The sequence below is a fragment of the Anser anser genome (assembly GCF_964211835.1).
Source record: "Anser anser genome assembly, chromosome: 1".
Classification (NCBI taxonomy): Eukaryota; Metazoa; Chordata; class Aves; order Anseriformes; family Anatidae; genus Anser; species Anser anser.
In genome coordinates, this window is record NC_139720.1 from 149760322 (window position 1) to 149897798 (window position 137477).

Sequence of the window (137477 nt, forward strand, 5' to 3'; positions counted from 1 at the left end):
TAGTTCAGGATAACTGTTTTTACTTGGATACCTAAAATTAGATCCCCAGATTTGTAGGGCTAATGAGACAGGCTCTATTAAAAATATTATGGTCCATCAGGCCAAATTTATAGCTATCAAGTCAGTATTCTGTAAGAGACTCTGGATAATTATTTCTTTTTATTTCTAGTTTTGGTCTCTCTGCTCCCCAGACCAATAGAGATTCACATATTTATGAAATAATAAAAGTGATGAGCTTCAAAATTGTTTTCTTTTAAAACTGTAGAGCTTTTTTTCTATTTTTTTCTATTTCTTTTTTCTATTTCTATTTTCTTTTTTTCTTTTTTTCCCCTTAAAAAATAATAAAAAATAAAAATAAAAAAGCTGTGTGTGTGTTTCTCTAATAAGTGAATTCTGATCCAGAATAGATCATCTCTTTTTACATAATCATGAGTGGGGCTGTAACAGAAAAAAATGACCCCAATGTAAACCATGTACATTAATCAAACTGTGTGCAACCTGAGCTGCTAAAGGAGTAGCAGGGAGCTGCAGCAGGCAAAACGTGTTGTAATTCAGACTGATCAAAAGAAACTGTTGTATGTCTGCTCAGCCAAATCATACATGTCACTTTCTGAAGGCAAAATGAAGTAATGATATTGTAACTAACATATTTAATTTGTTTTTCATTTATCTTATACTTGTCCGTCTTCCAAACAGCTTGTTAAATCTCCCAAAGCTACATATATAACAAATTTTTGATAGCTGAAGTTACAGATCCGCTTGTGCATCTGAGTGGGGTGGGTTCCAGAATATCTCTATTCATTTTAGCAGGAGCAGTTCTCTGCAGTATTTTTTTGCTCTGCTGAACACTCCTAATTTTGATTCATTCAGCTGGCATTTTGAGCCGAAGGAAAAAAAAAAAAAAAAAAAAAAAAAAAAGAAAGGGTTATTGCAAAGTCTTCATTAACTCATTGGGAATATGCCTGCCTGATCAAAACCTTAGGATTGACGGCTTTCTTCTTTGTTATTATTCATATTCCTTCACTGTTTCATCTCTCAGTTCATGTCTCCAATAAGGAGAATAATAAGCCCTGGTCTTCAAAATTTTGTTTCACAATCTCTAGTGAAATTTGCTGAAACACACAAACTCACAATTTGCTGAAACAAAAGAATGATGATCATATTCCTTAAATTTTACTTCCACTTTGTTTCCAAATGTTGAAGACCTGAAGCGTGCAAAAAGAATGGATGAAATAAAGACTCTGTCTTTAACGGGATTGAAATGAGGCTAAGAGCGTGTCCAACCAAGTTAGACCAATTGCTCTCATCCTTGGGAGCAATGTAGCAGTTCTACCACAAGTTAGCCCACACCAAGACCTTCTCCACTCGATTCCAGTGGACAGTTTGGAGGAGAGGTGAATGAAACTGCTTCTGCAGGGTGTGGAAAAATTGCCAGTGACAGACTCTTTGTGGGAGACTCTCTGGGAGTTTGGACAAAGAGTCTCCCACATCTTTGTGGCGTAGAAGGCAACCATAAGCACCCTCAGGCTGTGTCCACACTACAGGAATCGTTCCCCCCTACACTGACCCCTCCAAACACATAGTACTGCATTGTCTGTGTTTGGTCATGCTTCTCCACCAAACCGTTTTAGGCGTGTGTTCTGGAAAACCCGAAGCATTTATTCCGTAGTACCTCAGCTTTCCAAGGAATGAAGAACAGATATTTTTCCTGGCTCACTTAATTGCATCCGGACACTTCCTAGAAAGTGTAAAAAGAAGCTTCTGTGTCCCCAGCCAACCTCACAGGACCACCTGGCCAGTGCAACTGTTCAGTGAATAAGATCCCCTGTGCAGTTCTGCTGAGCTTCTGTTACCACCAGCCCATTAAAAAAAAAAAAAAAAAGTGGGTGGTGAACCTATGCAAAAGTCCAGAGAAAGTTTTAAAGCTGGAATAAGATTTTTACCACGACATAGTGTTACCTTAAGGGTTATTTTCTTTTTCCTCTGTGGCAGTATTGCAGTACCGTGTGTTTTACTTGCTGGGGTTGCACATTAGGGGTTACATTTTGTATGCCATTGGCCAAATGTTCAAGCCAGCATACCCATGATGGCACGCTCACAGCCTTTTTTCAGGCTCTTATATGTCAAGAGGTATAAAGCACGAGCAACTGTGACCAGCTGCACTCCCATCCTACTCCGTGGACACCAAAAAATGCAGAACCTGCAACTTAGCAAATGGATGTATTCCAGGGATTTGAATGAAGAAACTGGATCCTTCTTCACTCTATGAGACTTGAACAGCACAACACTGTCAGGAGATTTTGCAGCATAGTTGGGTAAAGTGAAGTCTGAGAAAAAAAATTGCTAATCTCCAACTTGAAATAATGTTTCAGAACTATAACATTTTGCTAATTAAATATACGTGCTTTTTTAAGGTACTTGGCTAGTTCTTTTTAAATCTGTTTGATGACAGTACACTTGAAACTTTTCCGTGTACTGGTCGCTGGAACAATTCAGATTTAACCTCATTCCCGACTGATACTATTATCCATTGCTTCCTTTCTCCTGCAGGTTTTGATTAATGACAGAACAGTTCCTCCCACCCCGTGGTTTTCAAGTTTCCTTTACAGCCTGTTGTGTGAAAGTTCAGCCAGTTATTTATTTGCCTGGTTTTCTTCATCTCTTCTTTTATTCATTTATTTCCAAAAGAAAAGACACAAAATTAGTCAGAACTCATCCTCATGAAAGACGTTAACTTGCCTTCAAATCATAAGCATCTAAAGATTTTGTCATTCTCGATATTTGCTAATTATTATTCTCAGTAATAAGAATAGATTGGCTGGTATTTCTCTGGAAATTCTTTAGAGCAAACAGAGTGTTAGTATTTCTGTTCAGGATAATGCAAAAATAAAATATCTATAACTTAACTGGTATTTCTAGGGCTAGAGTTAGGCAGGGCTAGGATTTCATCGCAGCACGGGTGAATGTATGTGAGATGATCACTTGTGGGTATTTAATAACAAGTCAGTTGTTATCACTCCTTGATGAGAGCCATCCAGTCCTGATGGTTACTGCAAATGTCTATCCCAAGTCCTTCTGACACTTACTTGTATGCCTTCAGACTCGTGTTCTACTTCTGTTGCCTCCAAAGAGGTATGTCCAGTACAGCAAACATTAAATTATTGCCACCAACTTTGATAGCAAAAGACTGAGCTAGTACCCTATGTTCTCTTTAAGCATGATGGAAGGAAACAGAGGACCTTTCTCTCAATTGCCTAACTTTTCATGGGCCTTCATTCCTTCATTTTAGGATGACGCATATCATCTTTGATGGCACATTTGCTTGGTCGTTGATTATAAAAGGAGCCTACAATGAGAATCTGAGGCAAAAAACTTTACCTTCTGACACCTAAATTAAAGCAACTGAGTTCTGTTCTTACCTTTAACCTTCATAAGGAATGCACCTGCCAGGAGGTTTGGGGCATGTACACAAGAAAAGGCACTCTAGCTGTTTAGTAACCAATGGTGTAAGTTCAAGTCTGATTGTGTCTACAATCAAAAATGTAGATTGGTGTGTCCGTATTTCCTCACAAGGCATTTGTGTAGAAGGGACTTGGTGAGGACACTACAGTCAGCAAAAAAATGTCCTGTCCATCCACACCCCCGCAGAAAAAAAACAGCATAATCAAGCACATACTTGAAGTGTTTCAGTTCAGACTTTATTGTAGCTAAAATGTGGATGAACTGGGTTTGCCAACATGGCCTATTGACTATAGTAGCCTGGACAGAAGAAGCAATTCTGTTCTCCTTAGCATAGAGAAGGAGCAGACAGCTGCTGAATGGTTATAGTGTAAATAACCACAGCTATTTGATCTGGTGTAGGTGAGTCAGAGACCTAAAAAGGCCAACACTTCGTGGCACTGTTCACGAACTTTGCTTGGAAAGAGCTTAGGCAATGATCCAATGAACATAGTTCAACAAGGGGCCAAAATGCAAAGCCTCAACAAAGAAGTACAAAAATCTCTCTTGTACAGATCTTTGAAACCCGAAATAACATTTTTCCTCTTTCCTTAAAAATCACCAAATCCTCTTACATCTTGACAAAGTTGCAAAATCACAGAATATCCGAGGTTGGAAAGAGACCCACAAGGACCATCAAGTCCAAATCCTGGCTCCACACAGGACCACACAAAAACCAAGCTCTGTGTCTGAGAGCACTGTCCAAACACTTCTTGAACTCTGGCAGGCTCGGTGCTGTGACCACTGCCCTGGGCAGCCTGTCCCAGTGCCTGACCACCCGCTCAGTGAACGCATATGTCCATGCAGGTTCTGTCATGACCAAATGACTGAGATGGAATGGAAATAAGCAAGTAAATACATCCCCTCTTACTTTTGTGTTGATGGTAAATAGAGTTCCCATCTCCCCGTTTGTCCCTTTGATGTAAAGGATGATTTTAGCAAACTGCACGAGCATATTTCACACCAACACAGGATGACATGCATGTGTTGTGTGTTGGAAAGAAAGCAATTCACAGAATTAGAAAGCCACCATCTGTACATTTGCATTTTCAATACTTGCAAACTGTCTTATGGCTTTCTGCTTAAAGCCTCCAGCAAGACAGGTACCGTTCTTAAAACCGGTTACAGCCCTGGAGAGGTTTCTCCTAGCTGGATGATCACTTAACTACAATCACAGACCCAGGTGCTCTTTACATTTCTTTAGAGTGAGTGGATTCCAGTGCCACTGTTTTAATTCAACTGTCTGTTACACTTACTAGTCACAGGCTCTACCTGTTTCCTCTCAGAGACCTCATAGATCAGCTGCTGCGGAACCAGAGACTCCTCACCCCTACAGAGATTCTTTAGCTGCCCCTTGCCCACAGCTCCAAGCTTGTGAATATTTGGGTGTTTTATTTTCTCACTTCTGCCACCTGTGAGACAAAGAGACACAGAGGCTTGCAGGCACTCCAAAAATCATTTATTTTTTGTTTTAACTGAAGAAATATTTGAAGAACCATGTAAAAGCTAAACACCAAGTGCTGTCCTCCAATCTTTATTTTCAGATGATGTGGCACAGGTTCAAGAATGGATAAAGAAAGGATGAGGAGAAGCCCTCCCATGAATAAAGACACAAAATCAGTTCACAAACACAAAAACTGGACCATTTTCAAAAAAGTCAGGTGCACAGTAAGTGGAAGCTGTTCCAAGTCTCGTGCTTATACGGCAGCCAGCAGATGTTGTACATCCACGTCTGAGCAACCAGCTGTCTTCTCATCAGTAATAAGTGTTCAGCTGACATTAAAGGGACAGACAGCATTAAAACTGAGAGCTCAGAAACCTGAGTAGCTTTTCTGAAGTTCACTGTGCCTGTGAATTATTGCACACACTGCTATTTTTCTGGAGAAAAAAAAAAAAAGCTATTGGTGAACATTTTAAAAATGAGAAGAATCATGAGAAGACCAGACACAGACCCATGAACAACTCAATAGAGACATATAAGTATTCTCCAGAAATAAATGGGGAAAAGACATATGAAAACAACATCCTAAAATTTTAAGAGATTAATATAAGACACGGTAACAAGACAGAAGTGGCTGTCAAAGGCCTTTGAACACAATTCTATTACCTTCTTCCCCATCTTGGATTTTCTGACTTGCTTTGTAAAATAGTTGCAGATTTGCATACCACGTCTGACAGCTCAAAAAATACAACCATCCTTACATAACAAATACAAAAAGAGGGTATTTGGTAGGATATGTCATAGATTAAGTATTTGGTATAATTTGTCATAGATTAAAGAGCATCTGGGTCCAGATACACACTGTCTCTAAGCTGATTGCATACTAGGGGGAAAGCCAGGTGGTTGTGCTCCTTTTCCTCCCCAGAGTCTCTTTTCAATCCAAGGAAAATCTAGATACATGAGAAAGGAGGGGGCAAGGATGTAGTCCAACAAATCCCCTGATGTGTGCAATCAGTGTCTAGAAATCCAGGATATACCTTGGAGTACACATGACCCACCACTTTGATATCAAGGTCAAGAAAAAATTGAAGCCTTATCCTAAAGGACTTACAATCTGATCTTAGAAAATGTAAATGCCTATCTATTTTTAAGGGATGAAATGAACCACTCTCTGGATTCAACCATCCAGAGCTGAATGAGTAGATTGACTTTTAGATGAATAGGCCACCTTTTAAATTACAAGAGTTAGCTGAAAGGAATTTCACTGTAAGTGATGTTTGTTTCAAAACTTATTTTATTCTGTATTGGGGGTAGGGGGAATTTTGCAGTTGGAAAGTGGTATCTCCAAAATGATCCATTACAACTGTTTCCAGTATTTCCTTTAGCAGAAAGATTCCAACCCTCAGGTTTTATTCTATTACAAAACAGAAAAAGTTCCAAACTTGCAAACAAAAAAAACAAAACAAAAAAAAACCACGAGATCTCAGCAACTCCACTTCTAACCTGTGCTAAGGATAACCCAAATGGTTCTCAGATGAGCAGAAAAAAAGTATTGAGAAAGGCTGAGGTGAGGTGAGCAGCTGCAAAGGCAGAGAACTTCCAGGGATAAAGGGCTGTAGTGCAAGAGGTGCTGAGTTTCCTTCACTCTTCTGTCCTGATAGCAAAAGCATAGCATCTGTACTGATGACCTAATTTTGGTCAGTAGGTATATTTAGGGAAAATAATATAGAGATCATTACTTTCCAGTGCAGTTTCCAAAACATTTGCCAGTGCAAATGCCTAACGCTACTTGCAAGACTTCTGTCATATTTACCTTATCTCACACTCCTCAAAATCACCTGTGCAGTCCCAGAGATGCTCAGTACCCAAGCTAGAAAGCTAGAAATTTAGAGGATTCCTCTCTTTCTTCCCCAGTCTGCAGCTTAGAGACTTGCTGAGCCAAAGTTTGCATCCTTACAGCTTCTGTCCTCTATTAGTTTCTCGTTTCCTCTCCATCAGCTTATCTTTGAACCGCAATTTATTCTTTGCTCTTTTCTCTCATGAAATATATCCTTGTCTTCATTTTCAAAGACCTCCCTAGCATGCTTGGTGCTTCCTCCCATTCAGCCATCACATATGGGAGAAGAATGCCATAAACACGTAAACAGTGAACGCATCGTGCTTTTCAAAGCTTTCCAGCAAAGAACTTGAAATTCTTATGCTGCAGGTATGTTGGAAGTACTGTCACCCCCATTGTGACAACTAAGGACTTCTTGATTCTTTGCATTTTCCTGTCTGCTTGTTGCCTGGTATACCTGAATTGAACTTTTTCTGGGATTCTGTCCTTTTTACACAATTCTTAATGCAAAGGGGTCTTGATCAGTAAGTAGGGCTTCTAGCACAACAGTAATTACAGATAAGGATTCTGACAAAAAAAAAAAAATCCAAAACAAAAGGCAGAAATTTTTACTGTTTTTCTGGTATTGCAGTATCTGTCTTTAACAAGCTTTTTGCTTGAGTGAGCAGATAGGAAGACTCACTTCCTCCCAACATTAGGCAAAAATTACTTACAAGATTTAAGTGTAGTTTGGATGGAAGGAACTCAAGACAAAGTTCAACCTGAAGGCAATGCCCAAGTTATAAATCTGACTGACAATCAGAAGAATTGCACTGTCAATAATGATTACAAAGGGCATAGGAGCGAGGGGATCTGTTGTCAGGTGAACAGCAGAGCACCGTGATATATATGGGTTACAGGAGAGGAATCACTTCTCTTTCAGGAGTTCTTGCTTAAAAGAGAGAGCAAAGGAAGGAGAAGATTCATAGCGCTGCCACTTACTGGGCTGATCAAAGTTTGCATTAACAGTGGGCTGCCTCTGTGTGTCCAGGCCCAGAAAATTCATCTCCTGGGAGGGACCTGATGATAACTAATTGAACGGCGTGCTTCTGTGTGTTGAAGGTGATCCTGCAGTCCCTAAAATCCAGAACCGACAGCTACTGCTTTTGTGGAGAAACGTTTCTGTGGCACGCTGCCAAAGGACAACGAGAGTCTTTCAGAAGCAGATTTTTGCCCAGAGCAGATGGAAGTAACAGCCTTTAGTTGCAAACAGAAGCCTAACAACAGCAAGGAAGGACATGACTGTGTAAAAACGGTGGCACAGACAAAGCTGACAATGCTTTTAAAGCCAATGCGCACCAGGAACACCTTGTGAAGGGAACGTGCAATGACCAGCGAGGGACCAAAAACTTCTCCATGAAGTGCAAGTCAGCTGTCTGTGCGTATATCTTCTTCCGTTAGCTGATGGTGTCTGTTCTTAATATCTGCTGAACTGCATGAACACACAGTATTTCCAGAAATGCTCTGCACTCCTGTTCTACTGTGAAAATCCATTAGTAGTTAAATTCTTGTACTCATTGTGCAATATATCAAGAAGATTTGTAATCTGTTAGCAAAGGCAGCAAGCGAATAGATAAGAATAAGCTGTGATAACGTCACCGTAGGTTTCTCCGGGATTTTTTTGGTTGGTTGGTTGTGGGTTTTTTTGTTTGTTTGTTTGCTTGCTTGTTTTTTAACCTTTTAGGCTGAGCAGAGGGTAAGATAAAAGAGAAATACATGAGGAGAGTGCCCTTTCTCTTGTAAGAAGAGTGAGCTTATACATGTTAGTGCTGGAGCTATGAAATTTGTTTCTACTCTCCCCTACGTGTTCCATACATACTCCATACCTATACGGTGCCAGGGTTGTCGTGCCACATCTTTTCAGTTAATATTGTTTACTGCAGATAAGAGTGGCTGCATATCTGGATACCCTTATCAAAGAGCTCTGACTCCTACAGCTCCAGCCCGTAGCCACATCAGTCAGCCTGGCTGAGAGACTCTGAACAGAAGAAGCCCTTGAGCTTTCCAGGGGCAGCTGATGCCATGTTTATTCCTTCTTGTGTTTGCCATGTAAACCAAGCAAATAAATGAGCAGCTTTTGGGACATGCCCTTTTGGGACATTCAAGGAGGCCTGCGCTGAAAGATGCATTACGCTCAGCTGTCCCAACCATCTGGCGTGCTCCTGTGTGGGCAAAAGGGTACATAATTTCCCCTTGCCAACACAGTTACCAGAGGGCTGCATGTGGCTCCTCTGGCTTCAGGGAGCCCAGCATATCCTCAGGTACCCTAGGTATCTGGGTAAGTGCCAAAGAGACTTGACGAAGTTTAAGAAGTACCTTAGCAGCAGCAGGAGTGGGTCTTTGACTGACTGGCCTGGTAGATGCCTAATTTAGGATGAGCTCAGTAGCTCTCCAGGCCCCAATAACTCTAAGGACTTGATCTCCATTCCTTGAAATGGAAGTTTAGGTATGTGGCTCACAGGCAGTTACCTACATTTAATAGCTAAATTTAGAGGTCTACAATCTGGAGCTGAATTACACTCCATATTTCCCGTCACAGCTCATGACCTGGCAAAAATACTCAGCCAGAAGCATCTTCTGAAACTATTTGACCTCCTTTATTTCCACTTTTTCCACTACTCTGAAACAGTCCTCCCACACCTCCACAATTAGGTCATCTTTGTCACTTTGACCTCCAATTCTGAGTCTTTTTACTCACACTGAATAGGCTAAGAGCCTTTTTGTAACAGACGTGAGACTTTGGAAGCCCAGGAAAAAAAAAAAAAAGTCTATATCTCCAGACTGTGCACACATGAGATGTTCATAGGCTAATGCATCAATAGGCATCCTTTGTATCTTTGAGATCGCAGGATCACTGGAGAGTAGTTAACATTATTCTTATGGTGGGTAAAAGAGCCTGAGAAACCTTCTGCCCTCAAGAAAATTAGTAGTGAGTTCTGGCTCAACGGGACAAAAACCAGGGAGGGAGAAGGGCACAGAAACAGGGCACCTCTGAAGAGGGTTAGAGGAAGCACATGCAGAAGCATACGCTTGGCAGAAGAACTAATAACCTCAAGCATCTGTTAAACCTGATAAACAGTATTATTTTTTTTTTCCATCAAATATTTACCAGAATGATAATACTCTTCAATGGTTTTTATCTGGAAATAACGTGATGCTTTTGAAAGGTGACTGTGTCGCTTGTGTCATCGCAATGAATTGCAACCGGTCAGCAGCTTTAATAAACTCAGGGAGGGGAGGAAAGACCCGAGGTCTCAAACTTGACCCACAGGTATCAGGAGTGGAGTTAGGCCCAAACCTGTGGCTCTCCCTTTTTCCTCAGTGAATTTGATAAAACTGCTTCTGAACCTGATAAACACCGGGTGGATTAAGACTCTGTGTGCACAGCTGCAAATGAAAGGCATCAGATTTTATCTCAAAAGAACAGCATTCAGTTTGCTGATTTTCCTAACCAGCAAACTCACTCTGCTGTGAAGCATTACAAAAGAGCTCTCGCAGGAAACAAACAAACAAACAAACAAAAAAACACAAAGGTGATTAATTTTTCTTTCCTGTGCTTTCCCTCCCCACCCCATAGTTTCTTCGTAGAAACAGTTCTGAACGCCTGAACAGAATGGACAACCTGTTAAAGTCTTTTCAGGTTGTTGCAACCTTAAAAAATCATGCTGTTTCAGTTGCCAGAATAGATGCAGGACCAGTTACCAGAGGCTGCCGGGAGGTGACTTTTTGTCTGTGCAAGGGGAATCTTTCTGCTTCTTGTGACAGATGAACTGATAAGTGACTGGATGGGGAATGCGAGCAACAACGGTGGAAGGCATAAGCTTGCCATACCAATATATCTCAGAGACCAGATGGAATTTTTACTGAGAAGAATGTGTTTTTTATTGCTCCCTGGGAGTGGATCAAATAAGTTCAGCAATAATCTGCTTTCCGTATAATGGGAGGAAGCCTTCACGGCCACTTGGAAGGCAGTGCCTTAAAAGACTTTTTTTACAGCAGGTAACTCACCACCTGACAACTGGGACGAAGGCAGCTTACAGACTATTTCTTTGGTCCTCTGCTGTGGCCTGCAGAAACGGCCCACCTGTGGCACATGCAGTGTATTGTATGGAAATGCACAGCAGTCCTGTAAAAGTGTGTGAGCCTTGGCGCCCAGCCGCCGCGCCTGCTGCGCTCCAAGGTGTTCCCTCACATTCAACATAGGGCTGGGATCCGCTTTCCAAAGGATGTATAAATAAAAAGATGTATATATCCAAAAGAAATACAAATGCAGAGCAGGGAACAAACCGTGCACTGCAGTGAGGCAGCAGTACTCAGCAGAAAAGAAGGAGAGGGTGGGGATGCAAAATTTAGGGGCTCTAGACAGAGGAAGTGGGATGTGTAAGTAAAGAAGGGAGAAGGTAAGAGGTCTTGGGGGCCTTATTTGCAGAGTAGGCGTACCTGAAAAGGGCTTTTAGCCCTCTTCCTTTTTAAGGAAGTGAGCGTGGGTTTGAAGAGGTGTATTAAGCGTGATAGGAGTTCACCTGACGCTTCAGACTGAAGATGATAAACAATGGTATTGCCAATTGTTTGAGCTCTGCATCCCTAGCTGAAGTCTAGCCTCAGCATCCCAAGACACTTCAATCATTACCACCTGTTTTTTGCTGCATGCAACCCACCTTTTCCTGCCATCAGGGTCCTGTCTGGGTGGATTTTGGTTAAGTGTGGACTGTTTCTGCTGTACTGCTTGCAGCAGGAGCCATTTCTTGCATGGGGAGAGTCTGATCAGAAGGCCAAAGTGGCCAGCCTCAGTGTGTGGCAGGAGAAGCTGGAGCCAGCTGGCAGCATGGCCAGTGAGGGAAGGGGCTGAGCAGCCAGGCACAGAGGGAGAGGAAAGGCTCTGGAGCTGGGGAGCACCACGGGGTGGCCACGGACAACAAGATTTCTGTGTGGGCGTGCAGAGACCTCTCCCCTTTCTCACCAAGAGATTAATCTTATTTTAACCTGTGATCAAGGCCAATTTTGGTGGAAAGCATTGGAAGACAGTGGGAGAGCACAGCGCAGGGAGGGTAGTTGGAGTAAGTTGGAACAAGGAGTGATGACCCTGGAATTGGGCAGGGGCTTTATGGGCTGCCTGATCACTTCTAATGTGAACCTTGAGGCAGCAGCAGCAGCTCACGGGCTGAGCAGCTACCCACCTCCCTTCCTCTCCAGCCACACATCAGCTTTCTGGATACCTGACATTTGTCAGCCCTAGTTCTGGGGAACCATCTTTCAACACTCTCCTTCCCACATTTACACACTAAATCCCTGCCCCTCCCGGTCTTTGCTGCACCCTCATTAACTACTCTTTGTGCAAATGTACTAGCAGCAGAACGCTATTCACCGACACAGTACACCTTTCTGGGACAGGTGTTAATGATAGTGAAGGGCAGAAAATGGAAATGTGTTTTTGAAAAGTTTATTTTACTTCACAGGAAGGGAAGTGCTTCTCTGTGGAAAATCATTGGCCAAATGAAGTAATTTAAAATTTCCATAGGTTAATTGAGGCTTGTCTGTCAGAAACAGGTACCGTTTAAATTATCATGATAGATTAAAGTAATAAAATTCCCCTCCTATCTCAAATTCTTAATACATCTATGGTTATATTTGTATAAAAGTGCTTTATGCTGGGATAGTTATTCCCATATAGCAAGGAAAATCATCATTCTGATATGTTGTCTTTATAACGACAGTTACATGCACCCTAGAACTTTTACCCTATTTTGGCTTTTATTTTTAAATGACCTTCCCTTCCCCCAGTAGGATTAATTATACCAATAAAACTTTTAGAGCTGGCCTCAGCATTAAGAAAATGAATTTTTGCTAGCCGTGCACTTATACAGCTGTGGCAACAAGAGAATGAAATAATACATACACATATATGCTAACTTTCCAGTAAAGGATGCTGTAATCAAATTCAGGTACACGTTCTAAATTATAATATACTTGTATACTGAAGAGAAGACATATTGAGGACTGGAGTATATTTTCCATATATGAGATCTCAGGAATATGTAACCTGAAGAGCTCTCATAGATGGAAAAGAGAACTACAGCTTTTCCCTTTGAGCAACAAGATTATGCAGAGCTCCAGAAGCAGCTGGAGGCAAAGACACCCATGGCATGCAGCAATCTGCGACTGACAACAAATGCAAGGTTTAGGGCATTATGGGGAAAGCTACTACAAAGTCTCCAGGAACACCTGGGGACACCACTAAATTTGATATGCTGGATGTGTGAGATGACTAGCAATATATTACGGGGGGGGGGGGGGGGGGGGGGGGGGGAAGGAAAGCAAGGTACCTGAAAGAGGAACCTTTCAGCGTTCAAATCCCTTTGTGGATACAGCATGTAGTCTTCTTCTAGCAGTTATGTTCAATATATACTATGTGTTTCCCAGGCTGAAGTGAAATGTGTCAGTTAAAGTAAAACCAATTTATACTTTACAAATCTGTCCATCATTTTGAGTATCTGTGTCTCTCTCAAAGAAGCAGAAAGCTGTGTTTTGTGCAAGGGGTTTACTTTCATGTATGTACAATTGATAAGACAATACCCAAGCAAAGCTATCAAGCTCAGCCTGAAGAAGAGATGTTAGGAGGAAATTCTTCACTGAGAGGGTGGAGGGGCACTGGCACAGGTTTCCCAGAGAAGCTGTGGATGACCCATCCTTGAAGATGTTCAAAACCAGGTTGGACAAGGCCCTGAGCAAACTGATCTTAGTGGGAGGTGTCCCTGCCCATGGCAGGGGGGTTGGAACTGGGTGATTTTTAAGGTCCCTTCCAAACAAAACCTACCCTCTTTTAGTTTAAAGCCATTCCCCCTTGTCCTATCACTCCGCTCCCTGACAAACAGTCCCTCCCCAGCTTTCCTGTAGGCCCCTTTAGGTACTGGAAGGCCTCTGTAAGGTCTCCCCAGAGCCTTCTCTTCTCCAGGCTGAACAACCCCAACTCCCTCAGCCTGTCTTCACAGGAGAGGTGCTCCAGGCCCTGATCATCTTCATGGACCTCCTCTGGACTCGTACTTATACTCCCGTGCTCTTCTTGTGCTGGGGGCCCCAGAGCTGAACGCAGGGCTCCAGGTGGGGTCTCACAAAAGCAAGGCAGAGGGGGAGAATCACCTCCCTCACCCTGCTGGCCACACTGCTTTGGATGCAGCCCAGGATGTGGCTGGCCTTCTGGGCTGCAGGTGCACATTGCCGGCTCATGTTGAGTCTCCCAGTACCCCCAGGTCCTTCTCCTCAGGGCTGCTCTCTATCCATTCCCTGCCCAGCCTGTATTTGAGCTTGGGATTGTCCAGGCCCCAGTGCAGGACTTTGCACTTGGCCTTGTTGAACTTCATGAGGTTTGCACAGGCCCACCTCTCAAGCCTGCCCAGGTCCCTCACGGCAGCATCCCTTCCCTCCTGCGTGCTGACTGCACCCCACAGCTTGGTGTCATCAGCAAACTTGCCCAGGGTGCACTAAGTCCCACTGTCCATGTCACCAACAAAGATGTTAAAGAGCACAGGTCCCAGTACTGACCCCTGAAGTGTGGCACGGACACCAGGGTTCTTTAAGGATCAGTAACTGCTACCACTTTATTGATGACATAACGTCAACTCTCTTTACTGAGGACATATCTTCAACTCCCTTACTGAGGACAGGCTCCCTGCTTATACCATTCGCCCCACAGCAGTACTTTTCCACTAACTATTCATTGGTCAACAACTTTGACGGCAACAGCAAACACCCAGCAACTTCGATGTCTTAACTGCTGGAGAATCAGCAGTCCAAGACAGCAAGGCATCTCCTGAATCGCCCTTCTTTGTTTCTTCTAAACTCTTTACATTCCTGATGGCCTCATCGTTAAGAGTCCGATGTTATCACCAACCATGGTGCTTGTCGACCCCCATGGCCACACTCCCACACTGAAGAGCACCACATCGCTGGTCTCCACCCGGACATCAAGCCATTAACCACAGCTCTTTGAGTGCGACCATCCAGGCAATTATTAACCACAGCTCTTTGAGTGCGACCATCCAGCCAATTCCTTACCCACTGAGTGGTCCATCCATCAAATCCATGTCTGTCCAATTTAGAGACAAGGATGTGGTGCAGGACAGTGTGAAATGCTTTGCGCAAGTCCAGGTAGATTATGACAGTTGCCTGTCCCTTATCCACAAATGTTGTAACCCCATGATAGAAGGCTACCAAAAGAAACTGTTTTAACTTTTTGGATGTTGCTTAAGAGTCATGCAACTGTATGTATGCTTGTTTGCACCAGGTATCAGGAACTTTTTTGAATCAGTTGGGTGAGCCCACAAAAAACATCTTCACTTTTACTGCAGTGCATAGGTCATTCTTATTTACTGCTCTAAGAGGACAAAACAGAAATACTCTCTTTACAGTTTCCTTGTTACCTGCTTTTTTCACCATTAACACTTAGCAAAATGAAAAGTTCTTACTGTCCACTTTGTATAAAACAAAAATTATCTAGTGATGCATGGGATTCAAAATGTTATCATACTCAATATGTCTAAATATCTGTACCAGTCTTGTAAAAAATATGAAGAATTACTGAAACTGTAGAGACTAAATTATTACAAACTGTTTAATCGAGTGTGGGTATATTTGTTCCCATTTACAGTTTCCTTTCCATTCTTCAGGCCATGTGACATTCCTGTTTAGTGAATGTTACAGGCAAACCAAAGTATGTTGTGTTTTAGTAAGTGCTTGTCAGTAATACTTTGCTGCTGTCCTCTCTCCTGAATATAAGAATGCACAGAAGTATAGTGCCAGGAATAATTGTAGCTTCAGGTTGTCTTATTCAACTAAAAACATTTAGTTTCTTTGCAGCCTAGAGAGACATCAAAACTAAGAGACTAAAATTAAATTGTATAAAAATCTATTTTGTCCTGTACTAAGAAAACCACAACATTTATTGTAAAACATGCTCATTCCACTCACTTTCATGGCAGTAAATTTAACTGATCATAACACCTGCAGAATTGCCCCCTTATTTCTTTATCTTAACACCTACACCGTTACTGCCTTCTCCATTACTACTATCAATTCCAACCCTAATATTTAACTAGGTAAACATTCAGATGAAATAAAGACTTTTGACTTTTTCACCTTTTTCACGGTGAAAAGTGCCTCCACATTCCCATTCCAACAACAAAAATCTTAGGTCACACTTTATGGGTAGCTCCAAGCTAATTACTACTTCTGAGTTCCTCCATTCCCTCACTCCACACAAACAATTAAACCTTCTGTTGCAGTTATTAACATGGATATGCTTTCTGACCTAAAACGGTGATTGCAATACAGGTTGACATTTATTTGAATGGAGAATGCAATCAAAGGATGTCGCAAGCTCTGTTGTTGCCATCTGCTGTCCACGTTCACCTTGGAATGGCTTGGGCAGGCAGGATTGCACAATCCAAATGAGTGGCAAGGACTGAGCAGGCACAAAGTGATCTGAAACAGAAAGCAGTTGTGAATGGAGATTCAGCAGGAGCCTGCAGATGAGAAAAATGGTCCAGAGTGATCGCTATCTGGGGGTCTGTACATCTAGCTTACAGCCCATATTTCACCCCATCTACGTATATACATTCTGTTCCCAGCAAGCAACTGCTGTCAGCGACCGTGGCCACCTACTACTAAGTAAAACTTCAAATTGCTTGTCTGCTTTGGCAGGAGTAGGAAATTCTCAGGTAGGCCAATGATGTACAGCTTTCCTTTGCAGTAATTATTCCACTAGTGAGGAAGCTATGTTGCGGTGACAGTGCAGCTACAAAATGGGTAAAATGCTGGAACTGAAAGCTGACATCAAGAGCTAGGGGCCAGCAACAGAGAAACAAGCAATGAAGCAAGAAGGATTTTAGTCCAAAGTATGAAAGGGAAGTTTGCACAGTCATTGCCTCCCTTCATGTGAGAGATGAACATGCAGACAAATGGACAGCCCAGTCAGAAAAGGAACTCAGTAAAAAAAAGCACAGTATTTACCTAAAGAAATCAGTGCCTCTTTTAGTTGCATTTTCTCTCTGTTGGACATGTGAACTCTTGCCTCACCTACCTTTTATCTTCTGTAGTTCTATAAATGGCTCTTTTTCCCTGCCTCATTCCCCAGTTAAGTAACAGTCCTGATGCTGCGCTCAGAGATGGCACTAGTAGTTATGGATTTACACTGTACAAGGTATAGAAACGGCAGCCAGTACAATATGAAAATAATCTAACTAGAGTTAGATGCAGAGTAGTAGAACATTGGAAGAGTGGCAAAGTTTTGCCCTAAGGTTTTACACTTGCGTTTGCTAATGTACAGTTGAAGTATGGTGAGACTAGATTAGTTGATGTTAAGGGTGGTATATAACAGCCTAAACAAAGTTGACATACAGGAAGCACATAGATACCTTTAGGTTTTCTTCTACACTTTAATTGAGAATTGGGTCCCAGAAACATCACCGATTCCACAAAACTGCTACAAAGGAAACCAGAGAAGACAACGAAAAACAACATTACAATTATATCTTTCTTCCTCTCTCTTTTGCGGGGCACAAAACGTATTTTTGGTGGAGCTAGAAATACTTGATGGGATCAAAACAGACATCTTCATTGTTCATTTCCCCCTCTTTCCCGGACATTAAATCGGTGCTGGAGTTACAGGAAATCTACTTGGTCTTCATCCTTCTAGTTGGTATCAAAACATGAGTGTAAGAAATGTGGTGTTCAACAGTCTGGTAATTCTTTTTGGGGCTAGAATTCATGTGAAAGCTAAACATGATTAGCCATCAAATCTATCTTTTAGGTTGCAGTACAGTCAAACAACCAAAGGATAAAAAGCATTACTTGTGCTGACTGAATACAAGGCAAGTTTCACTGGCCCGGTATTAGTTTTAAAATCGTATCAGATACCAGAACCTATAGAAGAGTAACTTTTCAGCAAACAAATTAAAACTTGACAGTGAGCTTGTCAGGCATCCAAGTTTCTGCTTCGGTACCTGTGTTACTGTTCAATCTGGATTATTAAAAGCCCAGGTCGTCTGTCTTGCAGTTTGCAGACAGCACGGCTTTTTAAAATGATGCCTCCAAAGCTGAAGGGCACAAATCATTTGTTTGGGTTTGGTCCAGGCAAATCTGGCAGATTTTTTGTCCACATCCTTATATAAAGAAAAAAAAAACACGTAAAAGACAATGTTGTCTGTCTTTATCCTAGCAAAATATTGATTGAGACGTTGATATCTTACTTCTAATTAGGCCAGAAGCTTTTCTGAGAAATTAAACAACAGTCTTGCTGGAAATACCCAGAAGCGTAGGGCAGAAATTAGGACTATTTTGAGCTTCAATGTTTCAGGTATCTCGTGCCTAAAAATTTCAGTTTTTCTTGTATTTTGATGTATTGCACTATGTAGGTGCTGTAGGACCAGAGATGAACACTAGTGGGTATTTCCACCGGCTTTGGTGCGTTTTAAAGAAAATATTACAAGAATACTGCTCTAAGATGACGTGTCTGGGATATAGATAGAAACTTCGCCATATATCACGCTCCCAAATCGGAGGTTTGCTCGAAAAGCCCGGTGAGATGAGGGTGGCGAGGAGCTTCCAAAGGCTGGCAGCCATAAATAAAAACGGTAATTCCGCAGCGTTTTTAATTGCCGGCGGGCGGAGGAGGCAACCCGAGGTCGCCTCAGCCGCGATCACTGGAGCCCACCCCGAGGCGGCGGCCTGCGAGCGGGCCGCGGGCGGCCATTACCGGCGCCGCCGCCACCTCAGCGCGGGCCCGCGCCGCCATTGGCTGCCGCCGGCGGGGGGCAGGATGGCCGCGGGGCGCCGCGGGGAGGCGCGGAGCGGAGCCGGGCTGGGGCGCCCGCGTAGGCCGGCCCTGCCCTGCCCTGCCCGGCACGGCTCGGCCCCGGCGCGGCGCGGAGGCGGAAGCCGAGCCCATGAGTTGGGTGCGCCGCTTGCCTGCGCGCTCGGCGGCGGCGGCGGCTGGCGGCAGCCCCGCGCTGCGGCGAGGTAAGGGGGGAGCGGGGCACGGCGCGGCGCGGCCTCCCCCCGGGGGAGGACGCGGGGACGGGGCGGTGTGAGCGTCCCCGCAGCGGCTGCGCCCCGCGGGTCGGAGCGGGAGGGCAGCGCTGCGCCCGCTCACCTGCTGGGCTGGGGGGGGGGGGGGCGGCACAAAGCGGGGGGCGCGCGTGTGCCCGCGGGCACCCCGGTGTGTGCGTGTGCAAGGGGCTGGGGGTGTGCAAGGGGCTGGGGGTGTGTCGGGGCGTCTGTGCCCGTGCGGGCAGCGGGTCGCCGCGCTGCCTGCGGGGGCGTGCAGGGACCGCGCTCCACTGCGGCGGGAGGGGGGGAGGAACGGGGGGAGGAGGAGGAGGAGGAGGAGGGAGGCGCTGCCACGAGCAGGGCCTCCAAGTGCAGGCAGCGCCGCCGTCCTGCTGCTGCTCCCGGAGGAGCCCGGGGCGGGGGAGCGGCGGCGCGTCCTTTCTCTCCTCGTTGTTCTCGGCGGAGGGCGAGCGAGCGAGCGGCGGGGGAGGGGTTTTTATTTTATTTTTATTTTTTATCCCCCCCTCCCCTTTCAACCCCCCTCCCCCCCACCCCCCCATTTGCAGGTGACCGCAGCGGCGGCGCCGGGAAAAGTTTTGCGTGCGGGCGGCGGCCCGGGCTGGGATGCGGGTCCCGGGGCTCGGCTCCCCGGCGCTTCCCGGGCCGGGGCTGGTGCAGGCGCCCCCTGGGAGAGCGGCGAGCGGGCACTGAGCCCCCTCCCTCCTCCCCTCCGTCCCTCCCTCTCCCTGCCTTCCCCTCCCGTCCCTCCCTCTCCCCGGTGCGCGGCCATTGCAGTGACCCCGGCCGGCCGAGGATGATCACGAACACGCGGGGCTTCCTCTGGTCGGACCTGGAGACGCGGGCGCTGCTGGAGATCTGGGGCGAGGCGGACGTGCAGTCGGCGCTGGACGGCAACTTTCGGAACAGCCATGTGTACCGGGACGTGGCGTGCCGCCTGGCCGAGCTGGGCTTCGAGCGCACCCCGGAGCAGTGCCGCATCCGCATCAAGGGCCTCAAGCGGCAGTACTACCAGGCCCGGGACGGGCTGAAGAAGAACGGGCACGCCCGCAAGATCTGCAAGTACTACGACGAGATGGACCGCATCCTCAGCTGCAGGGGGGGCCCCGACGGAGCCCCCGAGCCCCCCGCCGCCCCGCTGCCCGACGGCCCCCAGCCCGTGGGTCCCCTCGGCGGGCCGCCCACGCCGGGCACGCCGCACAACAGCCGCGAGGTCGACACGGAGCTGGACGAGGACGCCGAGCTGGAGTCCCCCCGCGACAACTTCACCGAGGACTCCGGGGAGTGCTCCTCGTACGCCGACCACCCCATCAAGGTGGAGTGTCCGCCCTTCGCCATCCCGGTGCCGCCGGGCGACGGTGAGTAGCGGGCGGCCTCCCCTCCGGCCGCTTCTGCATCGCTCCCAAATCCGCCGCCTCCCCTCCTCCAAGGGTGCCCGGGAGGGGAGCAGGTGGGAAATGCCGCTGGGATGGAGGCCCTGCGGAGAGGAGGTTTTGTTGGGGTTGAGCAGGGGGAAGCCAACTGGAAGCGGGGATGAGGCGAGGCGTCAGGTAGCGCCTCTCGCCGGAGGATTTTCCCGTTCCCTTCGGCTTACGTGCGGTCCTGTTAAGCAGTATTACGATGACGATGAAGATAATACCTGAAAAATCTGCTTATTGTTGCAGAAACGGGCCAGAAAGCTAGGGGTAGCTTTTACGTAATTAACTGCTTGGGTTGTTTCAGAAACCCTGCTTCCAACTTCAGCAGGCTGGCAGACAGGAGAAGTCTTTAGATAAAGCCTGCCCCTTCCTATCTCGTTCTTTTCCCCCAGCTCTGTATGTGTGTCGTGGAGGTGGGGGGGCAGCGTTATTTGTTTGTTTTGAATCTAGATTAATGCCATGTTTTTAATACAAACGTGAACCTGTCTTCAGCAGTTGACATCACTGAGGAATCAGCCAATTGGTTGACGTTTAACCAACCTTCTTTTTACACATAAACCCCATCAAAGGGTTGTTTACACTAATGTTCTTTTGAAATGCAAATCCAGAATGCCAACAGACTGAAACTCAATTTAGATTAATGTAATTACCTGCAATGCACAAATGAGCCTATACTGTTTAATAGCCTTCACTTAAACCTTTTTACAAGATCAAAAAGAATCCCATTGTTGAAGATTAGTACTACAACAATTAAAAGACGTCTGCGTGATTTTCGTGCTACCTTTACGACTTTGTAGAAGCTTGAGGTTTTTTGCTTTGGTACTCTGAAATACAAATATCTGAAATAATTACAGTTCTCACTGAGGAAGAATAATAACTTAGTGACACGTTAGGTCCGCATCTCGTAGGGAGATTTTTTTGGTGCTTTCTTCTTAGTCCTTCAGAAAAATAATCCTCTCTCTTCTTGTTTTAGGCTTTAAAGAAATAAGCGCTCCTACTGTTACTCCACCTCTCAATCAGCCCAAAAGATCAAAAAAACGCCATGCAAATTTAACGTTGGATAAAATGATGGAAAAATTCCTGCAACAGAGCGTGGATACAGAAGAGAAATTTTACAGATACGAAGAGCAGAGGCTCAAAATTGAGGACAAGCGTCGTGAAGCTGAGCATGCTCGAGAGCTCCAGATGTTACAGATGTTGGGACAGATGTTGGCAGGAATTTCTTCTACGGTATCACAAAGGTCACAATCTATACCAGCGAGTCCACCTCAGAGGGCAAACCATCGCTCATATGGGGATAACTTTAATTATAATGCTGTGACAGCAGCACTTTCTCCACCGATAGGTACTTCCTTCTATAGCATAAATAAAAGCTATGTTTTTTTAAAGGTTCTATGTGAAAGCCCTGTTAGTAAGCAGCTTTTCAAAATAAAAGGTAGTTGGAACTATTTAATACCGTGGTGAAGGTGTCTGTCTGATGTAAAACGAAATTGTCACTTGCACCATTGTACTGATTATATAACACAGATTTGTTAGTTATAACAAACTCTGAGTGAAATAACACTTTTAAAACCCTGTAAACATCAGGGAGTTCTTTCCACGTTTACATGTCCGTAAAACGAAGTTAGGAGAAGTTTTATATATAAAAGACAAGTAGTATGTTTGCTGAAAACTATGTGGAAACAGGTATGTTGTAGCAGAAATTCTGCTGCTATTGAAATTAACAGGACTAACTCAGTGTGTGAAATTAAGGATACGCATACATTTTTCCAGGGTTGGGAAAAGACTTGAATTTTGCTTACTCTCAAGTAAGTCAAATGTTAAAGTCCAGCCTTAAAATAAATTTCTTTAAATATGTATTCTGAATCCTATCTTTTAATTAAACACCATGTTACTGTAGTAGACACAGTACAAGGTGGAAATACTGGCATATATTATTATTCTATACCAGTTCATCTATAAATTCTTTGGGGACCTGAATTTATGTTAGAGAAAAAGGCAAAGTGAGAACTCTAGACTTGGTGTTTATGCACAGACCTTTTCTTCTGTAACTTACGTGTGGACCAGAAGCTGATAATCAGATGTTAGCATTCATTAACAGACTTCTAAGCTCTGTGGTTCTGTGTCGTTTATCTTTATCATAGTCTCTTTGTATGTGGAGGTAGACTTGATGGGCAGGAGGAAAACCGGTATTCTGTCAGCGCTGAAACCAGAGTCAGCTTGGGACCCGGTGGTTGTAGCCTGCTGTCTTGAAACAAGTCTCGTTCTGTTTTAATTCTGAGTTTCACACTGCTGGAAAGAGAAATTGTGGTTTGAAAAGAAAAAAAAAACACCCAAACCCACAGCATTGAATAATAATCCCGCACATCAGAACCTAAAAGGCACACTCTGATTCTTGAGAGGATCTTGAAACCTTTTCAGTTCTACATTAAATATTCGGGCATTTCCCTGTAAAATGGATCGGGAACTGGGTGTTCAGGCCTGTAGGGGTTTAGGCTAGGTGACTCTGTTGTGTTTCTTCTTGATCAGATAGTTGGTCAGTAGCAATCCTCTATGTCAAAAGACTTCAGTTGATAAATTACAGCATGGTTATGGATTTTTGTGTTTTAAATGCTGCTTTTACTTTTAAAGGAAAGAAAACCTAAAGTGCTTTAGAAAATCTCCAAGGAAGTCATTTGAGGTTCTCAACTGGGGTGATGGTACCTACAAGGCTTTACCATTACTTCTAAAATGTTTTTTGCGAAAAGTTGAAGGAGTTTTATTATTTGTATGGGATCGAAACTGCAGTCTAGTTTCTCCTGCTGGATTTCACCATACAGGTTGTACAGCTGTAATACGCTGTGCAAAAATGCTTTATGTATATTTAACCGTAGTAATGAGAAACTCAGGTTTCTAATCTTTCAAATGGTGAAGGTGTAACAAAGCGTTTGTAATAAAATGTTAAAAATGAAGCTTCGGGCAACACATCTTCTAAGGAGTTAGGATTGCAGTTGTTGATAGCTAAATATGCCTTAGTGTTTATGTAGGTAAATGTAGGGCTCCACAAAGAATTTCTTTCAGCGTAATTCAGTTTTCTTTTGTTTATTACATAATCGCTTTATATTTACAAATGAACAAAAATCAGCAACAAAGGAACAGAGGAGTTTCTCAAGTCCTCCTAAGGTGTACGATATGTATGTTTAATGTGTGGTTGAAAACCAGTTAATGTATGAGGTGTGATTTAAAGAAATTAATCTGCCCTGTTTCCAGAGGAGATGAGTGTTTTGTTTTACTAGGGGTTGCTGCAATGCTATATTGGCCGTAATCCAAAACGAAGTGAATGTGTATATATATATATTTTTTTTTTACCTCAGTGGAAACAGAATGCCTGTATTATAGGAGAATTTTAGAAGCAAAAGATCAGCAAGGAGTATTTATTATTATTGAACACTAAAGCATTTTATTGCTGATGATTAGTGTGTCTGGTTTAGGTTTAGATTTTGTGAAGGATGGAGAAAAAGATGCTTTCTGCTGATAGCGCGCAGATACAGAGTTTTCTTGCTTATTACTTTTTTTTGCATTTTTATGTCCAAATTTTCTGGCACATCTTTTTTTTCTTCTTTCTTCTCCATGGGTGGGATTACTAAATTTTATACAAGTGGAAATTAGGACTATTGTGGGACCTATTTTTTATGTAATTATCTATTAATATTCAGCAGTTCCTTGGAATATATTTTGGAGATCTGTAAAAAAAAAAAAAAAAAAAAAGAATAAAAGAAACATGGATAAAGTGAAGGAGTAAAATATTAACGTTTAAATAAACCACTCTTCTCAACAGACTTGTACAGTAAATGAGTTTTGTTGAAATACAAGAGTTTATTCTTTTAGTGTATTTACTGCGATTTATAGTTAAAACATCATTGATGTAAGTACTGGTCTTCTGTTTTGTCCCATGATAGGTAAACTTTAATTTGCATTAGTTGTAATTATTGAAATACTTTTTTCTTCTAAGTTGTCATAGTCTTTTGAACAGTAATTTGAGCATACAGCGTTCAGAGCGTATAGCTGTTTTAATATGTAGTGTCAGATGTAACCTTGCAGCAGAGATCAGTAGCTGCGTTACAGCTAAAACTTGCTTGTGTTATTTTTGTAATGCTTGCTGCATCTAGTGCAATGGATTACAGTTTTGCAGAAAGACTTTTCATTATGCTTCGTAGCCACCTGCCAAAATAAGAGCAGTGAGTTAGGCCCTGATTCTGCTGAGATGTGGAAGTCTTTAAAGGGGAAGTGAAAATAAGGTAGGGTATAAATATAAAGTGTGGTTTTAGCTGTTCTGTGCTTGCTCCGTGTCTGGATGTGCTTAGTCCTTACTGAGCGTACCTATTTCAGTTGAGCGTAATTATGGAAGCGATTTCAGATTGACGATAGTTCTAAGCTGCAAAGCGTGCATATAACTATTCTGGGCTGTTGTTTCTCTCTGTACTTGAGCTCTAAGTTAGTACTGTGAGCAGTGAGAATGTTCTCCGCCTCAGACCCTAAATTCATTTTAAAAATGATCACCTTCCTTAGTTACTCGGTGTTTTAAAGGCTTTTAGGTGGTAATGCTTTCAGTTTTTACAAGTACATCAGTTTGTATATCTTTGAGTGATTTTATTTGTGTGTGAGTACTTAAATGCTCATGTTAGTTTAAAAAAAGAACATATTTTACAGTAAGACTTTCCTTCTTTTTCAGTTATAGAGAGAACTTTTTCACTGCACCGAACACACACTCTGAAGGATATGGAGAATATTTTTCAACTGGTGCGCAACGTTATCCCTCCTCTAACAGGAAAGAGGCATAAAGGTCAAGATGGACGTATAGGCATTGTTGGAGGATGTCAAGAGTAAGTTAAACAGAAATCTGGGTGTTGTTTCCAAGAGGCTGTGGATATTATTACTGCTTCTGGAAGATGTTCAAGCTTGCCTTGCATTTAAAACAGGAGAATTTTCTAGAGGGCTTTACTAGTCCATCATCATGACCATGCATGCTTATGAAAGAGCATGTTGCCGCAAGGTTGTGATGCAAAACTTTGGTGATGAATGTGATTGAAACTTAGAGTGCAGTTTGTGTCTGTGTCTACCCTTTCAGTCTTTTTTGACCACCCTAGCACTTTACTTTCAGTATTAATGTCTTTTCCCATTGCATGATGAGGTTATAGAATAGACTAAGACAGTGGCACAGCTGATTTTTGTTGTATTTTGGTATCTTGGGAACTGGATCTCTTAAATGAGGAATAGAATGTTGTGTTACTGTGAGCTATTTGTTTTGCTGAATTGTGGTGTTTACTAGATTCTATCAATATCCTGATTTATGATGTTTTGGAGTGATAGAAATAGTATGTTTTGAAAAAAAAAAAAAGAAATACAGTGTACATCAGTTAAATGTTGTACTGACCAAGAAATAGAACCTCTATTCTGTTTCTTGGCCACTTTCAGTAATCTGCACAATACTTTGCATGAACGACTGCACCGACTACACCTTCCTGTTTTTCGTTTTCCCCTTTTGAAGTAGAGGTGGCATCTTCTGTAAAAGAGATCTGCTGCTGGAGATCTGCCATTAATAAACATATTATAAAGAGCAAAAATGTGCTATGTTGTAGCTAGGTTGATTAGCCAGGAGTTAGTTTCCCTGTTGGTCTAATGGGCTTAGATTCTTATCTCTTTGCAGAAGTAGGCACCTCTGGAGGATGATTCTGCCCATATTCCTCTTTTCAGTCTTCATAAAGAGAATTCTGGACAACTGTGGTCCCAGTTTAGGTACTTCAGTTAAGCATCTAAAACCAGATGGGATCGATCTAGGTCATGGATCCCAGACTTGGCTTGCAAGCAGTGCTCAACTATTGTTTTGTTTGTCTCCAAACTCTTTAAGATGATTGTCTGAGAAGAGTTTGCTTTTTATGGCATGATCTTTATAAATATATCTGTGAAAAGATCAGGTGTCTAAGGTGAAATCCTGGCTCCTCTCAAATCAAAGCAAGGTTTGAGATTGGCTTCAGTATTGCAGGATTTTGTCTGTCTGTGACAGCAAACAAAAGAGAGAGCTTTTTTTTTTTTTTTTTGATTTGCCCTTGAATTTGAGACTTCATTATGGCAGAGTGATTTCCAGATTATCTAACCTCATGAATGTGCTTCCTAACCTAAATTGTATTTCATTCTAGATACACGGGAGCACCATATTTTGCTGCAATTACAGCTCTCAAAGCGGTACGTGTTCTCTACCAATCCAAAAAGAACTTTTCATCAGTTATGTTGGCTTAGCGCCATTTTTAAAAGGCATTTGCTCTGTGCTGTATTTGAAATTGGAGTTCTAAAAGGTCTTCTATTTAACAAAGAAAATTCTTAGTTCTGGATTTGTAGAAATATTTTGTGTGTCACTTGCTGTTTTTTGGAAGTATTTCCTCTGTACAAGGTAAAGTTAGAGATAAGTCAAAAACCGGAATATTTTAGGGGAGAACTGTTTCATCAGAGGCTCAGAAAGGAAATCTGAAAACTTGCTGAAATAGATTCTCAAATATCTTTAGAATAGTGTTTAAAGTTACATTTTCAGTGTGGCAGTCAGAATTCTTCAGAATTTTTTTCCGTACTTGCTAAGTGTGTTGAATGAAGTAACTTTCTTTCAAAACTTAGAGCTTTAGGCTAATAAAATTCTTGGGTGCTATAAGTCTGACCGTAGTTGGTTAAATTTAATGCATTTTTTTTAGTAGCATGTTTTATTTACATTATAAGGTCTAGCAGAAGTGTTTCCCAATTTTTTTTTTTTTCCTAGAAGTGATTTTAGTGACACATTAACTGGCTAAAAATATATTTACAGCACACTACAGAAATACATTTGTGATTATACAAATATAAACAAATCATGCTTACATAATATATACATGCTTTTCAGATACACATATTCTATATGTATACCAGCACTTTCAGTACTGCCTTTTCATCGTGTATGTTTTTTATTTCTGAAGGCATGTTTCAGTATGTACCAATTCTGGTATTTCCTCCCCCACTGCAAGCATTTCTCCCCTTCTCCTCACAAAAGATGCAGTCCTTCAAGGATTTTAAACTGAAATGATATCATTTAATAATCTTATATAAAATACTAAAGCACTCAGCTTTCTGTTCACTATGTTCAAATACAGTAGTACACTAGGAGGTCCTCTGTTGAAGTTGCTTGGTCACAGCTCATTACATCTGCATAGGATGAACCATAGGGTCAAATTTAAGAATTGCATAGAAGCTTGAAGTATTAAATGTGTAGAAGTAAAGCAGAGGAGACACTTCCTTAACCTTGTGAAATTGCAGCATGGAAGACAAACAGCAGACGAGGCTTTCTGGTCACTGCTTACTAAGTGTACTTGGGATTTTTTTAGTTCATAATGGGAGCTTGAGGCTAAACTCCTCAGCTTTATTTAACTGAAGGGAACCTGTTGAAATTGTGCCAGCCTTTATCTGCTATGGATTTGGCCTGTTGAGTAAAAATGGTAGGACTGGAATAGTACTCGTAGATTGTTATAGCTCTATTTTGCAAGTATATTACGGTATTACTTTTCCTCTCTAGTGCAGCTTATCTCTTGTTCAACTATGTTCTCCTGCCTTTTTTTCCTATTGTACACGTGCTGTTTTAGTCTTTGCTAATCTGAAATGAGAAACAATGCTCAAGTGAGTAAAAGTTCAAGATCTGTATTTCTGGTCATCCTTTTGTTGAGAAACAGAAAAAAAATATTTTGGAAGGTAGATGCAAAAAATGGTATAAATTTTCTCCAAAACATTGCATGGTATGATAAGCCAAAATAGACAAAATACAAAAAGTTTGCTTCAACCACCAAGAAGTAGGAATTTAGATGAAGTATTTACTGAATAATCTTTGGAATGACTAAGTTGTTATTAAGTACAGAATTGATGATTCTATTTGTATTTTTTTCTTTCTTAGGGTGCAGATTTATCGCATGTGTTTTGTACCAAAGATGCAGCAACAGTAATCAAATCATATAGTCCAGAGCTGATTGTTCATCCAGTCCTGTAAGTGACTTACCTTTCTTTTTAATGAGCATATATATATATATATATATATATATATAAATGAACAAGTCGAGATTACTAGTTTGAACATTTCAGTCTGACAGTTGATTAGTTTGTGTCATGTGTCATTTTTTTCTGAGTTACAGGATGGGTGAGATGGAGATTACAAAAAAAAAGCCTGGTTTTGTCCTTTCATTAAAAACAGTTAGATATTTGTTGCAGAACAATCAGTTGTGAAGTTTTTCATTACTATCAGAGTACTATCAGTACTATAAAATAGTATCAGATGTTGCTTTCCACTACTTGCTGACATGTGTTTTGTGATTGTAATGCATTTAAATGTGAGCAGTAGCAAAATCCAGAGCTAAGATTCTCTACAAGTCAGCATTTTAGAATCTGCATTTGAAAGACAAATAGAGTATGTTCTCTTGCTTCTTCTGTCCAAAAAATATTAAACAGTAGCGTATCTGTTTCCTCTCACTATTTTGTCCATAGTCTTTTACCTGAAGTTACTGGGCAAGGGGGGCACTTATTTTCATGTTTCTTCATAAGCATCTTGCATCAGATACACAGCTGCTGCTGGGGAATAAATGGATGTTGTTATCTAAAATAAAAGGTTTATTAACATGAAGATGACAGGTTTGATAAGTGGCTGTCCTAATTGGAAAATCAGTGTGCACTTCCCTGAATTTGTATTCTGAAATGTGCTACCAGTTGGTAAACTTTAACAGGATAGATTGTTTCAGTTAGGTGTTGTGATGGTGTACAATGAACACCGTAAATGAGATTTAGGATGTGTGCCTTACCTTTATGGCCCTGAGCTTAGCTTGCACCCATGTGTGTTAAAGTCCATTGGTGTACATAGCAAAGCTAGAAAAAACATATTTAAAACCATATTTGCCAGATATTTCTGTCAGGAAAGGTTTATGACAGTAGAGATATTTTGGTGTGTGAGAAGTAGAATATTTCCCTTATGGGGATGCCTACAGTTGGAAGTCATAGCAGTTGAAAGAAGTATATTACAGTCTAATGGTGGCTTTTTTTCCTGTCTGTAGAACAAGGTGCTTAGAAAGAGGTCAGTCAACAGACAGGCATCAAGAGTTGAATTTTATTTTTATTAGAGACAGAAGAAAACCCTTGACTTTGTGGATTTTACATAGGGAATCAGAAATCAAGGGGAAGATAGCAGGGCAGGGTTTTTACAAGTCCAGCTGTTTTAGCCTCTAAAATCCAGAAGGCAGATCTTGAGTTGATGTTTTGTCTGATACCATATCATAACAAATGAGATGGAAAATATTAATGGGAGTATTAGCTTGTAACTTAGGTTGTCTTGGTGAGTGCCACTTGGGATACAGCGTATGGTTGCCTTCTATGGGAATAGTTGACCTTGCCTCGCAAGAAGCGTTTTTAGTTCGTGCTATCTGTGGTAATGGAAAAGTCTTACAGGAAAAACAGAAGCAGCATAATCAAAAATGGAAGTGACTGTATAAACAGTAACATTTCTGCTTGTCGGGACCAAATTGTGCCTACTAAATATGTGGGTTTTTATATGCAGATTTCTCAATCGGTGTCTTCTGCGCTATTCAGATTTCAACGGAAATTCTTATTCTTCTGTTTGCAAAAAGAACTTTTGAGTTTAAACTTTATCTCTTCTATAAATTCCTGAACAAAGTGTGATGAATCTAGATGGATTTTCATATCCATATAGCATTAAGTCTGAAAATCAATGATGATGTGTAATACTTTTGTTATAACTGATTAATTTCACCCAGACAGCTGGCTAATTGCATGAATCAATGGCTCTGTAAATATTGCTTATATGACATTCAAAATGAAAAAATGCGAATACCAGAATGTTCAAATTTTGTCAGTGAAATTTCTGTTATTTTTATCTCTTCTGTTTCATTTGAAAAAAAGAGAAAATAGCCTTTTTTAGTTAGAAAGGAAAAAATCCTGACTGACTGTATTGTGCCCGTATTTAATTCAAATTTACACAAGCAGCCTATTTTTCTGGTGAAATCCTTTTGTCTTCAGTGTCACGTTGTTCGTATGATCTTTTATAAGTTGAAGAGAAGTTGGAGTTCTGTTAGCATGGCTGGCTGCTCCTGATTCAGAGCCTGATCTCTTAAACAGTCTTTGTACTTTCTCCCGGGCCACGCTTCACGCATGGGAGAAACTCCGGCTAAAAACCTCCGAGCTACGTCATTGTTTTCTTTTGTGTCCCTCCCTAAAACTTTGCTTTGTTATAATTTTTCTGTGACCCTTCAGAGTAACAAGGTAGCTGTTGTAGCACCCTCTTATTATGCTAATCATAATTATGGCCCTGTGGACTTCTCAATTCACTGTTTGAGCAACTTGGCGCCTTGCCAGGGTTCAACTGCCATTTTGTACAGCCAGAAGTCTGACATTTTATCATCTCCTCTGTGACTTGGCTGATGCTACCTCTCAGGGGTATCTGCCTTCGCTTCAAAGGGGATCACCTTAAGGAAAAAACACCTCTGAAAGTAGGGGCTCCTCTGGCTCCTTCGAGCTGCTGTAGCCGACCTGTGACAACATGACTAGCAGAGGTGTGTGAGAGCTAGAAGTTGTGCAGTTGTGTTTCATGTCCTTGGCATATGTCTGTCACTTCAAGGATGTGAAGAATGTTATGTGAGGAGGATTGAGTAGGATTGCAGAAGGAGGGTTATGAAAACGGGCGTCCAACATTGCAGTGTTACCAGGGCAATTCCGTGTGGCCACAGCTGCAGATCTTTCTGGGATTCGTTTTTAGTGCAACGTCCCATGCTAGAGACACCCATAATGCACGTTTCTCTGTGATTTTTATCTCGTGACTTCATTGTCTGTTCCTGTGTGTGAAGGTAGGAGAGCCAGAACTGCACGTTGCAGTCTGGGATCTGGGAAGATGAAGCTTTAACACCTGGCTCTGTGTGTCCTCACTGCCTGAGCTTAAAAATGAAAGCTGTATTTCTTGGGACAATGAGTAGTCAATATTATCAATAGTAGCTTTTCCTTCTTAGTCAGGGGTTCTCTCAAAGGCATTATTGTTCCTTCAGCAATGACGGTATTAATAAAAGCATTAATTAAAAATTAACCAGCTAGCCAGTTCAGTAATTTTGCTGACTGACTTTTTGCTTTCCTGTGGAGAACCTAGAAGTGTGTATTGCAGAAGTCAGGGTATTTGAATAGTGGAGTATACTGTGTCTTGGTCGTAGCTGCCTTGCTCTTGCTACCACCATCTACGTTTTGTGCTATTTTTCTGTTTTCTGTGTTAGCATGCTCCTTCCATAACTTCTACACAAAACCAGACAAGATAAAACTTACTGAAATGCAGAAGCCAAGTTTTTTTGCAGTCATTTTCTGTATGGATCTTTGCTGTAGATATGTACAGACTTTCTTGCTTTAATGTTTGGAACTTTCTAGAAAACTGTTTTCAGGAGTGTTTTTATATTGCCTTTGTTAATTCCTTGGCTTAGGTCAGGTTGAGTAGCCTGCTTGGATACGTGTCTTGGGTTAACTTATACTGTCTTGATAGGTCAGTGATCACAGAGTTAAATGAGCTATACGAACAGAGCTGGCTATATTTTAAAAGAAGGTAGGAGTAAATTTATTCTGCTAGTTCACCTCTTAGTCCTCTTACGAGGAGTTTTTTGTAATCTTACAGAGTTTTTCCTTCTTCATAGGCGTGGAAAGATCAAGATACTACTGAGTAACCCACTTACAACCTTCTTGTCAGACAATTTATTTGTAAAGTCAATAGTTTTATATTTCTTTTTCCACAGAGTTTTATCAGAGAAGCTGTCTGAGGTGTCAGGTCATAAATTTCTCGTGGTCCAGAAGAACTCACGTATTCTCAAAAAAAAAAAATCTTCCTTAAACAAAATACAGATTTAGAACTAATACCTTTCTCCCAGCTGGCCAAATCTCTGGGTTTATATGGACTGGGAAGGATTGACAGAACTACTGAAAGTCTTACAGTTAATTGCAGAGTTCAACTTTTGCTTTGGATTTTGAAAAATATTTTTTTTTCTCACTTTGAAATTGAGGAGGAAACTTTCTTGAGGCTGGCCAGTCTGTTGAGGCCAGCTACTATTAATGAAGAAGCTTATCTTTGGCCCTGGTTGCTGGTATGTATTAACTTGTTTTTACTTGATTTACTTGATTTTGTCCATGATCTGATAAATTGAAAAAAATAGTGAAGGCGAATCATGGGTAGTGAGCTCCTGATACATTATTTGAGTTCACTCAGAAAAGCTGCTGTTTCTTCGCTTCATGCTGCCAAGTGAATAAAAGAGAGGAGATGTGTTCACCTCATGCTCTAGTCCCTTTCCTCCCTGTTGTTGCAAGGCTCCTTATCCCAGGTGAAAACTTATAGATGTTTTATCACTTCAGAATGGGAGATGTAGTAAAACATCTTTGACATCACTGTGGGGAGTGACTCTGCTGTTGCTGCATCTTTGTATGTCAGAAAGAGAAGCATACACATGCAGGTGCGTTGTGCTCAGGTTAGGTCCTGGTCAAATTCATCCTTCGGAATACTTGCTATGCTGCTATGATTTGACACCGGGATTTGATTTCTTTGGTACATAATTTTTCTTGAGTTTGAGTGAAGAAAGGCATGATTGGTATTTGCTTTTCTTTATTATTTGAAGCTCTTAGGATCTCATTCCTTTTTCCAGCTGACAATCACCAAAACATGTTTAGGCTGAGAGTTGTTTTGTCTTCTCAGGTGTAGAGAGCTGACTTGAAGTACTCAAGCCTTCCTGGTATTGGTTCGACTATCAGCTGTACCTTAAGAGCAGAATGTAAACTAGAAAGTGATATCAATGTAATAAAAATTTGTCACTTTGTTTATCAATCAACATAGTAAAAGTAACATGCATGAGTTTTTCTAGGGACATCTTAATTCTGCTTCATTCTGAGGAAAGTTACATTGTCATCCCAGCTTCATTCTGTCACTTAAAATCACAGGTTTGGGTTGATTGCAGTCTGTTTGGAAGGATTTTTGACAGTTTCTGCTTACCAAGTCAGTAACAGGGAGTATTAATAGGGCAGGACTGCTTCCATTAACTCTAAAATATGAAAACAGCTGAGTCAAGACATTTGGTTATCACGATACTTTTGGGGTGGATCGCTGTAACGCACGTTGGTGATGTGATGTAGTATTACATTCGTAATGATTGAGATCGAAACACACTAGAACTGCTTTGAAGGTCTGGATATTTCTAGATGAAGGCCGTAAAATAATTGTGTTGGTACTTGTGCTGTCTTTACGAGGCTGGATGAGGTTGCCCTTGAGTGCTGTCGTCATGTCTGTGTGAGAAATCTCAGAAAATAGATTGAAGCGATAGCTTCTTCTCCTTTGGGGCTCTTTCTCACAGGATATGAGGCTCTGCTCTGCGTAAGAGAGGTGACCCCATTTGTGTAATGTATTTAGGTTTGTTATTAAGGAGGCTGTGGTTGGCTCTGGTGCCTGTAGCGTGTTGACAACATACCTGCCCAGTGCCTGGTGAAACAGATATTGTGCCTGAAATGAGAGCCTTTTGTGTCTGTGTAGCAGCTGTGGAATATGTTTGGGGTTTTGTCATCATTAGTACAATGTGAAAGGTATGATAGGGTAACCAAGGCATTTTTTCCAAATACATACCTTGGTAGGTAATTCACACTCGCACTGTCTTGAAGGTGGAATACAGAGCAAGTAAAGACTGTGGTGTCTGCATATAAAGAGCAGTCTCTGGCTGTGAACCTGGGACACCAGTGCTTCTCCTGGCTGCTGGCTTGCTGTTCTTGCCTGCTGTTAATATTTGAATGAAGCCTGTCACATACGCCTGCTTATTCAATAGCAGAAGAGGAATAATTGGTTTTAATATTATTCAATCCCTCCCTCATTAGGGCCTTTGCTTTTTTTTTTTTCTTTTCATTTTCCTCCCTGTCATTTAGTCAGGTTGTAGCAAGTAAATAACTAATGTCTGTGCAGCGTTTGCAGATTAAACACTATATAAGCATCTTTCAACAGCCTGGTAGGTGAAATTAACCATTTTGTCTTCTGAACTTTGTTTTTGGCGTTTTAATATACTAATCTTAATTCTCTAAATACCTCTTTTTGGTCTCTAATTGCATCCAACCAACTTTACACCACTGTCATCACTGAGATTGACTCTGCCTGATGGAAGTGCTTGGATTCCATGAGTTGCTCATGGGATCAGTGAGGTTTCCTAGAACAAGCAGTTATTTCCAGTTCTATTCAAGGGGCTGAGAGATGCTGCCTGAAAAGTTTGGGCTTCTGGAAACTTGGAGTTAATTTACAAGAATGATGATTTAAACATTGAGAAATACAGCTACTCTGGGAATATATGATTATTTTAATTTTATGCTCATTTTTTTGCACTGTTTGGTTTTGCTTGTAATTCCTTTGACATAACCTTTGGAGAATAATCTCTCTCCCTATCTTATTTGCCCATTTTCCAATAATGACTTCACCCGAGGTTTACCACAATAGTTAATAATTATCTTTCCGAGATAACTACCTAAATTCTAGAGCTACACATTATGTCCCGTCTTTTGCTCTTTTGATGTACTGTATAACATGACAGGATCTAAATGTCAGCAGGTCTAGCATTTGATTCACGTTAATATAATTACCTGCAGTGCTTGGACAAACAAAACCAAAACTCTTTCATCCTCAGATCAGAGACTTTTTCTCATCTTTGAAGATAAGACTCCAGGTTGGCTTTTGAAACTGCCCTCTTAAAATGTCTTTGTCTGAGTTTACATAACAGACTTTTGCAATGATACGTTTTAATGCATTTGGAGTTGGGCTCAATCATTCCACGTGTGCACTGATAATGAGCAGAATTTAAAAAAATATCGTCTCCTGTGAGGAGCCATATAGTTGATCGGGTGACAGCAGTCGTGTCCCTTGACCTTCTCTAGCAGGAGGTCCCACTGGTTGGCATTTTACCAAGTCCAAACCTAAGATTTCTCAGATTACCTAGGTGGTTCCACCTGCCTAAAACAAATGTGAAAAGCTGCTGTCTTGCTGCCTCCTGTATGTGCTGTCATTTGTGGTTATCTCCTATTTCCGTAGCTCCCAGTTATACCCGTGCTGACTTTGCTTCAGTTTCTTGTTTCTGTGTAAAATTTGACAAGGCTGCACCTTTTCATCATTGTTCCTTTTCCCTCTTCTAGAAAGCAATGACAGTAACTGTCATTCATGGGGAAAGCTGCTGTGTTTAGACCTTTTTCTGATAATTTAAAGCTATTGCCTTGACAGCTTTTGATCACTCGGTGAAAGCCGCTCTTTGAATAAAATACAGCACACAGCAAAATTCTTCTTGTTTTGGGGGGCAGGAGACTGGAGTTATGTTTCAGGCCCTAGCTGTCAAGTGTTCTCCAACTCTGGACAGTGACCAGCTAGAGTAGACTTTCAAGCAGATGGTGACTATCAAATATCTGTTACAAACTGCTCTGGAAGATGTTTAGAAACTGTGGGTGATCTTAGGGCAATAGTCACCATCTATTTTCAGGCTCTTTGTTTTTTTTTGGAAAGGTTATTACAGCGAGCTTTCACCAAGATAAAGATCTACAAAACTGTCTTATTTCAATTTTTATTGTGTGATAGTGAAATACAGAAGAGTCCTGAAGAGCAAAAAGCTTAAAGTTTTTATTTTTCTTATTAGCAGTTCAAAACTAAAAGATATAAAAGGCTGTGAGGCTGTGCGTTTAGATAAGAGGCAACAAGGAGACTTTGCAGTGCTGAATCTAGCAATTACTGTCATATGCACTGTAACGAAACCGGTGTAGTTCTCATATGTAAAAATAATTTGAGTGGGAATCCAAGAGGATGTTTTTCAGCATGTACTGATTTTAGTTTGGTAGAAGTTATCTAAAGCTACCAGTAATTCACACACACACAAAAAAAAATAGTCCTCACCATTTCAGAGACTAGGTGGTGTTTTAATTTGAAGGGAAACTAATACCTTTTTAGGATTTTCCATGAAAGTTACATTCTGAAGGCAGAGAAAAGAGCAAAAAGATAAACATGCAAGATTCTGAACACCATGCCTTGGTCCTGTCTACGGAGGAGGTTCAAGGAAAGCAAGCGATAAAGCTGTTGTGTCTCCCTTCCCAAGAGACTGCAGTCTTCTCCGCATGAGCTGAGTGAGGCTTTGTGTCTCTCCTCAGCCTCTCACTAACAGCCAAGGAAAGTTTGATCAGAGAAACATGTGTGGAGCCCTTTTTTGCAGTGTGCCCCACTGTGAGACTGTAGGATTGCTTATTTATTTATTTATTTACCTCTGCTTCGACTAATGGACGATGTGTAAAGTTGATTGATTGACAGGAGGTTATCTTTCTGACACTTGACACTAGCTTTAGACTCTTCCTCGACTACTGGCCTTCACAGGAATTAGATGGCTTATGCAAGCTTCGTCTGTTTGCCTGAAAAACAATAATTCTGTTGTCTTGCAGATGTTATTTTCGTGTTTATGCTGCGGTAGTCCTTTTCTGTATGCAGTCAGAGCTTTATCAGTTTTTCTCCAGACAAGCTAAGACTTTGACAAAGCTTTTGGGTTTTGGAAGGCTGTTGGTTAGTTGCTTGCTTGAACAACAGTGAAATGTCATAATCTAGATTTCCTGCGAAATGTCTGACAACATTTCACGTAATAGTGGTTAGCTGGAAATTAGGTAGCTCTTTAAAGATCTGTTCATTGCCTGCAAATCTACAACTGTGGTCTGTCACCAGAATATTTTATTGCACACATCTGCACAGTGCTATTGTAGTTCTCCATCCGTGTTTACTGGTGTAACTGCTTCAGTTCAGCTTCCTAAATTATTCCCATTGTGTAAGATTATTTTGGGAAATAAAAGACGAGAAAATTGGAAAATAAACAGGACAAGAGGCAGTGGGCGCAAACTGAAACCCAAGAGGTTCCATCAAGACACCAGGCAGCACCTCTGTGCTGTGTGAGCGCTGGCACAGGCTGCCCAGGGAGGCTGTGGGGTCTCCTCCTTGGAGGCCTTCAGAAGCTGCCTGGAGATGGGCCTGGGTTCCTTTCGCTTGAGCAGGGGTTGGACCAGATGTCCTCCACAGGTCCCATCCAGCCTCAGCCAGTCTGTAGTTCTGTGAAAACCCTAACTTGTGGTTAATCAAAGTCGTGATGAGGGAAGATAACAGCTCTTTCTCTCACTCTTTTCAGAAGCTCAAATGCTGTTTTCTTGGGGCCTTGCAAGAGGTCTTCTGACTACTTTTATATTAGTATTAGCTTTGCTCTTCGGAATAGGAGTATTGCATTCGTGATTCTTATTTTGGAAAAAATCCATGTTTCTTTATCTTATGGCTCTGCACCCCTAAAGACAATACTGATTCTTGTTTACTCAGTCCCTCTCTATCCAAGCCTGAAGATTACATCTCTTTTGATCAAGGGGATATCATCTTTATACCTCGTACCTTTACAGATATTTTAAAAAAATGGTGCTAATTTAAGTTGTGTGTGCATGTCTTTGGCAGTGGAGGCGATAATTAAATGGAGTGGTTTGAAATCAGGTTAGGAATCAGGCAGAGCAATTGGCATGAAGGGACAAAGGAAGTAACAGTTATTTTTGTGAGCACAGTACACAGTGAACAGCTGAGGATATGATTTGTGTTTTGTGCTGGTACTTCTGAAATATTTTGTGTTTGTTTGTTTTTTAATCCCCAGAGAAACAAGAATACATGTTGGTTTTGTCTGCAGTAGTAAAACTAAACAGAGCCAAGGCGTATTTATTCCCAGTTATCTGAGCATTATTATCCATACTGCCAAATTATCCAAATGATCCTGGGCAAGGTTTTGGCCCATGCCATGTAACATTTCCTAAGCAACTTCTTCCTTTGCTGAGGAATTACTACAGTCCAGGGGCTGTGCCTGGTAGGCAGCTTGGTTGTTAACCCTGCTCTGAAGCCTTACAGCGTAGGGGCCATTTGACTTCTGCGTCAGAAAACCAATCTTGGGAATGTTTAAATATTGTGCGTAGACTGTAGCTGTTAAGAGCTGAAAGAGTTTCTGTTTGTGGTACATCCTGTAGTCAGGAAGGTTGGAGATGATTCCCATTCATCATCTTCCTGAAGAAAGTTACACGGTGGTCATTTTTACTCCATCAGCTTTAAAATATTACCACTTTGATGTCTGTGTGTGGGACTAAGCCGTAACCTGATGTGATAAGCCCTTCCACTTTCAGACAGGCAGAGCCAGGAGAGTTTATAAGGTGTCCTTAGGTGCGTAATTGCAGCTGTTGTGAGCATCCGGTACCTTGAAGTGAGGTTGGTGTGATGCTACTCGGAGGCAGTATTCATTCTGCTTCCTTCTATAAAGAATAAAAATCCATCAGATATTTTTCGGCATGTTTTTAATAGCTGATTTTGCAATGTAATAGTCATTATCACCATTCTGAATCTCTTGGCCCGTCATGTGCCTTGGGTTGCTTCTCGATGCGGAATTGCGAAGGAGTTATGTGAAACGTAATGTTTGTAAAATGCTTTGAAGATGAAAAGCTCTACAGTAGGTTTATATTATTACCAGGGGCAAAGTGAGCAGGAGTGGCTTGGTGTTGGACTGTTCATTTCCCAAGAGATGGCTTTGTTTTGAAGAGCGTACATTATCAGTTGGGTTGGAGACCAAACTATCTTATTTGAAGTCTGAATATAAAGAAACTAGTAAACTTTATACCTTGAGATTATTTGCATGAGAAAGTTTATTATTTGCAGAGGAAGTTTTGGTACAATCTTCGCTCTATTTAAAGTAACGTTTATTTCGTGTACTTGTCTTCCACTATCCAGAGCTGGTTTGAATCCAGTCCTTTCAAACATCCTTATCAGGAAAGCAGGGTTTTGCTATAGATCACCACTCCTGGTCTAAAGCTAAAACCAGTTTCAATATGTAATATATAAATAAAAATGCGTTCAGAAATGCTGACACTTACTAGAATTTGGTTCAAAGACAGATTTTCAGATGTTCTACCTACCACATATTAAGAAAAGAAAAAGGGACTTTTTTGATACATGTGTTAAATATTTATTGAAATACTTGTGTTTTCAGCCTGTATTGACATCAGGTGGTTGTAGGAAGGAGTAGGGGCCGCTGATTCGGACATCCTCAAGCCGCTGCTGTGTCCCTGTGGCCTAGAGGATGAGGGGGAGCCGTGCGGCTCCAGCAGAAATTCGACTTCAGCTCGCTTAGCGGGGAAGGTGCTTCAGGGACACCTGAAGGGACACGTGTCATCACGTGGCTCGCCGTCCCCCTTGCCCTTGCCGTGGGCCGTCACTTCCACCCCGCAGAGCTGTTTTGACAGAGCCGTGTCCCGTGGCGTCAGCCCCGGGCGCTGCCGGGGCTTTGTGAAGCGGCCCTTGGTGGTGGCGAGGCCTTCGGGCCGCGGCCAGGCGTGAGCAGGCCGCCTCGCTTGTGCAGCTGCACGAGCTTCTGGCTCCTGCCTGGCACTTGCAGAAATCGCTGTGGAATTTGCTGATTCTGCCAGACCCGGGCTAAACACTTGTTCCCGAGTGGTGTGTCCCAGCGGTGCAGCTGTCGGTTATGAAAAACATGCAGGGGCTTTTATCCGCAATAACAGAGCTCTGTCGAAGTATCGCAGGCTGAAAATATCCTGAGTAGTGCTGTCGTGTAGCACCTCCTTGCTGGGCGTGCAGGGAGCTTTTGCCCCCCGTGCTTGGGTTAAAATGTTCATCTGTTATCAGCCACTTGTGCCGGAGGTGGGGAGGGAGGCTAAACTTCCCCTCCGTATTGAAAGTAAGGATTTACTGACATTGTCCAGCTGTGCTTTCAAAATGTTCTGACCTATTTACACAACAAAACCGATCCAAACAAAATAAACGTTTCTGGTGAGCTGCTGAATGCTGGATTGCAGCGGTTGCATTTGGCAGTGGGTATTCGTGTCGTTTTTCCAACACAGGCAAAACCTAAACACTACAGAGATCTTAAACATTACAACCCCATGATACCCGTAGTGAACAGCTTGCTGCTTCTCTTGCCTTTTGGGGAAAGGGGACAGTCTGGCTGCAATTCAGTTGGAACAGATGCCTATGAAACAACAGACAAAAAAAGCACACGAGTAGATTTATCATTTTGCCATACAGAATAATAAATTGCATAATTTCCAGCAAGCTGCAGTATACACTTGTGAGATGGTGGCTCTCTCTCCAAGGTGTAATCTCTACAGGGAAACATTAAATAGGGAACTGTGACAGACTGTAACAACTGTTGATTCCCTGCCCTTTTCTTCTATTTTTTTTTCTTTTAATATTTTGTAATAGCTGTAGGGGATACTTGTAATTATTTCCTCATTTTTATGTGGTATCCCTTAAGGAATGAATTGAGAGAAATGTTTCATTTTAGCTATTTGGACAACCATGCCATATTTCCTGGGCTACAAGTGTTTGGTAATTTGAAGGATAAAATTGCCTGACACTCAGGATATGAGAGAGCTCTTTCTGTCTTGCACCTGGAACTCAGATTTTGAGAATACTAAAATGAAGCCTTTTTGAACATGCCTTTTTTTTTTTCCCTAATTTTGTTTAGTGATAGTCCGAATGCTGTCTATGAGGTGGAGAAGTGGTTGCCACGACTGCACTCAGTTGTCATAGGACCTGGCTTAGGTAGAGATGAAGTTCTACTTGAGAACGCAAAGGTAATATGTTTCCTGCTATTTTATTCTATGTCTTCATGCTGAACTTTATTAACCAATTCCATATCTATGTGATTACACTGATGTTTCTGGTTAACAACTAACAAATTAAGTAAAATTGTTGCAATATATTTCCATGATTGAAAGGGGGGGGCTCTGTGATAAAATACTTTCTGTAGTTCATTCTTACTTACTTCTCTAAGAAGGCTATATATTTATTTTTTATGAGTGGTTAGTATTTATTGTAGCAATTATAATTTAAAGGGAAGAGTTTAATTGGATATTGTTGACAGAAAATTGCAGATGTTAATTATGGTCTTCATTATTAAAATGAAGAGTGATACTTTATGTTCAGGCACCCACACAGTTGTTTTGATTTGCTTCTGTTTTGATTGTGAAAGTTGCTAATTAAGAAATAGATGTTGGCACCTCTGAAGGGCTCTGTATTTTCTTAGGTGCCGAGCACCTGTACTGTAAGAACCTAAATATGAATTTCAGTTTCTAATTTTAGGAGCTGTGTTTGGCAGCTTGTGAAAGGAGAGGGGCCAAAGAACAGGGACTGTGTCCCCTTGCAATAAGAAATAATAGTCTTAATTATAAAATGTTGCAGATTTCTACTCTGGATAAAGAAGTAATCCTATTTTCTGTCAAGTCTTAGTGGAAAGCTGAAAACAGGAGCTTAGATAGCTCTGTGCTCTAACTAATAGGCACTTACACAGTCTTCCAGGCGATGTCTTGTATTACTGCCAATAGATCTCTGCATGTTCAAAGTACGTATTTCACTTTGTACAAAATTAGAGTGACATTAATGTAAAAAAGAATTCTGAGGACTATTACTGAATTAATCAGTGGTACTAACAAGTGCAATTAATAGAAATTACAGAAATGTTGACAGTTGCACAGTGAAATTACAAATCAGAGGAGGCAAGAGACTGGAGACCACACAATCCAAGACATTCAGAATACCTTGGGATGGATGGAGAGCATTTTTGCTAGGCTTTTGTTAGAGAAAGTTGCTGTTGTAGTTCTTCACTACTTTAATTCTCCTTCTGTTTTCAAAAAATGTTTGTTTTATGATATAGAGGTGCAAAACTAAATAGAGGTGCAAAATTAAAAAAACAACAACAACAACAAAAAAAACACACCAAAAACATGACTTTGGAGAGTGGCAATAAAGAAAATTATTATAGGTGATGAAGAAATCAAATTTGATGCTGAATGTAAAATTTCAACGAAGATGTTTTTTTGAAATCTTTCTTTAGAATTCTTTTTGCAGAAAAAAAAAGATTTGAGCAATGATTTTTCCTTTTTGTTTTATTTTTACTTTTTTTTTTTTTCCTAGAGGAAATTAACTTTAAACAAAAGAAAATAAGGCTTTTTTTAGAATATCTAAAAGACCTAACATAAGCTTCTTAAGTCCATCTGGGCTTTCTAAATATCTGTCATGTTCTTATCTGTAAGATATTATGTGGAAGATTCCTTTATTATTTTTTTCTTCATTGCTAAAAATAATTTTTGCTTTCTTAGTGAATTACAATCATACTTTTACTTCAGCCTGGGTGTCCTGTTTGAGCTTTCTTGAAGTTAAAGAAATAAACTCAGCCAATGAAGACAAGCTGTTTGGAAGTTCTTTCATGCTAGGGCCATGTTTATGCGAGCTGTAGATCTGACCTTGTTAATTTCAAGCCACATTAAAGCTCAAGTTCTTTGCGCTATAATTATGTAAGTGTTCATTAGTTATTCAGTTGTGGTGTGTTTCTTTTTTTTAATCCAGCAACCATAATCTTCTAAATTCTTCATTCATCCAAAAGCTTTAAGTGCATGTAATTGGGGACAAGTGAACTCTGGTTACCTGCTTGAGGAGGGCTGGTGTTTCTCTGTGCTGAGGAAAGGCTGAGCCTCCCTCTTGCTTCAACAGTGAATTTTAAGCTTTGTATCACTCCTCACCTTCCAAAAAACAAGCAAGTGATGATTGCATTGCTATTTTAAACTCTTCTAAGGGGCTGACTGGGTATATAATTTTCGCTCTTCCCTTTAAGCTAACCTCAGCATGTTGTCATTTGAATACAGGGCTGAGATGCAGATTAGTGTCTGCTTTTGTTTCAGGGGTTTGTATCAGAGTGGCGGTGACAACGGGAGGAGGCTTCTCCTTTTCCTCATTCTGCCCCATTAAAGTGATGAGGCCTAGTCGTCTGTCACCTCTCTGATGCTGTTCTTGTTTGGGTCTCGTCAGAACTGTGCCAGCACGTTGCCAACGAATGTGCTTGTCCAAACAGTCATGTGTTTGGGCTGCTTTTCTCTTCCGAGCATTGAGAAATCAAGGCACTAAGGCAGCGACCTGCAGTTTCTGGTATATGGCCGGAGGACAGTGATTTTTGTCATGGAATAGCCCTAGTGCTTGCTGACCAGGTGGTGCATCTTCTCACTCAGGACCCTTTGTTCTCTTGGTGACCCTATGATATCGTCTGCCTCCTTCATGCTTCATGCCTGCAGCGTGTGCCTGCAGTGTGGCATTTCAGGTCTTTTCAACAGTCTGATGGAAAGAAGCACTTTGTGATTGGTTTCCTCCTACTTTTTTCTTGAGTGTAGTGGCACTCTGAATACGTACTTGTAGGCTTCCTGTGATTGTCTGGTTTTGGCTGTAATTCCGTCCACAAGTCCTGTTAAAAGAAGCTAACTCAACAAATTTTATCCCCCCCCTCTTGTGTGAGCCTGTGCTAAAACCCTTGCATACTGTTCCTCAGTTGCCTGGGTGAGGTCTGATGCCCTGTTGGAGTTTCCTAGTTACAGGTTTGCAGGACCAGGAGCTGCAGGTTCAGAAAAATCTGCTAGAAAAAGCTTTTGTTGGGTCCTTTTTTGTTGTTTGGATCCCATGCAGGTGTGGCAGCTCTAGACTTGGCATGATTAGACCTTCCATCTCTGGAGCAAATAAGCATTCCAGGCTATTCTCCAGAAAGAGAAAGGAACAAAAAATCATTTCTGCTCCACACCTCAGCTTTGGAGCATCCAGGTTGAATCTTCTCTGCTCCCCATTCTGCTTCAGTCTTCAGTAGTGCTGTTTCCACATCTTGTGTGGAGCTCGGCTACCACAGCCAGCTTCCTTGTAGAAAATACAAGGCCACATGTTTTTCATTGTCCGTGGTTGATCCTGGCCAATGGTGACACTACCACTGCTTCTTTGTGTTCACCTCAGCTGGTATGCAGGCTGGTGGTGGTTTAGACTCTGTTGAGACAGAGTTCAGCTGTCACGTGCAGACAAGGCCAAGGTTCCTGGGATTGTCCTCAGTCACTGCTTAGAGGCAGCATATTTCCAAAGCTATTGTCTGTTCGCCTTTTATTTCACACAGAAGAGGTGGTGTGCCCATATTGTATGTCCCCACCACAGAGCACTTTCTTCAGCCATTTCAGGGATGATAATTGCACTTCTGGTCTTACTCTGATGTGGATTTTTTTGTAGCCTCAAGTTTGGAACGAAGGGAGTTCTCACCTGTACCATCAACCAAGTTCCTGTCTTCCAGGATGATGAGTGCAGTTTCTCAGAAGAATTGGGAAAGGAGTACTATATTCCTTGCAGAGCCCTTTGGGAGCATAGATGATACTCCCTAATGCTTCAGGTTGTTCCTGTATTCTGCCTGCTGCCTGGCAATCAGGAAGTTATGGGCTTAGCTGTTCCTATATCAGTTTCCAGCCTCTTGTCATCTCCTTTCCCCTTCTCCTCCTGGCATGAATGCAGAGCAAAGAAAAGCATTCAGCCTTGTGAAGAGCCTTATCCTTAATCGAAGCGTGACTTTGACATTGAAATCATCTTTCGTTGTCACTGGGTTCATTGCCTCTTCCCCTGAACTGGTAGCAGTGAATCCTGCATTCGGCCACTCCGGTCTTCCTGTGTTTTGTCTTGCAGCAGCAAAGGTGGATGGCTGTTTTCAGCAGAGCGTGCTTGCTTTCCTCCTGCAGGAGAGGTAATGATTAATAGCAAGATCAACTGGGTTCTCAAAATGCACGCTTGTTCCTCTTACTCAATTCTCAGTCTTTGTTTTAGCTCCAAGAAAATGTTCTGAATACCAGCCTGGGTTCTTCTTTTGACTGAGGCCCTGCCTAGCTGCCGTTTCTGCCCATTGCTGTTGGTAGATAATACTTCTGTTCATCTCCCCAGCCTCCTTAACCCAAGATGAGGGCTTGAGCTCCTGAGGCTCGTGAGACAGTCATTCAAATATTATTTTCTCCTTGAAGATCTCTGCTATCTGCTAGGATATACATTTCAGAAGGCTCATCTTCCACCCCACTTGAATCACTAGCTAGTTAAGGTTGCATGGAAATTTCTTGCCTTTAATTACTTCTAGCAAGGATTGAGAGAGGTTTGGGTCATTGTCATGGGTTCCCTCCATGGAGCGTGCCCAGAGAGTCCATTGGAAGCTTTCCCTTTCAGGTGGATTCTCAGTCCCGCCTCAAACGAGGTATTGGCTTTTCTGCCTTTGTTTTTTGTTGATGTGGATTAATTTCCTCCCTTCGGGCCTCATGCCTTCAGGATTTACTCAACACTTCACAGCCTTAATAGGTGGTAAGAAAGGGACCAGATGCTTCAGTATGCTATATCTGCACTGGTTTTTACAAGCTCGAAAGGACTACAGAGTATGGAGCCACCTTCTGTTGTCAGAGCAGTCTGGTAAAGCTAAATCTGTCACATGGGCTTTGGGAAGCGATTTCCTCTTGATATCTGAGCAGATACCTAAACACACTGGGTTCTGTTTATATTTATTAAAAGGCATCTGAGAAGCACCCCAGGCTAATGCTGCAGTTGTCAGATCAGTGTTGTCTGTGATAGCTACCTCTGTGTGTGAGTGTGAACAACAGGATGCGTTACTCTTTGGGAACACCGCTCGTGCGGGCTCAAATTAGCAGAAAAATTATTTACCAGGAACTTAGTTTTTCGCTACGTGTAACATGAGCACGTGCTTCCCGCCCTGTTTATGTCATCTGCAAAATCCTCTGGAGATTCCTGCTGTGGGGATTCAGCAGTTCGTAGGGAGCTTGAGTAGCACCGAGGACGTGCAGCTTTTTTCCTCTGCCCTCAGCTGGGAGGAGGTGAGGTGGATGGAGTCTTAACGCCTGTGATACTGCAGAGACAAAAAACAGAGGGCGTGTATGTGCACCCATTGTGAAAATGTATCTGTAAATCGTGTATTTTTCTCAGCCCCCACCCAACCCCTAAGACGGATGCATATCCTCCACGTAGTATCCAGTGAGAAAATACTCTCTAACTAGCCAAGAGTCATTGCTTTCAGACAGCCTGGCGAGAGTCAGAATTCATGGAGACCTTCACCTAAGGTGAGGCAGCTCCTGGGGTACGATACGGTTGGTTTTGATGCAGATAAAGCTTGGGAAGGCCAGCTCTAAGCAGAAAAATGCTGTTGGTTACACTGAGCAGTACTGCTGCTTATGCTCAGAACTATTAGTATTCTGTGGCTTCCTCACGAATGTCTTGATTAGAAGAACAGTGTTTGAAAATATGCTAACAGGACCTTAAATACAGGTTTATGCAGCTTGCAAGCAGAATTTATTTTCTAATATATGTAATGGGTCTTGATGAAAGTCATTCACGGTGAAGTGGGATGTTTATTTGCTTTCTGTGTGCAGGCTTATATTGTTGTTTAACTTGATTTTGATTCTTAAAAGCATTTGTAAGCAAAATGCTGGCACCGAATACCTTTTCAACTTTCTGAACGGTATTCAGCTAAGAAGACTAAAAAGAAATTGGCAGTGATAAATTCTGCAGTTCAACTTAAGTTTATTTGTTTCTTTTTAAGACAAAATGCCAGCAGCTCACCGTGCATGTCCCAAGCCAAATTTAACATTAACATAACCAACCATAAATTGGAAACCTTAAAGAGTTTGCTGTGGGAGTGTAAATGTTCAGTGGATGAGACAGCACGTGAAAACTCAGTGCATTTATTTATTCTGACTTACCATTCTTACTTTGGATTGAAGTAAGCAGGATTATTGCTTAAACTGGATTTGGATGGGTTTAGGGACGGGAATACATAAATGCAGCTTCCCAAGTTGTATCTAGTTGTGCATGAATTCGCAAGGCATAACTAAAAAGGAGCGCTCTGTCTTCTGCATAGCTGGGATAGCACTTCAGAGGCTTTTGCTTTGTTTTCTTGTGTTTCTTTGTGTGTTCAGACATGATGTTCGATTATGTCACTTCTTTTAAAATTTAACATATGATTGAGGCAGACATTAAGCTGCAGTTTTCTTCCAAGTCAGCAACTGATCTGCTTTGAATTCAAAAAGAGAATCCAGAAGTGGATCACTCTTATCTTTTTTTTTTATGTGGAACAGAACAGTTTTGATTAACCAACATCTTACAGCATTTTCAGCTTTGTTAGTTGCAACAGCAGCTTTTAACATTTCCTAAAGCACCTGATGAGGTACTGAGGTACTCTTTAGAGTTGTTTTCACTGTCTGCCTGGCTTAAAAGAAATGCTTTCCTGTGCACGTGAAAATTGATTTTGGAAAAGAGGGCCTAGCATATGATAATAGAGGTAAAAGACAAAAGACCCAGTTAAATTGAATTTAGCAGAAACCATGAGATAAAGATGCTATTTGTGTCAAAGAAGGGATATTTGTCTCTGTTAAATGATTCATTCAGGTGGTCTGAGTTGTGGTTAGTAGTTAATCATTTTGTACGTAAGGTTTGAGAGCTTAAAATGATTAATGAGCTAGTGATAGTTACGCATACAGAAATCTATAAAGTAAAACTGAAGCAATTAAGCTAGCTAAAGGTAATTTATATAGATGTTGGCTACAAAGTGAGATTCTGATTGACGATGCTGGATTTTGAAAGGAGGATGAATTCTTGTATCACTTTGTAGATGACACAAAGGTGACGATGCAAAGAGCCTCAAGCAGAGGAACTCCAGTTTTAACAATTTTCAAAACCTTCTGTATCAAATCCCCTCTCGTTAGGGAAGCTTCTTTCCCACCTCCCCCCCCAGCAACCGTGGCTGTAGCCTTGAGCACAGCTTGGACTTGGAATACGTGTCTACCTCTAGCTGTGCAAGATTACACACTCGTGCTTGCCAAGCCCATTTTCCAAGCCTCTCTGCTACAGAGCTGCATCCTGACCTCTGTGCAGCTGAGGCCATGCTAACTCTGCATTATTCCAGGTCTGAAGCAAGGAACACAGAAATGTTTCCTCAGGTTTTTAGTGCCTCTCTGTAGGAGCTGGCATGCAGTGTGCTGGGGTGGGACTTGTTTTTAACTCCCAGGCACCTTGGTGAGAGGTGGGGGCTGCAGAAACATTTCCAGCTGCAGTATTTACAGGGAAATTTCTGTCTATTTCTTCCTTTGTATCTCTTTCTCCCAGGCAAAACTATGGATCTGGGCTTGCTGGATGAGAGTAGGTAGGGTCCACGTGGAAAATACAAGGCAATAGAGAAGCATTTCAACAGCAGTTTCCAACCCTTGGAAGGCAGTAGCAACTTCCAGTAGTGTTTTATTTGTAAAGGGAGCTGCTATTCCTTTTTGATCATTTATGGTTGTACAAGACATAAGCAGTGCCAGGTTCTGCCCTTTTGCATGTCTCTGCCACTCGGAAGCTAGGAATTGTTGCTGCCTCGAGTCTGGCTACTCCCGCTTAGTTGGACAGTCCAGTGTAGTCAGGTCAGCAGCACGTGCTGCTGGACTGCAAAACCAGTCGCCTGGTTTTTAACCAGTATTTCAGAAGTGGTATTTGAGCTTTCAAAGAATGGGCCTCCCATCTCATCTCTCTTAGAAATCTGATTATTGGCAAGTTGTAGGCATGCAAGCTGTTGTTTAAAGGATCTCACCTGCTTAACAGCCCTCCTAAGACATTTCGTCTTTACTTCGGAGCATCTAGCAAAAAATTTCACAACATACTTGGCATTTGCAGACTGCACTAGAATACGTTTCGGTGGGCTGAGGGCAAGATTATGCTGCTTACCGAAGTGTTTGGATGTCGTCGTGGTCAGTGCTATCCAGCATGCTGAGTCTTGAACTTCTTTTTGAACACGTGGGTAAGGAATTTAGCCAAGAGTGAGCCAAGACGTGACTCTTTTGCAGGGACCTAGGAAATGCAGCGTTCACTGCTCGTGTCAGTAAGGGAAACCTTGCCCACAATATCTCTCCTGTGCAAGGTAGAAAGATGACTGTGCTGTATCCTTAGTGAAAATTAACTGTTGTTGTGGGGTAGATGTTGAGTCATATGCTGCTTTTGTGGTTTTCTGTTTATTTCATTAAAATTCAATCTTCTGTTAAAACCATTGGCTCCAATTTCCTGATTCTTCCCTTTGCAAATACCGAAGGCCAAGGTTATTGTGCGGCTAAACCAGTTCATCAGGAAAACCACAAGAAGCGATACGGCTGATAGTACGTCGAAAACCATTGCAGGCATTCTGCTGCCAATCCACATCTAATTAAAAAAGCTGGAAAACACATTTAAGTCAGGTGTAGGCAAAACAATGCATAATTGTCTTTTCCGAGGAGCCGTGGAGGGCCAGGCTGTACACTGTTTAAATCAGGCAGAGTAAATAGGACATGTATGTATGCTATTGCTTGTTTATGGGCTTGCAGGGAGGTGTCCAGACTGACTGCAGAGTACTGCAAGAAGCTGTGGACGCTCACCTGGACTTTGCTGCCTGGTGCGTTCTCCGTGTGCAGCAGGACTACAAAGCTCAGTATCTCTGACAAAAGGCTGTCCAAAATCCCCAAAATGTTAGGGCTCTCTGTATGAAAGGTGAAGATTAAAATTCGTGCCTCACTGAATATCACAGAGGAAGGGTCTGGGTTTCAGTCTCCGATATCTTGGCTAACCCAGTTGGCCGTAGGCTGTGAAGCTGGACGACAGCAGCACATCGCTTTTGCTTCTCCTTGTTGTCCTCTCTGCTTCGTGACCAGTGCCAAGGTTGCCCTGTCAGGCCAGTCCTTCATTTTGGGTGTCCCTGAGCGCTTATGAGACCCCAAGTGAAGGACGTGCTCCTGCCCTCTCCTGCACCAAGCTGAACCACTGGTTTTGCAGCGTAGTAGGTTCTGTGTAAGGAAATGTAGTCCATTGGAATACCTTGGAGCTAGAATCTCCAAAATCTTAATGCTCAAAACGCCATTTGAGGGGAAGGGGCAACGTCTTGGTTTTGTCATTGATACCTGTATGCGATGCTGTTTAATTATGTGACTGGCGTTTGGAAACCTGCCTTAACTTGATATCAGGTGCATTCTTGGTAACATTTCTTAGTAGTTTTAATTAGCAATGTTCTCTTCTATGTCCTTTTGCATATAAGTAATTGTTACACGGGATAAAAGTGAACAGATGGCTCCCGCTCATACAAAGAGTCCCATTAGAAACCATTAAATACATTCTGGTGCAAAAGTAGTTAGTCTGAGCTGTATTAATTATACAATTAGCAGAGAAGATTTTTCTGTATGCCGCAAGTATTAACACGGGAAAGTCCGTGCCAAATATGAAGAGGCAGATTTGGCTGAAAATTCGTTGTGCTTCCATAAATAAAATACCCTGCATAGAGGAGGATGTAACCGTTACTGCTCTGTACCCCTCTTACTCAAGTAATTATTGTATGCGGTATTTGCAGTAATAGAGTGTTTAAAAGCAGGGTTTGTCTCACCTAATTCTTGATGTCTAGAAACAGAGCATTAAGTTTTCTCTCCTCTCTCTGTGGTAACTGAGGAGGGACAGGTATGTTTGCTGGCGATGCATCCCGCCCTAAATGCGGTGTCTAAGCCAATGGCACTCTCACGGTGAGCCATTTCACCCCTAAATGGCAGCAGGTGAGGTGAGTCCTGTCCCCAGTCAACGGGAAGCAGAGGTTCTCCGATGAATGCTGTGTCCTTCAAAAGGTGGTTGTCTTATGGGGGCTTATATCTCTGTTTTTATGGTTACCACGTTACTCGTCTCCCCAGAGCTTTGTCTCTGAGGTTCCTTGTCTGTCTCCAAGCAGCTTCTGTCTGGGTTTAAGGAACAGGAGGAAAGGAGAATAATTACTTTTGGATTTTTGTTTTTGGAATAAAAAATGAGCTTTCTAAACAAGGCAAAGAACTTTGTATCCCCTGATTATTTGTTTTATAAGGAGAGAAAGAGAAAGCAAAGATCGCTTCAGTAAGTTAGATTAGAAATTGGTACCTCAGAGACTCAGTACACAACAAAAGTTGCTTGGCCAGTAGATTTTTCTTAACTACATCTGAGTAGAGGTCAGATGTCTCTCATAGATTGTGGAGGGCATGTTAGAGAAGTGGGAGCTCAAAACATTATTAGGAAGAAATGCCTTATTTCTCCAGAATGTACCAGTGACCTCACCTTCCAGAAGCAATTTACCTGTACATATACTTCTGTGCTTTGTGGCTTCCACTTTTTTTTTTATTATTATTATTAAGCATACAGTCTTTAGGTAAACAGTGGATCTTCAGAATTCATTGATTTAGCCTACTGTTAGATATGTAGAGAAATTCTAACCGCTAGGCAAAATCACAGTAGTGAGAAAACATGAAAAGGGGCCAGACGATAACAGCAACAGCCAGACCTTAACTGTTTCAGAAACAGAAAACATCTGGCCAAATTAATTCACTGGATTGATCATAATGAAGTTAGGAGAATCGTTTGGATGGATATTGACTTCTGAGATCTGTGTCTTGCATCAGGCTTCATTAGGGGAAATCTTTTTTGGTTTTAAAAAACAAACCGTCATGGAAGGTTGGCGTACTAAAACCGACATAGTGGAATAAACTGAGGATTCATATTAATTGGAAGTGGGACAGCAATCATTTAAGTGTACTGAAAGGGTTTGGGGAAGCTGCCAATGAGCAAAAATATTCTGTCTAATTAAAACTGGTTATAAAATAAGGTTGCAGTGAATGGTATTTGTGTCGTCAAAAATTCTGGGGGCTGATCTGAAAGCTTTCTTACATAGTGTCTTGCTAACCTCTGGGGTTCAGTGCGATGTGATATCTAATCAGAAGAGCCTAGTACAGTTCAGAAGTAATTGGACTTTTAGATGTATAACATTCATTTATGCAGGAAAAAAAACAGGGTGCCATATCCACAGCAGTATTTTATTATAACCAAGTGAGTCAAATTAAATGTAATTGTTAATGAACACAGTAGGGGCAAAGCGGTACAGTTTCTGTGAAGGAAAACTGAGCTGTGCACATCTGTGCTGATTAATATTAACGAATAAAGAAATTACTCCATCTCATAAATTTCTTAAAGTCTTTGGAAGAAAGGCTACCTAGTTTTCAATATGCCACAACTAATTCTAGGTATGTTCTAAGATTCCGTCCTTGCACAGCTGTTAAATATACTTATTTGTAAATTTGAATAATTTAGTACTAGTTGGATGGTATGAGTTGTGTAAAACTTGTTATTGCTTCAAAATTAAAGTAGCTGAGTATAAATGAAGACTTGTGGTGTTTCCCTGGAACCCCAAGAAGGATGGACACCTGGTGGGCTGTGAAACATAGCCCAAGCTGAGACCTGTGCAAGGGCGTGCATGTAATGGAAAGGTTTATATTCTGTAGTGGCTTCCAATTTAGCTGCAGCTGTGTTTTGAGAGATGTCCTCAGGCTTGTTGCAGTGGGTAGTGTTTCAGTCTCACACTTACGACACGAAAACAGTGCCTAAGCAAACAAAAGTAATGTTGGGTTAAAGCATGCTGCTAGATTCTGGTCATCCATTTGAAAACAGAAGGGAAACATTTCTGCTGAAACTGGAAAAAAAAAAGTCATGTAGGAGTGAGGATGTAGGTTCCATAGTTAATAATTTATGGGAAGCAACATGGGCTGTGTTTTTGACCACAATACAAGAACAGAGGTACACTCAATACCTTGGAAGTTAATTAAATGCTTCTTCCTTACTCCTTACCTAATTTCTTGATAACCTGTGGAGCTCGGTGCCATATGATAGCTGATCTGAAAAGCCTAATAATGTACAAAAACTATCAGACTTCTGGATGGATACCACTCTCTCTTATCTTATACAAGAAAGAGATAAACTCTCCAGCTTCAACAACAGAAGTTAGTAATGACCAACATTATAAAAGCTTGATTATCTCTCATTGCTCATTAAAAAAGCTTGAGCATCAGTTGTTGGTTGCCACTGCGCTGTTAGGAGAGAAAACAAGGGCAGGCAGTCTGCTGGTACATATTGCTTGCTGAGAAACAGTTTTGCAAACAGTCTTTTCTCTTGACCTTTTTGCTTTTGTTTTGAAGGCGTAAAACCTCTGGGGTCATGCGTGGAATGACATGTATTATGTACTGTTTGTCTCAGGGTGTTTGTTGTATAGGAACTTGAGTACTGCAATGAGGGCATCATCAGAAAGACAGCTAAGATTAGTGCTATAGTTATGGGTAGAATTTTATCATGACATTATTTATTTGGACTTTTTCTTTTAATTTGGAAATATATGTTTGCTGTGTATGACTTCAGTTAGCATATAGCCTTCTAGATCAGGGAGAGTGAGTTGGATTGTTTTTTTTTTGTTTGCATGTCAACACCAGGGTGTCAGTTGTAGAAACCCTGTTGTCACTGCTTCAAACTGGGAGAGAGCAAAGCAGCTGTAAAATTACCAGTTGATACGAAAATGTCTTCTCTTACTTTGAAGATCATAACAGAATTTTTTATTTCACTCTGAAAAAGCAACTTATATGACCAGATTTACTGTACAGCAGCTACCTTTTAGACAGGAAGAAAATGCAGAACTTATTTTGGATGTTACAAGCTTTAAATTAGCAAGCTTCTTAAAGTTATCTACATTTTTTCTTGCAGGGTATTATAGAAAAATCGAAACTCAAAGGAATTCCTATCATTATTGATGCTGTAAGTATATTTTTGATTCATTCAGTGGCTTGACGTTTAAGAATCTATTGAGAAAGTGTTCTTCTTACTGTTTTTTGCAGGATGGACTGTGGCTTATTTCCCAGCAGCCTTCTATTATTCAAGGCTACCAGCGAGCTATTCTTACTCCAAACTATATGGAGTTTAGTAGACTGTATGAAGCTATGGTGAGCTATTTTCCTTTTTTCAATTAAAGTATGTGCAAGTTTAGTCTTGTAGTCTTTATATAGATGAACACGTTATTACTGGACTAAACATTACGTGCTGTTTCATATATGCAAGATGAGCATTGTCTGGGTTTTTATTCCAGGGGATAATTGCCACAACAATGCATTTTCTTAAACAGCTCTTTTTTACAGAAGACCCTTTTAAAGGTATTTTTGGCACTGCAATGGGTATAGAATAAAAATACCTGGGAAGACTGCTGGTGATGCTTTTTCTTTTCCCTACACATGCTGAAGTGACATGTGTTAGAATTTTTTGTTCTAGTAATAAAATACGTACTGTGTATGGAATTCTTGTGTTGTAGCTTAGAGACCCCGTAGACAGTAGTGATCATCATGGATGTGTATTAAGACTCAGCCAAGCCATGGGGAATTTGACAGTTGTTCAAAAGGGAGAGCGAGATCTTATTTCAGATGGAGATAAAGGTAAGTGAAACCTTTTGCTTTTAGCAATGTGATTTTTCTGTTCGTTTTCAGACATAGTCCAGTGGTTGGATTGTATATTAGCTGCTTGACTGTTCCCCTGATGATCGAAGGGGAGGGAAGGCTGTCTAAAAACCATAAAATATCAACCTTTCGATGCTTTATGTAAGTTGATATTTTAAAAGAGTGCAACTTACTTGCTGAAAAAGTCAATGATTTTATTTCTCATTTAAATGGCGGTAATAATGTTTTACTCTAAACACGTATTGAGAAACTCATTTTTTATAAACTGTTTGAAAATCCTTAGCTGAGATGGTCTAAGTGCAGATGTCACTGCTAAACTAATGAAGAATAATAGTGGTGTTTCACCATGTGTTGGTGTGTCTGAAAAATGCAGATTTCTTGAGATTCGTGGACTGCTTATTGTCCACCATGGGGCTGTAGATTAGTGTGTGTATATATGACTCTCATGTTAGCCCTGACAATTTTTTTTAATTTAGCTCTAGATTGCCATTACAACTTTTTTAAACAGTCACTTACTAATATGGTTAAAGTATACTTAATGAAATTCGCTGCCTATCTTATGCTAAGATCGTTTGCTGTGATAAGTATAAAATTAATTCACGAGTGCCTTCATCCCATTTCGACTACATGGCATTACTTCACATACATAACAAGCAGCAGCTCTGCCTCTAATTACTTGAAATGCTAATCTCTGATAAATGTTTATGCGTTTTCAGAACCTTTTTGTATTTACAGTCAATTTTTCATTACTTGGAGCCATGGGAGTCATTTATAAGAGAAAAATACATGTAATATGACAGTTGGTTTGTGCAGAGACGCTTCCAGGTACCCCCCCGTTAGTACAGACACTGTAGCAGACTGTGAAGCAAGCTGGGACTGGAAATGGCGTAGTTATGCCTATGTGGTGAAGGGCTTTGTTGGGTCACGCAGTACCCAAGTAGCCCTGCGTCAAGTCTGCTGTCGTGTTTGCACCAATGGCAGGCTTGATTTGTAACCTTGGACATCAGTCCAAGGGAGAATGAACTCTGCCAGAGGAGAAAATACCCTAGCTCCAGTTTCTGTCAGCTAGAGAGCTTTAGAGCACTGTAGCATCTCTTCTTGCTGTGTTTTTGTGTCAACCGTGTTATTTTTATGCAGGTTTGTTGCTTTTGTAATGAATGTCAGGAAAATTGGTGACACCTTAGATTGAGCACATTTCCTAGTACATCTCTGTTCTTTTGAGTTGCTATTCTTGAGATAAGTGTACCCCCACTGCTTGCAGGAGAAAGGAGACAGTATCCATTGTCTCTTGTCACGCAGGATTCAAAAAGGGGAAGCATCTGAAAGTCTTTGCAATTTCAATTTTGAACGGTCAGGCGTGGCACAAATCTGGTGTATGGTGTGCTTTTGGGGCTTTTCATTGTTCTCCCTTCCCTCCTCCCCTTTGTCTTGTGTACTGATTTTTTCTCTCTTAGTTAAGTGGCTTTTTATTTGAAATAAAAAACAATTTTGTGGCTTTATAGCAATTGTTTGATATAGCTATAGGCTGTTTTTGTGTTCTTACATTGGCCCTGTGATTGATGCTTTCTCTCTCCTGGATTACAGACATTACAGGTAGCATTACTGAGCAATAAGAAAGCAGTTGTCAGGTTTAATGCATGTTACAGTGTCGACTACAAACACTGTTTTTAGGGTTTGTGTTGCTTGTAAGAAAGTTCCTGAGAATTTTGCAGAAATTAAAGACGTCAGCTTCCTTTTAAGAAGAATGTTCTTTGGGTCTGGGAGTTACTGTTGGTCAATTTTTGAAAGTCTCCTCAAATGCAAAATTACATTGAGAAAGGAGATCCTACCATCTGTTCTGGGCTGCAACGCAGGACACGTTGTCGTGCCACTGACCTTGAATTCTCTCCCAGGTTTTCCGCTCTTAACTTCTGCTTTTTTTCATCTGTCTGTTCTTTTGATCTGATGTCATTTTTTTTCAGCTGAGACAACATACATGATGATTCCAGTGTGAGGGAAATCCAGATCATTGGATCAGGCCAATGTCCTCTGAGCACAATGAAATATTACGAAAAGATCTGCGTACTCCTCTTGCCTTTTATTTTTCATATTGTCACCTGTCTATCGTGCTTAAGCCTTACCTATTTTCAGGCATTTCTTGTTTGAGCTCATGTGCTTAGCACGCTGATACTCCAGTTTCCAGATGTCACTTCTAAACTGTCTCCTTCGGGCATATAATGCATGCATACTTTCTGAAAAATTAAGTCTCAATGCTTTACAGAAAAATCAAAAATTGCAAACCCAGCTATGTAGCTTTGGTGTGCAGTGCTTGGCTGTTGTGGAGAGAAAACTTTCTGAGGATGTAGGGTTTTGTGGCAGGGAAAACCGTGTCTTGGTGAACAGTTTTTAGCTTCGAGTGATTGTAGTGGCTATTGTCACAATACTTTTGTTCATGTGTCTGTAGGAAATTGAGTGAGTAGGTTTACTTTTGTTCGTTTAAGACCAGAAAGGTTATCAAGTGATTTGACAGTGAGGTGGAAGTAAACGTGTTGGTGAAGGATTACTGTTAGCAAACAACTCTAATCTGAGCAAACTGGCACAATAAACTCTGATTGCAAGCTGAGGTATTAACAATTCAGATCACAAGTAAGGCATGTTTTACAAAGAGTCAAAGAAATTAGCCTGAGAATAGCATAACTAGAACCTTGGTAGATTCCCAGACTGTAAAAAAAAAACTGGACACTTTTGAGGTGGTTTTTTTTTTTTACAGATCACATTTTTTACAGACCACATCCAAGTGGTTCTTTGTGGCCTTAAAATCAGAACTGAATCACATACGTAGCCTGTGTGAAATCAGTAACAACCCTCCACTACAAATGAGGCCTTTCTAAAATGTCTCAGTTTCAGTATCGAGCTGCCAACTGCCCTGTAAACGTAATCAGCAAGATTTTAAATTAAGTTTTATATACTCTTTTTCTCTTTCCTTTTGCAATTTCACATTATAGCTTGGTCTACACTTGTTGATTCCCTGCTCTACAAAGATGAGCTTCACCATGCTCTTGGTAGGTGATATCAGTGCCATCACTGACCAGGGTAGGAATGAGTACTCAGCCTATGGGTAAAAGGTAAGTCAGCTTTTATTCACTACGGCACAGCTCTCTAAGGTTTTCTTTTTATTATTCATCGGAGAACTGGTCAATAATAAAGTGTGGTTATACCAGTCATAGTTCCTAGCATGTTTAAAATTTGGTTAGGTCCTTGAATTAGATCATTTGTTTTATTGGTTCTTTTATTTTCTTTTTTATTTATTTTTTAATGTTACAATGAGTTTTCCCTGTACTTTCCCCAGCACCCATGTTTGTCCTCTCCGCCCTTCCAAAAGGCAGACCTCATGGGTAACCAGCCAGTTGCTGCCTCTGACTACTTTTACCTGGAGCCAGTAGCCAAACAGTGTTTCCCTCCTGTTGCCCAGCTGCAGCTATGGTCAGGAGAAGCAAAGAAGCATGTGAGAGGGAGTATCGAGTACTGAGTATGGGGTAAAAAGCCATCTGTTGCACTAAATCCCCAAGCAGTACTTAAAATTTCTGCTGTTAATCTGCCATACAGCTGGAAAGAAAGCCATTCAGTGCGTCAGCCCCTGGCTCCCTTAGCTAAAAGCTCTTACAGTGTCCAGCTGCCCAGCAGATTCTGCCTAGATTTTAACCGGGAGGCAGTACCTTGAGCTCCACTCCTGCTTCTGCAGACCGAACAAAACAAGGAGGTCTTGGTGCCTGTCCACTGTCCCACCCTGTTTGCCACTGCATGTGCAGCCCAGCCTGTTGCCTCCCTGGCAGTACTCGTCCGTTATCACATCCATCCCCTGGCTCCTGCACCTATCCAAGGAAAGTAATACGAAATTCAGATTGTTTTCTTTCAACATAATTTGCCTGGTGTTTTGCACTCAAGGACCTAGCTAAGTTTTAAAAGCGTGATTAGGGAATACAAAAGTATAAGCACCCTTTATATAAAAGCCAACTTACATTTTCCACATCAGTTGAGTGAGGTTTCTCCAGCCCAGGTCATTAATATTGGTTTCCCTGTCTGTATGCAGTCTGGAACATGTTTCTGGGAGTCTCCAGTCTCCAGCTATGTAGTTTTGTGAACTAACTTGCAAAAGGAAAAAGATAAATTTCTTATTAGTATGGTATGTTGGTAAAAGGTTTTACTAAAGATCTGGTAATGGTCTAAACGTGAATCTTGCATTTGATGGAACAGAGTGGTTCTTGACAGCTAGCTACATTATGTTGCGTATCACAGAATATGTGGTGGCTTTACTCAGGCAGGCAGTCGAGCTCCACCACAGCCACTCTCACTCCCCCTCCTCAAAGGGAAAGGGGGAGAAAATATGATGTAAAAGGCTCAAGGGGTGAGATAAGGACGGGGAGATCGCTCAACAGTTATCATCACGGGCAAAACAGACTCAGCATAGGGAGATTAGAGAAATGTATTACCTATGACTAACTAGCTAGAGCACTGAGGAACAACAACAAACTACAAACACCTTTCCCCCATCCACCCTCTTGTATTTCCTGCCCCTGAGCAGCACAGGGGAGTGGGGAATGGGGGCTGCGGTCAGTCCCTAACACTTCGTCTCCGCGGCTCCTTCACGGTCCCTCTCTGCCCCTGCTCCCCGTGGGGTCCCTCCCACGGGATGCCGTCCTTCCCGAACTGAGCCTGCGGGGGCTGCCCACAGGCAGCAGCTCTTCCAGAACTGCTCCCACACGGCTCCGTACCACGGGGTCCATCCCCCAGGAGCAAACTGCTCCAGCACGGGTCCCCCACGGGTGGGCGGCAGCTCCCCCCAGACCCCTGCTCCTGCGTGGGCTCCTCTCCACGGGCTGCAGCTCCGGCCCGGGGCCTGCTCCTGCGGGGGCTCTCCATGGGCCGCAGCCTCCTCCAGGCCACATCCACCTGCTCCACCGGGGGCTCCTCCACGGGCTGCAGCGTGGAGATCTGCTCCGTGTGGGACCCGTGGGCTGCAGGGGGACAGCCTGCTCCACCAGGGACCTCTCCACAGGCTGCAGGGGAACTGCTGCTGCGTGCATGGGGCACCTCCTGCTGCACTGACCTTGGGGTCTGCAGGGCTGGGTCTCACTCCTCTTTCTCCCAGCTGCTGTTGTGTAGTATTTTTTTCCCCTTTCTTAAATCTGCTCTCACAGAGGCACAAGCAACATCACTTATTAGTTTGGCTCTGGCCAGCGGCAGGTCCCATTGGAGCCAGCTGAAACTGGCCCTTTTCTAACAGGGGGCAGCTTCTGGATTCTTCTCACAGAGGCCACCCGTTCAGCCCCCCACTACCAAAACCTTGCCACACAAACCCAATACAGCATAGAAAGTAGAAACATGAAACATTCCAATTAAATGAGATTATTTGTTGTTCTGTGAGGTAGCTGGTGTTAGCTGAGGAGTCATAGGGAAGTCAGAATGGTTGTACCTTTCATTTGCACATCCTTAGTTACTTTAGAATAAGTACAATTCTCTTGCTTTGTAAGAGGAAAGCAAGTGCAGAAAACTTGTTCAGGATGTCTGAAAATCATGAATAAAATTTTAATCTCCAGGCTGTCTTTTGGTCTGTAGCCTCAGTAAATGTGGTGCTTCACATAGACTCTTTAGCCTTCTTTTCATCAGCAGCAATAAGTGTTGAGCCTTAACTAGCTTTTCCATATTTCACAGTCTGTGTTCTAAATAAAAACATCAAAAATTATGTCCCTGTTTTTTTTCCACTACTGTGAATATTGTAAATCAAGAATATTGCAGACATAAGTTACTTTTTACACTGTATGTGAGCCTTCAGTTTTCTAACTGCGACACATTTAGTAGCTAGTATTATAAGTAGGGCTGCCCATACAGAGCTGTATCGAAATTCATGCTTTCCATTTAACTCACAGTGTTTGATCTCAGCAAAACTACTGAATTCATTTATTTATTTTTTAACTCAGATGACAGCTATTTTCAGTTACATCGCAGGCTGGTTTTTTAATTAAATGTATAATAGCCATAAATTTGTCATGCTTCTGGGGCTTGATCTGCCAGCACAGTTTGGGCTGTTAGCTCTTTTGGCTTAAAACTTGCTGGCAGCGGTATAGGGAAGCAAGAGGCAATGATCTGAGTGCTTGCCCAAATGCTAGTTTTTATCTTATCTTCAAGGCATGTTGAAAAGGGAGTGATAGTAACTTATTTTATGGCCTGATGTATGTTAGGCATAGAAGCTACTTAATAGCTTGCCCATAGTTACCCACAAAGTTTGGGGCTGAATTTTGAATTTTTTAGTACTAAAACTCATAAATTTCTACTTTCCAGTATTCTGTCAGTATGACAGCCTTCATTTTTTTGTTTCTGTGGCACTCGTATTTCAGTACAAATTGTTTTAATGGACTTAGATAAAGCAAGAAATCTGGGTGACTATATGACCAACACGTTGTGTTTGCTGCACACAGCTCTGGCAATATTTATGTGCCGTTTAATCGCTGAGACTACGCTGAAACCGTTGAAACAGGGCTGTGGTTGTTCTGACTTCAGCAGACCTCTCTTGCCGTATTTCATTCAGTGATTTCATCAGTGATAATTTTATTTCAGCTAGCCTTTTGATACTACAGTCTCTGGATGCTCCATGGATAGGTGGTAGGGAGTTGTTGCTTTGTTGCTTGGTTGTGTTTTTTTTTCGGGAAGTCGCTTGGCATAAATTGTTTTTCATTAAAAGTCCGCCTATTAATTATACTGAGTTAGTTTTTCAATTTTTCACCCTTTGAAATAATGCCTTCAGGTTTGATTGCCAGGACCTATTAAGAAACAAAAGCGGACTCCCTGCCCCAGCAGCCAGTTTGACTGGCGTTAGCTGCTTGTTCCTACGTCTAAAGGCCTGTCTGTAGGACTTTACGTGAACCTCTCCATTACTTTGATTGGGACTGATGTCAGACTGCTTGACCTTAAGTAGCCCTGATTGCTGTCTTTCAACACTGACAAATAGTGGTGGTTTCACTCTTTCCAGTGTCCCTGCTGTTCAACATTCGGTTCTCTTTGATCTCCTCAGCTCTTCCAGAATTAGATGAACCTTGCTTTCTAGGCCTTCTCATTTACAGTGTTCATCGCTATCCTCACTGAGCAGTGGGCAGAAAAATCCTTCATCCTCATGTGAATGCATCTCTCTTCATCTCTCCAGGGAAGAGCTTTCTGCCTTTCCTACATCACCACAGAATACCCCGTCATGTCCATCTAATAAAGGCCTTGTAAGGCTGCCACTTGTTGCTGCTCGGTGCGACGTACCGGGAGGTCGCCCACATGGTTGCTGAAGAAATGCTCAATCCAGTGGGCCATGGACATTTGGTCGGGGTTGTTGGATCGGTGGTGAGAGTGAGGAAGATAGCAGTTCATTTTTATTGCTCTAGGAGGAGGTTGGGAGAAGCATCTCGAAGACTTTGTACTTTGTGGATTTGGCAGCATGCCAGTCTGTCGTGAGGGTAGTGCGGGATTCCTTCTTTTATTTTAAAAGCTCTCAGCAGTGGCGATTGTTCAGAGGACTTTTTCATTCCTTTCCACACTGCCTGTCGTTCATCATGCTTTTATTTTGAGATATTTTTTGAGGAACTGAGCCTCTGTGCAAGAACTTGCCAAGCATTATACCTTTCCCCCTCATTCAAGTGAATTTCCTGTAATTCTGCTTCTTTGAAGCTATTGCATGGATTTGTTTTCCAGCATCTCTGTGCGGAGTACAAAGGTCTGCCTTTGTTGCTGCCTGTGAGGTAGTCTGCACATATTGGAGACTTACTTACATAAAAAAAAAGAACACAAACAAAAGACCACTTTTTGTAGCAGGGTATTATAATTGGCCTAGTTTGAGGAGATCTTACTTTCCTACACAGCTCAAAACTGGCTGGAAGGTTGTGGGGCTACAGAATAGTGGCAGATGGTGACATACAGCTAATAAGCAGGGGCTTGTGCTCGGCTGTCAGTCAGAAGGCCTCAAAGCTTTTGAACAGAGGATTTCCATCCTGCCTCCTGCCAGGAGTTCAAGACCTCAAAGTGAAAATCCTGTGAGATACCGTCTTCAAAGTAGCAGAATTAGAGGTAATTTCTCCGAAGCGCTGTATTAAAAAAAAAAAAATCCACCTAAAAGGGCATACCTTTTTTCAGATACCTAACTCAGAAGTGTATTACACTTGTGAAATTTGACATTAACTACTGCTCACTGAGGAACACAGGCGGAATCTTAATTTGGGACCGGGGGAGGGGAGGGGAGACGAGTGATTGGGAAAATTAACTGCTGGGAACGCTGCAGTGGTGTCTGCTGTGTGCACGGTGACTAATGAATCTTTGCCCTCCCAGTGGCAGCAGAAATGCACAACTGCCTGGCCTCATGAGCCCAGCAATTACCGCTGGAAGAATTGGTAGGAAATGGGAGTGAAGTGCAATTCTCCGCTGCACTGCATAACAGAAAGCAGCAATGAGCTATGCGGATGAACTGGAAACAGTTTGCTCGTGTTAAGCAGTTTTTTACGTCTTGCTATTTAAGAAGGCTTACCTGCAAGGCCTTCAATTTTTGTACAGACAGATTTTTCCCGTTATCTAAGAGATATGTTCCCTCTAAAAATATGAATAGTACTCCCTCTAAAATGCCTGGGCTGCTCTCTTCATACATCTTGGAGAAACTTAGCCCAGGTGACTGCAGGAAACTGAGGTAAAGGCTGTTGTCCCAGCAGTGTCTTGCTTTAAATGCTTGCTTGTGTACATAGCTGGCCCAGGAATGCACAGTCCATTATGTGCATACTCCTGAGCCCATAGCTCCTGAGTACCTGACTGGAGATCCTAAAGGTTGCTACGTGGCCACCACCGATACTATCAGCTCTTCTGTTCTCCTAGGAGAGGAAAAGAAAGTTCTATTTTTTTCTTTTTCTTTTTTTCTTTTTTCTCAGCCTAGCAAGGAGAGCTAAGGGCAGATACGTACCCACGAGAGAGTTTGGAGAAGGGTAGCAGAGTTGTTGGTGTTCTCTTTTTGTGTGCCTTACGTGTCCTTCAGGCTTCTTCCTTGGGCTTGCTGAGAGTGGAGAGCAAGGGAGTTACGTTCAGTGAAACCATTTGCATGTTCTTTGTAGTTAAAGCTCTGCAGAGATCAGTTTGACAAAGGACCTTTGTATATTTAAAACAGAAATGGAACATCTGATACTCTGACAGAGCCTATCCGCGGTGACACCGCTGACGGAAACGCATGGGCTGTTGATGGGCAGAAAAAGAGATCTCTTTTTGGCTGTATTTTTACAGAGCCTAAGGAAAAGACTGCTTTCGGTAGTTTCTTTCTGATGCACGTGGAAGAAGGCTTCAGAATGTAGCTCTGCTGAGTTCAAAGAGCATTTGCTCTTTGTGAAACCCCTTGCCTTACATTTGTAAACGCTGAAGGTCGGAGGCTCTGGAGAGCTGCGTCTGTGCAGTGGCTCAGTGGAGGGATGTGGTCCAGCTCGGGTTGTGTGCGTGTTGTGGCAGTGTCAGCAGTATGTGCAAACACGAATCGCTGGTTCTGTGCAGGCTGAGATGGAAAACGTAAGGTGCATACGTTGTGTTGTTACTTAGAAAAGACTGAACGGTAATTGGAAAACTATTTTTAAAATGTTAACGCTTATTTTTTTTTATGAGTAGTGTATTTCAGCATGTACTGCTGCCTGTGAATTTCTTCTGAGTTTAACCCTCACAGCTCCAGCGTTGTTGTTGTGAATAGACGAAAAAATGCACGACTGTTTTTGGTTTGTTTGTTCACAGTACTGGTGTGCAGCCATGAAGGAAGCAGCCGGAGGTGTGGAGGACAGGGAGACCTCCTTTCTGGTTCTCTGGGAGTCTTAGCGCACTGGGCGTTTATGGCTGGAGCTGAAAAAACAAATGGGTATGAATATTAATTAATAATTTATTAATTCTTGTTAGTCTGTGTTCCCCTGTGGCAGCTGCTGTAGACCTGCCTTAGAACTTTTCAGATAAAATTGGGACTAAAATATCCGTGTACTTTTAAAAACATAAGTGTGTTGTGATGCAGTCCCCTAGTTACTGCTACAGTAAGAAAAACTCACATCTGCCACATTTGAATCACAAGAGTGTGATCCTGGCTCAATTCCCAAAGACACTTACATGTGGAATGTATGTTTTCAAAACAGTTGAATGCGGGCAAAAAATATGAAGAATAAGTAAGCGGTGGTCACTCACAGTAATATTTCTGTAATTCAAAAATAGCTTATTTAGTTTTGTTTTTGTAATTTGGTGAATTACCTTGCATTGTACCTAAGTAATACAGTGGGACAGGTAAGTTGAAACTGGGAAACAAAATACAATTTCAAAGAGGGTGACCGTCGAAAGGCCAAGTGGCAGACTGGTTTGCTCATACATCAAGCAAACCTGCACCTGCAGCTGACTGCTGGCTCTCTTGTTAAATGGTGTCAATTCCTCTCTGACTAGTTGGTCCATATAGCTGTGTAGTCTTTCTGTGAAAGTAGCTTCTTTAAACAGAACTGAAAGGAACCTTAAGACAAGTAGTGAGAGAAGAACAGTCTCTTCCCAATAAGTAATGAGCTATAAACTGTGGACTGTAGTCTGAAGTCATGCTTCAGACTTATTCTTACTCTAAATAGTCATTTAAAAAATACCCTTAGTTCGCTCTTATTTTCAATAATTTATTATGCCTGTTAATGTGGAAATTGTTCACTAAGTAACAAGATTTCCCCATATACCTTTGAAATATGTTGTCTCTTCGTGTGACTGCATGTCCCTCTAGTACAGTAGCAGCAGTAGCCGTATGCCCTTTGGTAGTATATGAGATCACAGATTGTATGAGAAGTCAATTTGGAGCGTTCCATTTCTTCTGCTGAAAAAAAATCGATTTTACCATCTCATTGTTTGTCTTGTCCAAAGATTTTCTTTTCAGTGTTTCCTCATATGGCAGTCTGTCGTTTTCTAGGTATCTTTTCAATCCTGTTTGAACTCTTTCAGTCTCAGGGGTATTTGTTTTGAGAGAAGATATCCAGGGCTGAATGCAGTTCTGAGCTAAGGCATGTAGCTGACTTCCCTGGTTTTTGTTTGGGCTCTTGGTTTTCGCCACTTCTGACCCACTCCTTGTGGATGAGTTTTGCCTTCTTGGGCTGCCCCGCTGAGCGTGGCTGGCTGCAGTCATCACCAGAGCCTTGCTCCAGGTCCCATCTTTCTCTAGTCAGCGTGTTAAATTCCAGATGTAGCAATCCCTGTCCCCATAATATAAAGTAAAACTTACCTAAAGCCTGTGTATCCCATAGATGCTCCCTTTCTCCATGTCACCTAGTTCTCCCATAGGTTTTTCAGTTCTTTGTTTCTGTATTCCTGTATATTACGCTACTTCCTTTCAGAGATTCTCTTTCTTTTCTAAGTCTGCATTTTGATCACCGTAATTTGTATTCTTTTCCTGTTGGTGTTTTTGTTTTTGCTGCCATTTCAGGAGCGAAGAGGTCTGTTGTAATGTTTTAGACACTACATGCAGTCACCTACGGTTCGGTGCCCATGGGATTAACTAGCCTGTCCCTGCGGTACTGGTAGAGCACTGTGCTAGGTCTCCCAGTGAGAACGAGGGACCAGCTGAACCAGCCTTTAAAACTCTGACATATCCAGAATGAAAACTGAAACCAGGGTTCTTTGTGTATCTGAAGTTGCAGCTGTTGCTAGAAGAGTAACTTCATTTTACTTAATTAAAAGCGTGAGTTCATTTTTGCATGGTGCACAACAGATCAGTATTAGATGTTGGAGAAATCAGCAAACACAGGCTGTGTTCTCCAGGCTCTCCTGATGTGGGCCCCTGAGGGTCTTCCAGGCAGCTCACTCAGAAACTCCGCCGTTTTATAGGTGAAGGAACCGCGGGAGTGATTCTTCAACAAACACGTAGCCCAGAAGTCAGCAGGCTCTCAGTGACTTATGGACAGCTTTTTCCAAGCTCTGGGCTGAGCTTTTTGAGGGTTTTAATCAGTCAACAACTGGTGCCTAGGGCTGGCTGCGAAATTATTCTGCTGTTTTCATCTGCTCCGGGACCGCAAAGGCAGCAGAAATGGCTCCTGTGGCCCAGCCTGGGAGAAGGTGCTTTGGAGGTGCCAGGTCCGTGCTGGGGGAGGTTCAGCGCCTGAGTAATGTGGACAGGGACGTGCTGTCAGGCAGCTCATAAACGCAGAAAGCATTAAGGGAGTGTGCCTTGATTTCTGGCGTGGCCCGCAGCTGTCCCTGTGCTCTTTGTAAGCCGATTTAATGAAATGTGATGGCTCCTGGTGCAGTCGGTGAGGTGTTTATACATAGCTGAGTCTGTGCGGGACCACCTGGTTGTCCATGGAATACCTTCTAACCCGCTTCCTGAGCAAGCGTGTTTTCCTTTTGCATCCTTCGGCGTTGGTGTTGTTTCTTACTCAGTCGTGCTGAGCCATGGGAAGAGCAGTGTGAGTTAAAAAATACTCGGCCAACAATGCCCTGCAATGCAAGAGTTTAAGAAATGCAAGTGTTTGTCCCTCCCAGCAGTGCTGACAAACATTTATGGGTACAAAGATTATGTCTGCCACCTTATGAATTACACAAAACTGCTTTAGAAAAGCACTGTCCAGATATTGTTTGTAATTTTATTTTTTTCCTTTTAGTCAAAATCCCTTCCTGGTGGCTGCGTTTGGAGCTTGCTCTCTTACGAGGCAGTGTAACAACCAAGCCTTTCAAAAATTCGGACGTTCAATGACTGCCTCTGACATGGTTTCAGAAGTTGGAACAGCTTTTAACAAACTTTTTGAAACCTGAAGCCAAAGCAGCGCAGAAGAAAAGGAAGAACAATGACTGCAAGAGTAATTGCATTTACAGTAGAATTTAAATAAGTAATGCACCCTTTCAAGTGCTGTAGCAGCATTGGTATGCTAGGTAGATTTTTTTTTTTATTTTTAAGAATAGAAAAATATGATTAATGTAGATATTTTCTAAGAGTTTGGAATACGAAAATGTTTTGGCTGAAATAAGCTGTAGTTGCAGATCTGTTATAATATAATAAAACTAAACTGAAAGTATTCCTCTGTTCTTTTTGATAGTTATTGAGCAATAACTAAAGTTTGAACAGCAAAAAAAAAATGCACTTGATACTTAGATAAGAATAAAATTCTTCCACCAGCTCAACTGAATTTCTTGGATTGCACCAAGGTTGTCATGATTTCATTCTTAGGCCGTCTGTCTAGAATTAACTGCTGCACTTCATTTTTTGCCATGCTAGTATATTTACTTTAAGAAGCAAAATTAAGCCTCGTTGGAAAGGGAATGCATGAGAGTTGCTTTAGATTTTGAATGTAACTAGTTGCCTTTTTCCATTCCCAGTCCCAGAGGCAGCATTCCTCTCAACAGCGCACCCCTTCCTGCCACGTCTTGGTTTCTGGGAGAAGACTCCCCCATCGCAGAGTAAGGGCATCCTGTAGGTATGTTAGCAGTGAGCAGTAATTACACTTACCTGAAGAAGAACTATTTAAAATCCCTTTAGCTAGCCTCAGCTCACCTAGGACTCAGCGTGATGAACTTTGTGAAATCATCCTTTGGGGCGGTTCTAGGCGGGTAAGGAGCGTAGTGCCACCTAACTGAGCTGGTCAGGCGCCGGTGATAACGGCAGAGCGAGGCGCTTTTAAGACTCAAATTGCCTGCTGAGCCGGAGCTCTGAGAACGCGGCTGTACATGTGCATAAGTGGCTATTTATTAACCAGCAAGAACTGAAGGAAAAGGCAGACGACAGCTCCTATCTGTCCACTCTTAGTGATACATAGGCAGTCACAAGTCAAAGGTAGGGATAGAAAAAGGGTGGCAGGTGCTCGAGCTCTGGGTTTAGAGGCGTTTTGCTCTGCCATTATTACCAAGACAGCTCTTCTGCTGTTACGAACGTATCTGTCTGGCTTGCTGGCAGAACAGATGAGTGTCGGATACAAAGGGGAAGTTGGGTTTTGCACAATATCATTTCCTAAATTTTTGGAAATTCAGTCAAAGCTTGTAAGGATTGAACCAGTGTGGAGAAAGGGGCGAGTTCATTCGAAGTACTTCCACAAAACTTTCAGTGAGGTCTGGAAGCAGGTGCTACCATTGGACCTACAGCCTAACTCCAAGTGTATATACTCGTTAAAGCGCAGGAACAAGCATATGAAGATGTGTCTAGTTACCACAGCAGGTGTTATATATTCATTGCAACCACTCTTTTTTTTCCAGCGGTCTAACTGTAGGCTGGAACACAGCATCACTCATAGCAGGTTCTTGTTCTCGTACCTTGCAATAGCTCCCCACAAAAGGCACCTGAAATCAGGCTGCTCTCAGTACTTCCCCTCCCGCCCTTATCATTAATACTTCTGTATGCACTGTGACTACTACCTCACCCCGATGCATTTTTGGTTTTCTTTGTAAACCAGTTACCTATTTTTAAAATAGGTTTTTAAATGTTTGCTCATTTTGGTCTATGAGGGTTCACGGACTTTTTAGATTAGAGCAACTGTCTGTCTGCTCATAAGAGATGGATTTTTGGTGTTTATTTTAAGCAATTTTGTAAACTGTCTACATCCCGGGGGAAACCAAGCTACTATTATTTTTCCCCTTGAACCTATTGGAGAAGCCCAACTCCTTTTAAATAAAGTCAGAAAGTTAAACTGATTTTAAAACAGCTGCTGGATTTCCTTCAAAATACCGAGCGTTTCTGTATGTAGAACATGATGGTATTCTATCCAAACGGCATTTGTAGGCAAAGGCAATCAAGTAACAGGTATCAGTAGAGATTTCAACCTGCCATGTCGGTTTTAAACCTACACAAAAGTTGTAACTTTGTTATTCACTAATGTATGCAAATTGTTACAATTTTAAAGCATTCTGGAAATGTAGCAGTTTCTTTCAGTAGGAAATAAAAACATAGCAAATCAACCCGCTGGAGTTTGGTGTCTTCTGATTGCACTTCCCCCAGAAGCCGAGCTGGGGGAAGCGTCTGCCGTTCCTTCTCGTTTGCCACTGGTGTAAGCAATGCAGCCACTAACAAATGTAAAATACCAACAGTGTCACATGAGCGGCTGCCGAAGTGCTAACGAAGACTCCCCCTGCCTTCCATGGGAGTGCTGGTGACTGAAAACAGGCTGTGCTTAATAAACTCCACTTAGTATAAAAGAAAGCCTTTATCCTTGTGAATAGATTAAGTGTGTGAATTTCAGGTGAAACTCCTCGTATATGAGCCTATGTTCTTATTTATCGTCTCACAAAGTGATTTAAACATACAAAAACACACTGGTAGGGAAGTAAAAATACAACCAATAAAATAGACATTGCCTGATGTATGAGGCAGGCTTCCCTGCATCCCTCTGTCCACACCATCCAGGCCATTTTATAAAGCAAGCAGGCAAAAGAGAAGCAGTATTCTGATTTAACCTTCTGTGTTACCCGAGGTATTCTTGCCTGCATGGCTGCTATCACATAAGGACCATTTTCCTTTCAATGCTTACCAGGGATGCAAACGGCTGGCTTGCCCTTGGGCCTGACCCTTTGTGCAGTCTTGGGCAAGTACGGTACAGCCCATTTCGTTCGCCTCCAAAATACACGTGTGTTACTTAGTTCAGATGGGCTTTAATGAACGTCTGGGTAACACACCGCACGTACCGATTGCATCCTTCCACTTCTGGGAGCTGCATCCTGAGCCTGCTGTAATCCCAGCACTAGGGAAAGCTCAGGGCAATCTGTGCAAAAAACAAACCGGAAAGATACCAGGCCTTACAGGTGGGTGCCTGCGTGGTGATGAGGGTAAAGGTTTCACGGGGCCAAGCCAGCACCACTGCAGTAGGAATTACTTCAAGGCTTAACATTATCACCTCCTTCTGTGCCTAAGGAAAATACCATTGTTTAAACTGGTGGGCATAAAGCTAAGTGCTTTTACCCTCCCAGACAGACGCAGGTTCTTGCCTCTGGCTGTGCTGTGTTTTGGCTCTTGGCGCCAGCTCAGCAGAACAGCATGCAAGTGCAGATCACAGCAGGCGGGGCTGGGGCAGAGCCTGCAGTAGAACACAGCCAGGCTCGTGTCGGACAGCAGCGCTACCTCCGTGCTGAGGAGGATTTTGGATGCTTGCACACCCTGCATCTCATACGCACCTTCTGCAAGGCCACTACTTATTTAGCGAGTCGTAGTTTCAATGTTTTTGCTGAGATTACATCACTGTTAGACATTTTGTTCCAAAGATTTTATTTGGATACTACTGGTATTTACAACACCGAGCAGCTGCAATCAAAACCAAGTCCAGTGATGAAGGTTCAGCTTTTTTCCTCAGTCTGCTGCTCCGCTTGCCCACCTTCCGCAATTTCCCAGGTTGAAACAGCACTTCTGTCCTGCAAGAACAAGGAAATGTGTTACTCTCATCAGCCTGGATCACGCAGGGATCCCTGTAGCTGGCTACAGCCTGTTCAGGAGGCCCTGTAATGTACCAGATGGATCTCAATGAGCGTGCAGATTTTTTTTTTTCCTGTCTACTCCAACACAAACGTCACGCAGCAAAACTATTAATCAAGTTAGGAAAAGAGGTGGTGATACCATCTCACAGGAATGCCCTTGTTACCAATGCTTAGCAGTTGTAAAACAAGCCCGGACAATTCTTTGCAGTTAAGAAAAAATAATTAAATCACTACACTACAAGAAAAAAAACATATATTTTTTAGTGTTAGGCAGTCACAATCATGTTTTCATATTTAAATGGCTGGTCTACATGGAAAACACCTCTTCTATGGTCAGTACACAAGAAAATCTTGCCTAACACATTTCTCTCTGTGAATTTTAGAAGGATAGTAGCCTGCTGCTGTAAGTAGCTGTAGTGCAATGTTATATTTTCAAAAGAATATCATAACCAAACTGATAATTTCTGTTTTGATGTAGTCACTTGGCCGCAACTGTTGAAAATGACAAATTTTTTATCAGAATATTAAATGTTTAACAGGCTAAAACGTTAAATGAGCTAACATGAGAGAGACCGGAATACAGTGTAGAATTTTCTTTGTATTAAGGCGAAAACTCTTTGATGCTTAAATAATTCTGTCATTTCACTTCGTAATACAAGATATCTCGCATTTAGCGCGCAGTTACGGTAACAAAGTTCTTTTGGGAACAAAGAGCAGAACCGAGGCCATGCCACGAAAGCACAGGGTAAGGCTGGCAGCAGAACTGCTCCGGCGGTAACAAACAGAAGTCGTGTATAATAGTTCCCTTTATAAAATACGCACGCTGTTGTAACTCACATGAGCACACTGCAGCAACGCAACTCTGCTGTTCTGCTTGAGTTTGTGAGCCTGCCAGAGGAGTTAAAAGACTGCGCGCTGGGTGCTGCCACACTTAGCCTGCGGGTGGAAACTCTAAGTACTGAAACAGGGGGTGCTGGCTCCCCCCTGCAGTACGCAGGAAGAATTAGGGGTCAAAACGCAGCCCGTGCTAGGGAACTGGCTAGAGCCAGCCCAAGGCTGCAGACAGCCTGCATCTGGGGAGTTCCTCCAAAAGGGGACGTCAGAAGCGATCGCAGCAGCAGGGACTACGTGGCTTTGCCTAGAAGTGGGGACGACTCCTCCCCGAGGGGCTGAGCTGGGCCAGAGGGTGCTGAGAGCCCTGCGTGGCGCAGGGCCACGTCTGCACCGCCTCGTTGGAGGTGACTGGAGGATGATCCTGGGACCCGTGAGGGCGAGAGCAGGGCAAGGTGGCGGCAGACCTTCAGGTACTCGCGCTCACCGGGTGGCAGCGGCAGCAAAAGCAGGAGCTGGGCTTCGGCTGCCTGCCGCGTGCGCTCGTACGTGCACGTGCGCTGGGTCGTCAGCAGCAAACTGCTCCGGGACAAGCAGGAGACTGATTATGCCGACCTTCAGGTTATTAAATGAAAACTAAAATAAATCGGGCTGCATCCCGGCTAAGGCCAATTTCTAGGAGGTTATTAAATACCCGTAAATCCCTTTAAGAATAAGACAAAACAAATCTTCAAAGGGGCTGGGGGGGGCCGCAGCTGTTTGGCCAGAAAGATCAAACGGGGCCGTTCTTCTCCAAGACTTTGTTTCAGCGCGGCTGTTTGGATTTGCGAGCCTTCCTGACAGATCAGCGAGGCTGAGGATTTAGCCGCGTACAAACAAGGAAGCAGATGTTCCAGCTTCCCACAGGCTTCCTTTGCTTTCACAGCTGTAGCTCGCCACCGCCGGGCTCTGGCCCCCAACCCAGCTTGTATCCCTTTCACGTGAAATCCCGAGAGCGCTGCCCACAGCTCTCGCTTGCTTTTATTCGGTGCATCGACGAGTGACAGCTCTCACGCTCAGCGATTAAGGGGGATGTGTGCTGTCACTCCCTAATGTAACTGTGCTTCACGTCCTCCCATTGGTAAAACGATGCAAGGAGGCTGCGCGAGGCTCAAAACACAAGCGAGGAGCAGCGTGAACTGCAGGGAGGGAGAAGGATGCCGAGCAGAAAGCGGAGCATTATTCTGCACGTAAGGAACAAGATCGAGCTAACGCCGTGAAGCTGAGATGAAAAGGGCAGTGGAGCAGGAGGAACTGGAAGAAGCAGCGCACACTGAAGAAGTAACGCAGCGTCTTGAGACCAGGAGGAAACACTAAGCCAACGAGGGGATCTCTCTTCAGCAGGAGACACGCTCAGGGAAATGAAAAAGAGGAACGGTGGCATTAGGAACAGACTAAGAGCAGAAAGCACTGTGGAGGGAGGAGTGCTACAGGAACCAGGCAAAGTACTTATGGCTCAGGAACATTTAGGAATGCACCCGCCAAAGACAACATAGGCTTTCTTGTGTGGACTTATCTTTTTGGCGGGGAAATGTGAGGAGGTGGAGGGAAGGTATTATTTTCCTAAGTCATCTCAGTTTACTTTCCAGTTCCTCTGCAATCTTCTTAAAATAGCACACATTACTCCTAGCCTTTCTTGTGCGTTAGACTTGGACAGTTTAGGGATTTCCGAACATGAGGGGATTATCAGTGGCGAAATAATACTTCCTTAGTAACTGCAGTAGCTACAGCTTGCACGGAGATGTGAGGCTGAGGGGAGCAGAAGAGAAGGCCAGAAGTACTATGAGGTAAGAGCTCAGCTTCAGCTCAGCTTCTGCCTCCTGCCACTGCAGTTGTGCAGGATGCAGGGTGTAACAATGAGAGCTGCTGCTGGGGCAAGAAGGGCAGAAATAAACACCGCCTTAAAAAGTCACCAACGGGCTCACAAAGCGAGTAGCTGCCTTCTACCTTGATGTGGATTCCAAAGGCAGCAAGGTCTCCACGCAGACTGTCACAAGCCTCCAGGAGCGGTTTTCTCTCCTGCATTAACTTCTGTCTCTTTTCCTTCTGTTCTTGTTTTGGTCCTTTTGATCCCGTGGCACCTTCCTCTATTTGCACGGTGTCTGTTGCTTCTGGCACAGCAAGAGCGTAATTACGGACCTTTGTGCGGAAGCTTACGAGCTCATCCATCACGTTGGAGAGCAGAGCTGAGTTTCCTCCTCCCACAGCAACCTATAAATCAAACGCATTGTTTTAAAAACATCTGAGAGCGATTTCAAAATCAATCACAATCCAGTTGCGTGCACTAAGGCCTTCCTTGTCACCTCCCATGGCTGAGCATCCCCCATTACAGCGGTATGATTAAAACATCACGCCCCCTACTCGTGCTGGGCAGAAGTTTCAGCACAGTCGTGCTTTGAAGTAGCTCAGGGTATTCCTACACAGGACGGTGTCTGCCGTGGAGCAGAAGGTACTCGTGAACGTAACGTGCTGCACAATCCAGCTGTGGAACTCATCAGGAAACCTCCTCGATGCCAGAAGCGTGCATGAATTAAAAAGGGATTAGACAAATTAACAGAAGAAAGCCCTGACAGCAGCTATCAGCCCAACGATGGGAGCCCAGGCAGTCCCTCGGCTGGAAACTCCTGAAGAGCAAGAGTGCACACCAGCCCCTCTTCGAGAAGCACAAACAAGGAAAATGCAGTATTTTTGCCTTCCATCTCCAGACTACCCTTTCTACAACAAATATCTACAACAGGACTAGTCTGCCACAGACGAGAAGATGCGGTCATGGCATTTTATCACCGCGACACAACAGGGGGAGCAGACGCGCAGCAGCGCAATGCAAAGCACACCAGTGCCGCGGGGTGAGGTAGCTGCCGGTGACACTTGACTGGGAGCAGAAGAGAGGCTGAGTAATTAAAGCCGGAGGGGACCGACTGCATTTAGTCACAGAACAGCGGGATGGGAATGAAAGGGAGTCTTTCCAGGGGTCACTGCCTGAAGCAAACGACTGAAGAGGAGGAGAAGGAGGTGAGGGGGAAGCTGTTTAGGGGCCAGAGCTTGAGACGCTCAGTGCTCTCAAGGATTGTAAGAGGCAGCAAATTCCCCAAACTTTCAAAAGACGTAAACATGCTAAAGAAGCAGCTTATGAGCATGAAGAAGGTAATAAATCTAAATGCCAGGAATGTCCCCTTGTAACCTGGGACAGGAAAAAGAGCAGGGTAAACGCTTAAATGCAGAAGGGAGAGCAACGATGAATGATGAGAGGGGATAGGAACATGCCCGCACAGACACCACCAGCAAAGCTGAAATGAGGCACTTATTTCATGACACAAAGGCACGGTCCTCCAAAAGAAGGGACAGCTTGGGAAATGGGCTCAGTTCACCTCCTAAGTAAAACACTGCATAGACTCTCCTGATCTCCATTTTCTTCTCCTGTAGTAGTGACCAATCCAAAGGGCTTGTAACAAGTTTTATGTGGAAATGTGTCCTTGCCTATCCCGCAGAAGATGAGCACTTCTCAGGAGAGCTAAAGCCCTTACCTGTGCCCACCAGCTCTAAAGAGGCACGATGGTTTCCACTCACCAGCTAGAAGCCCCCAGCAGTAACTGGTAAGGCTGCCTAAGAGAGAAACGTTTACAAGCCTTCTACCTGGTTAGGGATGTCTTTCAGAAACCTCAGATGGATTCACCCCTCCTGCCTGTGGTTGCCTAGGCTCCTTCTCCAGCCAGTGGAGAGAGAGAGACAGTTCTTACCCAGACGGTCGCATAAAATAAGACTGTTGCAGGAGCACAGGCAGCTACATTAGACTACACTGCTCGTTAGCCGAGATGAATTGCATCCCAAAAGCAAGACAGATCCACAGGCTATGTGCAAGAACCCAACTGAGGAAGGCTCAAGCACTGCTCCCAGTAGCCCCTACGTTAGTTTGTCAGCAGCCTGGCCGTGGAGCCCTGTCCCAGACAGCCCAGGCACTGGGATCCTCGGTGGCCAGGGACCGCTCCCAGCGAGGTGCCTGCCTGTGGCCACCTTGCTAAGCGGCGAGAGGGGTGACCTGCCAGGCTGTGCACTGACCTGTTCGGGCTTGGCCTTGAGGATGGAGAACAATTCCTGGCTCATTTTATTTACTGTAGTAGCCCACAGACTTTTGTGGTGTCTTGAGCAAGAAATCAAGATTTTTATTGATTCGGTTATTTGAGGGCAAAAGGAAAAAGCAGAGAGACAGAGAAGGACCTGCAGTGCTGTTCCTTCCTTCCTGCCTACCTCTCACCAACATCTTCTGCTGACCTCGATACCCCAGAGAAACTAGCACAGCACACAAAAAAAGAAAAGCATTAAGGCACTTATTTCAGTAAAAATAAATATTCACTTGCATACAGACAGCTCAGAATACGGAGGAATGGCTTCAACATTCAATATACGCACAAATATAAGTGTTTAGTCTTTTTTAGTGGGATACTAAACATGGCAAATGCGTGCATTATGAGGAATAACGAACAGCTGAACTGCATCCAGCAGCTGTTTCAGAAGAAATTTTGTGGGAAAATCCGCAAAGAAGCAAAGTAATTAAATGCACTGATTACTGTACTGGATGAACAAGGTTATTTGTATTTTCTCATTCTCTTCTTCCCCCCCCCCCAAAATAAATTCCTGTAGAAGGGTTTCTCTGAAGAAAGTTTTTAACTTCTTGGTCTTCAGCTCTACACTCATGAAGCTGCAGGAGGCGAGCACAGCAGAGCTTGCTAGCCTCCAAAACCCTGCATCACTTTAAACTGCTCCCCTTCCATATCCTAGGATATCGCCTTCGTACTTATTGTCCTCTTCTCTGTGCAGCACTTTCCATTGGGCTTTTCCTCTCTTTTTTCCCTCCCTGTTCCTGCCCTTTTTCAAGCACTAGAAGATACATAAGGTATTTCCAGTGAAGGCCCTCCCCTCACCCCACCTGAAGGCAGAGCAGCCCCTTCCTCCTCACCTTGGCTTTCTGCAGAGGAGCTGAGCCCAGGCTCCTGCTGTGCACAGGAATATTTGTATGGCTATCAAAGTCAGCCTGGATGCAACCATCAGAAAACGAGGAAGAGCCAGGGAAAAGACAGATAGAGAACAGTACCAACTTAAAGGCCCCCCAGCACTAACTTTTTCTCGTTTTGTTCCTCCAACTTTCGTTCCTACAATGCAATTGCTGCAGAAGTCAAACAGGAACACCCAAGGGAAGGAAAAAAGCCCCCATCGTGCTTTACCCTTTTCTGCCTGCTCAGACGCTCTCCTGAAACATCACAGCAGAAACCGCAAGTAATGCAGGAGGGTTTACTAAAACCATAAATAGCTTTGTTACATTTCATGCTTTCAGAAAGCGTTGTACAGAACAGAACGCTAGCGCCGTTACTATGTACCAGCGCACACAGAAGAGGTGTTTCATACCTGTCTTTCTTCAAAGGACATCCCGAGGGCATTAAAAAAGCCTTCTATATAGGAAATAATGCTTCCATACACAACAGAGCTTCTGGGAGATCCGCCATCCTGTTTGAAAAACACTCAAAAGAGATTGTCCAGTCAATATATATTACAGAGCTCGGCATCTCTCGATAGCCGCGTCGGCGAGGGAGAGCTACCACTAACTAGACAGACCCACCTCTACCGGTAAAACCCACCCCGACGGGAACTTGTACACGGCTGTAAAAGCACCTTCAGCGATTCCCTTTGTGCTGTGAGGGGGGAAAGATGCAAGCAAATGGGGGAGGGGACGAGCTTATTACCAGCACGCGCGGCGAGGAGGGGAGATGCGTGCAACCACGGCGCACTACGCGCGCACGGTAAATCGGACCTAAAAATAGCACCGCTGTGCATGGAAGGGCTCTGCGCACGGAAACCAAATAACAGAGCAAAATCGCAGCTTCAAGGGCATCCTTAAAATAAATGTCAAAAAAAAAAACCCACCACCTTTTTGAGTGTCTTATTGATTTAAACAACACGAAGTCTGCTTTGAGATTGCTTATGGCGTTTTGTCACGCCCTAGTAGCAGCAGCAAGCAGCACAGCAGTGATGGACTAGTGTTTAAGAACACAGGTATTTTATTTCTTTCCTCCACATTTATTTCACTAAAAAAATAAAATTAATTCAAAATTAAATGACGGATTCAGAAGAGATTTAAGGGACTAACACTTGCCTAAGAATAATGATATAAACAACCGAATTAGCAGCTGGTGTTGGATTTTATCCGGTATCTCCACCAGGGTCTGAGATAAGCCAAAACCTAAAATTTCCAAACTGGAAGGAGCTGAAGTGAACTGTTGAGGAAAGAAACAGGAATGTGCCGACTAAGATAAAAATTACGAGAAGATAAACATAACTCATTCCTCTTTTTAATGTGAGTTCACTCAGTTCTTAAGGAGAAAAAGCACCCACATGTTAACCAGGAGGTAAAACATAAAAAGCTGGACTGCACCCAGACAAGCTCCCTCAAGACACCAAGCCACCGGACTCAGCTGACAAAGTTGGCAAAATTAATTCAGAGAAAATGAGCAGTGACTAGCAATACGTGTATTTAAGGAGCAGTAATGCTATTACAGATCCCTGCTGCAAATTGGCTTGAGCCAGGGTTCAGTGAGTCATTTTGTAATGAAAAGGGGCAGATGGGGCTGAAGAGGGAGTTTAAAATCAGCACCAAAACAAGACCAGGAGGAGGCAGGATTTTTAAAGCAAAGAGCAAATTCTCCCTTAAAATCGGCTATTACTATATACTCGACATCTCTTTCACAGCACAAGGTGGACATCACGAAAACAGCAATTAAGGAGCACAGCAGCAAGGCTGAGCTGTTTGCCTCGAGCGAGAAAGGGGGTTGTTGGTAAAAGAGAACAAGTCCTCAGACCGTGTTTATTGCTCAGGTCTTGTCCTTTCCAGATGCTTCCTTTGTGTCAGCATCGAGAGACCTTAACAGGGTCTTGACTTGCCAAAAGCCACTTGAAGATGGGGACTCATGCAGGCATGCTGAGGCCACAGTTATGATCTGCCAACAGCAACAGATCCCTGCTCCTTGAAGCCGAGCTCACCCCCATGAGCATTCACGCACCTAGAGCTAACTGTGCCTGCCTGCCAAAGCCCCCCCAGAAGCGACCACCACCCCTTTCCCTACTAAAGCCCACTCCTAGGCACAGATACTAAGCAAAGAAGCGCGGTAAGGCCGTAAAACCAGCATTAAAAATTAGCTGCATGTCACAGAGGCTTCAGGCCTTTCGAAAACCCGAGGTATAAATAATATCAGGCAGCAGCAAAGAGAGACACTTTGGTCACAGCAAGGCATAATACAATAGTCGTATATAATTCCTGCGCTACAGCCAGGACAAATGGGGACCATTAAGGTCAACAATTTATGGAGCTTTGTTTCTGCTGGTTTCTCGTGTGAACAATAAACTAATCTGTCTGCATTAAACAGTAGGACAGTGGACAGCTGTCATTTTCTGATCTCTGTATCCTAATGGGTTACCTTAGTAACAGCCTTAAGCTGTCTGTTGCCATGGTGAACGAGGTCCATAATTGCTGCAACAGCCCTGGAGGTGTCAAAGTCATCTGCAAATGCAGCCTTCACGTTTACTTTTGTGTTGGCTAGCCTTCAAGAAGAAAAAAGGTAGTGTTTAAGATAAGACAAACAAGATGCCAGCAGTACGCTGAAGCCGTCAGCTAGTCAGGAGGAGTCATCGGAAGGACACTCATTTCCTCCTGAGCTGCTCCGGGAGGGGAGATGCTACGCTGATCAGGAGGGAACACATTTTTCGGTTGCAAAGGGAAAAAACTTGACGCCCGTCAGAACCCAAAGCGCTACATCCGTTCAATAAATACATCATTAATCACAGGAACCAACGGCGGAGCAATGCTCGCCTTCGTCATTTAAAAACAGATGGAAAGCTGGCTTGATATTAAGCGCGTTAGCGGTTTTGCTAAGTCCTTTATTCTAGCAGCCTGCTCTTCACGCTGAGGGCACGTTTCTCTTCCAAAGCCATGTCACACGCATTGCTCCAGCGCTTAGCAGGAGAGCTGGGTCGGGTCGGGTCAGGTAGGAGTCCCGTTGGCAGGATCCGGCCCCAATGCAGGCTCTGCTTCCCCGTTTCCTCGGATAGCTGAATTCCAGCTCCGTGACCCCGCTACAGGCTGAGATAAAGGTCTGGTGGAAAAGCCAAGCCCGCCTCACGCAGCCTGCGCTCGTCGTCGCAGGAGCGCTGCCCAGCAGGGCCGCTTGGCAGGGGAGGGTGAGCAGAGCAGGGGCAATAAACAGCAAGCTGCGAACAACTGCTGGCAGCTTTCTGTTGTACAAAGCTAGATGAACTGAGTATTGATAGCCACTGACACAGGGATGCTGCTCCACAATAAAGCCGCAGGAGCAGAGTTACCTGGGGAGCCTCAAGCTGTCGTAGTACCTCTGGGGATCGCCTCAACCCTGTTTTGCCTGTTTCTGAGTGGTTTTGCCTGGAATACCTGCCTCTCTCAGATATCGAATGGCTGCTACACTAAATCCATTCACCCAAAGCTATTGCCTGTGATTTTTCCCTTCTCCGTTCAACACCTATCACTTTCCAAAAATAAGAACTTTACATTTAGTGATACACAAGATTTGCCCTCTCTTACGTCCTCCACTGACACTCTATTTTGACTTCCTTACGTGCCTCACACCTCTAAGCCTTATCTCTCACCAGCAAGTCCCCTGCTGCCTCCAGCTGAAGGACAGCTTCAGCTGCCCAATATCACGAGTAGCTAATTCAACCCCCCCCCACCCTCCTTGTGACATGCTCCGGTGCTCCCTGTGAGACACAGTGAGACACAGCTGGTACAGCCACGAGCTCTTCAATACGACCGTGCACGCACCACCAAGAAACTGTCTCTCACTTCATCTTCCCCTCTGATCGCATGCCTCAAAGCGGCTTGTACACGTGGTGTTTCCGAGCATTCGCTGCTTCTCCTACCCTAAATCCAGAGCACCACGCTCCTCAGGTTTACACCCAACACCATCCACATCTCCGGATTTGAGCAAGCTGCTCTAGCGGAAGGTGTCTGTGCGCACGGCAGGGGGCTGGAACTAGGTGATCCTTAAGGGTCCCTTCCAACCCAAATCACTCTGTGATTCTGGAAGATGATCTAATTTTTGTGAGGGGCTCCAAAAGAGATTCTCCTCATCACTGTCAGGGCCCCAGCAAACAGAACTTCTTCTTTCCCTGCGAAATCTCTCCTGACCAGTTTCTGAGTAACCCTTCTCTCCTTCACACCAGCCTGTAAGCCAGTTTCACTACAACCTCATGTACCCAAGGTGTATTACTTTCCAGTTGTCTTCTTTCTTCTTCAGTCACTAACACACAGTTCTTATGTCCTGGGTAGCTTTGCAACCTCAGACATATATTTGCACCTCCTGACTGATGTAGAAGGAAAAGCTGCTTATATTAGGTCAGGCACACTAGATAAATAACATGATTGTACAAATACAATGAACTAAGTATAGCAGACTGTGAGGAAAAACAGCTGGCTAAAAAAAAAAATAAGAAAAAAAAGCTAGCCTCGGTGAGGGTAGCAGGGAAGACAGCTTCCCAGTTCTTCTTCTTTAACAGAACTCAGTATGTTACAAAGTTCAGCCCTCCGAGCCTGTCAGCAATTTGCAAATTATTGCTCACATAATGACAATCTCTAGACACAGGAAGCACACTTACCTTTCCCACAGTATGTCTTCTCTAACGGGGTCACATACCAGCTGTCCTTTCATATAAGCATTTGCATCTCTAATAAACGAGGAGATTGCCTGGAGAAGGTGCTTTGCATCATTCATGGTCTCGTCACTGAATTCTACTGCTAAGAAAAAAAAAAACCCACCAACAAGCGTTGTGATATGGAGGATGTTGCTGTCATACACAGGCACGATACTCTGAGCCACAGCCATTCCGGGAACAAAAGTTTGTTGTTACTTGTCAGAGCAAACTTTTCGTAATTGCACATTTAATTAGCAACTCTGTTTTTCAAGTGCACTAGGTGAATTAGATCAATCTAAAAGACGATCATTATATATGACAACATGTAACCTACTGGAAAGGCTTTAGACTGTTCTGAAAATTGTTTGGAAGCTCACTGAAGCAACACCTACTTGATTTAAAGTTCTTTTGTCAGTATTGAATCTTTCTGCCTGGTTATTAATCTAACGCGTTTGGATGGCACGTACTTCTAATAGTCCCCCCAGATTAAAGCTGGGAGAACATACCTTATCTCCCCCTGAATTTTGTTCCTATTTTAATTTATATACTTAATTTAGGTAGACACATTCTGTCTTTGCAGACCTCCAAAGACGCCTAACCCTCACCAATGACTGAGGAATACAGGCACTTACTGCTAAGGGACCGTATCACCAGCACCTACACATCTAGAGGCACCCAGCGTTTTGCAGTCTAGGTCTGCACTAGGTAACTTCACCGAGGGCAGAAGCCAGATGTGAGCCCTGATCTCAGGGCCATTACCATAAATCCCAAAGAAGCCTAGCTGTTTAAACAGACTTTCTGCAGGATTTGTCCCAGTGTAACTGAGGCGTTAGTCTGGACTGTATTTGTCAGGTTTTCCACTTGTGTGTAATTAAAAATCTGCATTCCTGACTCGGTAACATTGGTTTTAAAATTAAGCTTTACTAAGCTTTTAAAAAGACTGATGTAGTGACTTTTAGAAAACCGTGAGATATCGAAGGAGATCATTTATATCCACTAAGATTACTCAACTGATTACCCTGGTTACAGGGCCTCCGAGAGGAATACTTGATGAAAGTTTATTCTGATGAAGCTTTGATTAAAGCCATTCTTCTCCACTGATTCAGGGCATTCTTCTAACCCGCCACGTGCTGCAAATGCACCACAGGGCTCACACACTGCTCGAGCAGCTCTCCATCTACCCCTTCCCTCCTTGCCACGGAAACCATCACTGCTAAGTGCAGAATAACAGTGTTTGCTGTTAGCACCGATGATTCGAGACCCGAACGAGGAAGATGTTTCAGTTCATTCAAGTACAGAAAATCTCTGAGCCTGTTCCGGAGACAAGCAGAGGGTTTTTAGGGTAAATGTATCACAGACCACAAAAAGGCCCGCTCTGAGCACAAGATCTACCTAAACTACAGCACCAAAGGACTATCTCTGGAATATCCAGGGAAACTGCAGAGTACCGAACGTGTGCTTGATAGCCTCAGAATGAAAAAATCAGTAAGTAGGGCAGAGAGGCTAGGGATCAGCGATTACAGCACCGGCAGTGGCAGCAGCAGACCACGCTGTTCTTCTGTTGCACGTCTTATTTTTCCCTAACACACCGCTCAGCACTTCGTGTGCACAGAAGCAGACACACAGGGGTAAGCGGGAGTCAGAAAGCACAGGTGGCAATGCCATCCAGCATTTGCAGTCTGATCTCTTCCAGCAGAGGAGCAAACTCCAGCCTGCCACTGCTGCAGTACCCAAGCACAGAGGGAGATGACTAGCATCTGTCATGCCTCATTTCTCAGGCTTTATTTTCAAACCTGTTTCTCTGGTCATGTCTTCCTGGCTGTGTGCTCCTACTGTTAAGTAGCACCGATGTCTAGAGCCTGTGGTGACCTGCCCCCAGCCCCAGGCAACGCAGCCCCTTCTTTGCAGAGGAGCTTTATCCTAGCGGACAGCACCTCCACGCTTCCAGACGAGAAGAGCCATCAGACACTGGCCTCACCTAAGCGTTCCTGAAGGCCTTTTATGGGCTCAATCCGACGAGCACATTAACGCTGCCCAACTCTCCAAGCTGATATCCCAGCAAGGATAACGCGTTCTCCTCCCAAGGCTGGGATGGCAGGAATCGTCACCAACAGGCTCAGGCTGCAGAAAGCTTTTTAGGAACAAACAGAAGGCGCTTGGGATCTCTCCTCCTGGAAGCAGGTGGCGAGGAGAAATGCAGTAGTCATCTCTGAACTGAGCTGACGGCACGGGCACGCCCTGACTCACTGCACAGTGAGTGCCTGACTCTGCCCGTCTATCCGACAAGGGTCCTGCAGTCAGCACCGCATCCTGCCTCATCATGTGGCACTGCTGCACGCCCTCCGGCAACTCCTATCTGCAGAGTGGCTCACTGGCATTGTATCCATACAACACCACCGCTTCCTTTCAGCCAAGACACCTAGATTTGCACAGGCAGCCCTGTTTTTTACCATGGGAATATATTTAACCTAAAAATAAGGCAAAGAATCACCACGTCCTTCTCAGGTCAGTTCGAAGGCAGCCAGCTCAGGAGCAGCGCAGAGGGGTGTGCAGGCATCCTGCAGGACTGTCCATGCCATCCCTCACCCCTGAGGCAACTAAGGCAACCCAGCCTCTCAGCTTTTGTTTCTAGAACAAACAGAGGTATGACAAAGCTGTAGGTGCCAGCGTTTTTACTTCATCCTTTGTTTTATTCACCCCAGGCTCCCACGTGCCCCCAGCTGCAGCCAGAGTGCCACTCAAGTGTGCACAATTTATTTCCTCTGCCCACAGAGGCCCAGAGGAAACAGCCAGGCAGGCTGCTGTCCCCACAGCAGTAGCACCCCGCAGGCAGGGGCTGGTCCTCTTGCAACCCCCCCACCAGCATTCGCTCCTCCACCCCTACAGTGGTGGAGGCTGGCAGCTACAAACCAGCACGCTCTTATTATCCCACACTTCCAAGTATTTCAGGAATATGCAGCCTTCCTGATGTCTTTGACTGCCATGGAAAAGCAAGGCTCCACCGAGCAGGCAGCTCCTGCAAGCAGCCAGAGGTATTAATGAGCAAAAAGATTTCCCAGTCCAGTAACTGCCTGCCTGTGAGGATGCACAGCGTGTTACGCATTAGCAAAGCCACAGAGCCTTCACCACGTCAGTTCTCCCAGTCCTACTGCTCGGTGTGCTTTATTTGAGGCATCTGGAGGCCGGCTTAAATAACACAGCAGGTGTTTCGGTGTGCTCCAGCATCTCAGCGCAGTACCAGGAGTGCTGACAAATCACATTACCCAACAGCAGCCATGGAGCTACCATCCACTTTTGGCAGATACCAATAAACTGGTAACAACGCTATCCATACGAAAACCTCTTCTGGTTAACAGCAGCGCCTGCCTGATGGAAACACTCTGGTGTAGAGAGAGGGAAGCCAGCGAAATTCCCCCGCAGCTTTCCCTGCCAGCAGCTCCTGCCAGCTTACCGCGATCATCAGCTCATCAAGCGTTCGTCCAAGTGAGCTGCACTGCACTGAATGCCGAGCAACTCCATGGGACAAAAGTAAAATAAAAATAAAAAATTATTAGGGATAAGCCCTTGTCGTACCCTAGAGGAATAGAAGGCAAAACCCTACCTGCATGTGTCTCTAAAAACAGTTGGTTGTGACTGAAATGTAACTGGCTGCCACAGATGCAAATCAAGAGGTGGAGGTAATTCATTAATTGAAAGCGTAATTAATTCAGAGTTGTAATTAACCTCAGTTCAGGAAGGTATTTAGACAAACAGTTAAGTGCTGCCCTCAGTAAAGATGCCTTTCTAAATGTCAGCCCAAGAGCAACCCCACGGAGCACAGCGAACCTTCCCGCGTAGGGTGGGAGCTGCGAGGCACGGCAGGAGGAACCCGCTCCTCTGCGCCACCAGATCCCCGCTCTGGGAGGTGTGTGCGAAGAGCCAGGCGTACCTCTTCCTTACCTGAGCTGTACCTGCTGCGCAGACAAAACATCCTGAATTGATCCGATGAAAACTTCTTCAGAAAATCCTAAACTCCACCCACAAAAAGACAGCTTTAGTATCACACCAGATAATTTCTTCATCTGTTGTTCAATTCTCTTATGCTAGTTTTACAGCATATTTCAGACAAACTGACATTACAAATAACCTTTGATCTTTAAATTAGGATTAAAACTTTAAATTAGAAAAGTGCTTTAAAGTCTAAACTAAATAAAATCTAATTCCATATACATATAATGTGTATATATACATAGAATATACAAATATGCATATAATGTCAATCACAAATATAAAACACTGAAAAATACTTTGTTATGATGATCAAACATACATTGAATAGAGACCTGTAGGGGGGAAAAAAAATTACTAGACTAAGAGAGGGATACAATCCTATAGGAAAGGACAACTCCTAAGTTTTGTAAAGTTTATGACAAACAAAAACTTCTCAAAGAAGAAAATGAGTGTACCTTTTCTGGAGGACTAGCTTATGAAGGAAAACATGGGAGTGAACAAAAAGCTTTTAAAAAAAAAATCACTGGAATTTATCTATGCTAGTTGTGAGACCTCATTAATTTCACCCTACTAATCTAGCTTTAAAAATAATTTACTACCCCGACAAAGAACTATTTAAGTGCCTGGAAGGGACACGGATAAAACATTCAATCACTTGACAGCTCTGCTCTCAGCGAGAAGGTTGAACAAGGTGGCAGATTAACTGAACATCACATTCCTGGCTTTTTTTTTTTTTCTTTTTCTCCAATTTGCAAACTGGTGATAGTAAGTTTGTAACACTGAAGTACCACTGAAATAGAAAATCGTAAGGTGAAGTCAGTACAAGAAGAAAACACGGGAAGTGTCATTTGCTTAAAGATGCACATTTCAGAATTTAGCTTCTGCTGCCAGACTAAACCAGCCTGAACACTGAAGGTAGCGAAATGTCAGCAATGTGCAGTCTCTCAAGTGAAAATAGAAATAATTGAGGCAATCAGTGCAAGCTAAATCAAGAAACAGATTGTGAAACTAAATTTTTTTTTTTTTTTGGAAATAAACTTAACTCATAACTTTATGTACTCAGTGTTCCCAGAAGCTTTATGCTAATATACAGAAGGAAAACAATGTCAGTAAAGCAAGGAAATAAATTCTACTGAGGAAAACTCTGAATTTGGGAAGGGGTCATCCAAATTGCAGAAATCAGTTCTGTATTGCATTAAAAACAGAGCACGGAGAAAGAAAGTACCCGTAAATCTTTCAAAGCGGGTTGCTTGGCAGTGCATTATCGCCACGCACTTGATTTTGGAGGTCAGAATTAATAGCCATTATATATGAAAAAAGAAAAAAAAACACGCACAGAAAAGGGAACAAGGGGGAAGAAAAATAGCGCAGCTGGACTGAGAGCATCCAGCACGGCTGCAGGAAAGGAGAGCCATGCCTCAGTGGCTGCCAGGAATGTGCTCCCCCGCTCCTCTGCCACCCGAGACAAAGGAAAAGCCGCCGGCACCATCCGAGGCCGTGAATTTTTCAGAGCACAGGCACAGAGCTCCACACAGGGCTTAGTGTCCAGGATGCAGAAAGACTGTATGGGAAGAAATCTGGCTCGCTGGACTGAAAGTTACTTGCCGGAGAGGATTAACATTTGCTAGCCATGTCTAATCGCAGAAATTAGAAGAAGAAACCCACGAGGAAAGAGAGAAGGCCCTGAATGTTTTGCTGCTGAGCATATCGCTGCTGGCTACAGAGAAATTTCTGTTTGCCTCCTGCACAACACTTTCCTCCGTACAAAGAAGTGTCACTGGAAAAATGCAGGGGAGGATTTCTATACATTTTTTTGTTGTGTGCACTGCATTAATAGCCATTCCTCCACCCTGCCTACAACATCTGCTTGGACTCAGAAAACTGCTGTGAAAACCGTGAGCGATGGATAATTTTCCTAAGGGAGGTGAGGCTTAACTGTACACACACGAGACAAGACCGGGAGAATTCAGAATAAAGCAGAACTCCGTTTAAAAGGACTGTAATTAGTCTTCCAAGAGGGCAGAGGGGAACATAAGTGCTGAAGCAGCCTCTCAAGCTTTGTCTCAAGGAAGAAAATTACCCGCTTCGAACAATAGGTGTCAGCCATCGCTGGAGCTGAGATGGTGTTAAGTACAGCGTATCACCAACACGATGACACAAACCCTGCTCTGCGCTACGCCGCAAACTTTGGCTCAACCCCTTTGTGGACCTTCAGGGAGGAATGAAGAGGATCCACAAGTTACTGACGCACTGAACTGCTTCTGGCAAATGGTTCCTTCTCTCTGACACGGTAAAACAGGACGTATTCGTGCAGCTTGGAGGTATTAAAAGACAATGGTCTGTGCACATCAGCAAGAAGGTGACAGTAAGAAAAAATGAAATAAAATAAAGGAGAAGAAAAGAGACCATTATGATAGTGTAGTTGCAGAATACCTGATAAATTACTGAGAAAATGCTGAGACTATTTCCCTTTTCGCCTAAATCAGGCCAAGGAAAAATATCCACCCTTGCCTAAGTCCCAAACTCATACACGATAAGATGAGTGTACAGAAGAGAACCCGTTACTGCGACGCAGATTTCTGGTACTAGGCACAAACGCTGCTCCTACAAACACTCTCAGCTCAGTGAGACCCAAGTTATGAACAATCCCTGAGTCACAGCTGGTTTCCTGCGTCCAAACAGAGAATAACAGGTACATCTGCATTAGAAAAACACTCTGCTTCACTTCTTTCACTGCAGTACAAGCAAATGCTCATGTGTTTTCTCAAAAGAAGGCTGTGAGTAATATTTACGTGTTACATACATACATCTCTTCAGTTCACAAAAATAGATTACCTTAATTGTTATGTAGTTTTTTAATGACTTGGACATTTTTTCTTGACTTCCTTTAACGTGCAAATGCCCTAGAAAAAAAAAAAAAAGAAAGAATTGGGATAAGTTAGTATGCTTCTCAATGGGCAGTGAATGAGAAACAGCTCTGACACTGGAGTCTCAGGAGGCAGCATACGCTGAGATGGACGTGCGCCAACCATCTCAATGCAACGTGTAAATTATTGTTCAAAAGCTTGGTCACACCATCCTCGACATGGGCTGGGTGAATTTTAAAACAGAAGAAAACGTTATTCAAAAAAGAACCACTCTAGGAGCAGAGACATAAGGAAAAAAAAATAAGGAAAAAACAAAAAGTCTTCCTTAACCAAGTTGATAATGAATTGATTAAAAAAAAAAACAACAACAAGTAAGCAAGCATTTTTCAGTCTTCACAGAAAAGTATTTTACCTGTTAAACTAGACTTTCCAGAAATATGTTAAGACTTTTAAAGATCATCCAAATATCCTGCAATACAATGTTAATGAAACCCAAACAATTTTCTGTATGTACTATGTGCTACTAATTTTTTTTAATCCAAAAGTTTATGGTGTTAATCCAAAATACCTCAAGTGTAAAGTTTTCTGTGCATCCCCTATTCTGAAACTCGATCTACCAAAAGTTTGGAAAGAGTTGGTTGCCAGAATGGATTAGACAGGATAAGGAAGACTCTCAGATCTGAGGATCTGTTTTCTGAAGTTGGATTTTAAGAGATACCATAAAGCAAGCCAAAGCTTTTGAAAGGCAACTGGTAGATTTTGCTGCTCAGAAGTAACTTTCTGAAAAAGCCGTCTGTGTTTCTTCTGAATACTTATGCCAAAAAATCTGACAGGAGCTTAAAGTCACAGAGAAGAGTTAGTGAGGAGTACTGTGTATGGGAAATGAAGTCATTGACACTATCTGGGAGTATGCTCGCTCGAAGTGGGGCTAGTGAAGGCAGTGGGGAGAGTCCAAGGCGGCCATCCAGACCTTCTCCCCACATGCCGAGTCCCCCTTCGCAGCTCTCAGCTGTGCCACACCAAGCACACGTGGCTGTTAACCACAGCCTCTGAGCCGTGGCATCTCTAGAGCACTCCAGGCAGCAAGGCGTGTGTCTGCGTGGCACCAGGAGTTGCATGCTAATGCTGCTCACAGTGCAGCTTCTTCACACGGGGCATGCCTCCCAGCAGCGTCCGTGCAGGTCCTCCACCAGGACTCGTTCCTTTCCTGCTGCCTTGGGGAGCTGATGAGGTAGAAGAAAAATAACAGGGGGATTTAGGTGGTAAGGAAACTCGTCAGGCTGCTCAGCTGAACCCTGCTCCTAGCAGGGCTAACTTCGAAGCCAGATCATGCTCAAAATTGCCCAAGTTCTGCTTGAAGAAAGGGATTCATTTGTCTGCTCGGTGATGTGATGCTTACAGAAGCCTACTCCTCACTGTGGTCTGTTGCAAGGTGAATTTACTACCTATCAAAGGTCCCGCATTTCACCAGACTTTGGGAGAGCAAGAAAAAGAAAGGGGGGGGGGGGAAGTTACAGCTATGATGCCTAATTTGAATTAGTTTATTTTAATATGTAATCTCTAAGCAAAAATATAGCTTTCAATAGTTGCATGAACCTTCCATTTACAGGGCCGTGGCACAAGAAAAAGGAAGTAAAGATCTCCATCACACTTAGGAGAGTAAGCAGAGCTTGGCTTCAGGATAAAGTTCTGCCAAGGCAATGCAGAAGATAAAGCTGTATGCTCCTGGACCTTGTCTGCACTAGCCACACCACCACCACTGATAGAAGACATCAATTATTCAGAGCCAGAGGGATGCTGAACACAGAGGCAATAAAACGCTACTCAGCATCATTTCAGAAATGTAGTTAAAAGCTTTAATTGGCTTCTCCTATTAATAGAGTAATCCTGTAAGTTACCAAGCACCCACAACTAACACAGTTTTCAGACACTCTGTTAACTGCAGAGCCCAGCACTTAACCCTACTCAGATGCAGATTTTTAAGCGTGAACTTTCCTTATTCTTTAATACCCCACCAGCAACCTTGCACTCTTCCAGATTCAGCAGGCCAGCGCTACCCGATGCCTCGGGATGCTCCTCCGGGTGGACACACCACATGTAATTATGGCTCCGTTTTCACAGATGGTGGAAGAGGTTTCAATTCCTGCAGAGCAGCCCGGTCTGATGCTGGAATTTTGCATCACTCTGCACAGCGCTGCTCTGCCGCCCTGCCGGGAGCCCGCTCCCTTCTGCAAGGGGACAAAATTCCCACCCACTCTTCTGGAGAGAAAAGCAGTCCTCTTGGGCCTGGTGAATGAGAAGCGTCTGGTTTCACCTCCTAGCTCTTTCTGACAGTGGTTCAAGTCGGTGGGGATTCTCCAGGAGCCGCCTCCAGTCCTACCTCCACCACCCGCACGTTTAAGTTTGCACAGCACCCTTTCAAGGGTAGCAAAGAATCGAGAGATGTATGGATCCAGAACCAGCTACAACAAAAATCTACAATTAAATAAAAATCTCATTTTCATGATGTTTAGTCCTGACTGCTAACAGGTGAGGCCGTTTCCACTGCCGTGTAGTTAAATTCAGGGCCCTAAATAAAAACATGCAGACTGCCAGAAACACTGGACACTTGTAGCTCTAACAACCACAGTAAACCCCCCATACACAAACCTTTGTCAGGGGAAAAGGAATAGGCTGGGTACACTTATTTATTTATTTTGCTTTTGTAAAGCTGCCTAAATATTGACTGACTTAACTGTAGGCAGCCTAATTTCAAGCAATTTGGCCATGTTGCCTTAATAAGGTACAGGTAACACCTGAATTTGAAATAATACTCCTCTTCAAGAGCTTCAGCACTTAGAATGATTTCATTAAAGAAATCACAAAATATAAGGATTTTCATAACTTTGGCTTGGCGCTCTTCCCAGAGCACAAGTAGTCTAAAAATAAAGTCCTTATAAGAAGATTTATCCCCAGTGCAGGGATTTTCTTCCTCTAATGGGGATTGCTTCTCCAATTCTGAGCCTGCTGAAATTCTGAAGTCTGTTACCAGAATAAATTGTTTCTGAAGCTGATTCATTTGCCCTAAATAATTCACGTTATCGTCCTCCAGCAAAATTTTTTGAATTAATGAATGTAATCTGTCAGCTCCTAGAGAACCTCAGCACTCAAACTGCCCTTGGAATCAAGGTATTTTTTTTTTCCTTTTATTGAGAAAAGAAATCTTGAATCCTCTTTATTTGCTCAGTTTCAAAGAATATTTCCCCTATAGTTTTGACTCCAAGCTAGAGAACTCAGATTACTGTTTTTTTTTTTTCCAGAAGGCTCCAGCTGGCAGTAACCAGTGTACTGTCTATCTCATTGGAAACGCAGAGAATTTCCCAGCACTTCAGGAGTAAAGCGTACCCTGGAGGATGCACCAGCCTCTGGACAGTTTCTGTTGACTTGTAACAGCCTCTACATTGAGAACTGAAACTAGAATTCGGTATTAACCCCGAACAGTACAAATACATAAAGGCCTCAGTAATTCCCAGAGTGTACCACAGCTCTAGCTCAAACAAGCAGCTGATAGCGTTCAACAAGAGATCTTGCACAAAGTATTGTTCAGCAAGAAGAAAGTCAGGTTCAATCAGCAGTCTGTTGCCTTCAGTTCTCTGGAGACCATCCAGCACCACTACAACTACAATAGGAAGAACAAACTTCAGTTTCTACCAGAAGGACGCTGCCAGTCCCATCACATAATGGCATTGTTCACAGCATCGTACAGCACAGTCTTCACTGAAGCATTATTGTGTAAGGCAGCAGTTCTACATAACAGCAATATCATAAAGCTGAAGACCAAGTGAGTAAGACACTTTGCTATCTCAAAAGTCAAAAGTCAAGCGCAGGCAGCAAGGTCACTTCTAGGGGAAAGAGATGCAGAGGTCTGTGGCATCTATGGGCTACACCAAGACCAAGTCACTCACCCAGCAGCAACCTCTTTGGTCACACCTGAGCAGACTACACCAAAGTGTCTGACTCAGTCTTCAGCATTAACCTTGCGTCTCTTACTCATCGCTCAACATACTGCTGCTGGAGGATTTAAAAAAAAACAACAAAACAAACAACAAAAACCCACAAGCTTCTCAGAAAAATTTAAATAGTTACAGGTAAGTGAATCATGCATTCAAAGCTTCCAGTTCATTGCAGCAGAGCATCTGCTTGTTAGGTTTCTCCCACATTTCAAAACATCCCAGCTCAGATGTTTCTCTACAGGGTCACAACTGTGAGCTTTGTTGGCTCATTGGTTCGGGCATCTTAGCCTTCTCTCCATTCTTATCTTCCAGTAGTATGGAGTCTTTTTGTAAGAGAAGAGCTTTACTCTGTATTTATAATTACAGGCTATTTTACTCAGCATTCTACTGAAAACTTTCTTTTAAGCCCACAGGCAACTGGTGCTGAGAGATGATGGAGAACTGAACTGGTTTATTCCAGTTTCAAAGCTTTAAAAACAGTATGATCAGCTACCTGTCACCTTCACTCACCTACCTTCAGCTACTGAGGGTTCTATCTCAAAGACAGCAGGAATTTCTATTTTTAGGAGGACATACAGAAAAGATCAATTATTTTCACCCTCTTCCAGCAGGACTGTCACAGCCAAAGTAAAATTTGAAAAGAAACCATCATCATAACCAATACCCTCACATTTTGCAGAAATCAAGCGAAAGGAGATGAGATTCTACAGGAAGAACTCTTCTTTCCACATTTTTAATTAGGAATAAACGCTGTACATAGATAAACGTACACATTGATATTATTTGGAAGTTTCCCCAGATGATATTTAGTATTTCACTGTAACCACTTTATAAAGGCATTCGTTCTACCACTTCAAAATTCACTCATTTATGTTTCTTCTTTTAGTGAGGACAGAACTTGGTCACTGCAGTACAGCATCCATTTGTAAGGTTTCCTTCACTTCATGCCATACAATGACAAACCTTAAAAAAATTAAAGAAAACAAAACCCCTGATACTTGTACAGGCCTCTCAGGTGATTGACATTTTACTTACCAGAATGCAAAAAATAATTCCCCCACTGCTCGCACTGATGATACACCTCGCACTGCGCAATTTCATTTTCATGATGAGGAAACGCGAGATCTATTCCCCCAGAATGGATGTCCAGTTGCTTTCCAAACACTGCGCTGTAACAATAATTCCCTGATCAGTAAGTAGAACACCACAAAAGGTTTTTGTAAAAGAAATGCAGAAAATAATAAGATGAAACATCATCAATATAAATACATTATTGAATGATTACAGTTTCAGAGGAGGATTTTACACAGATCTTAATACCAAAATTGCAGCAGGACCTGCGTGGACAGGACCATACCCGCCTGCTATTAATCTTCTTTAGTATGAGCAATTATTTTTCTAGTTTAGATCAAAGAACGGCAAGCAGGACATCTTTCCTTGTTCTGCTATGTTATCAGCATCAGACAGCTTCCTTCATCTACAGACAAAACTTCAGTGATGAACATTTCTTCAAATTTGGTGTTCCTATGCTTTATCTTGTACCTTTTCTGTAAGAATTCAGGCAATACCGTCCACAGTTATGATAGAAAATGCTTAGTCCTATCCTGTTATAATGTCAAAAGAAAATGCCTAATTTTCTTTTGAGGCTAAAAAGCCTCAGGAGTCAAGGCTCCTAAAATGTATCCACTGCTTCATTAAGTCCCTGCTAGGTCATGTTGGGCAAGCTGATAACTTTATTTTGCCCGCCTCTTACATGGACAATACTTACCAGCTCGCAGGGAAGTAAATCAATGCTAACTGCACAGAAACTGCAGACGCTCAAGTTGGGGAAGACACAATGTCTATGCAAGTAGAAAATGAAAGACAAGCTACGTATGCGTGCACTTTTGAACACACGCAGTCTCTCCTTACGTCCCATTAACAAGTTGGTCCTGGTTGGATGCTAAGATTTTTGTCCCTTCTTGGGACACAACACCCTGGCTCACGATGGCACTGCAGTACTAGCTCACAGAACTACAGACCGGCTGAGGCTGGAAGGGACCTCTGGAGGCCGTCTGCTCCAGCAAAAGGAACAGCACCCAGCGCAGGCTGCCCAAGACCATGTCCAGGCAGCTTTTGAGGATCTCCAAGGAGGAGACCCCACAACCTCTCTGTGCTACCTGCGCCAGTGCTCCATCACTTGCACAGTGAGAATGTGTTTCCTGACGTTCACAGGGAGCCTCCTGTGTTCTAGTTTGTGCCCACTGCCTCTTGTCCTGGCACTGGGCACCTCTGAAAAGAGCCTGGCTCCATCTTTTTTGCACCTTCCCTTCAGGTATTTGTAGGCATAAATCTTTATAGATTTTTACATTTATAGACCCTCCCAGTTCAGGGCAGAGAAACAGAAGAAAACTAGGAGAAAGAACGGAAGACAGACTGTCTGTGGCTATTTCCAAAGCTCATGCCCCTCTGCTTCTTCCTGCCTGCTCCAAAACTAGATTTAGGATGGACCTTCAGAGAGATACCCCAGCTTACCCCTAAAGAGGGGTTGCCACCTAAAGAGGAACACTGTCCATCGGCAGTTTCCTCCAACAACACAAATAAGAGCTGAGGAGAGGGAAAAAGACAGATCTGCAAAATGCTCCGGGACAAGAGCTGCAGCCCACCTCACTGTAAGTGAAGCTCCAGATCAGACCTGAGTCATGTCAGATGGTTTCCTTCTCCAGGACCGTACTAGAGACCGATGCCCTTCACCTTCTCTCTCTCTCTCTCTCTCACACACACACTTCAAAGATACTTCAAAATTAATTCACCTAACTTAAAGAGCTTTGAGATCTTTGGCAAAGCAGACAAGTAGTTATTACTTAAAATGGGTACTTGAGAGCTGACTGTGACAGCACAACACTTCAGGTAACTTACAAAAATAAGCTCCCCATTTCTTCTAGTCCCAGATTACCACACTTCTGCTCTCCATGGGTAAACTCCTATTTACATTGCAGGAGTCTCACCACAGTAAAGGGTACAGAAAATACACACATACTCTAAATAGTATCACATTAGCATATAGGCCACTTTGTAACAGTTTGTCGTTTCTCACCTAGTGTGCTCTTCTGTCACAGGTTGCACTTCAAATGCAACAAGCTTCTGTGTACTTCAAATGCTTTAAGAACTGTTCCACAGCGCTGAAACTATTTAGTGACATACAATCACCTTTATAAATGCTTTTTGCTAGCAGGTAGTAATGACTAATGTCCCTACATGCACCAGCACGGCCTACAAAAGAGAAACCTGAAGCAGTTGTTCCATCTACTTTCAGCTTGGGTTCAAAACTCTCAAGTTACACAAGGTCAGATCTCAGTAATTTCTTATTGGCTTTGAAAAAAAGATATGAAACTAATGCAAAACTAAGTACCACTACCAATGTTTCACGAGGGAAGAGTTAAAGCCTCTTTTTTTCCAAACACAAATTAATAGATCACAAATTAATACTGCACAGGACAAAGTACTACTGTACTATGGAAAAAATAAAACAAAACTCTAAATTCAGAGCAAATTAATTTAATACATCTCTAAGCAAACTGCTACTACACACAATTCACACCATGCCCACAGAATATACTGCCACATAGAAATCTGAATATTTAATACTGTGGCTGACTTTTAAAGAAATCTGAATAATGATAGATGATTAGCAGACACATCCACAACTGCCGTTAAGATAATGCCAGCAAAGCCTCCTATGTCTGCTAGAATCCCATACCTTGTCCTCCTGATACTGCACTACGGGCTTGACTAGGTCTGCTGGAGATTGCATGACGTGGAAGGGAGGAAGATGAAAGAGGTCTTTCTTAACTTTCACAAAAACTTTGGTTACTCCATTCAAGTTAAAAGACTCCCTAATCATCTGTGTGATCTTGCATGGCTTATTTTAAATGCACGCTTTTCTCTCAAAGGAGAGAAAATGCCAAAATATAACAAGACAGCTTCAGAAAGTATTCAGTTTAAAACTGGTGCTTTCTACCGATCATCAAAAAAGCAGTACTGCTTCTACTATTGTACTGTGACTGCAGACAAAAAAAAACAGCGATGGATTTAAAATACAAGAAATCTGACCTTGATATCGTGGAGCACTCGATGTGCCATCCAGGTCTTCCTTTTCCCCAGGGAGAAGTCCAGGATAGCTCTTGAGGTTTGGCAGCTTTCCACAGCGCAAAGTCTTTACCATAGCGTTTATCAGTATCAACTACCATGGAAAAGGGATTTGTTAATGGGACACGTCTCAGAAAAAAAAATGAATATATGAAAGAAAGCAGAAGTGTGTGCTTAGTGAACCATTCAGATTTTATTTTCTGCCCAACTTCTTTTCCTGCATCCTTCCTCCTTTCCTGCTTACCTTGGGCTTCCAGTTTCTTAATCAAGCTTTTGAAAAAAAAAAAACAACAGTATGTTGAATTTGACTTCTGCAGGCTAAAAAGATGGATTCAAGATTCTTTAATACGTCTCATCCTTTCAGTTCTTTTGGCCTTCTCTGGTTTTACCTCATTTGCTTAGTTACCTATCAGCTAGTTTCCTAGGATATACAGGTTGCAATGCAGCAGCAGAAGAAAAAATCCTTAATTATTTAACATTGCTCATCAGTTTTTATCAGCAGTGACATCAGATTTACTTCTTTCCTCTACTTATTCCAGATCATTAACAAAAACACCATGTATGACTGGGTCTAAACCTATCCCCGCAGCATTCCACTACCAACACATTTTAATGATGATTCACAGCTATTTTCAGAGCTCTATCAGATGGTCATTTTTCTTGATCCATTCCACTTGTACTTTATTGATATTATATAGAGGCTGTTTTTATTCAGAATGTCATGCAATATTAAGCGAAGCACATTACAAAAATCCATTACACCTGCTTCATCATTCAAAATTGATAAGAAATAAAGGGACAGAAATATAACCTGAGCTCTACCAACCGAATCTTCATCTCAGGTTTCACTATTTTGCCAAGCTCTGTTTGACCTGTATCTGTTGATTCCATCCCTCTCTTGCCTTTCTGGAGTATATTACTGCGAAAAAGAACTCTTCATCTTCTCAGTTACAAACTATGGAACGGTCACTGAATCTTTAGAGATTAGAGTAAGTTCAGTAGTACGTGAATGGAGAGGAAGCAGGGTAAAATACGAGTGGTTGCAGCCAGGGGATACCTCTGGAAACATCTTATCCAAACCCTGCCCAGAGCAGGCTCACCTACAGCAGGCTTCCCAGGGCCTCTGTTAACCCTAGGGCAGTGCACAGAGTTAACAGAGCTCTACAAGAAAGTGCTCACTCACGTCAGAGAGCAGCAAGAGGGATCTCTTCAGGAGATGCTGGTTATGACACTGTGCCCTGCAGCCACCACAGTTTGCTTTGGCTATGAGCATGCTGTCTGGGACATTTAGGAAAGGAAATGTTCTAGATTCGCAGAGAAAGAAAGTGACCTACAATTCACTGGTCTTTAAATTTCAGAATAGAGGAGACAGCAGGCAAAGCCCTGTTTTGGCACCTCTCTGCTTCTAATTGTCACTAAAAACACCCCAAGGCCCCAAAAAGCTGGGGACCTGGTAAAGCAGAGCACACACCACAGGACCCCAGTTCTGAATCCAGTTCTCCAGCAGCAAACAGGAGGGCACAGCTCCTCAAAACACCTTCTGTGCACACACGAGAAAGGTAATACAGCACAATAAAATGCAGGACATCCCTACCTATATTCAGGTGGGGACCCCTATGCTACCATGTGCCTAGAATCAATCAGGAGGATGGTTTCAGCCTGTCAGTAACTGCCCCTACAGAACGTTCCCCTTGTGAGCTGTATTGAAACAACTCCAGAGCGGAGCTGTGAGAAGCTTCTGGCTGCAATTCACCTGAGTATCACCTCCTAGACATTTCCAGTAATTGCAAACGCAATTTTTTTTTCAATGAAGAGGTAGTGAACTTCAGCGTGCAAAGCACACAGGAGACCTGCATCGAACTATGCAAAGACCTGATCAGAGCCAGCTTACGGAAACTACAGAGAGGATCAGCAATCCTGCTCAGCAAAACAGCAGCAAAAAAAGAAGAACACAGCCAAGTGTACATTACCACAGCCCGTCAAAAGGGCTCACACAACCACTCTGCTTAGCAGTAGTCTGGTGGTAAATAATGAAAGAAGTAAATGCATCTGGTTAGCACACACCAGAAGGGTGCAACTGCCCAACAATAACGTGGGAGATGACGTTTCCCAGCATTTCCCCTCGCCCACCTCACTGCTGGCTAGCACAAGGGCTGAGAGCATCACCTCATTACTAAGCTTGTATACAATGCTCCCAAAGATTTAAATAAAATTGAGTAAGAAACGTGATTATTCTAAAGTAACAGAACAAAGGTATAGAGAAAACCAAGCATGAATAAAGACTGAGTTTCCGCTTGCACTGCCAACAGTGAGTGCCTCCACAAGTAATTACGAAAATATGACGTCCTGATTAACTAAAAATGCTGGCTATACACAACAAGTTAGAAAACTGTTGAATGAAAGTTTATGCATAGATACATCAGGAGTTCAGACAAAGAATTAACACAAACAAGTTGCTGCCATGAACTCACCTGCTTCATCTTGTGTATCAGGACTAACAGCAGTTAATACTCCGTATCTTTCTCCCCAAGACTTAACGTCAAAATAAACATTGCCTAATAGAAAAAAAATATTTAGTTTTAGAGCAAAGATGGGGCACATTCACTCTGCTTACATAATGGAGAGATAATATTTCCCTGAAAGCAAAACAAAACAAAGTACCTTTGAACTTCCATTTGAAATTCTGATTTAGAAAACCAGAAATGCTGCAGAAGTAGCAGCCCATGTTTCCCTGTTACTACCTTTTCAGTAACCTTATTGCATTTGCTCATTTTGCACCTAAGACAACGCTGTTTTCTGGACATCTGCCCGGGTTTTTCCCTGCTAACTAGCAATCCCCTCCCATGACTGAATTATTACCTACCAGTGTTCCAGTTAAAACACATTTGCATCCTTCTACAGCCACTAGTGCTACTAAAAATTTTCCACACATTGTGTTTTGCAGGCATGTCTTTTACAGTACATAGGAGATATCCAGCTCCTGTTTACAGCTATAAGCTTCCCCCAGCTCCCTTGCAGAACCCAGGCCAGGACTTCCCCACAGGAGCTGAGACAGCAGATCATTACAGTAAACAATTATGTTAAATTATGAACTACTTTTAACTTAGAAATGGCGTAAGAGTTGTTTGGCACACTTGTATCGTCACAAACGAGTTGCTCACACAGTAGTAACCAACACAACCTGGTATAGCATATCTCACCTGATCCCTAAACAGGATCACTTAGAGCACTGACTTCCCATGCATGTGCTAACGAGGAGGTGCCTTACTACAAATCTTACCTTGCGAGGTTGCATAAGCCTGTCCGTTAGCAATTATTGTTTTTATAAAGGAAATTATCTGAGGAATGTTTTCAGTCACTCTCATATATACTGTAGGGGGAAGGACCTTAAAAAAAGAAATGGTAACAGTTCATCAGACTGTATGAAATAGTCTACTGACAAGCCACTCCAATTTAAGAAACAAATTTTAAAGACCATTCTTCTCAATTTTATCTTACCAAAAAATGTTTCAAATATCATAAAAAGGTTGCAAGCACTATTTAAGATGCCGATAATATGAAAAAATAAAAATGAGGGACAAAAAAATAAATATACTAGTTTTTTTATACACTTTTCCCAGTGTTTTACTGCCTGCTTCTGACAGTACTCTGGACAAGAAGCAAAGTCACCCGAACTCAGAGAAAGAATATTTGATGTTTTACATGCTTTAGATCAGGATATTTCTGCATGACAGTAACTAAGTATTATCTGTGAACCAAGTCTGTGTTCTTAAATAAATTTAACTTCTTCCTTCCTCTTTCAGAATAGCCATGCTTTTTCTCCCCCTCTTTATTCAAAAGGTGTGCAATATAAAGCCTTTTTCTCCCCAGAAGAATGAAAAAGTAAATCACTACTCAATTTATGAACAACACTTCATCAGACAAGCAATCAACTGTGTTGTGTTGTCCCCCCTCCCCCAAATCAAACTGTTAAAATCAGATTCCTTACCAGAGTAATTGCATTAAAATACTCTAAAATTTAGAAGCTCGAGTATCTATACCTTTAAGGCAGCCATATCTTGCTTAAAGTCTTCTTCATAAATGCGAGCAAGAGCTACTGGCGATATATTCATCTGAAAAAAAAGATCAGTAAATCAAAGTGATAACATAAAATACTGCAATCTTTTATCAGGCAGTTAATAGCTAATTGGATGACTTACAGAGCCCCCAAGGTAAAGAGTCAGAAAGGATTATTAATCTAACATTCACAGGAAGGGGATGCAAGTTATTTATAACTTAAAAGTAATATTTCATTTAGGCTCCTGAACTAGCAAAATATTAATAGATAACTTTTAAGAGAAAGCAACAGAAGATTAAAATAATGAACTCCTTCCCTCCCCCGTTATTTTCCTCTTGAGAGGGTCGTCTTCCATTTGTATCTACAAGATATACTACAGTGCACAGATGTAAAATTCATTCAACTTATTGGCAGGGGACGCCGATACCACCTACTTGTCAGAAAGACAGATCAGAGACTTGCAGGATGAGACAGGATATTAATTTGCAGTGATTAAGAAAAATAAGATATTTCAGCTGATTGTATTGAAATATATGAGTAACAGGGAAAATTAACTGAAAGTCAGTTCCATATTTTGCCAAGTGCAGTAGTTCTCAAACATCTTCTCCGCATTTCTCATTCACAAGCTGACTGACAGGAACCGGGATCCTCGCAGAAGTGCACTCCAAAAGGAAAGAGGCAATTTAATCACATTAAGATGGCAAAACCTGCCCTAGCAGGCAAGAGCATAATATCAGTGTTTCTCAAATTCAAGTTTTATGTCTTCTCTGAGGAAAACCTACCAGGGAAGAGCCAACAGACTGCCACCCTCTCCAGCTTGCAGATAACTGAATCGTTAACAAAATCAATCCAGTTTCATTGCTTCAAGTTCATTACTGGAGCATCTTCAAGGGGTGGATACTGCTATTCGCACAAGTTATTGGACTAGGCAGGAGTTCTGGTGAAGACCAGATGCTCATCTGGCAATGGAAGGAGGAAGATGCTCAGCTCAAAGGCATGCTTCTGCCTGCAGACCGGAGGGAGCGCTCTTTCAGCAATGGGATTCACCTCGACACACAACTCAGCTGCTTCTTTATCAACAGAAAGACAAAGGCATCTACAGGAAGATGGGAAAATTTCCGAACACAGAGATGCTCATCTCTTTTTCAAAGGACCACTCAGGGAATGTAGCATGCTCCTCAAAGACTGGATGCCCAGCTTTCAGAATCCCCCTAGATGAGTCCCACCAGAGGTGAAAGAACAATGTCAGGCACGTTGATCCTAACACTGTAATACTTCAGCTACAAAGGTCAGCAACAACAGGTTGTACAACCGAAGTGTGCAGAGCAGGACATTCACAAATACACAAAAATGCTACATAAAATAGCTCTTCATAGAACCAAAGAATGGAGTAAATAAACATACATTATTTTAAAACACCATCCCCACACAAAATAAAATCTCCATGACGTTCTGATGATAAAGAAAAAATGTAAAATGCAGTCTTTTTTTTTTTTGGTGAAAGAGTACTGGCCTTAAACTGCAAATAAAAGGACTAAGGGAACAAACTTATTTCTACAAGAAAACAGTGGTAGCATTTTTTGAATGCAGTGCATTTAACTGCAATAGTAACTGTTTACTTAAAGATTCAAAGAAAAGTGACACCTGCCAAATTCTCTGGCTCCAAGAAACTAGCTTAAAGCTTGAAATTGTAATTGCAGTTCATTTTTATTTATGATCCAGAAGACATGTTACAGATTTCAAAAACCAATAAAATGTTCATTTGAAAGATGTTTAAAATGCAGAATAAATTCTTGGCATTTTAGGGTCCAAAAACATTTTTAAAAAATGACATTAAACATTCACCAAGCTCAGTTGTTAAAAAAGGCCTGATAAAAACCCATCTGAGAACTACTTACAGCCATAAAACCTTTAATCACCCTGAGAATTCAGTGAAAAGTTTGGTTGCATTGACTTATTTTTTTTCATTCTGTATTTTTATACTGATCCAGCCAGAAGGCCCCTGTCTTATCAAACCTTACCCAAAGTGTCAACTTTCAAGCAGGCCGTGAACTCAGACAAGACTGAGGACACGTCTCAAGGTGCTGACTTTGCAGATAGACAGTGCTTGGCACCTTTCAGGAACTGCCCTCAACCCTGTATATCATCATTTATTGTCTTTAAAGATCAACGACAGAAAACATTTTTTCAGAAAACAGCCAGAAGCTACCGGCTTGGGTTTGCTTTTGGGAAAAGATATGCTTCAGCTCTGCTGATGGGTTGCCATGGGTTTTTCTTTTCCATTGGCCTTCCAGACAAGGCATAAGGCTATAAGAACACCTGCCCCAGGAGCAGCTAGAGGGGTAAAAATCTCAAAACGTATTACCTACTTAAAAAAAAATATATTTTTTTTTAAATAACAACAACAAACTTAGCTCATTTCCCTACGTAACTATATCTAGGAAATACCAAAAGTTTGGATCAAAGACTGTAGCAAATACCTACCTCATTGGCTCTTTTTATTATCTTGTCATCTATGTCTGTAATCCCCATCACCATGATAACTTCAGTTTCAAAAAAATGAGTCATTATCCTTCGGATTATATCAAACCTAACATAGGAGCTGGAAGAGAGAAACAAGAGCTTTTAAACATGCAGTAATAGGAATAAACTTTGATAAAAACGTCAAAGAGCACTGACAGCCACAGAGATATGCTCAATACCCTAATACTTGGGAAAAAAAAAAAAAAAAGGGTCTTGAGTATATAAAATGCTTTTCCAAAATTAGTTCCAATCTGCACAAAAGTCAAGCAAATTTCAGTTGAACTGCTCTACCCTCTTCTGGCATTAGTGACACATTACAGCAAATTTTCTCTGCTTTCTTTTCTTGCATCTCTTTATGATAACACTGAGCTCTGTTTGAAGCTGCCTCTCAACCAGAAGACTTTTCCAAAGCAAGCAGTACAAAAGAGAGACACAGATCAGTTATTTTTAAAATAAAAAGCCCTCAGTCTGTACATGCCAGCAGGCTTCCAAAGTCCACCACACAGAGTGACATAGAAACAAACCAGCTCGTGTTAACTTTGCTTGGGGTCGAGTAACAGGTAGAGCTACAAGTAAGCTATTACAGTAACACACCACAGATCTTTTCTGACAGCAAAGAAGAGCTGCTCCGGGGGGGTTATTTTATTTTATTTACAGCCGAGAATAAATTTTCAGTATCATCCAGGCTGTACGTGACGAAGCTGAACATTCAGCGCAGCCAGACGGATCCACCTGCACGCAGCGCAGGCCTGCGGCAGCCTTCTGCCCCTCACAGGCTCTCCGCTCTTCATTCTCAGAACATGCTTTGACTCCATAAAACCCAATTACTGCGCGAAATAACAAAAGGTGACTACAGGCTTGCACTCCATCCTGCAAGACAAGGAGAAACCTCAGCCTCCACTGGCTTTGAAGAAACCCGAGCGCACTGCACCTGCACAATGGAGTGACGAAAACCCCGAGGACCTGCAGCTTTCCATGGCACCCACACCACTGGACAGGCTGCACCCACTGTGTCTGTCAAAGCAAATGAGCATAAGCAAATACTGACAATGGATTTGCATCCTTCCTCTCAGCTGCGGGGACCAAGGCGGCGCTAAGATTCAGATTCTACGTAACAAGGACACGGACCTGGAGTGCTGCGTTCAGCTCTGGGGACCCCAGCACAAGGAGGACATGCAAGTGTTAGAGCGAGTCCAGAGGAGGGCCACAAAGGTGATCAGAGGGCTGGAGCACCCCTCCCATAAAGACAGGCTGAGGGAGCTGGGGTTGTTCAGCCTGGAGAAGAGAAGGCTCTGGGGAGACCTGACAGCGGCCTTCCAGTGCCTAAAGGGGCCTACAGGAAAGCTGGGGAGGGACTCTTTGTCAGGGAGTGTAGCGACAGGACAAGGAGTAATGGCTTTAAACTAAAACGGGGTAGGTTTAGATTAGATATAAAGAAGAAATTCTAGACGGTGGTGAGGCACTGGCACAGGCTGCCCAGAGAAGCTGTGGATGCCCCATCCCTGGAGGTGCTCAAGGCCAGGCTGGATGGGGCTTGGAGCAACCTGGTCTGGTGGGAGGTGTCCCTACCCATGGCAGGGGGGTGGAACTGGGTGGGCTTTAAGGTCCCTTCCAACCCAAACTATTCTGTGATTCTGTGAAGATTTCAGTATCTTGATGAAGAAAAATACTTTTCTGTTGTTGTTTGCACTGTGACTATATTAAAAAAGTACTTTTGGAAGGTGGCACATGCTGCCAAGAAAAGAGATACTACTGAACAGCAGCTCACTGGGAACCATGCGCATCTCATGTTGTGACACAGTTCCAGTAGATTAAATTCTTCTTTAGACCGCTTTCAAAGGGACAATGCCAGTATCAAAAGCTTAAAACTGTATTTAATGGTTCTGCAGCTTTAGTTCCCAGATCATATACAAATTTTGTGCTGTTCCCTTTACTCTGATCTTCTGGCACAATTGATGGAAGAAGCACTGCAATAGCCAGAGCAGATCTCCTGACATCTCGGAAAGCTGGCTCCTTACAACTTCAGTACCAAAAAACTGCAATGAAAGAATCGGATCTAATGAAGGGGGTGCCACACCAGGCACAATGGCATGAAGGAACTCCCTCCTATTTGGGCTTATTCTTACCATGGCCAGGAACTGGGGTCCTAACCAGGCTGCAGCCCACATCAGCAAAATCCAAGCCAGTCTCAGTACTGAGGGAAAAGGTGGCGTTTTCTGCAGCTTTTTTTTTTTTTTTTTTTTTTAATATATAGGATGAATTATGGATGCTGTCTGAAAACACATAGGGCACCTGTTTTGAAGTCTGGAAGCACAACATGCTAGAGAAAGTTGGATTATTTAGAGAAGTAAGAAATCTTAGTGGGGAAAAGAAAAATAGCAATGCAATGCTTTCCAAATTCTTCTTGCGGAGCTCAAGCTCATTTCCATTATTCATGATCTGCTGTGTTTGTTATGCTCACCGCAAATTAAATTGAAAAAAAGGATGGAAGAAAGGAATTCCAGTGATAAGATCAGATGCTGCAACAGTGCAACACCATGAGGGTATTTTATAGGAGTGACACTGTAGCAACATGCATCAATCCATGTGACTGTGCTATTTTCCAGGGTATTTCCTGATCTGTAGACTAACATTCATTTCAGCTGTGCCAACAAAAGCAATGTTCTTGTAGCTCTACAGGTAGGCCTAGTTACAAGGAAAAAATTAAAATTAAAAATAAAACATGCTCTGCCATACTGAACAGAGCAGCTGAGATGTCAACACCACAGACCCTGGGAGGGAACAGTTAATTCCTCACCTCCCGGAGGGTTCACCTGCTCAGAAGAGAGAGAGGAAGATCTTTAGCACAGGCATCCTGCTGTACTACAGGAAACACGTGAAGGCACTAAAGAGGCACCAGAAGGATGATAACATAGCTCCTTATCTGCATGACACACCACCGTGAATGTGATATTCAGCCCTAACTGTTTTTTCTTATCCTATACGTGGAAAGGTCAGGAATAGGCGGGAAAGACATATGGCAAACTTTCAGACCGGGGAAGTTTGAAATTGTTAGTTTGGACATAGGATAAAAACGGATGGAAAAAATAGCAGGTCTTCCTACTCTTTTAATCAGGAGAACGTGGAGAACCACCGACTGAAAGAGACACCCAAAAGACACATAACGATCCAAGTTGAAGGTGAAGTCCTCTGGCTTTATAAATGCTGTACTCAGACCCACTACACCACCTCGTATCTGTTCTAGCAGAGGAACATGGGCAGTGTGTATAGAAGTGGTATAAGCTGTTCCACTCCACAGCCCGGCTACGCAAGGCAATGCCCATACCTCTCCTTCCTCAGTACAGTCTGATTAGTGAAACTTTATGTTAAAAGAGCATCACGCACACATACATGGAGGAAAGACACTGAAAGAAAAACGCGAATAAGATCAAGAAAAGAATAGCTGTAATAACAGGAGTATTATTATATGTGATAACATAGTATTATTATATCTTAGAATAATTCGCTGTGCCAAAGCTATGCGGAATACCAACAGAGAGGAAAGTTTTTGAAGAGCCCGCTCTGCTGGAAGGCGAGGGCAGTCGTCCCAAGCAGGGCACCCTGCAGCACCGTGCACAGGAGAGCTGCACCCAGCCTTCTGGAAACGCAGCACGCGTGCTGTTCCCCCCGCTGACGGTATTAGTGAACCCAAAGGGGTAACGGGAACAGAAGCTACCCACATATACAGCTTATATATTTTCTGCTGGTATGACAGCAGCTAGCAGAGAGCTCGCTCCTCTTTCTCCCCACGATCCCAACGCATCCTCTGCCTGCAGGATTAGGAGACGGGGGGCTCGGGAGCAGCCCGGATCTCCACGGGCAGCACAAGGAGCCGCAGGAAACCCTCCGTCCCTCCTCGCCCCTCCGTCCCTCCTCGCCCCGCTCGCTCACTCACCAGGCGTGCCCGAGGTGCGCCCGGTCGTACACGGTGGGCCCGCAGCTGTACCTGCGGAGACACAGGAGGCAAACGGCGCCCGTCAGCCCCCGGGGGGACGGCGGCCGGGCCCCGGGGCACCCCGCACCCGCCGCTACCAGGTGGCCACTCCGTCCCGGGCCAGCACCAGCGGCTCCTTGCTCCGGCTGCGGCTGTTGTACGCCACCACCCCGCTGGGACTGCCCGCCGGAGGCACCCAGCGCCGCCGCCCCGCCGGCCCGCAGCAGCAGCGGCCCCGCCGCCATGTCGCCGGCACGGCCCCGCGCCGGCCCTGCCGGGCGGCCGCCGCCATTCCGCGCAGCATGGCCGCGGCCCCGGGCCCCCCGCTTCTCCCTTCTCCGCCCCTCTCCGCCGAGCGGGAGCCGCCGCCGCCGCCGCTAAGGCCCGAGCCGGGGCCGCAGGAGGGAAGAGGAGGGGTCGGGGAGGCTGTCACCGCCCCCGCCGTGCCTCGCCGTCATCCCAAGGGGACCCGAGCGGCGCCGGTGCCCGGGACCCGCTTCCCTCCCCGGGTCGGCACAAGCCGGGAGGGTGTGTTCTCTGCTCAGGCTTCTCTCGCTGGGGGTTTTGTTTTTCTTGACTCAGATCACGGAGAGGAAGCGGGGCCGAACCGGCTGGAGTGCCCGGACCTGCCCTGGAAACTCTGAGCTACTCACCTGGGGTGACTAAAGGTACAACGGAGCAGACACACGGGTTGCCAAAGGTATTTTTAAGCTGCTATTTGCTTCCAGAAGTAACTATTGCTCCCTACAGCTACCTGAAAGGAAGGTGTGGGGAGCTGGGGGTCGGCCTCTTCTCACAGGTAACCAGTGATAGGACTAGAGGGAATGGCCTCAAGTTGCACTGGGGAGGTTCAGGTTGGAAATGAGGAGACATTTCTTCCCAGAAAGAGCAGTCAGGCACTGGGACGGGGTGCCCAGGGAGGTGGTGGCGTCACCGTCCCTGGGGGTGTTCAAGGAGAGGTTGGGCCTGGTGCTCAGGGACATGGTTTAGTGGGTGACAGTGGTGGTAGGGGAATGGTCGGACTGGATGATCTTGGAGGGCTCTTCCAGCCTTAATGATTCTATGAGCAGCTACCAAGGAAACAAGCGAGAACTGCACAAGCATATATAATATTTCCTCCCCCTACTCTCGCAGCTTCTGACTGAGTGACTTACTGAGATGGACACATACTTTTTTCCCCATATATACATATTTTTTTTTTTAACCTATTCTCAGTGAGTCACTCTTCTGTTAATTTCCCCAGCCACTGGGGAAAACCCACATCAGCTCCAGCCTCTGGCAAGGAGCACCACGGGTCTGCTGTCAGTTTTAGAAAGAGTCCTCGTGGTGTATTTTGAAGTTGACCTCCACCTGCTGCAACCCTTAGTCCTATATGGTAAGAGTGAACCACCAGTTCCAGCACGCTCTGGCTGTGCCGCTCCCTACTGCCTTTCTCCCCACAAACCTCTGGTTCAGGACAGAGCCTTTTCTCCTTTCCCAGAGCACTGCAGTGCCCACCGGCTAAAGCATCTTGTTGGCCTCTGCGTGGAAGGTAATAGTGCATGATTGCAGCCTTTCTTGACCGCACACTGCAGAGAATAGGGTTGGCTGTGGTAAACCGCCTTGCAGAAATCCTGATATTGTGTTCTCTTGAATCTGCCAGGGACAGGTTTCTTAGATTTTTTTCTCGTCTTGAATATGAGCATTTAAATCACTGCTTTTACATAATGACGGAAATCTATCTTCATCCAAACAGTCTGTCTGTATCTGGCGTAGTTGTAGAGAGTATCAGATATACGGCCCTACTACTGACAGATGTCTTCTGTTCTTTTTAATATACAGTTATGTTCCACAATGTTTTTCATTTATCAATGAACTTTTGATTAGATAAGAAACCTATTTTATGGGCTTGCTATTTTGAGACTTGCTAGGATAAAACTAAAGATACCATCCAGTAACCTTGTAAGTGTTTGCTTTAGATGTTTCTCAGGAAGCTAATTATTTCAGTTTCCACAGTCGGATGGTTTTGATGTCTTCACTATTCAACACACATCCTGTTAAGAGTTGTCTTTAACTCTGTTGTCTTCTTTGTTCTGTACAGTGCCAAGCACTTTGAGAGAGGCCGAATCAATACTAAGTAACAATGGATGTTTTTTTAGCTGTAATTCCAGGTTTAGCTGTCATGGATGAAACTGCCAACAGATTAGAAGAACGGAGAAACTTTTTCTTTCCCTGATGGTTTCAGAAGGCTTAGTGCCGCTGGTATTCCGACCAGCTTTAATTTAGCATTTAGTCTAGAAATGTCTATGTCCTGAAAAAAAAAAAAAACAACACATTATTTTCTGAGGGTAGTAAAGGCTATACAGTTATTGTTAATAATAATAATTTAATGCCTGAAATAAGCAGTTAACATTGTTAACACTTTAGATTTGGTTTAATGCAGCAGAATAAATTCATTGGAACTGTGGAAAGTGTCCTGCAAGCAATATATTATAACCATAGCTGATATATTATAACCATAAATTATGTACATTAGGAAAAACTAATAGACATTCTCAGAAACAGCCTGTGGCTGTAAGCACACCTCAACTTACGACACCTATAACCACCTCCCTTCCTGATACCCTTATTCCTATCTTTGAGCATGTGGAATGGGATCCTCGTCTACCAGAGGGGCAGAATAGTAGCAGGAAAGGATTTTCTGCCTCCATCAGGAGACTTGTCTTCTTTGCCACCTGGAGTGGAAGAAGATGCCTTCAGACGTTGCCAGCAGCTGGAGCCAGGGGACCAGATCGATACCTGTTACTTCTGTATTTTCTGCTGAATAGTTAGTAGGAGGTGCAGTATGCAGGGGGGTGAATCCCTTAGTCAAAATCCCAATGAGGTGTGTCTATGAGAGCTTCAGGTAAACTGTCATTTCAAGGGGGCACACACATATTTAATATTGTCAGCTCATGTTTTCACCTTTCTCATAGGAGCCATCAAGGCTAAAACTTACTTCTCTTAAATGCAAGCTGAAACTCTAAGGTAAGGCTGTGACTCCAGAATCCCTTAGAATGAGTTGATATATTTTCTGTACCTTTGTATGCAGGAAGGCAATGTTTCCCTTCTGGGCTTGACTGAAAGGGAAAAACTGGTGGAAGCACGCACGTGTTGCACGTCTGCAATATTTCTGTGGTGGGCAGGGAGGATCTCTGAGTGTTCTGGCTCACCTGGCTCCTCGTGTGATTTCCAGTTTCCAGTCTCGGGTACCCAGACCAGGACCCCATGCGAGACTGGTCCCCAAAAGGTGTGTAGTATCCACAGGCAAATCCCAGAGCATGCTTTGTATCTCAAGTAAAGAGCAAATAAAGCTTATGCTACAAAATCATTCTTTTGTGTTTATTACTGGGAGATACATTCTTTGTAAAGTTTACAGTTTCCCAACGTATTGCTTGGGGTGCTACATTTATCTTCTTAAGAATTAAACCACACTGTCTTAGAATTGCTGACAGAGGAGAAAAGCAGCATTTGTTGGGTTAACAGGAGCATGTTTCTAGTATCTAGTCTGATTCTAGTTCAGGAACCTGCAAAGGAATCTGGCCCTGAGAAGGTAAAAGGGGGGAAAAGGCTGTGAAGAAACACTACAAACCAAAAGGAAAGACGAGCTAAATCCACTGCAGGGGACTGAATTTATTCTTAGAACTCTGGAGGAGTCTGTAATTACAGACACATTCCGACTTACATTTTATAGCATTTTTTTATTTTTACAAAATTTACAAATTCTTTTTGTCTAAGAATCCAATTTAGTTTTTAAAAGGAGAATAAAAGTTGTTTCATGCTTATTACAAATGCGTGACTCAGATATGCTGTAAATGTTGAGTGGCCATTCCCCCAGAGTTCAAGAAGAGTATGTTTTATAAAGATGATAAATCATCTTGAGATACCTGTGCTAAAAGAGTAATTTTGGGGAAATGAAATAAAACTGCAAAAGAAATCTCAGGATTGGTGGACATAAAGAACAGTTAATGAAATAAACTTTCTTGCTCTTACCAAGAGCCATTAGGCCTGGACCCTGAGTTCTCAGCACCATTGCCGTTCAGTCGACCTATCCATCAACTGCTCTAACAGATGCTACAAGTTTTTCATCAGAAGTATTTGGTTCCTATGCTGCAGTTTACAGAAACAAGCTGGGTATTTTGCATGAATTTGGTCGGAGGTCGGATGGGTGTCTTTGTCGGTTGTTTCCAGCTGTTGAGGTGCATCTCCTCTGAACTCATCCTGGGATTGTGGAGCCCATGGAATAAGCTCCCCTCGATCTGTGTCATCTCCAGTCATACTTCTGCCTTGGCCTTGTACTGCAATGCACAATTACTGGTTCCAATCAGCATTTTTAGGGCACTTTTAGTGCCAGTGCTTATTAGGCTCATGAAGTGCGACAGGTGCAAATGGCAGCAGCCAGAAAACACGTGTGAAAGAAGTAGTGAGGTTAACAGTCTCAAGGCAAGCAAAGAGATGGGGAGCTGTATCCAGTGAAATGCCTGCTTTCTTAAGTAGGACTTAAAGCTATTTATTATTTTTTAGAGTGGAAGGCTTAGGTTAGATAAGTGTTTGAGAAGTTCTTGAGCCTTTCCTGGGAAGCAGCAGAAGGACAAACTCAGCTAGATTTTTTTTCCAGATTTTAGAACAATTAATCCTGTATAATTTATGATACAAGCAGGTATTTCTGGCCCAAATACTTGTAAACGGTATACGCTGTCCACTGATGCCTGTTGCATGAAAGTACAAACTATGACTTGTCTCCTGGCCTTAATACCTGCAAAATTCAACTCTGCTCATCTTTCCTGCCAAAATTCTGTGGTTTTGTTTCAAAAGTTTCAACCATAAGCAAGATTAATAGACTTGTAAAATCCTATTATCATCTCCCATGTAAGTATGAATGTAGCCTCGTAAAGAACAAACACAAGAAAAACAAATGTGACTGTAGAAGAAAGGGATTAAGCTATTAAATGGTGAAGAAACAGCAGTTTATTAGAAGGAATAACTCATATGAGTTGTCTGTATCTATAAAGTATAATGACTAATGATCAGAAGACACTATCTTTTCTAATAAAGAGGGACACCGCTGTAGTAATTACAGAGTATTTCATACAGCAACATTCAGCTAAGGTAGAGAAAGAGAAGGGGGGCAGTATTTCTTATATGTATATATATGTAACATCTTATATCCTCAGTATCTGCATTTATGGAATGTATTCGAAGGTTGTGAAATGTATGCTGCTCATATTAAGAATTGTGAACGTTATGCTGATGAGCTGGAAGAAACATAATTACTGGAGTATTTATGTTACATAAATGTATGATAGATATACAAAATATGTTACAAAGCAGTTGCATGATTTGTCGATCTGGTTGCAGGTTCCCCTGATTCTCACTGCTGTGAGTTTAGATCTTTAGTATCTACTTTTAGATCTACTTTTGAGCAAATTAGTGAAGACTAGCAGGCCATGACTACACTTAAAAGTTGCACCTATTTTTCTTTTCCTGTGATGATTGACAAAAGTTCTTGTTCAGCAAATTAGCGGGGACGTTTATGAACTGATACCTGATTTGTACGTGTAATTACTGCCGTGTGTGTGGAACGGTGGTTAACTTTTTTGCAAGAACGACACTTCCTGGGACTCGCTTGAATTCCTTCTGGATGTCTTGCCTCTACTGAGTCATAATTACTGGCTTTGCTCCTCGCGGCAGCCAGGGGACTGTTAACCACCTTTAATCGCTGACAGCGCCTCAGCGTCTTCGAGGCATGAGGGAAACAGGCTGCCACCACCGAGGCGGTGCCCGCGACTGGCCATGGGCCAGCGTCCCCTCAGCCAGGGGATCGCCGGTGACGTTTTGAGAAAACACGAGACAGAGAGCGGCCTTTCTCAAGGCGGAGGCAGGAGAGTTTTTTTAATTTTTTATTTATTTTTTTTTAACAAAACCACGCCCCCTTCCTCCCCCCCCCCCCCCCCACCACGCCGCTGCATTTCCAAGGGCGGGAGCCGAGGAGCACCGCCCCCCTCGGGCCGGGGCCGCCCCCTTCGGGCCGGCAGCCACCGGGGAACCGTGGTGGGGGCGGTCGCCCCGAGCCGGCCGCTCAGCCCCGAGCAGGCCTCCCGTTACTAACGGCTGCGCCGCACCGGGGGCTGCCGGGAAATGTAGTTTAAGGCCGCTCCCCGCGCACGGCTCCATTTTCTCCCCGCGCCGCTAGCAGCGCGCATGCGCACCCCCCCCAAGTGTCACCGCCCCTTCTGCCCAGGCCGGTATCCCGGGCAGCGCTGTCGCCGCGGCTCCCTCCCTCCCTCCCTCCCCCCCCCCCCGGCCGGCTGTGATTGGCTGAAGGAACCGCGGGGCGGGCGGCGAGCTGGGCGGCGATTGGCTGGCGGGGCTGCCAGCCGCCGCGGGGCTGATGGCTGCGGCTGCCCGCTGAGGACAGAAGGAGGGAGGGCGGGGAGGAGGAAGGAGCGGGGCTGCGCTTCTCCTCAGCGCCCTGCCCCACGGGGGGGCCGCACGGCTCCCGGTGCCCCCTCGGAGCCGCGTGGGTCCCGTGAAAGCAAGCACCCAGCTGCCCCGCTCCCCCCTCAGCGCCCCGGGCTCCCGCCCAACTCGTGGCGAGCGGAGGAGGAGGAGGAGGAGGAGGAAGGGTGGGGGCGGCGCTCGCCCCGCCGCGGTTCCGGGAGGGGGAGGGGAGCGCGTGTGTGCGCGCCCGTGTCCGTGTGTCCGTGTGTCCGCCTGCCCGCCCGCCCCTCCGCCAGTCCGTCCGTCCGTCCGTCCGTGTGTGTGTACACAGCGGCGGGAGCGGTGCGCATGCGCCGTGCGCGGCGGGGCCGAATGTTTCCCAAGTGTTTGAAACTGGGCTGCGGGCTGCGCGCCTCCGGCCCGGCGGGCGGCACCGGGCGGCCCCGAGGAGGAGCGGGAGGAGGAGGAGGAGGAGCGGGAGGAGCGGAGGGGCTGCCCCTGACAGGCACTTCGCAGGGCGCGTTTTGTTTGCGGAGTGTTTCGGAGGGGCTGGCTCGAGCCCCCCGCCTCCCTCCTCCTCCTCCTCCTCCTCCTCCCCCTCCACGCACACACACACGCACACACACACACACGGATCCCTCCGATTGTTCCCGTGCCGCCTCCTCCGTGAATTACCCACGACGACAGCCATTCAATCAGCTGCTGCTGGCTGGAGGGGGCTGGCGGAGGGTGTGTGTGTGTGTGCGCGCGTGTGGTGTGTGTGTGTGTGTGTGTGTGCGTGTGCGTGCGGCTCCCTCTGCCTCACACGAGAGCACTCCGATGTAGCTGCTCTCGGTTTTTGGGGGGCGAGCCCATCTTCCCCCGCCTGCCTCCTTCGGGGGGAGCAGCAGCCGCCGGGCCAGGGGGACAGAGAGAGAGAGAGAGAGGGAGAGAAGCGTGTGGAGAAGGATCTATTTTTTTTTTATTATTTTTTTTTTTTATCCCTCCCCCTTTTCCTTTTCGCCGGATGAAAATGTTGAGTCCTGCGAACGGCGAGCAGCTTCACCTCGTGAACTATGTGGAGGATTACCTGGACTCCATCGAGTCGATGCCCTTCGATCTGCAGAGAAATGTCTCCTTGATGAGGGAAATTGACGCCAAATATCAAGGTAAGTGCTCGCTCGGTGCGTGTGGGGCCGGGGGGAGGGTGTCTTTCTTCTCTCCGGAGCCGAGCCTCGGCTCCCTTCGCCCCCCTGCACCCCGCGGGGACGGTAGCTTTATTTCGGGGAGCCGAGAGCAGGGGGAGAGCCGGGCGAGGAGAGCCGAGGAGGGAGAGGGGCTGATCCGCAGCGTTAGCTCTTGTCATGGGGCGGAACAAAAGGTCTCCGGCTTCTCTTATTAAGCAAGGACTCTGCTTTTCTGTGTAAATTGCCGGCCGAGAAGGCGGGGGCAGGGAAGCGGGGTGTGCGGTGCACAAAGGGGGGCCCCCCCCGGCCGGGGGGCCGCGATGGAAGGGCTTTGGGGGTACGGCAGAAAGTGCCGTGCGGACGGAGAGATTACAGCACAACATTTAGGAATGTACAGTATTCATTATGGCTGTAGTAGGGGAGAGAGGCAGCTAGTGAGGGAGGGAGGGGAGGGGAGAGGAGGGGAGGGGGGCAGGGAGCGCTTTCCGCGCTCCCTCCCCGGTGGGTTTCGCTTCACCCCCTGAAGCAGAGGGCGGGGGGGGGGGGGGGGGAGCCGGGGCTGCCGTGTGTGTGTGTGTGTGTGCGTGGTGTGTGTGTACGCGGGGGGGGCGATACGACCGGCCGTGCGGATGTGCCCAGCTGCCTCCCTGCCGGGCCGAGGGAAGGGGCTGGGGCAGGGCCGGCCGGCGCGGGGCCCGGGGCAGCTTTGTGGCAGCTTTGTCACTCGCTCGCCGCTGTCCGCCGGGGAAGGCGAGGGGGAAGGGGGAGGGGAGGGCTCTCCCCAGCGCCGCTGACAGCCGGGCGGGGAGGGGACGACCGGAGCCCCCTTCCCTCCCTCGGCGTCCGCGGCTCCCTCCGGGGGTGGGAAAAAAAAAGGGGCCGGGGGAAAACTTCCGCGGGCGGGGAGCGGCGATGGCGGGGCAGGGCGGGCTGAGGCACGCCGCCCCTCCCGCGCCCCGGCACCCCGCGGCCAGCGGGCGCCTCGGCGCTGTGCGGGGCGCTCGGCGTCGGCGCGGCTTTTCTAACCGCCCCTCGTTAGCATAGCGCCGCTCGCCCCGCCCCACGGCGGCTCCGATAGGGCGGCGCGCTCCCCGGGGGGCGGGGGCGGCCCGACTCCTCTCGCCGATTGGCCCGGAGGGCGGGACGTTCCGCGCGGCGCCCCGCCCCCCCCCGTGACGTTTCGAGAAGCAACTTTTCGGTGGCGTTGATTTGAATATCTCGGCCTGCCCCGGCCGCCGGGCGCTGATTGGCTGCGGCGCCGGCAGCGGGCGGGCCAACCTTGGCCTCCCCTTTTTCACTCTCCCGGCTCCCATTGGACGGCCCGAGGGGGCGGGCTCTGCCCGCCGCCGCCTCTGATAGGCGCGACGCCGCGCGGGGCCCCGCCCCCTCCCCGCGCCCCTCCTCCCCCGCCTCGGCCGTTGCGCTGCCAACCGGGGGCCCGCCGCCGGCTTCCGGCCGGAGAACAATAGCCGCTGCGTCACTTCCGGGGCGCGGCCGGTTGCTAGGCAGGGGCCGGGCCTGGCGGCGCGGCGCTTCCGGGGCGCAGGGCGGGCCGTTGGGACCCCGGTTAATAAAGCTCTCTCCCGGTTAATAAATAATTAATAAACCAATTAATAAAGCTCCTGTCGTTATTGGGGGCGGGCGGGGCGGGCTGCAGGCGGCCTCCCCCTGTCCGATGCCGCGTCCCGAACTAAGCCCCGAGGTAGCGGTGGCTGCGTGTGCGAGGGGGTGAGGGACGAGGAAGATATTTATGGGGAAAAGCCTTAATTTCGCGTGTTCTTGAGGGGTTAACGTGGACGTGCGGAGTGTGCTGCGTGCTCAGTCAAGTATCGTCAAGTATCGCAGCAAAACTCGAAAACTTCCGCTCAAAATAGGTTCGTAAAAGTCTTCTTGAAACTTCAAGCACTTGTGGAACGTTCTTCCTTTAAACTCCCGACACGATCCTTCAGGTGTAACGCAAGGTCTAACAGACTTTCAGTGTTAGCATTTTAAATCGACAAGGAGCTTTAGCCGTTCCTGTGGTCGTAGATCATCTTTAATGTTGCTCCTTATTTTTTTTTCTCCTTCCTTGCAGTAAATATTTAATGAAAAATTACATAAAAAGTGAGTAACAGGTATTTTACAGAACCTAGAGGGAGAAAATAATCCCCACGGCTCCAGTACTGTAATGGTAATTCTGTACTCACAAGGAATTAGTTGGCCTCGTTTCCAGCAGCCACGCAGCAGTATCGGGTGAAGCTCGCCGTGACTTAGGGTCTAGCCCTGTGTGTTCGGAGTTCTTCTGCATCAGCTGTCAGGCATGATAGCGATTATTAAGTAATTTGTTGTCTGATTTCCTGCACTGATTTGTGCTTTTTTCTCTCTTCTCCCACTCTCTTTCTCCCACTCTCTGTCATTCACCACAAGCATTAACCTTATTGTACAGAAAATGTCCTAGTAAACAATCCATTAATTCCGCCTCTAATTCCAAAGTTGATGCTGGAACTTGTGGTGGTCTGTGTATTTTCTGTTCCTTTTAATTACCGATAAAGGGAAGAGCTGTCACCGTGCGTGAGATTATATTTAGTCTCTCTTTTTTTTCTAAATCAGCACTTGCATTCTGTTCCTCAGGGACGTACTGGGACAAAAATATTCCACTGGAGTCATGAGCCACTTGTCAGATTTCAGCTTCAGGGAGTCTGCCTTTGATCAACTTCGTGCATTACAAAGAGGTGTTGCTGCGTGGAAGGAAAAATGCAGGAAGGCTTTTCTTCACCGTTCCCTCTGTCTGAAATACTTACAGTTTTTACTTCTTCCTTGCAGAGATTCTGAAGGACCTGGATGATTACTATGAAAAATTTAAACGAGAGACAGATGCCGTGCAGAAGAGAAGAATGTTGCACTGCATACAGAGAGCGCTGATTCGGAGTCAGGAGCTGGGTGACGAGAAGATCCAAATCGTCAGTCAGATGGTAGAGCTTGTTGAGAACAGAACCCGGCAAGTGGACAGCCACGTGGAACTGTTTGAGACGTGCCAAGAGACTAACGACACCACTGGGAACAGCGGGAAAGCCAGCCAAGATAAGTCAAAGAACGAGACAATCGCCCAGGCTGAGAAGCCCAACAACAAGAGGTCAAGGCGGCAAAGGAATAACGAGAATCGAGAAAATGCTTCAAATAATCATGATCACGATGACATCACCTCAGGAACTCCAAAGGAGAAGAAAGCAAAAACATCCAAGAAGAAGAAACGATCCAAGGCTAAGGCAGAGAGGGAAGCTTCTCCTCCAGACCTTCCCATTGATCCCAATGAGCCAACATACTGCTTATGCAACCAAGTCTCCTATGGAGAAATGATAGGATGCGATAATGACGAGTGCCCCATCGAGTGGTTTCACTTTTCCTGTGTGGGACTCAATCATAAACCAAAGGGCAAATGGTACTGCCCCAAATGTCGAGGAGAAAATGAGAAAACTATGGACAAGGCATTGGAGAAGTCTAAAAAAGAAAGGGCCTACAACAGGTAGTTTGTAGACTTTTCACGGCAAAGAAAAACAAAACCACCAAACCAGTGTATTTATTGTCAGTGTCACCTTTGTTGAGGTGAAAGGATTGTAAAATGTATATTTTTAAAGGAGGTTTAAAACTGAACCATTCCTGTTATAGGGACGGCAATAAGAGCAATTTTTGTTTTTCATTTGGTAAGTTGTAACAAGAATATGGTCTGTGGACCAATGTATTCCAAAAGTAAAGTTATAAGAGTATAAACCGAATATTCAGGTGGGTCTTAAAACAGAAATTAATACTTTTTTTTTTTTTTCCTCCCAGTGCTGGTAGCACTCTACCCATTAAAATTTTGATGACAAATATTTCTGAAATGTAATTTCTTTTTCTTTAATGAAGAATGTTATTTACATTTGAACGGAATTGTTAAATAGCTTAGCTATCTGGTTGTATCTGAATAAAGCTGCAGTACATTACAAATGTAACTTCTTTCGGTGATAAGCAGTGCGAGATCAAACAAAAGGAGGGTAAAAATTTGGTTCCTGCTACAAAGTGTCAGTGTAACAGTTCAATAGCAAATGTTTAAATAGGCTTAGAGGATTATTTTTAAAAGAAAAGAAAAAGTTAATGGTTAAATTTTACACAACAAATATTTTATATGCTGGCCAAGTACCACAAGGGCCGTTTTAAAATAATTGAATATGTTTTATATTTAACCAGGAAGTGGTTTAGTAACGAGACTTAACATAAATGAAGCTTTATACTGTCACAGATAGTAGTGTAGCAAACCTTAATTTGTTTAAGTTGTATAAATGTACATTCTTAAGTGGAGTTGCACTTACTGTATTATACTTGGAAATGCAGCCAAATGCCATTGTGTAACCAATGCGCATTTCCTGCTGTATGTATGAAAATTGTACAGCTGTGATATTAAGAAATAAATGAAACAACTTTGACAGTTTGCTTCTTTAGCAATCATGTTTAATGATCACTCAAAGAGTGTAAAAAGGAAATTTGCCTTTAACCTTAGCAGCTCCAGCAAGCTGCTGCTAGGAAGCCTGAAACTGTTGTAGTGGTAACCAAATTGCAGTTCTGATAATGAATCTCCACAGACCGTGTGACAAACAAGCGCGTAGAAGAGCCAAAGTAGGATTTAACTTTCCGTCCAGCTACACTTCTTGTGTTTGCAGTCGCTTCCAGACTCGGCCGTTTGTCTAAAAATCAATAGCGTAGAGCTGGTCTCCTTCAGTTGTTTTCATGCCTTTACACGGCGGATAAAAATTATTCCATGCTTGTTATCAGCAGAAAGTTCTTTTGCGTGACAGCGTTTTCAGACTACTACTGCAGCCGCTCCGGGGCGGGCGTTTTCACGCTTTTTGGTCGCCTCACACCAAAATCCTATGGCTGTAATGAAGGTGCGGTGCTGTAGGTTAGGTGTCCTGATCCTCCGCCACAGCTTCGTGGTGAAGTTTGTTCAGGCGGTCTCGTGGCTGGAGGGGTGTCATGCCGCTGGCTGAGCTGATCTCGTCCCGTCATCCCCCTGCGGGCCTCAGCTGTAAGTGCAGAAAGGGCTGGGACCGGTGGTGGGAAGGCAGCGAACACAGAGGGAGAGGTCACAAAATCCACCGGGTCGGGCAGGGTCTCGTAAGAGTACGGGAGGCTGGGGCTGGGAATTGTTGGAACACAAAGCTTTCCTAAAATCCATAACTGTCTTGTTTTGCTTCCTGGGCGCTCACACTATGCCACTGAAGTAATGCTGTTTTATTCCGATGTATTCCAGCAGGTCTCCCTGTTGGAAGCAGGAGAAACAAAACTCCGGATCCAGTTGAAGGGACTAAGTGTTCTCTAAAGGTATACTGAAAAGCCACAAGGTAACACCACTCCACCATGCACGGACGCTCCCTGCTAGGCAGGTACACCCACAGTGACAAGTAGAAGTTGTGTTTTACTTCTGAACAGGTACACTGTGTGTGTGTGTGTCACTGCAGGCTGTCAGGTTACACCAGGTCACCTTTGCCTTGACCAAACAACCACTCGATCATGTCTCCTGCTCCTGGCACAGTTCAGTGTTGGTCTTATCTGCTGATAACCTTCTTCCGTTCTCCATACACACCAGTCTTACCTGCTCCTCCCTCCACGCGCTGCTGTTACCTCTAGTCCTGATGTTTGTGGTCTATGCTGCCCCTACCGTTCTGTTGCCCTCTCAGCAGCTGCTGGGTGGCTGAGGACATGGAGACCTTATACTGGTGGAACCCCAGTGAGACGTTATCTGGGAGCTGGTGCAGACAGATTCAGACCTTAGCCTTTTTCGTGAAATGTCTGCGTTGGCTCTGTGGGGCATTTTGAGCGTGAATAGCTAGAAGAAAACAATAAAAGTGCGAAGGAACATGGTAAGAAAGTTCAGCTTAAGGTGGACCAATAAAGCAATGCTTATGCTGCCCTTGAATGAGTATATTTCCAGCTGCTGAAGGCTTGCTGTGCTGTTGTGTATTTCAGTCTGTTGCAAACGGCAGCCGCTGATCTGCAAAGCAACATGGAGCTACATCCTTTTCCACAGTTTTACAAGACTTGCATTATTTTCATGGCTCACCGTATCCTAGGCTGCAACTTTGTTTTGCTGCTTGTCCCTGGCAGCTGACTGTACCTGCGCTGTACCCTTTGACAGGTCTGGTTTCAGTCTGTGAGCACAGTTGCCTATTTCAGTTAAACTCAAGGTACTCTGCCATGGTGTTAAACTCTCTGTTGATGGAAGTAAAACCGTCTCGTGTTATACCGACACACTGCCAAATGCTTCATACCATGCAAACTTTGTCCTGGCTTTGGTACCTTGTCTAAAATGCTGTCTTTACAAATGTAGTAACTCTATTTTTTGTAGTTGTTTGGAGTTTATTTAATGGTCATGAGAAAATGCCATCCTTCGAGCCAATCTTCTTTGCCTCTATGTGATGGGTGCAGCTAATTTGCAAGCTTCCTTATGCTGCCCAGCTGGCTGACACAATGCTGTGATTTGGGGACATAACCTGAAGGTTTGAGATCAGACCCGAATCTCTCGATGACCATTTCCCACCGCGACTGCCAGCAACAGGATTGAGAAAGAGGGAGGCTCTCTTCTAGGAGCTGAGCTGAGGCTTCTGACTCATTTCCCACAGGCTAATAAGCATCTATTCCATATTATAGGATTAATATAATATGCAAAATTCAGCAGATGTTTGTTGAGGAAGTCATAGCAGTAGGAATCACAAACTTTTCACTGAAAGCATTCAGGCGACTGTAACCGCCACTGGTCTGTGACAGATGTCACAGGAAGTCCTTATTGTGTTACTGAGCACTTGAACTGGCAATGAAATCCTTCCAACTAATGAAAAACAGAGTTTCAACGCCAAAGTCGAGGGAGCTGGTAGCAGTCCTTACACTTGAGTCGTCCCCATCCTCAGGCGGCAGATTTGTTCTGCAGCAGGGCAGCTACGAGTTGGTGCTGAGGATACAAGTCAGAAGGTAAGAGCAGGCAGGGAGGGAACCCCTGAAGCGCAATGTCTGCTGCCACTGCAAAATGTTCCTAGTGGGACAGCTAGAGAGAGCCACCACGAGACTGAAACAGCAGAGCAAAGCGTCGCTTCCAACCATTATGTCACCTGAAAGCATCCCAATTAAGCAGAACTACTGTCTCCATTAAGCAGCAGCAACCCTGGCCGTGCGTATCATTGGGTTTAAATAGGTTTCTTACTAATTAAGCACAGCCGCTGATTAACTGTGTCCTAATTTTGTGGAACATGCAGAATAAATACAATTGAATTGGACTGCTCCACTGGTCGTATTTTTCATAGGGTATTTTTAGTTAATCTTTTAAAATTGTAATAAGATGCAAGAGCTAGGTGAATTATTGTAAATAGTATTTTAATAGAATATAATAAAAAAAGTTCTCAGCAGGAGTGCTTCAAAGCAAATTCGAGTATTGCTGGGATTCATTCCCTTGCTTTAGTTAAACTTATCATCATCTTCGAAGCCAATTCGATCCTTAGACATAAACCTCCTTGTGCTAGCTCCAGAAGAGGTACGGGTTTCCTGCTTCCAAATATCAAAAGTAGTGTGAGCGTTCAACGTTGTGTCAAAACTAGGTGAGCTAGGACTGCTACACACAGCTTCTTGTTTTCCCAGGTACCACCAAAGTCCCAGGTCTGACAAGTTAAAGGAAGGACACAGTGAGGAAGAACACAGGAGTAAAGGAAGTATCTCTGTGAAGGGCTGAGAGGCAGTATTGAGATTTTCTCATGGGTTTGGGGTGGCTAGATTACTTTTCCTGGCAAACGTTTATTGTTGGTAGTAGCCAAAAACAAGCTACTGTACCTCTGTTTCCCCCTCAGAACCAGGAGCTGGGTTAGTGGCCAAGGTGGAGGCTCTTGCAGTCTTGGACTTCTACTTGTCATGGTGAAGCCTGACTATCAGGGTAGCTTGTTCCTGCAGCCCATGGCCGTGGTCACCACCCCTGGTGGGTGCCACCGGCCCCTCTGCAGGACCTTCCCGCTCTTGCAGCGGAGCTGCAAGAAGGTGAAAGGTGGTTGATACCAAATTTTCAGAAACTACACCTAAATTTCTGACTCTTACGTTAAAATTGTTAGTAAATGATGTGTCCTAATGCTCTGTCGTCTCCGAAAGAGGTTGGTACCTCAGCTAACCATTTTTAAAGGCCGCGTAACACCCATCTGGCATAAGGTGATGACGCCTCGTGCAGTACTGCATGGAAGTAACCAGCCAGGACTGAAGGCTCTGAGGCAACCTGCGGGAGCTGCAGGAGACGCAGTCAGCAGCCGACTTCATGCTGGTGAGATGTCAGTTTGCCACGTGGCCTCTGGCCGAGCTGGGCCTGAACTTCTGCTCCTCGTTCACGCCTTGGGGAAAGCACCATGATACAAAGACAGCCAGATGATTTTGCATTTGGCTGCTCGGTAAGTCCCTCAGAGTTCAACACACCTAGGGCTGCTAACTCAGCATATGAAAAAATTATATACTTAAAATAAACTCGGATCTTTCAAGTGTATCTCGTAAAAACTTGGTGAAGACAGATGGAGTCACCTTTTGTACTCTCACTTTGTGGAAGAATTAATGCAATTTAAATGACTGCTGTCCCCTCAGCGCTACCCATCCTGAACTCCCTCGTCTCCGTCGTCATACAATTCACTTCACTAGTTTGATTTTTTTTTCAAAATAAATCAGACTTGCAAAAAAATGTTTTTTAGAGATAAGGATGAGAAACTCAAGTGAATTGTGCATAAATGATTTACCTGCATACCGGAAGGGATGTTCTGCTATGTTAATTATAAGATATATATCAGGGGACTTATCATTTTGCCAGCCTCCTCTCTCCTTGAGATTCGCATGGTCTCATCTGAAATAAAATGCTCCTTTCTCATAATAACTTCTTCAGTCTTATAACTTTGGGAGCAGACAATTTATTGAGAACCGTATCAGTAAAAGATGAATTGTTAGATGCATGTTCCACACAGTGATTTTATTCAACAACTAAAAGATTAAGGGCAACTCTTTCAGGAAAGTCCCCCGAGCTTTAATGCTTTAGTTTGTAGGTGCCCCCTGAGGATGTTAAAAGTAGAAGGAAATGAATGTAATGTGCCTTGAACTTTAATCAATTCTAATCTATGGTCGTGATTACTTAAAAACTTTGATCACGATCGTATCATTTTGGTATATTGTTACTGCAGGACAGAAGCAGGATTGTTTGGATGCACTGATTTCCGTGCTTTATCGGGGTTTGATCCATTTCGTAATTTGTCTCAGTTCTTTATCCACTGAGCCTCTTCTTGCTTGGGTTGGAGACAGCTTCAAGAAGACAAAAGCAGTATTAAAATTAAAGTTGCTGATATTACTCTCAATCTTTGTTGTCCACACACACACATACACACACACATATATATTTCTTGGAATATAGAAGATGTCAGGAGAGCTCTGTTGTGCCTGAGCTCTTAGAATCATCACAAAGAAACCTTCACAAAAGGAAGAGGGACTTGTGAAGAGTGGAAGTGAGAGTACAATAGCGAGGTGAACAGCTGGACTTCTATATCAGAAGTAATCCTTCCTGGTCTATAAAAGATTTAAAGGAGTTATATCTAATCAGGTTCAAGGGAAATAGAACATCAAATTTCCTGAAAAGATAAATACAAAGTATGTGGCACTTGTGCATTTCTGCTAGTTTTGATAAAAGGGCTGGAGGCTATTATATGCAGAGGCGGTAGTAAAATCTTGCAAAGCCACAACTGTGTCATGCCATGCAGGAGAATATTGAAGAGCTGTTACAAGTGGATTACCAAGGTGTCATATCATCTACAGATTTTATTTTACAGGAGGCTCTGCTGACCAGGAGATATCACCCACATCTGCAGAGGTGTCAAGGGAAGCCGTAGAGCCTTGTCTGTGCAAGTCAGAGACTGAGGATCCACTTAGTGTGTCAGAGCAGAAACAGACAAAATTATGTTTGCCTTCAACTCACCGTCAAGCCATAACTAACCAAGTTTCTCAGAAAATGGTGGGCCACCATCCAGAGGGACAGGCCAGAGTGGGGCACCAACACGACCATGTGCAGTTCAGCAAGGACAAGCGTCCTTGTGAGTGCTGCAGCATGGATGGATGAGCCTCGTGCAAGAGCAGAGGCTGGGCTGGTGGGGCTTCTTTCAAAATAGCAAACTTTTAAATTCAAACTGTATCAAATATATATTGCTGTGAATTAGTGGACCTGCTTGCACTTGGGGTTGGACCAGATCCCATCCAATGGTCCCTTCCATACCAAGTTATTCTGTGATCTTGTTATCAGGGAATGTTCTCAATAGTGATGGCAAACAAAGTGCTAAGATCAGAGTGAGAATTCAGCATGCAAAATCTGCATTTTACTATTGCTTGGAGAATGCTCTGCTGCCATAGAACGAGACCAGGGCCAAGACTGAATTTGTCAAAATATTACATAGAGCTGGTGTGCCTTTACAGGACAGGGTATGCAAGAAAAGCTCCACAAGTAACCTCAGAAACTCCTCCCTGTCCTCCGCCCTGACACAGCTCTCCAGAATTTCCCAGGGAAACACCCCCTAACTCCTGGTTCAGTTGTAAGGACCCCTTGAGGCATCGGAGAGGAGCCTGGTGCTTCACTCCTTGCAATCAGTGCTATAGAGGCAAATAAGCAGAGGAGCCCACTTAACCCACCCTTAACTGATCCTGACACCAGCTTACAGCCCTAGGGTCTAGCAGGATGATTTTTTTTTTTTCCATCAGAAAAAAAAAAAAAAGGTTTTCCATGGTTATTTCTTTTCTGTCAGATACAAACGGATGAGAATATATCACTGGTTTTCCTAACTCTTTTCTTAATCGGAGTGCAGGAGAAGGGAGTCCCTGGGTTGTATAATTTATCTGAGGATTTATGTTTTATGTTTGCTGTGCCTCAGCAAAATTCCCAGCTCCCCACATCTCATTTCTGGTTAAGTTTAGACAAATCCAAAACCTGACATCTATTTTTGGCTGCTGTCTTATATTACTATTTGTATATGAGCAGAGCTGTTTGAAATGCTTGCAGTGGTAGGAAAAGTTTGATGCCGAAACACTCTACAACACTGAGTTTCCTAAATAAGCTTTGATAGCAGAGGAATTTTTTGATCTTAGCGGTGCTTGTGACCAGAACAACATGGAGCTTGTCTTCTTTGTGATATGTTCTCACAACCTCAGTTTTCTTTTTGTAAATCCTGAACCTCGGGGAGAGGGAGATTTGCAATGAAGGTACCATATTTAGTGGAAAAGAAGATGAATTTTTTGATGAAAAGGGTGAGAGAAAATGGCATGAAACTGTCCATAGGCGTGGACCTGAGGGTCAGGAACTGGTGCCTCTGGCACCTTACCCTCTGTGCAAGGCGCGATCTCCCAAGCCTGTAGGAGCTTGGAGGTGGGTGAAGTCTCCTGATGTGCCAGGGGGTGAGTTGCCTGTGCTCAGCTGCTGGTGTTACAGGCTCTGAGGAGCAATGAAGCTTTTCCTACGGGGTTGAACCTTGTCCAAGAGACATACATGAGGTCTTCCTCAGTGGTCTCTACTGGGACTGGTGCTGTTTAACATCTTTGTTGGTGACGTGGACAGTGGGATTGAGTGCACCCTCAGCAAGTTTGCTGACAACACCAAGCTGGGTGGTGTGGTCAGCACGCTGGAGGGAAGGGATGCCATCCAGAGGGCCCTGGGCAGGCTTGAGAGGTGGGCCTGTGCAAACCTCATGGAGTTCAACACGGCCTAGTGCAAGGTCCTGCATCTGGGCCAGAGCAATCCCAAACACACAAACACAGATTGGATGGAGAATGGATTGAGAGCAGCCCTGAGGAGAAGGACCTGGGGGTGTTGGTTGATGAGAAGCTTGACATGAGCCGGCAATGTGTACTTGCAGCCCAGAAAGCCAACCGCATCCTGGGCTGCATCCAAAGTGTGGCCAGCAGGTGGAGGGAGGTGATTGTCGCCCTCTGCTCTGCTCTTGTGAGACCCCACCTGGAGCCCTGCGTTCAGCTCTGGGGCCCCCAGCACAAGAAGTACATGGAAGGACTTGGGTGTATTAGAGCGAGTCCAGAGGAGGTCCATGAAGATGATCAGGGCCTGGAGCACGTCTCCTATGAAGACAGGCTGAGGGAGTTGGGATTGTTCAGCCTGGAGAAGAGAAGGCTCCGGGGAGACCTTACAGCGGCCTTCCAGTGCCTAAAGGGGCCTACAGGAAAGCTGGGGAGGGACTGTTTGTCAGGGAGTGGAGTGATAGGACAAGGGGGGAATGGCTTTGAACTGAAAGAGGGTAGGTTTAGACTAGATCTATGGAAGACATTCTTTTACTAGGAGGGTGGCGAGGCCCTGGCACAGGCTGCCCAGAGAAGCTGTGGCTGCCCCATCCCTGGAGGTGTTCAAGGCCAGGCTGGATGGGGCTTTGGGCAACCTGGTCTGGTGGGAGGTGTCCCTGCCCATGGCAGGGGGTTGGAACTGGGTGGGCTTTAAGGTCCCTTCCAACCCAAACCTTTCTATGATTCTATGACTCTATGTCATTAGCCTCAGTGCACAGACTTCATATCCTGGGCTTTGTCACTGAAGACTGAATCACTGACCACACAGCATGCCCAAACATATACAAGAAGAGGGGTTGTCCCACACGACAAGTGTGCTGACCCACAACAGGAAGGTTTGGGACTGTTTTGGGAGAAGGTCCTCTGTATCAAGCTGCTTCTGGACGTGATGTGTCTTTCTTGCTCCAGGACCCCGGAGGGGAGGTACAAGTAGCTGGCAAAGCAGTGGAGCAGGAGAGGGGCATTTCGACCAGAAACATTGCAGAAATAGGAGCTGTGAGCCTGGTGGCAGGGTGGCGTGAGCCAAGGATCGAGTGAGCAAGTCCCTCTTTCTCTGCGTGCCCCGAGAGGCCTTGTTCCTCCCCAGGGGAGCACAGACTGGCAGCTGGCATTTGTCTTGATTGTGGTAGCGTGCCTGTGAAACCGCAGTTTGTTGATTTCCTGCAATTTATTGGTTTTGTTGATGTTGTTGTTAATAGAGAACTGTTTCTGCAACTTTTGAATGTATTTAGCCCAAAGCAAGACCAACTTTGCATATACTAGAAGCAAGAAGGAAGATGAACACAAATGAGCTCAAGGAACAGGTGCTGCTGTAGGAAACTGGGAATTGGGACGAAACAGCTGTTTATGTCCATAAGCACAATTTCTACTGATTTCTCATCTCTGATTATCAGCATGCATCTTATCACCCAGTCCATACCATCCTTCCCATCCCTTTTAGCCCATTTCTGTCAGAGGAACTCCTATAGCTTTTATCAAAGCCAGCTGGAATTTCAAATATGTTTTACAAGATATTTTAAGCCAGAAGTCTCATTTTCAGAAGATCCAGTGCAACTGCAGATTCATTTTTTTTGCGATAGTGGGTCTTGATTTTTCCTAAGCTTCCCATGATGCGAATGTTAGCAGGTTTTTATGGTATTGGATGCATTAAATTACTCTGTATGGTTCCCTCTGTTACAATTGAATGCCTTACCCACAGTAAGTGGGTAAGTGCAGATTTGCTAATCACAACATAGGGAAAAAGTAGCATAAAGAATAAGACAGTTGCTAAATTTACCAAGAAGGAAAATAAATTTGTGTCTGTAAGATGGAATTGCTAGTTAAAATGTTAAACATATGAATATAATAGGATGGTAGCAATTAAAAACTTCAAGTATTCAGAAAAAAAATGCAGAACCAAAGACTGAAGTCTAGGCAGTTAGATATCTTGATACACTCATATAAAAAAAAAAAGAAAAAAAAAAACAACAAACCTTCCTCTGTCTCTAAGTCCTGTTACACATTGCAGCAAAGATCCTTCTACGTTCACCTGCTTTACACCAGGCTGACTCCCAGTATCAGCTTCAAAATATCTCCAGTTGTTGCTGGTTTGTGGCCAAGACCAAGGTGTCTGGCCAGGATCACCAGATATCTTCTCCCTGAACCTCTGTGCTCAGGGGTCCCCATCCCTTTTTGTGTCCAAGGAACCACAGCTGCTGTTCAGCCCTGCACTTTGCAGCTCCAGGATGGACCTTCACTCAAACCTGATTTTTCGGCAATCCCTGCTGGGTGCACAGGAGTCCCCATTCACACACAAAGTAAGGACAGGGTCTGGAGACACCTGAAAGGAACAGCTTTTGGCCTCCCGCAGCACCTTCCCATGGGGCCACCCACACTCTCCTTTGCAGGAGCTGAATGAGGTAGCGTAGGTGAAGCACCCTGACACAGAGTAGAGCTCTTTTACACATATCCTTGTCACTGCCCCAGCAGTCCTTGCATGTATTTTGCATACAATGAGCTGATCTCTTTAGCAGGAGAGTGAAGGAATTGTGTGAGATGTAGGGTAACACTCTCAGTAGCTAGGGCTGTCTCGCTCCCTGTTATAAGGAACAAGATCTGCAAGGGTTACATCTCAGTTAGGCTGAGGAAAGCTACGAAATGAAAGAGACAACTAGCAGCTAACTGAAGAGAAAGAGAGGGAAAGAAAGGGAGATTGAAAAATAAAGGTCTCTATTAGTGGAAAGTTGTAGCCCTGCAGCAGGGCTGTGAGAATCCAGCCTCTCATGCCTCTACCTCTTTCATCCTCTGCAATGCGCTTGGAAAATAAAATTTAAAAAATAACAGTGGTGAGAGGACAAACAAAATCCACCATTTTTGGAACAGCTGATAAATATCTATACTTGTTTTTAAAAACCATCAACTTGTTACCTGAGAATTTCTGAGAAGTCTGGAAAAAATGCATCATCCCGTCTCTATTTTGAAGAGAAGTACATGGATAGCGCCCATGTGTTCAGGGCAATGCAGCACGTCGACGGAAGGCTGTGGAAGCCAGCTCCTGCCTTCCCCGTGCAGCGCACAACACTTTGGGAAACCCACGAGCTGCTCCCCACTATCTTCAGGTATTTAGTGCCTTGCCTCAAGCCTCCATCAGCCCTTACACAGAAACTGTTATTACTGCTCCTCTGTAGCCTTTTATTTACCTCGTTCATATTCTTGGGTAAGTTGCTAAATTAAAATAAATTCTGTAAATTCCATGGATAATATATAGCTTCAGTGACACTGCCTGAAGCTTTTATTGGCAACTGTTATCTCTAACTACAGACATACATATTTTTTTTGCGTGACTTCTTCCCACCAGCTTGGTTATATGCGAGGCTATTGCTGAAGCAATGATTTTCTCATACACCTGTTTATGATTTTGTTCCTTCAGCCAGTAGGAGAATGAAAGTGACTGCCTGAAAAGGTTGTTCAAAGACGGGTGACTGCCTTGAAAGCATGCAATAATTTTGGCGTGGGAATAGCTTGAAGCAGAATCTGCCGGATAAAATTCCCCAATTTGTGCTGTGCAGAAGTCATGGCCTGCGGGATTTATCCCAGCACCACCTGCAATCAGCAGCATTTTTTTCAGTCCCCTGCTTTCTGCCGTAACAGCAAATGGGCAGGTGCTTGGTGTTTGACACTGAACACCCTAAATGCCTGTGACTGCAAACTGAATTCCAGATGGACTTCTGCAGTTTGCTGCTGTTGAAGAGGCAAAACAGTGAGCCTGATTCTCACCTCCACCACGACTGTCTTCATGGCTGTGACCTGAGACATGCTGAGTCTGTTTTGCCCATGACGATAATTGTTGAATGATCTCCCTGTCCTTATCTCAAAATTTGAGCCCTTTCCATCGTATTTTCTCCCCGTTTTCCTTTGAGAAGGGGGAGCAAGAGCGCGGTTGTGGTGGAGCTCAGCTGCCCAGCAGGGTAAAGCCACCACAGTGGGTGAGGAACCTGTGAGGGTTTCCTGTTCCTCAGGCCATATTTCTTATTCAGGTGTTTTAGCATCGCCTGGGGAGCTCTGGTTGCTGGAAGGGTTGGACGTAGGTTGGACTCACCTCCCAAGCAAAGAAAGAGCTGAGGGCAGGAGGGAAACCATTTTCCACTGGAAATGCAAACCACGATACTACTTAATGCGTATTAATGTTCTAGGTACAACAAAATAAATTACCTAATCTATTCATCTATTCTCTGATGAAAACTTTCTGGTTTGGACTGGCCTCATTTTCTCTTTGTCTGAAGCTCTCTGATGGCATCCTATTTAATTTTCCCTTTCATTGAGAAACCGTGCTTCCAAATGTGAGCATTGTTAGCATGCTCTGCCTAATTAGTGATAATAATCTTTGTTGAGGCATGCTGAATTCAGAGGCATCCAGTAAAAAGTGATTTATTTATTTATTTTTTCCCCATCAGCCTTGTCTGCCAGGCAGCTTTTTGTTGTCCCAGTGCCAGCCACGTCTGGTTACGTGGTGGCTGAGCCCAAGAGCACGTGGGCGGCAGCAGGGAGGCAGCCCAAGGCCTACAGTGGGGATGTGTCCTACGGATCCGTGCTGATCTTGGAGATGGACCCACCAAGGATTTGTCCCCTCGGATCCTGCTGTGCAACCAAGCCAGTGGCCTGGCGGCCTTCTGAAAGGTAGGCCGGGGAGTAGGTAGGCCAGGACTGGCAGCCTGGGGTGCCTGGGCCCAAGGCTTCACACAAAGTCCTGGCCGTGTGATCCTGCAAGTCCTGCAGAAGCAGTGAGTTGTCTGATAGGTAACCGCACCCCTGAGCCTTCCATGACTGATAAATAGCTGTGTCCTGGACTGGACCCAGCAGGTGAGCCAGCTCTGTGCGGATCTGGCACTGCTGGCCACGAAGCCATGTTGAGGCCAGTGCCCTGTATTTCTGGGGCTTTTGACATTTGAGGAGCATGAGACCTGCAGGACAAGCCAACAGCAGTTCTGCTGGCAAAAAGACTTTATAAAACGAGACATAGAGAAAAATTGCTGCAATTTTATAGAGCTCCCTGTACATGAAGATGGGATTTTCCCAGAGAAGCACTGTCTCTACAGTATGCAGAGATTTAGAGTACACTGCCAGATTGATCCCTTGTAGCTGAAAATTACCATTACTGTTCAATCGCATACAGACACCTTAAATTATTAATGGGATTCCTGCCTGAGGGTGAACATTGTAGACTCACATTCTGAGATTTTAAAGAGCTCTTTGCTCACAACTAGGGCTGTTAAATACAGTTATTTGCTTTATACGTCTTATATAGATCGATATCAGCTGAAGAAATACCAGGGGGATAGAGAGCGAGAGTAAAGGTGTAAGGAGAAAATCTATGACCACTGTGCCTCAGGTCATCAGGGATTTCTAGATCTGACCAAGGTTTTCTCCCCTAACCTAACTCTAACCTTGTCACTGGCCAGCCCTTGAATCACGGGTGAAATTCATGCAGCTGCACTCAGCACATATGCTTTAAGCAAAAGCCAAGCTGTCGCTTTTAATCTAGCCTTTTCCAGCTGCTTAACGTGTTTCGGAAAAGATTCTGTAAGGTGGTTCTCTTTCTGAGGTGAAGCACTTCATCAAAGGCTACTTTGAGAGCCTCTTTTCTCTTGTCACTTGAAAAACAGGACTTCATGGACTAAAATTTCCATGGCAAAGTAGCAGCAGGCTCTGATGCTCTCCCTTGGGCAGGAGGCTCCATCTTTACAGCATCCCTTGCTACCGAAAGCAGTTCCCATGCACTGCATGCAAGCAATGTTACTTCCCGTGGAGCAGTTTGGGAACCTGCCCCGGAACTGCACAGCCCTTTGTCCTTGCAGCTGTCGTGGATATCCTGTGGGCCGTTTTCGTGAGGAACAAAAGACCACAGCTTATGAACCAGGAAGGAGACAGCCAAGCAGTGACACAGGGACCTTGCAGCAGCTCCCGGAGCCAGCAGAGATATTGTCCAGGCAGTCCCATGAGTTCCTGGTGGCCCAGAGGACTTGTTTTGTGCTTCACTCTCTGTATAGGAAGCTGTATTTTGTTTCTGGATCCTGTTTTTTTCTTGAAAAGACACCCCACTAGAGATATCATGTGGGTCTTCACTCTGCCTCTTCGTCTTTGTGCTGTGCCTTGAACCTACACCTGCATGTACTGCTGCTGCTCTTCCCACTCTTCTCTCACCAGTGGTAGCTTCCTAAAGCCGCTGTCACATCAGAAAAGTCACAGTGAGGTAGAAGCTGCTTTGCCTTGTCCTTTCCAGGTTCCCGTCTGTGCTGTTCCTCCTTTTGCAGCTGTCTTAGGGTAATGTTTCACACGATGGCATGATCCAACGTAACAGCCCACCGCTGCCAAACAGGGATGGTTCCCATCGCGTCTCCTGGCCAAGGTTCCTCCCACCACCTCTGCTTGGTATGCCACATGCCAGGCTCCTTTGCAAGCAAAACCACTGGGGAGGTTTTGCCATTTCAGTAGGTAAATAGGCCTGGGAGAGGGTCTGAAAGATGCTATCCATGCAAGCCAGGCAGTAGGACAGAGTGGCCAGCAGCAAGACATGGGGGATCAGCTCCTTTTAGCCAGCCACGGACAACTCTGCTGGCTCAGCTGTGTGTAAAACTCCAGCCACAGCCCCCAGGTCATCTCTCTGGCTTTTGCAAGTGCTTCTCAGGTGCCCACTTCTCCCCGTGCAGAACTGGAACGCCGTCGGAGCAGTGGGCCCTTCTTCGTATTACAAGCTCAGTCATGCAGAAAGAAAAGCTATTCTCCAAACAAACAGGGCAAGCAAACAGTTGTGCAGCTTTGAAAAGCTCTTGTCCCTGTGCCCACACTCTGAAGGATGGCTCATTTTAATTCGTGTGAGTAAAACAACTTTCTGCTCAGGGATCCCGTTGAAAAGAAAGACCAACCCCAGCTATTTTATTTTTTAATCCAAGTTAAACCTATGCAGGCACTGGCATATCCTTTCTTATATGAAGAGTCATTCTAGCCGAATTAACTCATTCCGCTACCATCTGTGCCATTCAACCTACACGTTTCCTTATGCAGCCCTGTTGAACTCTGACTTTCCAACAATGTCAAGAAACTTTGGTGCTGAAGCAGTGAAGACAGTGATTTAGTAGGCCATATAGGCAAAGAAAAAAGATTAGCTTTCTAATTTTTTGGAGAGAAGTGTTGTTATACTTTGCCACAAATGGTATCTTAAAACAAGCATGTTTCACAATATGTTAATCTTAAATCAAGCATCTAATTATTAAGACTGATGTAACACACTTGGAATCACAGCACAGTAATTAGTCTTCCCGGTGCCACTAGTTCAGAGCATTTTGAAATGAGCAGTAATATGGAGAAATGTGATAGAATATGTTCACAATTCCCAGTGAGTAAATCAGATAATGCCATCCATCCCAATGTCACCTAAAAAGTGGTCAAATATGCCGTAATATATCCAAATGTATTCAGGATTTGCAAATGAGAATGAATTAATAAGACATGCTAGTCTGAATAGACTGGACAGATTTTCAAATCTAGCATTTGAACTGGATACTAAATGGATTCTTCAGTACTTTGTGGTGTGATCCATACCTGGTGAACTAGCACAGCATGAGATTCAAAGGTCATCAAAACCCCAAAAAAAACAACTGGTTTGGTTTGGAACTGCCTCTTTAGAAACTTTCAGGAGGAAAATTATCACATTAGCAAAGCATGATCATTCAAAAATACCCAGAAAATGAAATCATAAGGGATGTTGATACTAGAATAAGTTTTTGAAGACTGAAAGCTCAACTCTGATCCCTGGAGACGTATTTAGCTAGACTTGACATTCAGGCCCACAAGGCTGTGCCAAGTCATGTAAAAGTCCAGGACTTCATTTTTAGTCAGCCATTCCTACATTACAAGTGCACAAATGCCATTCAAAGCTGACCTAGAAAGAATTACATGACACTAATATCGTAATACGAGTCCATCTTCAGGAGTGGTTACACAGCTCTGGTTTTGTCTAATTTGTCACATTTGTAAAGCTGAGGTTGAGAAGTCACGGTGAAGTAATTTGTTAGCACTACAGTGCAAAAGCTATCTAACATAAGGCAGGAAAATCCAAAGCTGTGGTATTTCAGCCATCCCCAGGGCTTCAAAACCAGCTACGAACAACAAAAACAAAGGAAAATGCTCGAGGAAAATACTTTGAAAGCATCACAGTCAATAGTGGGGATATCCGGGTCAGCAAGGTCAGGCCATTAACCATTACCAAATCAGCATTTTACAAACATTTCTCAGACATGTACATGGTCCAAACCCCTCAGTGGTACAAACCAACCTGTTTAGATTCAAGGAGATGATAAAAGATCCCTGTAAATCACAAAACCCTCCCTGGCACATCACTCTTCATCAGAGACTTCTGCAGGGGCCACGGGCTAGCTTCCATCACTCCTTTGCTAGCAGTGGCTGTGAAGAGCCTGTGGGTGAAGGCAACACACACATGCCCACACAACGAAGTCTTAACACCTGTACCAGGACTCCCACTTCTTGTGGCCTTCACCTATTTGTTATATCACTGAGCATTGAATATATTCTTCTCAGCTGTGGAAAAGCAGGAAAAGAAAAAGTGGCAAAGAGGCTGTTAAATGAAATATTCCTCCTCTGGTTATCACCCGGTATTGCTACCTCTTACACTTAGAAGATGACTTCATGAAAGCATGTGTCCCTGCTCCTGATGGCCTCCAACACCCGTGCTGAGCACCAAGCCACCCATCCAGCAGTTTGCTCTCTCTGAAAGGAACATCTCCTGGCTCCTTACAGGATCATTTCTTCACCAGACCAGACTCAAAATGGAAGAAAAACAGGTTTACATGATGAAAGCAAAATGTTAAGCAAGTATAAAATGTCAGCTTGCTTACAAAGGGAATGCAGCAAACAGATTGTTTTAGCCGTTTTATTCTCTTTAGCTGTTCTCCCTGCTTGGTGGGGTTTTACTTCAAACAACATCTTTTTAGTAAGGGATCCTGTTCTCATCTTTTTTGTTCCTGTTTGCACCTGGGAATGTTATAGTTGCTCTCAAAGTGCCAAAGCATGTAGCCCTACAAATGTAAGCACCTCTCTGTATTGGGCTGGTGCTTAGCCATTCCCTACCTCACTTTTTTGACTATGCGAGAATGCTAATGAAGTATTTTTAAATGTGAGCTGTTTGAGCAAAAAGACCTTAATGTGCTCGTTTTCTCTCATCTATTCATCCCTTCTCTCAAGAGCCAAGCAATTCGCAGCCGTCAGCTGACTTCCAAACATTTTACAAATCACACACGCAAAGGGAGCCCTCGGGGACGGCACTTTTTGGTTTCTCTTCCTAGAGACAATAGCTTGCAGCAGAAACCTTTTTCTGAGCTGCATAAAAATTTGCAACTTATCCACTCTAAAATGCCTGACCTTTGATATGATTCTATTTCCGAAGTTCACGTGATGCCCTCAGTATCTGCAGGGGCCGCACATGACTGTTGGTAGCATGGATGCCTGACCGGACACACCGAGTGCCGGGAGGTTTGCTCACAAAGCACCGGTGTTCAAGTTTCGTGGGAGAAGCACGCCTTGGGAGGAAGTGGAAAAAGTAATAAAGTCACCATGGCAATCAGCCTCATTTTTTCACTTCAATTTTTTTTTCAAATCAGACCGTTCTTGATCTCCCTTGGCAATTTTTCCAGATTTCCCCTTCTGAAATTGGTGCAATGATGGGTAGCAAAGGCATAAGTGGTGAGTTGTATTACTCCAGTCTTGACCTCTAAAATTCAATGCTAACGTAATTTGAGGCAAGTAAACAAAAGAAGTAAAGCTATTTTTCCTTTATTTATTTTTTGTCCCTTTTGCACACTAATCATTCCTGCTAAAGGGATCAAAATTGAAAAAAGAAGAGATCTCTGTGTTACGTTGAGTACCAAGACTGCAATTTGGAGTCAAGTTCTGCAGCCCTTAGATCAGGCTGTGGGAAAAGCAGTGGATGAGAAAAGAAAGGAGAGGATGAGCTGGTCTGCCTGTGCAGGGAAAGGATGAGGCTAACAGCAGTTTCCAAATTCTCTTGGTAGCTTCATCCAAGTGGAAAGCAGCCCAAGAAATCTCTGATGCTCTACGTGCTCCCCCTGATTCTGGGCAGGTGAGACCAGGGGTGGACCTCGGCTGCGTTTGCTGGATCGCTGCTGCACACCAGCAGGTCCAGGAGCAAACGGCACATGAGGTGTGTGGGACAAGGATGCTGTGTTTGCTCTGGGACGGAAACATCTGGAGCTGCTGCTTAATGAAGAGCTGGTCTTTGTGCCCTGTGCTGAGTGAAAGGCTGGAGGAACAGGACCATTTTTCTGATCCTCACATATCACTTTTTGTCTCTGTGTCCAGAACTTGTCCTGAATGAAGAAGCACGTGGTCCTTCCTTCCCAGGGGACACAGAGGGAGGTGGACTTGCGTGAGAGCCCAGTTACATGGTGATGGGTGTCCAGCAGTGATGCGCTTCTTCATATTTAATCCCACCTTGGAAGAAGCTGTCCTTGGACTGGTGACACTCTTGTGGCAGCCGTTTCTCAGGTGTCCTCTCCCCGGTCCTTTCCCCATCTTAGGCTGGGTGACTCTTGCTCGCTTTTCCTGGCCCATGGAGCGAGGAGGAGCGGGGAGCTCACACCAGCCGTTCCTGGGGTGATGTCCTGCACGCAGCAGTAGGAGCTCCCATGGCACATCGGTGCTCAGTGTGCTGGTGCCACTTTGGAGCTGCCACTTGGCAGGGTCCCCACCAGCTTGGCCTTTGCTTTGGCTGCAGAAGGCGTTGGGAAGGCTGATGATTAGAAGGCTGATGTAGACCAGGTCTCCAACGGGCGAGCCCCCTGGCTCTCACAGCTCTGCCTCCCACCCCAGAGGCCTGGCCTCGGCCCCACATGCCCGCCTTTCCCTCTGCCGTGTCTCCCCCAGCGCTCTGGCCCTGCTGTGCACGTGAATAGGCA

General features: G+C 44.1%; 3 protein-coding genes and 3 long non-coding RNA genes across 16 annotated transcripts; 3 read left to right on the forward strand and 3 right to left on the reverse strand.

Moving 5' to 3' along the window:
• Positions 1–13120: 13120 nt before the first annotated feature.
• On the reverse strand, positions 13121–18384 carry LOC310895215. The gene is made up of 3 exons (XR_014580543.1): positions 17813–18384; positions 17225–17292; positions 13121–16292 (listed from the first exon to the last, which is right to left on the reverse strand). It is a non-coding gene; the product is annotated as an uncharacterized lncRNA (long non-coding RNA).
• A 71-nt stretch (positions 18385–18455) lies between these two features.
• On the forward strand, positions 18456–67566 carry NAXD (NAD(P)HX dehydratase). Of its 3 annotated transcripts, none has more exons than XM_083826095.1 (12): positions 18456–18827; positions 19653–20233; positions 21267–21638; positions 25005–25155; positions 26470–26515; positions 28236–28324; positions 40888–40996; positions 53784–53834; positions 53915–54019; positions 54382–54502; positions 64289–64409; positions 67156–67566. In XM_083826095.1, exons 1-12 carry the CDS (start codon positions 18628–18630, stop codon positions 67304–67306), a joined length of 2097 nt encoding a protein of 698 aa, XP_083682221.1. In that variant the 5' UTR covers positions 18456–18627; the 3' UTR covers positions 67307–67566. The 3 variants fall into 3 exon arrangements, 2 of the variants coding, with proteins under 2 accessions (XP_083682221.1, XP_083682220.1); XR_014580501.1 differs by lacking the exon at positions 67156–67566 and adding an exon at positions 57508–57627 and having other exon boundaries at positions 18628–18827; positions 19424–20233; XM_083826094.1 differs by having other exon boundaries at positions 18633–18827; positions 19424–20233.
• A 3153-nt stretch (positions 67567–70719) lies between these two features.
• On the reverse strand, positions 70720–107840 carry CARS2 (cysteinyl-tRNA synthetase 2, mitochondrial). 8 transcript variants are annotated; one of them, XM_083826112.1, is made up of 15 exons: positions 107701–107840; positions 107009–107059; positions 103036–103153; positions 100535–100606; positions 99775–99880; positions 98966–99049; positions 96459–96588; positions 93402–93535; positions 88343–88410; positions 85457–85523; positions 81482–81620; positions 79276–79399; positions 77213–77311; positions 73760–74023; positions 70720–70879 (listed from the first exon to the last, which is right to left on the reverse strand). In XM_083826112.1, exons 3-15 carry the CDS (start codon positions 103117–103119, stop codon positions 70805–70807), a joined length of 1446 nt encoding a protein of 481 aa, XP_083682238.1. In that variant the 5' UTR covers positions 103120–103153; positions 107009–107059; positions 107701–107840; the 3' UTR covers positions 70720–70804. The 8 variants fall into 8 exon arrangements, 7 of the variants coding, with proteins under 7 accessions (XP_083682238.1, XP_083682236.1, XP_083682235.1 ...); XM_083826110.1 differs by lacking the exon at positions 107701–107840 and adding an exon at positions 107495–107614; XM_083826109.1 differs by lacking the exon at positions 107701–107840 and adding an exon at positions 107146–107363.
• Positions 81894–85450, reverse strand: LOC310895221. The gene is made up of 2 exons (XR_014580547.1): positions 84969–85450; positions 81894–84883 (listed from the first exon to the last, which is right to left on the reverse strand). It is a non-coding gene; the product is annotated as an uncharacterized lncRNA (long non-coding RNA).
• Positions 107614–112381, forward strand: LOC310895209. The gene is made up of 3 exons (XR_014580538.1): positions 107614–107747; positions 108291–110315; positions 111065–112381. It is a non-coding gene; the product is annotated as an uncharacterized lncRNA (long non-coding RNA).
• A 1578-nt stretch (positions 112382–113959) lies between these two features.
• ING1 (inhibitor of growth family member 1) lies at positions 113960–119113 on the forward strand. 2 transcript variants are annotated; one of them, XM_083820039.1, is made up of 2 exons: positions 113960–114654; positions 117475–119113. In XM_083820039.1, exons 1-2 carry the CDS (start codon positions 114513–114515, stop codon positions 118176–118178), a joined length of 846 nt encoding a protein of 281 aa, XP_083676165.1. In that variant the 5' UTR covers positions 113960–114512; the 3' UTR covers positions 118179–119113. The 2 variants fall into 2 exon arrangements, with proteins under 2 accessions (XP_083676165.1, XP_083676166.1); XM_083820040.1 differs by lacking the exon at positions 113960–114654 and adding an exon at positions 116349–116546.
• The last annotated feature ends 18364 nt before the right edge of the window (positions 119114–137477 follow it).

Excerpts from the sequence above, each read along its gene's own strand:
- NAXD (XM_083826094.1), top strand. The coding sequence starts at position 18,755 with ATGAGTTGGGTGCGCCGCTTGCCTGCGCGCTCGGCGGCGGCGGCGGCT. Across the intron at positions 21,639-25,004 it reads AGCACTTTCTCCACCGATAG|TTATAGAGAGAACTTTTTCA; the intron begins GTACTTCCTTCT and ends CTTCTTTTTCAG. Across the intron at positions 53,835-53,914 it reads TTCCTATCATTATTGATGCT|GATGGACTGTGGCTTATTTC; the intron begins GTAAGTATATTT and ends TGTTTTTTGCAG.
- CARS2 (XM_083826107.1), bottom strand. The coding sequence starts at position 107,292 with ATGGCGGCGGGGCCGCTGCTGCTGCGGGCCGGCGGGGCGGCGGCGCTG. Across the intron at positions 103,154-107,008 it reads GCGCACCTCGGGCACGCCTG|CTCCTATGTTAGGTTTGATA; the intron begins GTGAGTGAGCGA and ends TCTCTCTTCCAG. Across the intron at positions 93,536-96,458 it reads GAGTGCTCCACGATATCAAG|CGCAGTGTTTGGAAAGCAAC; the intron begins GTCAGATTTCTT and ends TTATTGTTACAG.
- ING1 (XM_083820039.1), top strand. The coding sequence starts at position 114,513 with ATGAAAATGTTGAGTCCTGCGAACGGCGAGCAGCTTCACCTCGTGAAC. Across the intron at positions 114,655-117,474 it reads AATTGACGCCAAATATCAAG|AGATTCTGAAGGACCTGGAT; the intron begins GTAAGTGCTCGC and ends TCTTCCTTGCAG.